The following is a 144,179-nucleotide window of genomic DNA, read 5'->3' as shown; positions in this document are numbered from 1 at the left end:
GTTGATAGGTTTTAAGAGTAACAAAACTCTTTTGTTCCAAAACCAACTCAATGTTTTAAATGTCAGGGTTTTGGACATATGCAAAGAGAATGTAGAAATAGTGTAAAATGTGTAAGGTGTGGGGAAGACCATAAAGATAGGGAGTGTAAAGTTAAGGCTTAATGTGCAAATTGCAACGGTGACCAGATGATGGGGCAATTTGGAAATCTGGACCATCATTAAAATTTTTACAGAAAAAAATTCAAGAAGACTTGAATAGTATAAGCAAATGGTGCTCAAATTGGGGCTTTTTACTTTCACCTTCAAAAACAGTCACAGTTATTTTTGCTTGGAAATCAAATTGTAATAATATTATATTAAAAATAGGAAATCACATTTTAGAAGTTGTTAAAGAAGTTAAATTTCTTGGAATTCTTTTTGATAGACATCTTACTTGGAATAGTCATGTTCAGTATATTAATACAAGATGTACAAACATTTTAAACAGTATGAAACTTTTAACGGGAACGAAATGGGGAGCAACAAATTGTACTCTAAGAAAAAATTATATTGCTTTAATCAGATCAAAAATTGACTATGGTTGTGAGGTATACAATACAGCCTCTGCATCTATATACAAACACAATCTTTACGTTTATGTACAGGTTCCATGAAGTCAGCATCATTTAAAGCACTTCAGGTGGAAATGGGAGACCCTCCTTACGAAATCAGAAGAAAAGCGTTAATCGCAAAAGCTTATTTAAATATTTCTACATTCGAAAACAACCATCCAGCTAAAAAATCAATTCAAGATACAGCTACTTTTGAATTTTATAGTAAAACTATTAAACGTCAACCATTTACATTAATTGCAAAAGAGACTCTAAAAGGAAATAATTTTTCAGAAAATAACGTAGTTATATATAGAGAAAGTCAAATGGCATTTTACAGTACCTATAGTAAACATGTATTTAAAAGATTACATTTCTAAACAGGATTTACCACATCTAATTAAAAGTGAGGCCAATATTATGATAGAAACTCAATATAACCACCATTTAAAAGTATTCACTGACGGGTCAAAAGATCCAAATAGCAATGCTAGTTGTGCCTTTGTCATTCCAGAGTTAAAAATCAATAAGGGATTTAAGTTGAACAATCACCTTTCTATTTTTATGTGTGAATTGACAGCAATTTATTTATGTATATCATGGTTACAAGACTTTTTACCTTTTAACGTTGTGATTTTTGTTGACTCTCTATCAGCGCTTCAAGCACTGAAAATACCTTTAAACAAGATAAGAAACCAATTCTTACTTGACATTCATTTTTTACTGAGATCATTGTATCATTCAGGTACAAATATAATTTTTGAATGGATACCGAGTCATGTAGGAATACTAGGCAATGAGTTGGCTGATTTTCATGCTAAACAGGCATTAAGTTTTTTTCAAAATATTTATATCTTTGTACCGTTGTTCAAAGATGATTTCAAAACAATACGTAAAAATTTAATGAAAAAAAATGTGGCAAGAAGAATGGGATAAAGAGAAAGATAGAGCATTGTATCAAATAAGTCCAAAAATTAATATTGACATAAAAATACCAAAAATGTCCAGATACAAAGAAAGACTGATTTTTAAATTAAGAACTGGTTATATACCATTGAACAAACATCTTCATAAAATAGGCATATCTGACACCAAATTGTGTGAGGAGTGTCGTGTTAAAGAAACAGTAGAACATTTCTTATTACACTGCAAATTATATAACGCAGAACGATCTATTTTGTTTGACAGTTCCAGAAAGTTACAAATACAAAATTTTCAATTAAAAAATATCCTAACAGGATATAATTTTTTACCAATTGATACATACGTAAAGAGCACGAATAGAATGATACTCTAAAAGTATTACTTTTATGCCCGCGTCACACTGTCCCGATTTTGATATAAGATGGACACCCGAATGCGAAAAATGTAAGTTCGTACGAAGTTGGTCCCGATTTCGTTAAAATACCAAAAAGTGACCGAAGCAAGTACGATGAATAAAGAAGTCTATACGATGGTGCCGAAATTAAATACGATAGTAAAAGATGGACATACGAAGGTTATCCGAAGACGGGTATTTAAGCTTCATATCTCAGCCGAAGCCTACACGATAGATCACGAAGGCTACACGATGGATTACGAAGGCTACACGATAGATTACGATGATGGCGCGATGGCCATACGATGTCTGAAGTACGTTTTACCTGTTTTGAACTTTTTTATGATACGAACAGAATTTCGACAACATATCGTTTCTGTACAATCTGCCATGAATGACGGGAAATCGATTTTTTTGTCTAATTCTTATACAAACTAGTTTATTATCCCCATCGCCTACTACATGTAAGTTGCGTGTAGATAACATTGTAAAACAAAAATGCTCAAAACTTGGAATGGTGTTACTCGTTAAGAATATCTTGAGCGCTATTGACTTTAAAGTTCAAAGGTCAAGGTCACAGTGGCAGTTGTAATACAAGACAATATCACCCTATGGACACTCTAAAACAATATGCTTCAAAAGATTTTAACCACATTTGGTATATTGTTCCTCCTTGTAATGATCTGACATTTTTTACGTTCAAGGCCAAAGGCCAAGGTGATGCAGATGGACTTGTTTTTTTCTCCTTGAAATAGCATAATACACAGGAAATTGGTTGCTCAATTTTTTACCACCTGGTTCAAAAGACAATATTACAGGTATTTCCAGTTACTGAATGATTTAGTTGATTTCTAAAAAAATAGTTTATGAATCAAATATGCATATTTAATTTACCATTTTCTGCATGTGTCATATACAAATATTGTACATCCATATTTGTCCCCAATATGTTACATACGAGAGGGTGCCACGCTCGGCATTGACTGGTTTGAACTGTAAAATGTTTGGACTAGTCTGAATAAATCACCCATAATTATGCCCATGTTTACTGATCTATCTGCAAGGTAAGATAATGGGTTCGTTGATCCCTTTTATTCAAAAAGAGCTCTTTCGAGGAGAAAATCATAATAATATAGACAGAAGGAAGGATGTGGAGAAAGCAACAAATGCGGCAAAATATGACATATAGAAAACAAAATGGTTATGGTGTAAACATTTTTGTGACAACAACTCAGACGATATATAAAAATATCAGAATAATGAAGAAAAAGTTGGTTTCCCTATATATGTGTACCTGCAGTGTTGGCAACGGACAAAAAGCAAAAGTGTCGGACAAAAAGGAAAATTATCGGACAAAAAGCAAAAAACGAACAAAAAGCAAATTGCGGACAAAAAGCATCGTATCATTGGTATACGAGGCGCGTTTAGGATTTTCATTATGTTACTTGATATGAAAAATTGATAAAAAATAATATTTGACTTGATTAAGTTAATCCTGAGCCTGTAATAGCTGCTCTTCTTGTTCCATTTGAATTAATAGAAACAACGCTATCGCCTTTCTTGATCTCATAGAATAACATGATATGAGCTCCATGTTTTGTTAACGTCTTTATTAACGGTCGTATTAGACTGACGAGTGCATATCGCGCATAGCACTTTAAATGTATTAAAGCGCGAAAATTAACTTGCATTTAGCTGGATTTATTGCCGTCGTAGTTCCATCTTGTCGCCTTCGTACTTTTATTCGATGGCAACACAACGGGATCACGAGGTCTTCACGTAGTCGTGCTGCCATCGTAAGACCTTCGGGTAGCTTCGTGATTCATTCGCGTAGACATCGTAATGTCAAAACTGCCCGATGGAAACGATGGAAACACGAATGCAATACGATGTTCAAAGATGCATTCCCGGTGACATTACGATGGTGAGGATGGTGATACGAACCCAATACGAACCCTCAACATCGGACGCACCTTCGGGGATTTTTCAACATGTTAAAAAATTTAGAACCCTTCCCGAAGTTGTCCCCGAAGGCTAGAAAAATTCGCCGATGGTTCTACGATGGTTAAAGATGGCACTACGAATAGCCGATATTGATACGATCAGACCCGATTTTGAAAATTTCCATAACCGTGTTGCCATCGGCGTAAAAATCGGGACAGTGTGACACGGGCATTATAATACTTGTACAGGAAATTGATTTTATCTTTTACATAAATAAATGGGGTCTACCTATAATTATTAGGAAGAACTCATTGAGATCTGTCCCCACAAAAAAAAACCAAAAAACAAAGAAAACTTGTTAATGAATAAAATGTTTGTTAAACTTATTTTAGATTTTAAAATCAAAATGCTGCATAACAAATGAAAATAGTTACTGCTAGTCGCACATGTATCTTTCATTATACATTATACTGCAAAGTTGCACACACTATGCCTCATTGGCATCAGGACGCCAATCTCTGGGTCCAAACAGTATGGTAGTAGTAGTTCCCGAAGTCACGGTGTCAATAGTCGGTTACAGTTCAAAATTTAATTACCAGATTGATTATTCGGTGGTTTCATGGTCAGTGAGGGCAGTCGGGGTCAATACACAGACCACCACAATCCTCACTGAACAAGGGGACCATGACTCAAACTGGTCTCTTTAATTGGTATCTAGGGAATTTCACATATTATATTTTTTTTTTCTTTTTCTTATCCCAATGTAGGTGACATAAGTATGCGACAGTCTTTTTTACCTGGCGCATACATATATTTGGCAATTTTTCATTCAATAATTGACACCGGGCTATCGGGAAGCATTATCTATTCTCTATCTTCAGCGATGGACATTTAGATTCATTTTATACACTTATGTATATTTATTAGCTACTACTACCATACAAATCAAAGCAATCTATGTAATTAGCCATGAAACGAAACAAAAGTTAGAATTCAATGTTTTATTAAAGTCTCATCTCTCAACAAGTACAAGAACAACAAAAAAGTTAGAACGACAAAATAAATATTTTAAAAATCTACAGAATTTTACAAAAGTAAAACCACAATACATTAAAGACTTAGAAAAAAAAGAACAAAAAAAACCCCTCACAACTTAAGAACTCACGTGTAGTAAACAAAACACGAAACACGTAGATTTTTTTTATTCTTCAAAAACAGTACCGATAAGTGAAATTAGGGCGCAAGTTTCATAGCAGGAAAGTCGCCTCCCAAAACATCAATATAATAATAATCAGCGAATTTACCGACCGTGCAAGGGCTGTTTAGCCAGTCAAGGTCGTTAAAAGCTTCCATTTGTTGAATTAACGCGTATTTCTATTCAAAATATAATAGAACTTTTAAAATATATTATTTAGATATAGGAAGATGTGGTGTGAGTGCCAATGAGACAACTCTCCATCCAAATAACAATTTAAAAAATAAACCATTATAGGTTAAAGTACGGCCCTCAACACGGAGCCTTGGCTCACACCGAACAACAAGCTATAAAGGGCCCCAAAATTACTAGTGTAAAACCATACAAACGGGAAAACCAACGGTCTAATCTATATAAACAAAACGAGAAACGAGAAACACGTATATATTACATAAACAAACGACAACTACTGTACATCAGATTCCTGACTTAGGACAGGTGCAAACATTTGCAGCGGGATTAAACGTTTTAATGGATCAAAACCTTCTCCCTTTTTCAATAGCATAACATCACAACATAGAAAAACATACGATAAAATATCAATTGGCAGACTTAACTCAATCAAAAAACGTATGATTACACAATGAACGAATAAATTTAGTTTGTTAAAGTTATATTCCTAGCCATTTATATAATTAGATCACCATGCAGCACTCAACAAAGAGCAAAACCAAAACCGCTTAATCATTTTTAAAAGTTCCCAAAATTCCAAATATAAATTCAAACAACTAACGGTCTGATTGATGTACAATACTTATAAAAAAAAAAAAAATATAACAACGACAGATCGATTACAGCAAAAAGGGGGGTTCAAACCGTATGTCCCAATTAAAAAGCATGTCTGGTCAAACAAATCGGAGTCCTTATCTACGGAACAACCACTAGACAGTCTCCTGGTGTTAAGAAAATGCTTTTTTTTTAATGTTTTATTCCATTTAGTCATGCAATTTCTTGATTGGTTGAAAAATATTGAAGCAAATAATTTTATTAAGTTACTTAGATTTAATGACCTTAGATTAAAGGGTGCGGAAAGATATAGAATCATATTCAAAACAGTGTGGTTGTGGCCATTATCTGACGACCTAAATTATCCCATTGACTGTGACAGATAAGGTGAACGTTTGTCTGTAACGACAACTTCTCACTATGTTCTTGTTAAAGACACTGAAACTGTGGGGTCACCAAAGGTTCTCAACACCTAAATAAAGTAATTTGAAAAAACGAATCAGGAGAATACGATGTTTTGATTTATATCAATAATATAAATCAAAATATAAAGGTTATTCCTGAATAATTATTCGAATTATTTTATTATAAAAAGCGTTAAGAACATTTGGTGACCCCACAGTTTAAATTCTATAATAATAAAGTAAGTAGTGATCAGTGGTAGTTACAGACGAACGTTAATAATAACGATATGCCGCCAAAGTCGAATGTCTAAATATAACAGGAATAGAAACAAACAAACAGCGAACAAATCCCTAAGATAACAAAGATATTAACAGTAAAAGAGAAACGAATAACAAAAGCAAAACCTAACAAGCATTACATCTTGTTTAAATTTCAGGGACATGCAGACCAATATCAAGTTTGTTTTGCCATGTTTGTTCGTTGGACCATTTACTTATATAGTATATATGAATTTCATTCCATCCAGTGGGGATGGTAACACTAAATGGAACCTATTTCAATATAACAAACAAGTAAGTTAGAAACTCATTCAATGGCTTATTCAAACAGAGTTTAAAAGTCTATCCTTTCAGTCACCTCAAAAACAGAAGAAACGATGGCCGAAATCAAGACCGACGATAAGCAGAACCACATCACAGAAAAGGTCAAGTAAAAAAAATAACATCTTAACTCCAGAAAACCAGAGACCAAGTGACACAGACCCTACCATAAACCAGAGTTTTAATGGTGAAATTTCGATATCAGCTTATTCTGCTAATTATGCATACTAGTTGTAACTGCTAAAAATTGAAAGCAGGCTTGACTTTTTATGTGTTTTTTAACACAAAATCCTTTACTTTTATCTGTGTTTATAAATGTTTAACAGAAAACATCTTTAAACCTCTGACATGTTCAAATCATATCACATGAAAGCACTGTACATGGCTTTAATTTTTGTTTGATTTTATTTTGTAAACAACATTAGGGTCACTTAGTACAAGAATTTTTTTAAATAAAATCTATCTGCAAAAATATACAAAACATTTTTTTTTTGAAAAAGTACAATTGAAACGTTTATGAATATAACGTTGCTTTGGGAAGAGGAGCACTAATATTACGAGAAACATGTTGAGTAAGCTTTCTTATATTGATAATTCAGTCTTGAATAAATATGATCGACGTTTAAAGAAAACATTAACCGAATCTCTTAGATTGACATTCTGCTATTTAAAACATGTATCCATTGTTTTATTATTACATTAACATGTCTGTTTTATGAAAGTTATCATCAACAGGCAGAAGATGTTATTGTTAATTAGAGGCTCTAACAAATAAATCATGACAAAACTATGTGTAGGTGATTTTGTATTGTTAGTCATTTATTCTGTTTAGTTTCTCTTTATCTTCTTTACATTTTGCTTATAACATAAAAGAAGGTAAACAAATCCTAATTTAAGGGCAATCAATCAACTACAGTCTACTATAAATGAGGGTGTTAAATTTGATGAACGCCTGTTTGCGCTTCTTTGTTACATTTGTTTGTTTTTTTAGTGATGAAGATAATAACATATTGTTGGATGCTGTACCCCCAATTTGTTTTTACAATTTTACCTTTGTGTCTATTTGTTTTGTTCACGCATCGTTGTTAATATAATGGAATTTGTTTCGACTGACATACTAGAGAGAGTTTTTTTTTGTGGTTTGAAGTGTCTATCTATCTTTTGCAATGTTTCTCATATAAATAAAACACGATAAAACAAGGTAAAAATCGTCAATTAAGGGTAATAACTACGGAGTTGTCTGACGATTTACATCATTTCTCTTAATTGTAGATCTTCTTTTGCTGATCCTTTTTGTGATTTCAATGCTTATCTTTCTATACTGATATTTATTTAAGATTGATAAAAATGTCATAAACAGACAATACCTTTAATCAGGAGTTATTAGCCGATTTCTTGCATTTTGTCTAAATTATAGATCGTGTCTAGGAAATGTTTTACTGATTTAAGTTTCTTATTATTTATATTTGGTTGGCAGGCGGGTATATATTTTAAAATTTGACATACCTGCATTTAATAATGATTGTGTGTCCAGTAGTTTCAAAGGAGATTATTTTGGTAAAAGTAAACGGACGCCGACGGATGACGAATGCAAAGTGAAAAAAGGCTCAGCGAGTTAAAGGAATATAAATCATTAGTATTTGAAATTTTAACGACATATTGAAATATCTTAGCTTCGATTAATATCTCGGTAGAGCTTGTGAAATAAACTAACACACAATGATATTAAGCACTGTACCAAATGAAATGGTGCAGGAATATGTTACTGCTCAGAACCTATCTTAATCTTTGATTTTGCATTATGAATTACGAATTTTGAATAAAGTTATGTTCTAAAATTCCCCACATACCAAAAAAAGTTATAATGTACGTATTTGGTGTTTGAGGCCAGTTTGCAAATAATTCTCTGTGTTGTATATTCATTTAACATATATTTGTTAACAATAGAATAAAGAATGCAATACCTTTCATAGAACTGATATTGTCTATACATGATATTTCGATGTCAGTGATCATTGAACTATATGGGAACAATGATTTTTGTATGATTCAGGACTCATCCCAAAGACAGTTGAAACACATAAAGAAGAACAAAGCCAACGGAGATCTAACATCCAAAGGAGACGTTGATTGCATAAGAGCTGTAAGATGCGTTACATTATTTATAGACAATTAGATCGATATATTACGAAAAGAATAACGTCTGTCGACTACATTGACTACACACAAATAATATGAAAACGACGAAAACACTCGTTAAATACCTAATACAAACAGTCAGCCTACAAAAGAACACATGAAATAGCTAAAATCTGCCTCTGGAAAGGTTGAAAACCCATTGATGGACTTCAGCTGTTTCTGCTCTATTGTCGGTTTGTTGTGTCTTTGACATATTCCCCATTTCCATTCTCAATTTCATTCAAAACTGTATTAATTGGTAGGAAGAAAGGTAATATTTGCTCACGATTTTGTTAAGCTTTTTAGCAAGAGGAACGTACATCATGCATGGAACTTACTTATGTGAGTCACACTTGAAAACCATTTGGAAAGTCAAACATGTTACATACATACAATTACACTAGTTTATTCTGCATGTTTAAATCTCATTAAATCAATTAAGAAACTAAATTCAACGTTAAAGACATGTTGGAATCACATCAACTAAAATAGTGCGAGACCAAGTGTTTTCGAGGCAGGGTTTTCCTAGCAAGCACATCTTCGATCACAGTGTGTTTTGCAATGTGTTACCTGATTAACTAAGTTGTTAATTTCAGATTGAAAAATTCAGAAATAGAGATGATACTTTTTTCATTCCACCCGACGTTGAGTTAGCAGCACTACCCAACAATGTTAGTGATTGTCTTTATCAAAGGTAATACTAGCTTACACTTCACAATAGCAATCAGTTATTATCAGCCTGTCTAATTCTATTGATAAATATCAATGTATAAAGTTATTGAACATTTTAACTTTCAAATTTATCGATGGAAAGTAGTGATTTGTTACATGGCAGTTGTAACTACATATATCTTCTAAAATATTGCATGACTGATATTTGGAAGAAAGGGTATTCTGCATTTATTCAGTGACATCAAATTAAAAAAAAAAGTAAAATCACAAAAATACTGAACTCAGAGGAAAATTAATACGGAAAGTCCATAATCACATTGCAAAATCAAATAACAAAACGCATAAAAACGAATAGACAAGAACTGTCATATTCCTGACTTGGTACAGGCATTTTCAAATGTAGAAAATGGTGGATTAAACCTGGTTTTATTTCGCTAACCCTCTCTCTTTAATAACAGTCTCATCAAATTCCGTTATATTTACATGATATTGAAAATTGAAAATGTCAGTATCACATAATACAAAATCAGTGTTGACGAATGTTTGTAATAGCGTCTTAGTTTTCAAATGAATTTTAAAAATGTTTATATTGATATTTGTATCAATCAACTGGTATTGTACCAACAAAATTTGTGATCCCCTTTTACGGTATTATCGAATATATAAATCATAATATTTTTCTTATCCCAGGCATAGATTACCTTAGCCGTATTTGGCACAACTTTTTGGAATTTTGGATCCTCAATGCTCTTCAATTTTGTATTTGTTTGGCTTTATAAATATTTTGATATCAGCGTCACTGATGAGTCTTATGTAGACGAAACGCGCGTCAGGCGTACTAAATTATAATCCTGGTACCTTTGATAACTATATGTGTCATTAATTTGCTTTTGAGTAAGGGTGGGGTGAACATATAATAAATTATAAAAGGTTTGAAGTAAGACTGAGTTGGTGTCCTTGTGTATAGAAAAATGGCTAAAGCATATTATGATTCCGACATAGTGAGATGAACCTGTGAGACATAAAGCAAACGTCAGTGTCCAGAAGTAATCTTTTGAACTATGTTAATCAATCGACATTCTGAAACACATGTTTTTGCAAGACATGCCTGTTTTGTCGATTTCTTGTAGAGAAGTATATTCATGATCTACAGGTTTGATATATGTCATACAATCTCCTTGTTGATTATACTGAATCATAAATATGTATGAAGACACATGGGAAAATTTAGATCAAAGTGAATATATTTGATGAATAAGTTTAGTGTAATATTGATTAAGATTAATACACTGGTATATTAGTTTTCATTTTATTTTATTTGTGTAAGATATCCAAGCCCGTGCAGTGATCCATAATTGTTATATTTCTGTAACTTATGCCCTCGTATATAGTTTATACAGTTGTCTCGTTCAAAATTAATTCGCATCCATTTCCTATTTTTACAGACATCAAAACTTAGATCAGGGCAGTTATTTTTTGTTGTCTTTGTTGATTATTGTATATTGCTCAATGGTTCTTAACATACTTATTATTTGGTACCTTGTGGGTAGTTGCTTATTGGTACCACATGACATCCCTAAACAATTTCCAATATGTATAATCTTTTTTTTATTATAATAAGGGTAATGTATTTTAAATGTAAGACAGAACGCCCTAGACAAAATGATACAAGAAAAAAACATAATAAAGTTTCAGGTCAATATGAATTAGATGTATTTATTGGGACGATTCCTATAATCTGACTATAAATAAATCAACAATAGCTTTACAGTTTGACTTTTAGTAGTTACTAACAGAAGTTAAGGTGACGTCGACCTCGGAAACAATGTTATTTCCGAGACGTTGCCAGTCCCGCGGTCTTCTCGACATTCTCGGGGCATCTTAAAATACTGTACGTAGAAAGAAAGTTGAAATGCAATATGTAAATTAAATTAGATTAAGATTAAAGTCTCTTAAATTAAAAAAATAATCACAGTTTTTTTCACAGTTGAGATAACATAGTCCAAAATACATAATCGTTATACAGTTCATATTCATCTCGAAACACATTTTTTTTTTTATTAAATTTGCTTGATCACTTTATTTTGAAAGTCCATAAAAAGTTTAATGCTCTTTTTAACCGATGTCGTGTTCCAATGGTCACTTTGCATAATCTTTTTTTTCGCGAATCTTATTTGGGGTTCGTGTTGTTTATTCTTAATTTTTTTATGTTGTGTCATGTGTACTATTGTTTTCTGTTTGTCTTTTTCATTTTAAGCCATGGCGTTGTCAGTTTGTTTTAGATTTACGAGTTTGACTGTCCCTTTGGTATCTTTCGTCCCTCTTTAATTAAAGATCTTAATAGTTCTCTTTTTCTTGTACATCTGGATATTCTATTTTTACAGTTTCCGAAATCAAAACATCTTCTAAGTCGTGTTCCTTTGTTTTTTGCGAAAATACTTGACGCTGTTGATAACTGTGTTTGTTTTCTGACTGTAACGGTCCAGAAACTAAGCATCATGCTTTCGATTTGACTGGGATGGGTCCGTTTCCGCGTACAACTTTATCTTCAACTATTTCCAAACAAAATTCGACTCCAATTAATAGTGAAATTTCTTATGTATCCTATTGAGTAACTGGATGAGCGAGCTTCAATCCATTCAAATAGTTACTGATCCTATCAATGTAACAAATGTGGTGCTGTAATGCTATCGTAGGAACGATTAAAACCTGTATTGGGATGTTATGTCCTGTTTCAGTTTCAACATAAACTTTAGCTTTATCAAGTCGCCTAGCATATTAAGTGTTGGTTTCACCGAATGACGAAAGCTGAATATGTGCGGATCTTTCTCTCAGCAGAATTAATTAATGCGCAGGAATCTCCGTTACAAAAGACCTTTGTGCCCTTTCATCCTACAAAATATTTGTTTTAGTACAATGAAAATCTGACCAAACGGGGGCCACGGCAGTTTTAAGCAATAATTTTCGGTAAAATTGTGCTGACGAGTTTAATATTATTGAGTATTCTTCTATCTACGTATCCTTCACAGGATTTACTATAATTGATGTAGATGGCGTACTTTCTTTCGTAAAACTGTGATTAGAATCATTCGTGTCAGTGAAACGGGTTTCACCTCTTTGTTCGGGGTTTGCGGTATGTTCAACTTCACTGCAAAAACTAGTGTGGTTTCGATTATTTCAGTTACGACATGAACTTTACGATTTGCATTCATTTATGTGATGTGTACCGAGGCAGTTGAAACATATATATATTGTTACGTTTAACAAAAGCGATGCGTTTATCTAAATCGCGTATTATCTGGCAGTTGGCAGGCGAATGCATATATTAGCAGAAAATGCACGGCTTAGCTGTTTAAATGCTGATTTGCTTTATTGATTATAATCAGGACTAATTACAGCAGGGTCCAGTGTCTGTCCAAGCGATTCAAGTCCCCAAAATAAACTCTCCATTTTGTCGTTAAATATTCCCAGGTTAATGAGGTCATTCCGGTTGGCTTAATATCAGCGGTGCTTGTAGGTGTGCTTGTGTTATTTTGTGAGTCTGTCCAAATCTCTCTATCAGAACATTTACGGCTTCGGCATAGTTAGCGTTAGTTAGAGAAAATACGGAAATTGTCTGAGCGACATCATTTTGTAATTGGGCTTTCAAATAATTAAACTTTTTATCATATGTCAACGTTGGATTGTAATGAAATGTCGATTCGTAAGAATCCAAAGAGCTTGGTCATTTTAATATATTGCCATTAAATGTAGGTAATGTTAATTTTGACAAACGGACATATTTCTAGAAAATTCGATCGGCATCATTTGACTGTGGCAATTAATGGCAATTAATGACGAGGCGACATAACTGTTTGTACAGTTTCTGGTCAACTAATAGGGAGTAACGGTAGACTGTCTACATTTAAAACTTGATAAGACTAATGTGATGCTTGATTGGAAATAGATTGTGATGTTTCATCTCTGAATATCTTAAACTGTCTCAGATTAGTAACAATATTTGTGGTATACTCATCTATGTCTTCGATTTCCGTCTATTTATTCTCTGTTTTCGATGCGTTTACAATTTGTTCATTCAGTATGTCGAGTAACTTCTTCTTCTGTTGTAAATTTTCGTATGTGGCTAACAGCTTCTCTCTGTCGAATTCAGAATTTTCTTTATTGTCGGCAAATTTTCGTAAAAGTCTGGTAACGGCACTACGATTCCCCGTTCTTATCGGTCTCGGCTTTGGTAACTCCAATAGTCACGAACGATTTTTTTAAATCTGACTATGAATGAATAAACGATAACTTTGCAGTTTGACGTTTACTAGTTATTAACAAACGATAGGTAACGTTACCGGTGTGACATCGACCTTGAATGCAATGTTACTTCAAAGGCTTTGCCGGTCGTGCGGTCTTCTCGACAGTACTAATTTCTCATTAAAAACATATCTCAGACTTTCAACCAAATTATATTTTGATATCACTCTTAATTCCTAAAAGAATGAAAGAATGAATGACTTGTATTTCTCAATAACAGCAAATAACATAGTTACAAATATAAGATATGTATAAACAATTACATTACATATTAAAGCATATGTGAACAATACAAACACAAACATTAAATTACAAAGTAATCAGGTAGAGTGACTTTCACATTTATATCGTTTATTGATCTTTAAAGTTTTTCAAGAAAAATATAATTATTAGGGCTCATTAACTTATGATATTCATACATATTTGGATGAAGCGTACATTGTATGGTAACAACCTATTTGTTTCTTGATTTAAAGCATTACATGACAACACATAATGATATTCATCACCTATGTCTATTGATTCGCAAAGATGACACAACCTATCATTTCTGGATATGGTATTCCACATTCCCGTATCGATAGATTATCGTTGACTTTCAGATTCAAATTTACACAATAAAAAAGTTTAGCATATTGACAATTAGCGAAAATAGCTTTCCAATTTAATATCTGTATTGTTTTAAAATTCTATAACATAGGCATTAAGGAGAGATGTTAATTTCGCTGAGGCAATTCTGCAAAAGCTGGAAGTTTTACCTCATTACTTTTAATTACATATTTGACATTCCACAGGTATTCAAAACATTTTTTACAAATAATATCCATTTACAGTCAAGAAAAACAAAAGTTGTTAAAATTAATATACAATAGTTAATATAAAAGACATGAAATTTTACTTTCTTTACCACACAGTAATCTACGTAGGAAACTAACCATACGGACTTCAGCATTAAAAATTACAGGATATCTACCCAATTCTGCATAAACAATACAGCTAGGTGTACTCTGTTTTAAATGTAGATCAAGCGTGAAAAATATCAGATGTACACGTTCTATCAAATATATAAATTTTACTCTCCCAAAATTTTCAAACTATAAAGAAGAATAGATAAAACTATCCTATCAAACATGTCTAACTGAATTCTACATACAAATATAGTCACACTGGTTTGTCTACACTTTTTTTAAAATGCTATTCATTGCTTTTGTATCTAATTCACAAGTATATGTTCGGGTTTTTAGAAATGAACCACTTCTAACAAATAATATAAACCGAAGCATTTATATTATACAGAGTTATACTTTTTAATTCTCTATTCTATTCAAAAGAACAAATGACATTTTTGGTCTGTATTCCTTTGTAGAATATAAGAGTTTTCGTGTCTTATTGAGCTACCAATTTTCACAATAACCACAGATTATATCTTTCATGTTTTGTGTATCTTCGATTCTTTAAAAAAAAGTCACAGTGTCAATCGCATGTAATAACATTATTTTTTATCTTCAGCTAGGCTACAAAACAAAGTGAACTCTTCGACTTGATCAGACGCGTCGAGTCAGCGATTACGTAATAAATAAAACGTACGTCATTAACACCAAATATAAACAGAAGGATAGGATATGATTGCCAATGAGACAACTCTTCACAAGAGACCATATTGACACAATTTACAGCTAAAAATCGCTGTATTGCCTTCAACAATGCGCAAAGCCCATACCACGACGTCAGCTATAAAAAAAAAACGAAATGACAATGCAAAACAATTCAAACGAGAAAAACTAACGGCCTAATCTATGAACTATATTGGGATATAACTTTTTAATGAGTTTTAACAATGACAAGAATAGCTTCAAAGATTCATATGTTGCGGTGTTACTCATTACTGACGCTCGTATACAAAATAAATTATGATAAAGATAAAAAAAAAAAAATATACATTAATACTTAACACACACCGAACACAGGTACCGTCTCGAAACATGAATCATAATTGCCTGATAATAATACTTGATAGAAATAGTAAACATTTGCATTGGTCAGTAAAAATACAGATTGTTTGTCAAAATGTAAATAGGTTTCAGTATGTAATCGAATTTTGACTGCAACCAACATGCAGTCATTTTTTCTATCTTTCCGATCTATAAATGAACATTGAGAGTTGCAATTATTAATATCACATAGTCACTTCCAGTAAAATAAATGACAATAAGGCATTTTGTTGGTTATTAAAAAAATAGTTAGGAAGTATGGCGTAATTGTGGAACATAACGAAAACTTAAAAGAACACTATAATGTTCTTTTCAACGCATATGCTAGACAAATTTTATTGACATAGGGTTGTTGCGTACACTACGATATTGAATCAATGATTTCTTGTGATTGAGTTGAAATCACTTATAAGCTTGCCTTTCAGGAGCGTCTATTGAGTATTATCAGGGCAACAAGGAAAGATAACACTGTTGGAAACCCCGATCGTATTTAATTTTATCCCTGAAAATGTCTCTTTGGTTAGATTGTAGTAAAGACTTGTCATTATAGATTAGCAGATTAATGTTAAATGCGCTTTAACATGTGTGGGAAGTGTTGCAAAGAGATGAGTGCTGTAATTATGTATGTGTTACATTCACAGCAAAAGTACTATATGAATATAGTATTATGAATACATGTATCATAAATTAACCACACTGCATGCAAAGCACGAAAACGTATTTGACAATCTTCTTATACCACACTTAATACACACTTACTATTAGAAAAAAATATATATGTTATTGTGCAATATCCAATGTATCTTTGTTGAATGTTGCAAGTATACTCTTTAATTTTATTTTGTTGAAGAATAATTACAACAAGACAATATTTTTGTGCCAATCGAAGTCGCCATGGATCCGTAAAGGACGGGTGGAATATCTGTATGGATGGATGTTATAAACCAAACAACAAGACAGTTATATATGTACTGAGGTATAAATACTGCTTTTCGCAATTAAAGGAGCATAAATTGTCAAATTCTTGTTGACCTCATATTCACTTTTTTTTTTTAATATACCAAAAAAAATCTCCAAATTTAAAAAGTATAAAATAAAAAAATGACAATGCATGTGGTCGACAAATATGACCTCAGAAAACTGCCAACGGTCATATAACTCGATATCAACATACATATAGATATTAATAGCTAGCAAACCCGTGCAATTGGATTGCTATTGGTATATTTGATATGATATTATAGGTTTGAAAAACGTCTGTAATTCTGAATTTCGAGAAAAATGATAGTGAAATAATTAAGGATATAAAAAAGAAGATGTGGTATGATTGCCAATGAGACAACTATCCACAAAGGACCAAAATAACACAAACATTAACAACTATAGGTCACCGTACGCCTCAACAATGAGCAAAGCCCGTACCTCATAGTCAGCTATAACAGGCCCCGATCAGACAATGTAAAACAATTCAAACGAGAAAACTCATTGAGAGACGATCGAGAATTTAGTTAATTGTTATTTTACTTCGAAATACGTGAAAAAATCTACTGTATTTTCAAAACGCGAAACACGCGAAAAAATATTTGTCAAAATGTTTCAAGTTCCTCAATAACAATAATAACAATAGCTATGTAATAATATGAAACAATACAACAAAAGTGCCAAAATGGTTCGATTTCGGAATACTACTGTTCAATAAGATAAAGAAAATAAGAGACAACACAAAATGTGCAACACTAGTCTATAGGATTCATTACATACATAAAAGGGTTTGTACCTATAATCGTCACATTCTTATATTTATGATAATTTGAAACTTAATCTTTGATGTGTCAGACGGAACAGTAAAATAGAAGCAGGTTTTTCTTGAACCGTTCATTTTTTTTTTTTGGGTGAAACATTGAATTTTGATGATTTTTCATCAAAATTGATAGTGAAAGATCGGGGAACGCATTGTCTTGATCATGATAGACAAGACTCACATGTAACATTAAAGGACATATACGATTCGAACACTTTAGACTGTGATGCTCCTGTACAGAATTGACAAGATATTTTCACTTATTACCTACAGCAGTTTACCTGTTCTCGTTGAAAAAATACAGAAGTCAGGTAACGATGAATATACTTCCATTTAAAGTTTTTCCGAACAATTTACAAAATCAGTAAAACATTATTCGGATAAACACGACATATTATAAAGAATATAGTATATGTTTCTAGGTTAACGATACAGAATTCTTTTTTTTCTGGATACATTCTTCAATTAGCTTTTTAGTTAATCGATTAAATCAGTCTGTTAACAATAATTTACGGCATTTTACCAAACTTAGTAGCGAATTTACCGTACCTTTATTGTTCATGAAGCCCAACTTAAACTGTAATTTAGCCAATAAAGTTTTATTCTAAATCTTAAATTTAATTAATGAAAAAATGGAACAAATAGAGTGTAATTGCTATAAGGTACGTAGTTGGTGTGGTATTATACATACTTTGATAATACATTCAAATGGCATTTATCGATGACATCCCTGTTAATTATTAACAGAGAACCAGGATTAGTCATGCAAATCCAGTAACTGTTATACTAAATTATCATATAATTCAGTAATGGTTTTTTGCTGTATGTGTACAATTTGTGTTCTCGATGGAACGATGGTATTGTGACTTTAACACGTTATTCTTTTTTTTTTTTATAGTATTGGAAATATGTAATAAATTATCTTATTTTATTGTAGCATAGTGAATGATTACGAGAATTTGCAAAGTATAGATCTGCATTATAAGATTAATGTTATCAGACACAAACCAAGGTAATTTGATACACTATTTTGGTATTCGCAGATCTCTCAAAATGTTGTCATTCTTAAATATATCAAAAATACTGATATTTACAAATACTTATTTTGAAAAGTTAATGTTTGAAGTTGAATTGAATTGGGGATGAAAGACCATTAGAATATATCATCACATATCAAGTAAAACTATAGTCTACTTTAATAACAGAAAAAAATGACAATTCATAAACATCACCGTTAAATGTTTGAATATGAAACGTTTTCAATAGTGAATATACATCAGTTGTAGCAGATTTCTACGAGGCAATCAGATACGAACCTTTTTTTATTTCAATAGTAGATGATTGTGTGATAAAAAAATTACATGATATGTTTTCTATCTTAATTTCTCAAAACGACTTTTATAATTATAAAACTCAAGTCGTAATAAGAGTCATTTTGTCATGCAATAACGTACCTTTCACGTACAATGACACAGATAGGCATATAATCGTATTATAAATCTGGGTTTATAACATTTCCATCGTTCATCTGTTGAGATTACTTTCTTTTATAAAATTGCAAAATCCGTAGCATTAACAGATTCTACCATTTCACATAAAAGAGGCCTGAACCCGCCCCATAATATAATTTATTAATACAATAAAATTTAAAAGACACAAACACTTAATCAACCCTATTTGTTTGCCTTTGTGTTAAATTTGAATAAGATTTCATGTATAAATAAAACAAAATGAATAGTTCATTAGCCTAAATATGATCCTTTGAAAATGTATACTGATATGCTATCAAGAACAAGATTGTTTATTGCTCCGAACGACATCAGGAACAGCATTGTTATGTCTTAATTAATATCCATATTTTCCATTTTTAGGCACTTTTCTTTTATTAAAAAAAAGTTTTTATTGTGTTTAGTTGCTGTATGACCAAGTATTACATTATGCATAATCAGACTCCTTTTCATAGTAGTAGCATTTAAAAAATTTCGGTTTCCATTCCTTAAACAATAAAATAAATAATACAAGATATAAGACAAATAGTTATTGAAATACTTCGGATGTATACTCTTTTTAGGGCATACGATACAGTTTTGATCCTGTATTTACAAGTTGATGAAAATTTAAATATAGGCTATTTTTTACCTAATTAAATCAAAAATGTAAAAAAAAATATACCTTCATGTGCTGCTTTTTGAGTAAAATGAGGTCAAAATTTTGTATATTTGCTCAAAATTCAGATTTGTGGCCGTAATTTCTTTTTCGAAAGAAAGACATAATTTTTTTGTTACAAAAGATAAACACAAATTGTTTTTTGTTAAATGATCGGTAATTTCTGTATTCTATAAGTATCATAAAAAATTATGCATTTTTTATTCAGAAATAACTCATATCATTCAAATATTCATGAATTGAGTAAAATACGTCATTTTTTGCTGCATGTTTATCAAAATAAAAAAAAATCCTCTATTTACAGTTTTATAAAATTTTTGGTCACATAATCTCCCTGCAAAATGAAACAAATTGCTGTTTTGAAAAATAGGGGTCCATGAACTCGTTTTCAAATTAAATCAGTTTGAAGGATAAAAATCGGTCGAAAAATGCATCTTTTCCCGATATGTCAAAGTTTGACGTCGCGAAAATATCATTTTACGTTAGCAACGTCATTACATCCCCTGTAACTGTATCGTATGCCCTTAAAAAAACACACATATATCAACTTACACAATATATATATGTACGTCTCAATCCTAATTGTATATGCTTACATTATAATGTTGACATCACGAATATATATATTATAATATACATGCAATTTATAAGATGTGAGATAAAGAATATATTCTAATGAACGATACTTGTTTACAGAATGCACGTGTTAATACACCATGTGCCTTGAAAGTACTTAATTTGAACCTTTATTTGATTGTTTTTAAACGTGAATACACCAATACATAACATTTTAAGCTAGAAAGAATATGTATAATCACTCGATAAAACAAGGACACTCTCGAAAAAAACATACTGCTCTCGAAAATGACCGGATATGGAAAAATGAATTAAGTCTAAAAATGTCGTTTTCAGTGCAAAAACATTTTTTTTTTGGTAAATTGTCTGTATATCTAAGGACATATAAATTCTATATGTGCCTGATGTTCATATGATGAAATCATAATCTTTCAGTCAGTTTAATTGAAGTCTGGAGCTGGCATGTCAGTTAACTGCTAGTAGTCTGTTGTTATTTATGTATTATTGTCATTTTGTTTATTTTCTTTGTTTACATCTTCTGACATCAGACTCGGACTTCTCTTGAACTGAATTTTAATGTGCGTATTGTTATGCGTTTACTTTTCTACATTGGTTAGAGGTATACGGGGAGGGTTGAGATCTCACAAACATGTTTAACCCCGCCGCATGTTTGCGCCTGTTCCAAGTCAGGAGCCTCTGGCCTTTGTTAGTCTTGTATTATTTTAATTTTAGTTTCCTGTGTACAATTTGGAAATCAGTATGGCGTTCATTATTTGAACTAGTATATATTTGTTTAGGGGCCAGCTGAAGGACGCCTTCGGGTGCGTGAATTTCTCGCTACATTGAAGACCTATTGATGACCTTATGCTGTTGTTTTTTTATTTGGTCGGGTTGTTGTGTCTTTGACATATCCCACTATTTCCATTCTCAATTTTATGTATGCATTTCCATCGACATTTTTATTGGTATGTGTATGAAAATGACCATATTCTGCAGTTTGGAATAAATACAATGTAAAACAAAATTTAACTTTTTTTAACGAAAAACAATATCAGAATGATAATATTTTTTTTTATCTCAAATACTAATTTTAACCATACCTTGTATCACCTTGTATGTTAAACTCAAGCTTTTACATCACGTCTTGTTTGAAAAGAAGTATGTTTTTTTAAAGTGATCATATTGACTCGAGAAAAAAGTGGACACACTTGAGAAAGCCCGATCAAATCACTCGAAACACCACTATCCTAACCGGACACTATACTTACCTTGATTTCAATGCAATATAATCCGAATGTGGAGGGTAACCAAAAACGGACATCGAAATCAGATTTGGCGTTTGCATGCGTATGACGTCATGTTTTGAAATAACGTAATACGCCAAAACACACTAATGGAATTTCGCGGAGATTTCTAATTGTTTTGAATTTGTACATTTTTTTTTTATCTCCCATCAGTTAGCTATTTTTGACATACCTCAAAATCGAAATACATGTTCTGTAGAGGTTTTGTTTTATTGCAAATTTTAACACAGAGAAATCTACATAGCGTTTTCACATATTTTACGATACTTGTGGATTATCTTGGGAGATATTTTTGAATAGCTATTATAATGTATATATATGAGTCTGCGCTAACTACAGATATATTGAGAATTTTACAAAGCTAATAACGCACGTTATATAAGAATACTATATACATTACAATTGTCGGTCAATTATGCCAAATTAAACATGTCTTTGTAGTCGAAGTGACAATTCGATTGATGTTTTCGAGCCTTTGATTTTGCTATTTGATAATGGACTTTCAGTTTTGAGTATTCTCATGAGTTTATTATTTTAGATATTCCTCATAATCAGAATGAATAAACTCATCATAGATAACAGGACTAAATTTAGTATATATGCCAGACGCGCGTTTCGTCTACAAAAGACGCTTGAATCCAAAAAAGTTAAAAAGGCCAAATAAAGTACGAAGTTGAAGAACATTGAAGACCAAAATTCCTAAATGTTCTGTAGCAGATTTTTTTATCGTACATTTTAACACTGAGAAATCGACATAGCGTTTGCACATAACTAACGATACATGTGGATTATCGTAGGAGGTATGTTTAAATAGCCATTATAATGTACATATCGGAGTCTTCGCTGAGTATAGATATATTGAGAATTTCATCATGATGTGTTGTTTCCAAAGCCCATGAAGCACCTACATAAAAATACTATATAAATAACAAATTTCGGTCAATTATGCCAATTTGAACATACCAATGGTGTCTTAGTGGCAATTAGATTGATGTGTTCGAGCTAATGATTTTGTCATTTGCTTATTTTTTTAATTTTCCTCGGAGTTCAGTATTTTTGTGGTTTAACTATGTTGGTACTTTAAATTCAGATTCTATCATTATTTCCATGTATTTATCATTCCTATTTACATAAGATGGAACATATTAAAGAATAATGATGAAGTTGCTAAGTGAAAGCTCACTCACCGGGTCGCCGGTCCGGTATACATTGATTTATGGGTGGGTATATTGACAATTAATAAAATATTTGAACTTAAATAACAAGAGGGTAGGGAAGATCCTTTTGGTCTCACCCTGTATATTGTACGCACTACCTTGATATACAGTTTGAATTGTAAAAGGGTTGGGATTTTTTTGCAACGATTATTTACAATATTCTTTTAATAATAACCTTCATTTCTTTATTTTCATTCGTATTTTCCGGTTAACGTTTTCCGCGAAACTGGGTAATACTTATTTTCAACTTTGCAAACTTGCTTGTCATAAAGAATAATTTTTTATAGTTACTACATAATTACCTTACTTATTTTTTATTGCTATCACATGTTTTTTCTTGAAACAAATATTTTAAACATAATTATGTGTTACTTTAGAATATAAAAAAAAAAACTTCAGGAAATAATTTATCATGAAGTACAACTTAAGCTTTAAGGATCAGTACCAGAATCTATGACAAACGAGTCGATTTTAATTTTGAAATTATAAATTCCCCCACCTTAGTTGCAATTTACCAACTTCACCTGCATATAGGATATATATTTTCCAACTCATTCGATATTAGAGAGCTTGCAGCTCCTCCTCATACTGTGTAAATCGTCATCAGTGTCTGAGTAGAAAGTTGATGAACCAGGGGTATAACAAAGAACGTCTCGTCCTTTTTCTAACAAAAGGTCATCGGAAGGTTCCAAGACCTTGTTGATAAATATTCCGTATCAACTTCACAAATAATACATGATGGTCTTGATGTATAGATTCTGCGTACTGGTGTTGTTGATCATCTTAACAACTTTTTATATTGTTCTTTCAGTTGTCTTTGTTCTATTATTAATATTACTTTCACTGTTGGATTGTTTTATGTGATATCCATTTAACGTGGCTCGGTCAATGTTTTGTATTATCTTTCATTTTTTGCTGGTGTGTTTTATATATGCGACTCTTTGTGTTTCTTTGGTTCTTATAATGTGACTCTGTAATTTAATTGTCCCGTCATTATGACATTGTTCTAGTATATGTCATTTTGGTATATTTCTATTGTGAATTAGAAAATATGTTGAACCACAAACGTCAAAACTATTCAATAGCGTAGTGGAATAAACTATTTGTGAAATCTTATAAATTCTATATAACTTTTGGACTAGTTTAAATCTCTGTTATTTCTGAAATTAATTCTTACAAACTTTTGATTGTTTAACCCTGTATGTTACATTGTCTATGTGCTATTTTAAAATTGTTTGTATATACATTGAACGACACATATATGTGACGCATAACATTTTCTGACGTCAAACACGCGAATCAATGAATGTGTTTGTAGATAGATGTTTTTGTGTTCTGTTAAATTGTTCCTTTTAAAATTGTTACACGATGATGACTGCTGTACCCGTATTTTGACTATTTTATTTATTATGTCTGTTTAGTTCACGCATCATTGTAAATACAGCGGAATTTGATGAGACTGTCATCAAAGGGAGAGGTTTAGCGCTATAAAACCAGGTTTAATCTACCATTTTCTACATTCGAAAATGTCTGTCCCAAGTCAAAAATATGACAGTTCTTGTCCATTCGTTTTGTATGTGTTTTTTGTCATTTGATTTTGCAATGTGATTTTGGACTTTCCTTTTGGATTGTCCCCTGAGTTCAGTTCCGATTTTACTTTTTATTTTGATAATGCAAGGCTTACAATTGATACTGAGGGTCCTGTTTTATCTATTTTTAGTCTTCTAATGAAACACTTGAACTTTCAAAAGTAAAAATAAAAAAATCAAAGATATATAAAAATCAGTAAATAAAATAAAACATTTGGAATGTATGTTAAAGAAACCTAAATATTATGAAGTACATCCTTAGCTATATAACACGACGTGTACTAGTTTTTAGTTTTGTTTGATTTTATGGTGAATGGGGGCACGGCAATTGGTCGTACACCTTCTTAGTTGTGTTTAATTTGGAGTTAAGTATGGCGTTCATCATCACTGAACTTGAATATATATTTGTTTAGGGGCCAACTGAATGACGCTTTCGGTTGCGTGAAGTTTTCGCTGCATTAAAGACCTATTGGTGACTTTCTGTTGTTGTCTGTTCTATGGTCGGGTTGTTGTCTCTTTGACACATTCCCCATTTCCATTCTCAATTATATTTAGTTTTGGTGTTGTTGGTTTTGTTTTTGGTGAATGGGGGACGGCAAACGGTCGTACACCTTTTTAGTTGTTTTCTTTACTTTGTTTATTGGAAATTATGAACTTTAAAAAAAAAGTAAAATTACAAATATTAAGCAAATCAAAATACAGGACCGATAACGCATCATATAATTCTTCGTGTACATTATATAAAACCACAAAATGATGAACCACGATGTATTATTTGTCATTTAAGAATGAATGGAACAGATATATATGTAAATCAAAAGAATAAAAGTAACCATGGAGGTCAGTCTATAAAACTTGGAACATGGAGCGATGCAGTGAAACACGGATTGGTATAGTAATTATGTGTAACACGAACATAAGATTAAATCAACACCATTTAGATATTTTGAGAACTCAACTTAAAACAAAACTCAATATACTTTCTTAATCTGCAGATATATCTTCACCAACATAGCGAGTATTTCTTGACAATCTAAATAATATAATAAATCAAGGTCATATCATTATTTATTTTTGCAATTAAACTATAAAAGTGAATAACATGTTTATCAGCTGCTCTTATCTTCATCTAACATATTTTTAAAATTTTGATATCGGTAGAATGACCAGAACATACTCGTTATTGATGTTGAATCACTTACTGAAAGTGTAGTTGATCACATTATGATGAGTGGAGTACTAAATGTAATACACCAGTTCTCTATCCGGATCAGTTACGGAGATCCAGTATCCGGAATTGACTATTTGACAGCACTTCAACAATTGAGAATGATATTTGAAGCAGGTTTTAGAATATACTGGTCGAGACCTGAATGGTCGTGTACTATTGCGAATAAAAAGGACAGAACAAGTTGCGTTTATCTATATATGGTATGTTGAGACTGCAAATGCTGTCACAGTTCTTATTAAGTGTATTTGTATGTATACTTATCGCTTTTGCAGATGTTTTCTTTACATATTTTGTCCGATCAAGTTAAAATATAAAAAAAGAAGATGTGGTATTATTGTCAATGAGACAACTATCCACAAAAGACCAAAATGACACAAACATTAACAACTATAGGTAACCGTACGGCCTTCAACAATGAGCAAAGCACATACCGCATAGTCGGCTATAAAAGGCCCCGATAAGACAATGTAAAACCATTCAAACGAGAAAACTAGCGCTCTTATTTGTGTAAAACAATGAACGAAAAACAAATATGTAACACATAAACAAACGACAACCACTGTATTACAGGCTCCTGACTTGGGACAGGCGCATACATAAATAATGTGGCGGAGTTAAACATGTTAGCGGGATTCTTACCCCCTAAACCTGAGAGCTCTTTTGTGTTGATGTATTTGTCCTTCTAGATATAATCCCGAGTGTAATCCAGAACGCGTATCTAATCCCTTTCAAATTGACAAACGAGTAGGTAAGACCCTTTTTTTGGCAACTACATATATAGCGGTTGTACACAGTAATATAATATTTTTGATATGCAGGTCCGTTATAATGGACCTTCATTAAAAAAAAACCGAAAAATATCAATTCTATACTCATAAAGGCTGCAATCCTAAACACTGCTTTCATGGTATTCCATTCAGCCAGGTATTGCGAATCAAGAGAATATGCTCAACCGAACATAATAAAAATGGACCAACTAGCAAATTTACTATGTACCGGATCGTCGAGAATAGACGATACTATTTAGATAAAGAAAAAAATATATGTCTGAAAAATTTCACAACGGTACGGTTCTAATAAGAGATGCTATTATAGAAAGACGTTGTTATCAAATCGTGTTGATACATATTTCGGCTTAAGAAAAAGCCTTTGTCAGTGTCAATAATTTTAACAATATATATATTTAAGATGCATTATAAAAAACAATATCAGGTCAAAGTCATAAAAATATAAACTTTTTTTATATCAGGCTGATAAACTGGGGAAGGGCGATGTTCTACCGAGCCTTTCCCCAGTTTTGCGCCGAGTACACAAAAGTTTATATTTTTATGACATTGACCGGATTTTGGTTTCAAAATGCATCTTAAATTAATACCTTGAAAGCTTTTTAAATCGTAACACAAGTATCAAACTTTTTCCATTCTTTAATGGACCCCTGATTGTGGAGAAAGTTGTTCATGATGAAATTGACATTATACAACATATAGCTGTGTTACTATATTTAGGAAATTTAAAAAACTAGTTGCAGCATAAAAGTTATTACATGTACAAAGGTACTTCGTACATTTTAATACATGTACAAAATATTGCTAAAAATTGTTTAAAGAACGACGTTTATATTATTATAACACATGTCGTTAACCTTAATAATATTTTTTTATATTTTCTTTAATGTTTATTCATGTTAGTGTTTTATAGTTCAGTTAATGGCCAGATGATTAATTCTGATAATATTAATTGATTGTTTCTCTTATTTACAATTATATGACCAAATGTTTGTGGGGCTTTTTCCTTATCAAATATGAAGTTTGTCAAAACATTTTGAAACCAAAGATTTTCTTTATCTCAAAAATTAATGACTACAACTATAGTTTACCGAAACTTTCATTGAATATGTTTTACATCTTGTAAAAAGGTTTATTACATTTATTTTTACTTGATATGCGTTCATCGGGAGTTTTCTTTTTATTTTGTTTAACTTTAAATTGTGAGAATACGTCGACTAAACAGCGATTAGAAGTAAAGGAATATAACGGGGAAAATAGTGACCGAAAATAAAAAATTTACATTAAGTGCCTATTTTGATAAAAATTTCATTCAAGAATTCATTTTAAATCGACGTGAAGTTTGATTGACTTATTCTACAATATTATCTGTTAAAACAAGAGAGAACTGTATTATTGTTTTCTTTTACGCGTGTGCATTCCTTTTTATTTTATAATGAATGTTTTCAACGATTTGCAAATAATGTATTGTAAATATAACAACATTGGTTATGATTGTTTATTTGTTTAGGTTTACCATATGTGTAGAGATATATCAAAAAATAATAGCAAACATCAGCAAGTGGTGAGTACAATTTATAGGGATACGTTATTTGTTAACATGTTTTATTGTCTGTGAGCATACATCATCAATGATATGTGTTTTTGCTGGTTAATTCGAAATTGAAAAAAACATTTAGTGAATTAACTTAAGGTATTGGATGGTTTAATTATTAATTATTGATATTATGTCTGTATATAATATGGTTTTGGCATCACTTAATGCTGTTTGAAATGATTCGGTTTAGTTTTGTCCTTACATAACATTTTTTTCCTTACTCAATGTGGTTTCACCATAATTTAATTCGATTGTGACAAAGAGTCATTTTTGGAAACAGTATTCGATATGGCAGTGGGTAATGATGATGTTTCATTATATGATGTAGTTTTGTTATTCTATAATGGCGTTTACCTAATTCTTAATTTGATTTAATGACATTTAGTTCACATACTGATATTTCAAAATCTTCCGATATCACACTTGATGTGTTCGTTCCAGTATTTGATGTTATCCTTTCATTCTATGATATTGTTATAGAATTACTTGATGTGGTAAAACCATGTGACCCTTTTGTTTTACAATTTTCATTTTTCGTTTTTTTAATGTGCTTCAAATGAGTATAGTTTTTATTGAGTTCAAGTTCAAATTAACGTTTCCTGACGCCACACCCGCGAAGCAATGAATGTGTTTGTAGATAGAAGTTGTTGTGTTCTTTTAAATTGTTCCTTTTGAAATTGTTACACGATGATAACTGCTGTTCCCATATTTTGACTGTTTTATTTATGATGTCTGTTCAATTCACGCATCATTGTAAATATAACAGAATTTGGTGAGACTGTCAACAAAGGGAGAGGTTTCGCGCTATAAAACCAGGTTTAATCCACCGTTTTCTACATTCGAAAATGCCTGTCCCAAGTCATTTTTTTGTCATTTGATTTTGCCATGTGATTTTGGACTTGGTTTTTATTTGTTTAAATGCCTGTACCAAGTCAGGAATTTGACAGTTCTTGTTTATGATGTGTTTTGTCACTTGATTTTGCCATGTGATTAGAGACTTTTCGAATTGATTTTCCTCTTAGGTCAGAATTTTGGTGTGATTTTACTTTTTAGGTGTAGTTTAAGGCTTCGTAGGGAAAAGGATAAAAACTGAGAAAAATTCACCCCAAGATAACATTATTTCGGACATAAGGTTGATATCCCAAATCCAATTTTGCCGACTGTTTAAACACTTTTTTTTAATTAAGTGTAACATTGGCTGTAGAAATGCAGTTATAGGTAAAAAATAAAAGACTCAATGCTAAATCTAAGTCGATTATAATTTTGGCTAGAATTCTAACTCAAAATCGTTTAACTCAAACAGCACTTCAAAATTTAACTTGAACTTTTACTCGATAGCTGTATATAGATAGATAACCACAGTTATATGAGGAAAATAACGCATAAAAATCGACTTTAAGATAAAATTAGACTTTCCAACAAGTACGTGGTTTGAACTCATCAAGAGGTGTACCAACCTCATCGAGGTATGACAGAATCACATCAACAACTGCCACGATTATCCCATGCAATGTTGTGCAAAATTGAAAACATATTTGAAACTTATTATGGAATGGCTAAGCCATAGAAAAAAAACATTTTTCATGATAAATCAGTTTTGAGAAAACAAAATACACTTACCAAAGTTCGGTAGGATAAACATGTACACTCACTCATACGTCATTTTGTGCTTGGGTTAGTTTCCCAAATAGAATTATTATCATGAAGGTGCTCTGTCTCTGTTTCTTTAAAAAATCTAGCATGTCGAATTTAAACAAAACTAGAACTGTGTATAAGTTTTTCATATCTTTCCATCTTGAATATATTTTTAAGCGACAGCTGTAAATAAATGGGTCAATATACATGTATTGTATGTCAAAGATATCTTAAAATACAACTTACCCTTCCGGAGCACCAGAGAACACCGCTAGTGTTTTGTGTGGTGCGTGTTCTTTATATTTTAGTTTTCTACGTTGTGTCATGTGTACTATTGTTTGTCGGTTTGTCTTGTTTCATTTTTAGCTACGACGTTGTCAGTTTATTTTCGATTTATGAGTTTGACTGTCCCTCTGGTATCTTTCGTCCCTCTTTTATCTTAAAATAGGCTTGTCAAAACGAAAAGTTAAAAAAAAGTGAACTCCGAGGCAAATATAAAAAAAAAGTACCTTATCAAATGGCAAAATCAAAACCTCAAACACATCAGACGAAAGGATAACAACTGTCATATTCCTGATATGGTACAATATATTGATTGAACCTGATTAAATAGCTAGCTGAACCTCTCCCTATATGACAATCGCATCAAATTCCATTATATTGACGACGATTGGTGAACCAAACAAACAGACATAATAAGTAAAAATGTCAATATATGCACTATATAACAAACAAATATGCAACAAAGAAGCACATAATGGCATAAAGACTAAGCATTTGATGTCCATTCGTTTTTATGTGTTTTGTTATTTGATTTTGCCATGTGATTAGGGACTTTTCGGTTTTATTTTCCTCTGAGTTCAGTATTTTTGTGATCTTACTTTTTGCTATGTTGATTCCGGTTATTGTCAGGTTATCGGAATTTAAATGGGGACGTTTCGGGAGGTGTTACCTGCTCGTAGGAATTAAACAAGGATATCTGATACAATACACGATGTATTTATTTTTAGTGTACAGAAATGATCATCTACTCATCTCTTCAGTATAATTGCAGGATGCTAATCTATTAATAGAAGCATACCATCACTGTAAATATATAATGTGTATATGTCTGCTTGTGTGTAGTGACAACTGCAAATTATACCTTGTCCATCGGATTTCTTATATGTATATATATATATATATATCTTTAAAGGGTAGCTCAATACAGAAATGATCATAGAAGAAGATATTTTTCGTTTCCTATCTTTAATTATTCATTTTTAGATGGTGACGTATCTAATGTCTGAACTTCTTCGATTCGCTCCTTTATGTAACAATGTATTTGATTTTAAAGAAATAAATCTCTATGTTACTGTAGAACTATTACACATGGATTGTGTATTTCACAAACAAGTCAAATAAATAACGTATTTTGTCCATTTGTAAAAGGAGGTAAATCATTCGTTAATATAGATCAGTATGCACACCTCTTACACTTGGCATGACGCGGATAATGTTCTTCTCTATAAATTGTATGATAATATGATAAGAAACCCTTAATGGTAGAGATTGAGCTTGATTGTCATATGATGAAGACATACCCTTTTTGTCGAGCCTTCGACTTTAGTCGAAAAAGCGAGACTAAGCGATCCTACATTCCGTCGGCGTCGTCGTCGGCGGCGTCCACAAATATTCACTCTGTGGTTAAAGTTTTTGAAATTTAAATAACTTTCTTAAACTATACTGGATTTCTACCAAACTTTGACAGAAGCTTGTTTATGATCATAAGATAGTATCCAGAAGTAAATTTTGTAAAAATAAAATTCCATTTTTTCCGTATTTTACTTATAAATGGACTTAGTTTTTTCTGCTGGGAAACATAACATTCACTCTGTGGTTAAAGTTTTTAGGATTTTAATAACTTTCTTAAACTATCCTGGGTTTGTAACAAACTTGGACAGAAGCTTGTTTATGATCATAAGATAGTATCCAGAAGTAAATTTTGTAAAAAATTAAATTCATTTTTCCGTATTTTACTTTTAAATGGACTTAGTTTTTTCTGCGTGGAAACATTACATTCAGTCTGTGGTTAACGTTTTTAAAATTTTAATAACTTTCTTAAACTATCCTGGATTTGTACCAAACTTGGACAGAAGCTTATTTATGATCATAAGATAGTATCCAGAAATAAATTTTGTAAAAAGATAACTCCATTTTTCTGTATTTTACTTTTAAATGGACTTAGATTTTCTTCCAGTTAACATTACATACAGTCTGCAGTTAAAGTTTTCAAAACATTTATTAGATTCATTAACTATCCTAGATTTTTACTAAACTTGGACAGAAGCTTCTTACAATCATAAGATAGTATCAAGAGGAATATTTTTATTGATTTTTTTCCTCATTTTTGTTGAGCCTGCGATTTACAGCAAAAGTAGGCGAGACACTGGGTTCCGCGGAACCCTTACAAATTTTTACTATTGTAAACTTAGGTATGGAGGTGGCTTGTCAGTAACTGCTTTTATTGATTAATGTGTTATTGTCGTTTAACTTACTTTCTCGTGTTATCTATTCTGACATCGGACTGTGACTTTAAAACTTAGTCGATGTATGTAAAGACAAAAGGAGGTGTGGTATTATTGCCAAACAAATAATTCTAGCAATAACAGATTTTAGAGGAAGAAAGAAAATATACAATTATCATAACAACATCAAAAGGCGTTCTTAGGAATATATATGTGGAAATCTAAGAAACACACACAAGTACAACACATGTTAACCCCACCCTAGTCTGTATGTATGATCCTGTCCCAAGTCAGGTGCATGTAATTCAGTGTGGTCGTTTGTTTATTTGTTACATATTTGTTTTTCCGTTCATTTTTGTCGAGCCTTCGACTTTAGTCGAAAAAGCGAGACTAAGCGATCCTACATTCCGTCGTCGTCGGCGTCGTCGGCGGCGTCAACAAATATTCATTCTGTGGTTAAAGTTTTTGAAATTTTAATAACTTTCTTAAACTATACTGGATTTCTACCAAACTTTGACAGAAGCTTGTTTATGATCATAAGATAGTATCCAGAAGTAAATTTTGTAAAAATAAAATTCCATTTTTTCCGTATTTTACTATAAATGGACTTAGTTTTTTCTGCGGGGAAACAAAACATTCACTCTGTGGTTAAAGTTTTTAGAATTTTAATAACTTTCTCAAACTATCCTGGGTTTGTACCAAACTTGGACAGAAGCTTGTTTATGATCATAAGATAATATCCAGAAGTAAATTTTGTAAAAATAAAATTCCATTTTTTCCGTATTTTACTTATAAATTGACTTAGTTTTTTTCTGCGGGGAAACATTACATTCACTCTGTGGTTAAAGTTTTTAGAATTTTAATAACTTTCTTAAACTATCCTGGGTTTGTACCAAACTTGGACAGAAGCTTGTTTATGATCATAAGATAGTATCCAGAAGTAAATTTTGTAAATATTAATCCATATTTTCCATATTTAACTTTTAAATGGACTTAGTTTTTTCTGCAGGGAACCATTACATTCACTCTGTGGTTAAAGTTTTTAAGATTTAAATAACTTTCTTAAACTATCCTGGGTTTGTACCAAACTTGGACATAACCTTATTTATGATCATAAGATTGTATCCAGAAGTAAAGTTTGTAAAAAGATTACTCCGTTTTTTCTGTAATTTACTTTTAAATGGACTTAGATTTTCTTACAATCATAAAATAGTAACAAGAGGAATATTTTTATTGATTTTTTTCCTCATTGTTGTTGAGCCTGCGATTTACAGCAAAAATAGGCGAGACACTGGGTTCCGCGGAACCCTTACAAATTTTTTGTACATAAATTAGGGCGTTAGTTTTTTGTTTGACTGTTTTTTCATTGGCATCTCGGGCCCTTTTATAGCTGACTATTTGGTAAGGGCTTTATTCATTTATGAAGGCTGTACGGCGACATATAGTAAGTCGCCTTACTTGTTTATACGATATCTCTCATTTGTTTGTTATTAATTTTTCCACTTCTGTATAACAAAATACAGCATGAATTTTCTGCAACGACTTTTATATTAGATGTATTTTGTATACGATCTTTAAATCTGTCACCGGGGAACATGGTGACTAGTAACGTTTTACAACAAGAGCCTGACTAAATGCATCTGATCACAGAATGAACGATTGCTCTGAAAAGCAATGAGAACTCTGAAACTGAAACTCTGGTTAAAACATACTCTTGAAACTTGGAACTAGCGAGGAATAGTACAAAAATTCAGCATGTATATTTTTATTACAGATGGACTGTGTAAAGTGTACAGTCCTGAGTCCGAATCTTCCTTATCATAACAAATAACAATTAATTGGAGTTATATTGTTCAGTGACAAAGATAAACTATTTTTAGAACTTGAAGAATAGATTTAATTTACTAATCTGATTATAATATTTCAACTTAAATCATGAGAAAGGTTAATTGTCACCGATAAGCTTACCGGGTAAAAGATTTTACTTATTGTCCAAACTTAGAATAAAACTGCATTTCAAAGCTTGGTGATTTAGTCCTGGATATGAAATGTTAATAGAAAATAAAATATAAAATAAAACGAATTATGAAACACATAGAACTAAAGTCTTAATATGGAAATTGAGAATTATATTAAAGTCTTAAACAATAAAATGAACCTGGTTTTACCTGGTCACAATCTGACAGCTAATCACTCTCATTTTGACAAGAACTTCAGATCCTTACGTACCCACTAAGAATTGATGTGTTTAATATAAACAGATTATAAATATAGTATGTTGCTGTAAGTTGGTACCGCGTATATTGTATTTATATCAGTATAGAATATTACCAAGATAACATTGTAAGCGCCATACTATAATTAGTTGTCTTATTTGCTGATGTGTTCATAGCCCAAGTAGACATTATAACTGTTTCATTTATTACATGAAAAATCTGATTCCCTTTTTTTTTTTTATTAATATAATAAATTCATCAAAGGTTTCCAGGATTAAAATGTTATATATATCTGTTGTAGGGTTGTCACGGACTCAGACGTACTTATGAATATAATTATTTTCTGTGACTGTATCTTACATTAATTTGTAGGATCATTTACTATAGATAATTTAGCTGATCTGTAACAATAACATCTTCATGCCTTATATATCATGTACTATAGTACGCCGCTAGATTAAAACTGGCGATCCGATGGATACATCTGTTGTAGGGTTGTCACTGACTCAGACGTACTTATGAATATAATTATTTTCTGTGACTGTATCTAACATTAATTTGTAGGATCCTTTACTATAGATAATTTAGCTGATCTGTAACAATAACATCTTCATGCCTTATATATCATGTACTATAGTACGCCGCTAGATTAAAACTGACGTGGAAAAGTAACATATGGCCACCGAAAGCTATTTTTTTGAGAGCCCAGGTGGTCGTGTGGTCTAGCGGGACGGCTGCAGTGCAGGCAATTTGGTGTCACGATATCACAGTAGCATGGGTTCGAATCCCGGCGAGGGAAGAACCAAAAATTTGCGAAAGCAAATTTACAGATCTAACATTGTTGGGTTGATGTTTAGACGAGTTGTATATATATATATATACACCAGACGCGCGTTTCGTCTATAAAAGACTCATTAGTGACGCTCGAACAAAAAATGTTAAAAAGGCAAAATAAAGTACGAAGTTGAAGACGACGAGGACCGACAATTCCTAAAATAAACTAAAGTAATCTATTATTGAGGTAGAACTGCCTTAGTATTTCAAAAACTCAAAGTTTTTAACGGTTAATTTATGATTATGAACATGATAACTCAAGTCAAGTTTTTGTTTTGTTTCATTCTTTTTTTTTCTATCGATCAGTTTATTTTTTTCTCACATCTTTTGTAGAGCGAGAATGGGTACCTAAGTATCCAAGAGGACAAGATGTTAAGACAATTAAACAACGCCAAATCAGATCATCCTACACATGTGGTACCCGTTGTGTTGTTCATGTTGTTACAGACCTGGTAATATTTCGTATACGGTAAGTTACATTCGGATATTTGTTATCATATACGAAATAGATATTTCATACTGGTCAACCAACTCATATACATAAGTCTCGTATATCCTCAACCTAAAGTAGATCTAACACTTTCAGATTTTGCAATAAAAAAGGATTTTTCGATACACATTTCTAGTTTAAAGATACTTTTATTTTTCAATCTAGTATTGGCAATATAAAAATAAAATTGTTTATCGAAGAACTCTCAAATGCCTGAATGCATCAAAAAGAAACATGTAAGAACAGTTTTCGTGTATCAAATATATGTTAGGTACACTGTATCAGGCAGTACTGATTAAGGTCATTACGCAAACTTGCGTTACGTACATTTTAGCATATGTCATTTTATTGATAACTTTGACTGTTCACATTTTACATAATCCGCTTCGCGGATTAATGTAACCAGTCAAAATTAAGTTGTGTGATTCATTAATTTCAAAAGCAATAATAGCTATTTATTAAATATGATTGAAAAACTATCCCGGACATTCGATTGTTGTTTTTGGTTGTTGTTTAGATTATAAAGCAATGCAGCCAGTTACATAATATGTGTTAAAATTAACTATACAAGAAGGGAATTTGGTATTTTCAATTCTTAATGGTCTTTTCAGTCTCTATTCTAATATTGTTTCGTATTTTTGTTAAGGACCCAGGGTTGCTGCAATGTTACTCCTAATCTTCATTATTATGGATTATATTAATGAACAATTATGTTTTTGAATGGTTAACAGACTCAGATGTACAGTAGTTGTCGTTTGTTTATGTAATATATACGTGTTTCTCGTTTCTCGTTTTGTTTATATTGATAAGACCGTTGGTTTTCCCGTTTGAATGGTTTTACACTAGTAATTTTGGGGCCCTTTATAGCTTGTTGTTCGGTGTGAGCCAAGGCTCCGTGTTGAAGGCCGTACTTTAACCTATAATGGTTTACTTTTTAAATTGTTATTTGGATGGAGAGTTGTCTCATTGGCACTCACACCACATCTTCCTATATCTAATTATTATGTTCGTTCAATACTTATGATAGACACATTTAGCAACAACCATTGCTAATTTTAGACACTCAGTTCGTAAAATGTAATTGTCAGTTCTCAAAATAAGTAATCGATAGGAGGCAAAGCTTATTTCCAATGTTTATTATTCTGCCAAATTACGGGAATTACCTGACGATTTTGAGCTATTTTATCAATCGGATCACTGCTGGTGATCTGATTGATAATCTATAGTGTAGGGTCGTCACGAGTTCCGACGTACTTATAATATAATTATTTCTGTGACTGCATCTTACATTAATTTGTAGGATCTTTTACAATAGATAATTCTGCAGATCTGTAACAATTCCATGTTCATGTCTTATATAGCATATATATACGACGCGAGATTAAAAATTACAAGGAATGGTAACACCCGGCCGCCGAAATCTTAATTTTTGCAAAGCCCAGTTGGTGGAATGGTCTAACGCGTCGAGCAAAGTGTAAGGCTATTTGATACCTCGATATCTTACTGACAAGGGTTCCAAAAACCAAAATTATAGATCTAACATTGTTTATCTGATGTTAAGACGAGTTATATATTAATATCGAAATACTATTTAGAAGGCCATATGATTTACCTCAATTTAGGAGAGATTCTTCAATTCTACAGAGTCCGAAATAGGATGAACAGATAAAAAAAACCAAAGGAAAGTTTTAAGATATGGTACAAGCCCAAACAAAAAGATATACACAAGTCTAAATTTAAAATAACGTTCAAACCTTTTGGATAAAAACCGCAATTCGTGTACGTATGCATGTAAAAACAAGTTATTTGTAGAGTGGTCTAAATACAGCAAATACAACATTTTTCGAAAGACCCAGTAAAATGAGAGGTCTATTGTAACAAAAATCATTTGATCAATAGATTGCCAAATAAATTGATCACGAGAGGATATATGAATCTTTATTATTGATAAACACTAAACAAAAACAAAAATTAACTTAAGAAGATGGTATACTACAAACATACGGATATTATGGAACGCCGGAACTGTCTTATTGTGTAAATATGTAATTTGTTTTGTTGCGTTGCCCTCACGTCCTGTCATTTCTTCGTTATGTTATGTGCAAATGCCTTTACTTCCAGACACTACATCTCTGTGTTACGTCAAATTGATAAATTGTTTGGTCAACGAATTGTTGGACATGTCATTGCTTAACTTTGTTGTGTGCAAGAGACATTACATTATGCTGTAACTACTATATGTGTTGTGAATACCTCCTTCACATTCTCTCATATTTTCTTTATGTTGTGTCTATACTTCCATTAAGTAAGTCAGATGATTATAACGTCCTGTCACAAATGTGATTGTAATGCCGAATGATCTAAAGGTTTTGTTCTGTTGCATCGTTGTTGTATGAAAACCTCATGATGTTATACTCTAACGGCTTTATGTTGGGTATAAGCATATGTATCTTAGTGAGAAACATAATACATTATGGTATAGTTCATATGCGTTTTGCCGAACAATTGATACTCTCTGTTAGCATTCATTACGTTATGTGCAAATGTCTTTTACATTATGTTCAAACACCTGATACATTTTGTGCAAACACTTATAATGTTATATGCAAACAACTTATACGTTTTGTGCAAATATTGTTTACGTTATGTGAAAACACCTATTACGTTTTATGCAATCACCTATTACGTTATGTATAACACCCATTTCATTATGTGCAAACACCTATTACGTTATGTGCAAATACCTATTACATTATGTGCAAACACCTATTACGTTATGTTCAAATGACTATTACATTATATCCAAACACCTATTACATTACAAATGTATGTCCAAACATTTATTACGTTATGTGCAATCACCTATTACGTTATGTGCAAACACCTATTACGTTTTGGCAAACGCCTTTTTGACACAGATGTAAATTAAAACGCATCAATGATAAACACTTTGAAAATTATAAGTTTGAGCTTTCTAAAAAGCGGTGGACTGTATCGCTGTATCCTTTTTGAATGTATATATAGGATGTAAAATTGGAAATGTTGTATATTTAGATATTGATTGATATGAAAATGTTTAGTTTTTAGTGAAAATTATGTTGTTTACTTTAAGAGTGTGCGTTATACACCCATACTTTTAGAATTTTGTTCACTTTACTTGTTGAGAATTAAAATATTTACAAATAATACAGTCAGGATTCTGGAGCTGTTTCTCAAGCTCTCTTGGTGTGTACCTAGATTTGCAACAGTTATACAATTCGTTAAATGCATTTTTGTGAACATTGTATTAGAACCTTTTTGTCGAAAAATAATTCTTGCATATTGCAGATTAACAAAGCAAATAAACACGTATTAATGATTGATTTTTCAATTTTCATCTTCTGTGTGTAATATATGCATATCAAAACGATAACGAATTAATAACATTTGATCGGAAATGAAATACACATAATTAATTTTTCAGGCAATCGATGTCTTATCCACAGAAGAGAAAGGTCTGTAATTCTTTCTCTCATGTAAGCTAATAGCTGTTGCTGTATATCAGCCACACCAATCAGAATTTATGTGTGACAAGTAATTGATTCAAGATGGCGTGTATATCGACTGAAACTAAAAGCTATGTACCGTTATTCGAAGCAAAAAAAAAGCTACATGTTAAAAATAAAACGCAGCCGCATTTCTTTTCGGAGAATGTGAACGAAAAATTAATCGATGTTCTCTTTCATCTCCATCCACCGGGTGATTTTATAGGTCGCCATATCTTGCATTCATATTTATTACATATGGTGTTGGAAGGCGGCGATTTTTTTTTATTAATTATAGACTTTTATGCGAGATCAATACGTTAGATATGGACCTGTTTAGATCATATTGCCCAACGAAGAAGATATTTTCCCGCCACCTCTTAAATTGTACTTTTTTTTTAATAAACAGGGGATATTTGGAAAAATAAGGTCCCGAGCCCCTTCTTATGTTATATACCTCTATTTGGTATTTCTGGTTACCGGACATGTAGGACATAATTAAGCCTGTTTATTGTATTTTACAGGACTGTATACTTTTTTTTATGTTTGTCGGCGGCGTACAGTAAGTGTCGTCTGTCATACATGTGTTTAATAAAATGGATGTAGAATAAAATTTATATATCGATATTCAAAAGCGTGACTTCAACCCATAGTCCCCCAAGACAACAAAAAGGATTGAGGCTCACGACATGGTGGAGGACTTAAAAAGGCTTTTTAGCGTAAATATTGCTTTTATTTGTGATATAATTTTTGGTGAACATCATTTTTTTTGCGAACACGTGGAAGTGGACAATTTTGTCAGCGACAAGTCAGCTACATACAAATGTATTTGGATTAGTATCTCATAATTATTTGGTGATATAGTTTCGCCAGTGCATCTCAACACCTCAGCAATCCAATATTATCCATTTTCGTTTATTTATGAAGGAAAAATTATGCATGCATAGACAAAGTGACCAGTTTTCCTGATGACAATATGCCGGTAGTTTTGAGTGATAGTAAAGCAAGATTTTTACAGAATGAAGTTAATTCTAGGACAGAACGGAAAATTCAGTGGTTGTGTAAAAGTGGTGCATCCGCGAACGACCAATTGCAGTACCTTAAAGACAATTTGGAACTTAAATTACAGATATATCCACAAATATTACTTTATGGATGGCTAGGAAAGTGTGATTTCACGACAAAAGATGGTAACTTTATTTCTTTAAAACCAAGAGATAATTCAAATGTTAATCAATTGACAAAACTTTACAAAGAAATTCATGGTTTTATCTCAGATTTTCCAACTGTAAAACTTGCCTTTCTAGAATTACCGTACTATTCAATTTTTCACTGGAATGCCTAACAAAATCATGCTACTCCTGCACCGTTCAAAAATGACGATCACTTGTTGATTGATTATTAAATTGAGAAAGGAAATTGGGAATGTGTCAAAGCGACAACAATCCGACAATAGAGCAGACAACAGCCGAAGGCCATCAATGGGTCTTCAATGTAGCGAGAATTTCCGCACCTGTCCTTCAGCTGGCCCCTAAAAATATGTATACTAGTACAGTGATAATGGACGTCATACTAAACTCCGAATTATACACAAAAAACTAAAATTAAAATTCATACAAGACTAACATTGGCATTCATTCCACATCTTCTTATTCTTATAGACAACAAAAGAAACGATATGCACATCACTTGTATAAAGAAAATGTAGAAAACAATAATTAACTAGAATATGCATTTTTGTATCATTCTTCATGACACATTTTGGACATTTACTGGACCAAATACGGATAAATCGAAGTCAATTTTTGGAATTTCAGGTTGTGGTATTTAATTGCTAGCATGGCCAGTGAAGATGACACAAAGCTGATAACCCTTTTATTCAGAAGAAATATGTGTAAGCGTAATTTTTGTGGATTACAGAATAAGGCAATTTAAAAAAAAAAGTTTTAAGAGAAACTGCAGCTTTTTAATATAATACCATCTACTTGTCTTATACATTATTAATCAATAATAAAAATATCGGACCACATTTGAGGTAGGGCCAACTTCCCGTGATAAGTTTTCACAGAAGAGTCATTGTCAATTAGCGCTGAAAGAATAGGATTTATGATAAATACAAAATGTGTTGGTTAGTTTAGGTAAACAAGGACACCATAAGCACAACTTTGTGTCAAAGTAGGGCTGCTTTTACCATACGTTCAAATTGGAGGGAGTACATGTAATTGGTGGTCCGACACCTTTAAAGCCAGAACAGTTTATAGATACAGATATATCCAGATTGAGAAAAACACCATTCCAGTTAAATGCGTCCGATATTTCTGGTTTCTTGGCATTAAAACAAAGACTGATCTTGAATTAGATTAGCTGATTCATATCAGACAATTAGATTATTGGAATGTGTCTTGTATTTATATGTAACCACCTTTTTCATGCGCCACTTGTGCGCATCAAGTTTCTCTGTGCGTCCGTTCATTCGTCGTACCGTTATATCGTCCGTCCGTCTGTTCGTTCGTCCGTCTGTCCCGTTTCATCTTAATGTTTTTGGTCACGGTAGTTTTTGATAAAGTTGAAGTCCAAACAATTTGACACTTAGTACACATGATATATTCTTTCAATTGGTTATGCAAAATTACAGATTTTACTCCAATTTCACGGTTCACTGAACATGGAAAATAATAGTAAGAGTGGGGCATCTTTGTACTATGCACACATTCTTGTTTAATATTTTGATAGTTTCTCAATAAAGCGATGAAACACATGTTTGTTTTCTCTTATCTTTGAGTGTGAATTCAAATTAATATTAGACGTGTCACGGTACTTTTCTACCCCTAATTCATGTATTTGGTTTTGATGTTATATTTGTTATTCTCATCGGATTTTGTCTAATGCTTAGTCCGTTTCTGTGTGTGTTACATTTTAATTTTGTGTCGTTGTTCTCCTCTTATATTTAATGCGTTTCCCTCAATTTAAGTTTGTTACCCCAAGTTTGTTTTTGTCCATAGATTTACGAGTTTTGAACAGCGGTATACTACTGTTGCCTTTATGTACACTAGGTGTTTAGATAAACTCATCATAGATACCAGGTATAAATTTTGTATATACGCCAGACGCGCGTTTCGTCTACAAAAGACTCATCAGTGACGTTCGATTCGAAAAAAAGTTAAAAAGGCCAAATAAAGTACAAAGTTGAAGAGCATTGAGGACCAAAATTCCTAAAAGTTTTGCCAAATACAGCTAAGACTATCTATATCTGGGGTAGAAAAGCCTTAGTATTTCAAAAATTCAAAATGTTGTGAACAGTAAAGTTATAAAGATAAACCAAGCTAAGGTTATCTATGCCTGAGGTAGAAAAAGCCTTAGTATTTCAAAAATTCAAAATTTGGTGAACAGTGAAGTTATAAATATAACCATATCAATGATAATTCATGTCAGCACACTCTTAAAGTAGAACAACATAATTTCCCCTAAACACTAAACATTTAAATAGCATTTTTACAATCAATATAAATTACCACAGTTTCAATACTAAGTCAACAACCCGATGCACACACCGTCACATTACCTTCAATCAATCCACAGTTTTTGAGAAAGCTCAAACTTGTAATTTTCAAATTGTATATCATTGATGCGTTTTAATTTGTGTCAAAAAAGCGTTCACCATAATGTAATAGGTGTTTGCACATAACGTAATAGGTGATTGCACATAACGTAATAAATGTTTGGACATAATGTAATAGGTATTAGCACATAACGTTAAAGGTGTTTGCACATAATGAAATAAGTGTAATACATAACGTAATAGGTGTTTGCACAAAACATATAAAGCATTGGCATATAACGTAATTGGTGTTTCACATTACGTTAACATTGTTTGCACAAAACGTATAAGTTATTTGCACATAACGTTATAAGGTGAAAGACCACCATTGATTGACCATTGATTTTCCCCTATTAGTCTTTGTTAAATTTGCACTTTTCAAAAAATTGTGCAGAATTTATCTTTGTTTCAAAAAAAGAAATACTTGGCATGAGTAAAGTTTTGTCCTGTCCAGTTCTATAGAAAAATGTTCACATAACATTTCATTGCATATAGGAAAATAACCATCATTGGAAGTTAACCAATTAAATTTCTCCCCTTATTCTATCTGTGCACAAGGTTTTGTCACCATGTAACCTCAAGATGACAAAATTTTCTATAGAAATCACAAATAAAAAATAATGGTGTTTTGAAATACCCAGGATATATGTTTATGACACAGAAATAGTTTTATTGCAATAAAATATAGGATTAGTTACCTGCAACGGTCAAATTCAAGGGAATTTTTTTTTCGACCTACAACCGAATGTGACATACCATGATTTGGTGGTATTACACCTATAAGTGTTTGCACATAATGTATTTGGTGTTTGAACATAATGTAAAAGGCATTTGCACATAACGTCATGAATGCTAACAGAGAGTATTAATTGTTCGGCAAAACTCATATGAACTATACCATGATGTATTATATTTTTCAATGAAGAAACACATTGATATACACAACATAAAGCCGTTAGAGTATACCAACATAAGGTTTTCATAAAAAAAGATGCAACAAAACAAAACGTTTAGAACATTCGGCATAACAACCACATTTGTGACAGGACGCAATTATTAACTGACTTACTTAAAGGAAGAATAGACACAACATAGAGAAAATATGAGAGAATATAAAGGTGGTTGATCATAAAGTTTGGAGGTTTTCACAGAATATATAATAGTTAAAGCATGATGTAATGCCTGTTGTACACAACAAAGTTTAGCAATGCCATGTCATTCAATTGTTTGACCAAACAATAAATTAATTTGACATACATGTAACACTGAGATGCAGTGTCAGAAAATAAAGGTATCTGCACATAACATAAAGAAGAAATGAGAGGACGTAAAGGCAAAGCGACAAAACACATTATATATTAACACTATAGGACAGTTCCGGCGTTCCATAGATATCGATAATGAATGTCTACTAGTATATATATATATATATACGAGTCTAAATTGAAAACTACGTTCAAACCTATGATTGCGTTGGATAAAAACCGCAATTTTTATACGTGTGCATGTCAAACAAATTTCGTTGTAGAAGGGTCTAAAAACAGCACAAACAACATTTTCCAAATGACAAAAAAAGTGAAAAAGTATATATTTAAACAAAACGCATTTGACTAACAGGTCGAACAACTGATGTTCTTTAACCCTGCTGACTGCCATTGGCGATTGCCAAATAAAATTGATCACAAGATGTAACAAAATGGATCTTAATATAAATTTAATACGTCACAGAAAAATAATTTTGTTAACTTGTGGCTACGATGTTGTGCCACAAACATTCGGTGTCAATATTTCTTTAGTACACCAGATCTAGATTACGACAATATATGTCACTTCAGTGATGTTAGGGATCGAAACGGTATTTGGAAGGCCATATAATTTACTGTCAATTTAAGATTGACTCTTGAATTTTAAGAGACAATATAGGATGAACGGATCATATAAACCGGAGGGAAAATATGATACATGCCCAAACAAAAATTATAAACGAGTCTAAATTGAAAACTACGTTCAAACCTATGATTGCGTTGGATAAAAACCGCAATTTTTATACGTGTGCATGTCAAACAAATTTCGTTGTAGAAGGGTCTAAAAACAGCACAAACAACATTTTCCAAAAGACAAAAAAAGTGAAAAAGTATATATTTAAACAAAACGCATTTGACTAACAGGTCGAACAACTGATGTTCTTTAACCCTGCTGACTGCCATTGGCGATTGCCAAATAAAATTGATCACAAGATGTAACAAAATGGATCTTAATATAAATTTAATACGTCACAGAAAAATAATTTTGTTAACTTGTGGCTACGATGTTGTGCCACAAACATTCGGTGTCAATATTTCTTTAGTACACCAGATCTAGATTACGACAATATATGTCACTTCAGTGATGTTAGGGATCGAAACGGTATTTGGAAGGCCATATAATTTACTGTCAATTTAAGATTGACTCTTGAATTTTAAGAGACAATATAGGATGAACGGATCATATAAACCGGAGGGAAAATATGATACATGCCCAAACAAAAATTATAAACGAGTCTAAATTGAAAACTACGTTCAAACCTATGATTGCGTTGGATAAAAACCGCAATTTTTATACGTGTGCATGTCAAACAAATTTCGTTGTAGAAGGGTCTAAAAACAGCACAAACAACATTTTCCAAAAGACAAAAAAAGTGAAAAAGTATATATTTAAACAAAACGCATTTGACTAACAGGTCGAACAACTGATGTTCTTTAACCCTGCTGACTGCCATTGGCGATTGCCAAATAAAATTGATCACAAGATGTAACAAAATGGATCTTAATATAAATTTAATACGTCACAGAAAAATAATTTTGTTAACTTGTGGCTACGATGTTGTGCCACAAACATTCGGTGTCAATATTTCTTTAGTACACCAGATCTAGATTTCGACAATATATGTCTCTTCAGTGATGTTAAGGATCGAACGGTATTTGGAAGGCCATATAATTTACTGTCAATTTAAGATTGACTCTTGAATTTTAAGAGACAATATAGGATGAACGGATCATATAAACCGGAGGCAAAATATGATACATGCCCAAACAAAAATTAAAAACGAGTCTAAATTGAAAACTACGTTCAAACCTATGATTGCGTTGGATAAAAACCGCAATTATATATATATATTAGGATATTAATCAATTGTAATAAAAATTCATAATATCTAATAACATTATAGAGGATTTAGCTATCAAAGTCCTTATCTATACTGTTAAACGAGAAGACCTCATTTTGGGTGTCGCTTCTCTTCTTTCCACAATAAATTAATCATCATGCCTCGGTGTCCTATGGGTACAGTGCATAATCGCATTTGTCATCCATTCATATGATTATTCAGATTGAGTTATTTTGAGTGAAAAACGAGAAAAAAGACGTCCGGATATGTATCCGTCATTGGGCGAAATTTTAAGTCAGATTAGACTTCCGGTTTGCGTTTTTCTGTTTACTTTGAACATACAGTAATACTACGAATACAGTTTATTTTCATTCTTATATCCGTCATTGGACGAAATTTAAGTCAGATTAAACCTCCGGTTTGCGTTTTTCTTTACTTTGAAACAAATACATATACTATTTTCTGTCTGATATCATTTTTGTCGAGCCTTCGACTTTAGTCGAAAAAGCGAGACTAAGCGATCCTACATTCCGTCGTCGTCGGCGTCGTCGTCGGCGGCGTCCACAAATATTCACTCTGTGGTTAAAGTTTTTGAAATTTTAATAACTTTCTTAAACTGTACTGTATTTCTACCAAACTTGGCCAGAAGCTTGTTTATGATCATAAGATAGTATCCAGAAGTAAATTTTGTAAAAATAAAATTCAATTTTTTCCGTATTTTACTCATAAATGGACTTAGTTTTTTCTGCGGGGAAACATAACATTCACTCTGTGGTTAAAGTTTTTAGAATTTTAATAACTTTCTTAAACTATGCTTGGTTTGTACCAAACTTGGACAGAAGCTTGGTTATGATCTTAAGATAGTATCCAGAGGTAAATTTAGTAAAAAAATAAATCCGTTTTTTCTGTATTTTACTTAGTTTTTTCTGCGGGGAAACATAACATTCACTCTGTGGTTAAAGTTTTTAGAATTTTAATAACTTTCTTAAACTATGCTTGGTTTGTACCAAACTTGGACAGAAGCTTGGTTATGATCTTAAGATAGTATCCAGAGGTAAATTTAGTAAAAAAATAAATCTGTTTTTTTCTGTATTTTACTTTTAAATGGACTTAGTTTTTCTGCGGGGTAACATTACATTCACTCTGTGGTTAAAGTTTTTAGAATTTTAATAACTTTCTTAAACTATGCTTGGTTTGTACCAAACTTGGACAGAGGCTTGGTTATGATCTTAAGATAGTATCAAGAGGTAAATTTTGTTAAAAATTAAATCCATTTTTTCCGTATTTTACTTTTAAATGGACTTAGTTTTTCTGCGGGGTAACATTACATTCACTCTGTGGTTAAAGTTTTTAGAATTTTAATAACTTTCTTAAACTATGCTTGGTTTGTACCAAACTTGGACAGAGGCTTGTTTATGATCATTAGATAGTATCAAGAGGTAAATTTTGTTAAAAAATAAATCCATTTTTTCGGTATTTTACTTTTAAATGGACTTAGTTTTTCTGCGGGGTAACATTACATACAGTCTGCAGTTAAAGTTTTTAAAACATTTATTATATTCATTAAACTATCATAGATTTTTACCAAACTTGGACAGAAGCTTCTTACAATCATAAGATAGTATCAAGAAGAATATTTTTATTGATTTTTTCCTCATTTTTGTTGAGCCTGCGATTTACAGCAAAAGTAGGCGAGACACTGGGTTCCGCGGAACCCTTACAAATTTTTAAGTTTACTATCCACGGCAGTCACATGGTTTATTTAATAGAGAAGATCTGAATAAATATATCAATGAGCGCTGTGGATCAATTATTAAGGAGGGGCCTAAATCCGCCTCTACCCCGATCCCCCTTTAATGAATTTTCATTATATACAGATAAGCGTTAAAATTATTCATGTGTCATTAAAATTAATAGAGAACAAACAAAACAAAGAAAGGATTTTTTTGTGAAATAAGGAGGAGCCGGGCTAGAAAAACAATTATCCTGTCCCAAATTACCTCTGACTTTTGATATCTTTTCTGAAATTCTCAAGTCACTAATTGTTTTACAAAAAAAAAAGAAGATGTGGTATGAATGCCAATGAGACAGCTCTCCACAAGAAACCAAAATGACACCGAAATTAACATTTAAAGGTCACCTTACGGCCTTCAACAATAAGCAAAAGCCGATACTGCACAGTCTGATATTAAAGGCCCCGAAATGACAATGTAAAACAATTCAAATGAAAAAACTAACAGCCTTATTTATGTACAAAAAATGAACGAAAAACATTTATCACTGAACCACTGAATTACAGGCTCCTGGCTGGAATGTTCATAATACATGTACACTAAATGTATGTTCATAATGAAATTAATAGAAAACAAAAATGGAAAATTTTGGAAATAAACGAGGAGGGTTAAAAAAACATTTTTCTGTCCCCAAGTACCTATGACTTTTGATACTTTTCCTGAAATTCTTAAATCACTAAATCTTTTACAAAATTCTTCCTACAACACTTTACATCCTTTCAAATACGCTCTGAATGCCCGCGATTTCGCGGTTGTGTTCTAGTATTTGTATAAAGTAAAATTCGTTTATAGTGGAAAATTGTTTTAACGTTAAATAAGCTATTTTAAAAATTGCTTTCTAGTACCTCTCTTTGGTAAATATTAGATAACGCTGGTTAATTTCACAATCAATCTATCATGAAGGGGAGAAAATTATTTCGACATTGATAGTCATTTTGAAAAATGATGAACGGTTCTTTATATTGGTACGTAATCATTTTAAACATTTCAAATTTATGAAATTATATTCGTACATCAATGTTTTTGATACACCAATAACAAAAACCGAAATATATTGAATTGATACATTTTGTAATTATTCAAAATTATGTCAGAAACCTATACTTAATTATAAAATAATGAATCTGTTAAAGGGAGACAATACTCGAATAACTTTTTTTAAATCGGCACATAATACAAAGGGATGACACTCGTAGATATAGGAAGATGTGGTGTGAGTGCCAATGAGACAACTCTCCATCCAAATAGCAATTTAAAAAGTAAACCATTATAGGTTAAAGTACGGCCTTCAACACGGAGCCTTGGCTCACACCGAACAACAAACTATAAAGGGCCCCAAAATTACTAGTGTAAACCCATTCAAACGGGAAAACCAACGGTCTAATCTATATAAACAAAAGGAGAAACGAGAAACACGTATATATTACATAAACAAACTACAACTACTGTACATCAGATTCCTGACTTAGGACAGGTGCAAACATTAGCAGCGGGATTAAACGTTTTAATGGATCCAAACCTTCTCCCTTTTTCTGAAACAATAGCATAACATCACAACATAGAAAAACATACGATAAAATATCAATTGGCAGACTTAACTCAATCAAAAAACGTATGATTACACAATGAACGAATAAATTTGATCTGCGATATCTGAATACAAATGCACAGTTAATTAAATATTAGAGACAAACATTCATGACCAAAAAGCTAACAAACAAATTCAAGCACAGGACATCACTGAGAAATATTTAACCAATCAATGTTCACTTTAGAAAAAAACGTTTTTTTTTATAATCTTGAAGTTTATACAAATGTTGTAAGAATAAGTGAAAAATTGAAGATATTACAAATAATCAAAGCTGGTGTACAGACAAGATCCATATAAATAAAAAATAACAAAAAAGCATTATAAACAGTATCAACAGGTTGAATTAACAAGAAAATATTGTATACAAATGACACATAAATATAATTAATTAACTATGTATTCGTGCTCCACCCTCAATGAAGATTCCAAATTATAAATATAACCCAAAGTTGTTAATCTATAGGATAGTAAAAACTAATGAAAGCTAACCCACTGTAAAAAAAGATTTCTTTGAATTTTTTCCAAACTTCCTCAGAAAAATGCTCGAGCCACTTGACTTTCATACATTTGTAGCTCATAATTAACGTTTTTAGAAAATAGTTGTTTAAAGTATTAAAGATTATTAACTTCTGAAAGTAGTTATCAAAAGTACCAGGATTATAAGACGCAATAAAAATCGTATGCATGCATCATCTTACCGAAATACAGATTTAATTAAGTCCTGAACATTTCGACATTTGTTTGTTTATTTTAATCAATACCGGTTTGTTAACAAATCACAGGTAAATGTTAAGGTCCGACTAAATACCTATATCCCGATATCGTCAGGTAAATATGCTATAATGTATTATACGCTTTATCATATATTTCAACAGAAGAGTTTTATATTATATGAACTGTTTTCTGATCCATAGCACTGGGTTACCTTCAGTTCTGCTTTTGTCTTGTTTCAAAGCCTTAACATAACTGCTCAATTATTTATACGAAGCACCTAGGTTACCTTACAATCTGTTGTTTTGAAAATATTTTGTTTATTATTGTATTATTGAGTGTTTTGTATTTTTTATAGTTGCATTTAGTGTGCCAAAAAAATTGTTGTAAAATCTTGATGTTCGTGACGTTACATACCAAACAATGACGTCATTAAAAAATTGACCTATTTTTTTTAATTTTTTTTTTAATATTTTTTTTTTTTTTTTTTTTTTAAATTTAAAAAAAAAAAATTTTTTTAATAGAAAAAATATTCTTCAGCAAAAAAAAACCCCAAAAAAACTGACTTAAGTTTAAAAAAAAAAAAAAAAAAAAAAAAGGTATGCGATACGGGTTTTACCATGCGATACGGGGTATGCGATACGGGTTTAGCCATGCGATACGGGTTTAGCCATGCGATACGGGGTATGCGATACAGGGTAGGTGATACAGACTGGAAAAAAGAACCTTTATTAGATATACAAAATAGCTGTATTTTGTACTAAATATATGATAAATAGATATATAAAACTCTCTAATCATCAACCCAACAATGTTAGATCTGTAAATTTGCTTTTGCAATTTTTTTTTTTCTTTTTTCCCTCGCCGGGATTCGAACCCATGCTACTGATTTATCGTGACACCAAATCGCCTGCACTGTAGCTGTCCCGCTAGACCACACGACTCCCTAGGCTTCATCAAAATGAAGCTTTCGGTGCCCGGGTGTTACCTTTCTACGTCAGTTTTTAATCTAGCGTCGTACTACAGTACATGTAATTTTTACAGATCAGCTAAATTATCTATAGTAAAGAATCCTACAAATTAATGTAAGATACAGTCATTGAAAATAATTATATTTATAAGAACGTATGAGCCAGTGACAACTCTACAAAATATTTATCAATCGGATCAGCAGTGCTGGTGATACAAGGTTATATACATACAAATTACCCTTCTACAACGAAATTTGGTTTAAATGCACACGTATAAAAATTGCGGTTTTAATCCAACGCAATCATAGGTTTGAACGTAGTTTTCAATTAAGACTTCTTTATATTCTTTCGTTTGGGCTTGTATCAGATTCTCCCTCACGTTTATATGACCCGTTCATCCCATTTTGACTCTTTAAAATTTAAGAGTCTATCCCAAATTAAGGTACATTATATGGCCTTTCAAATACCGATTCGAGTCCATACATCACCGAAGAGACATTTTTTCATACTTTTTTTAAGGAAATCTTTGAAAGTTTGAATGTCCTGTTGTTTGCCTTTCTTTTGCCAAATTTTAAAACCAACATGACCAACTGCATTCTACGGGGAAATAATAAACTATTGTTACAGAACCTTTTAATCACCAAATTAGTAGGTTAACTTTTTGTTTTTGTGGCTTTTTTGTTCGTGTAAGTTATATCTTGACAAACTACTAGCATTCCCTAAGTTAGAACATTATAAAAATATACATCGTGTTTTGTTTCAGATCGATGACATAAAAATATGAATGTTTTGTTATGTATTAACTAAGCTTTTATATGTTGTAGTCCTGTTAAGAGTATTAAGAATTTGTAGATTATGAATTTCTATTTAAATATCTTGCTTTGTCATCTATTTAAAGTAGGTAATGTACTTACTTGAAGGTTTTTGTTATATATTTCAGAGAAGAATTAACACTGTAAAAATGGACATAGAGTTCTCAGAATGGACGTTCCCCCCAAAATATCATCAACACCGCAGCTCTTAGAAATACCAAACAGTTGTTAGTAGAATGCTATGGATCTCCAGCGTCAGTGGAAAAGTTTTTTATTTTGTAATATATATTTTTATCATTTTCATATCATTCTCAAATCTCATCTACATTTAAAGATGTATAAACAATAGTTATGTTATTTGAAATCATAAATATATATGGTTAAACCTTATTGTTACTAAACTATAAAATACTAGGTTGATAGCAAAATACAGAAAACATCTTCATTCAGCTCTATTTCTTAATATAATTATCAATTTTGACCATTTTTCTTTTATTTTTATTGCTTTATTGGTCGAGCACATACTCATAGAGACCATGTCAATTCTATAATAAAACCTTAGCCATTTATTTGCTTCAGCAACAGATGGGACTATAAATCTCACTCTACATAGATAAACATATCTCTATTCAATATGAGAATACTTGTATTAAGTAAAGGCAACAGTAGTATACCGCTGTTCAAAACTCATAAATCCAAGGACAAAAAACAAAATCGGGGCAACAAACCAAAACCGAGGGAAACGCATTAAATACAAGAGGAGAACAACGACATAACACCGAAACGTAACACACAGAGAAACGGACCAAGCATCAGACAAAACACCACGAGAATAACAAATATAACATGAAAACCAAATACATGAATTTGGGATAGACAAGTACCGTGCCACGTCTTATCTCAAAAATAAGAGAAAACACAAACGACTCAACGTTAAAATGCAGCACACACATAAACGAACAATAATATAACAATGGCCATCTTCCTGACTTGGTACAGGACACTTTTAAAGGGGAATAAAAGTGGTAGGTTGAACCTGGTTTTGTGGCATGCCAAACCTCGCACTTTAATGGTAAAGTTAAATATAACATTGAGATGACAACATAATATTACAGGACTACAATACAAATAAATAGGAGAACATATTAGACAAAGAAAAACATGATTAATAGATAACAAAAAGCATCAGGTTTAAAATTCAATACGCCAAAAACGCGCCTTGTCCACACAAAAATCATCAGTGACGCCCAGATATAAAAGATCGAAAGTGAAAAAAGTACAAAGTTGTACAGCACTGAAGATCAAAAGTTGAAAAGGTTTCACCAAATACGACTAGTGTCAAGCTATCCAGCAATTCTCATCCTGCAATTCTGTTTATAAAAATCTATCCTGCAATTCGTCATCCTGCAATTGCGTTTGGTGAACTACTTGAGCGACAATTTTATTTTTCTTTGAAATTCTTGTTTTTGTCTTTTGTTCGACAACAAGATTTACATAGAAATTCAAAATGTTTTATATTCCATTAACAAATTTTGAATAAAAATAAAATTGTCACCCAAGTAGTTTTTTCGAACGCAATTGCAGGATGACGAATTGCAGGATAGCTTTATCGCAAGAGAATAGACCACTTTCGAGTTCATCCGTCACCGGAAAAAACTCGTCAATTATACGCGCCTTTATCATCGTCATTTGTGCGTTTAGGGGCGTCGTCACTTCCTTCCAATGTTGAGCGAGTGGTTGGAAAACTATAATTCTATATTGTACGAATTATTCGGCAAATTGAATTCTCAAAATTGACAATCAACACTGCTGTCATTCGGGAAATGTCAGTAAGTACCTACAGAGCAACCATTATTTCTAGTTTATCCTGCACAAAGACGATCACTAAGACGCTTGATGAACGTAAATAGTGCAGGGATACAGGCGAGCCCCTCTATCTGGTAAATGACGTCATAAAGGCGTGTATAATTGACGAGTTTTTGCCGGTGACGGATGAACTCGAAAGTGGTCTATTGCAGGATGAGAATTGCTGGATAGCTTGACACTAGTCCAAATACGGCATTGTTTTTATGCACGGGATAAGAACATACTTATTATATAGAACAATTCATACTATTGCAAACAGTAAATTTTATCAAATGTATATGAAAGAGTTAACATAAAGAAACTGAAGTATTAACTAATTACAGAAAACTAAACCCAAATACATAACGCCAAGATATAAAAGATCGAAAGTGAAAAAGGTACAAAGTTGTACAGCACTGAAGATCAAAAGTTGAAAAGGTTTTGCCAAATACGGCATTGTTTTTATGCCCGGGATAAGAACATCCTTATTATATAGAACAATTCATGCTATTGCAAACAGTAAATTTTAACAAATGAATATGAAAGAGATATACATAGTGAAACTGAATTATTAACTAATTACAGAAAACTGAACCCGAATACATAATGCTATTAAAGTTTAACACAGAATAGACACACCAGAATCAGTCCAGGCGTCAACGTAATTAAAAAAATGTGACGTCACATAAGATTGCGAAACGGCACAAACGTTATGCCACATTTGAATTTATGAAATTTAGAAACAGCATGACGTCACATATGAAAAACTATCAAAGTGAGATAGAATTAGGATTGATTTAAGATTATATTAGAACTAAATACTGATAATTCATTTAAACAAAATGCATATTGCAATACTTATTAATAGCAATTAAGGGGGCTCGCGGGTCTAAATCAAACTTTTTATTTAATATAGGATTTCTCTATATTTTTCTATAAATTAACTTTATCTTATACCTAATGGAAAAATGAAATAAAAAAATGGGGTCACTGTGCATTTACGCTCACAATCTGCTTTCGGAAAAAGCATACATTTTTGTAAATGTCCTTTTTTTCTGTTGAACTAATAGGAGAAATATTGGTAATATCGAAACAAAAAAAGAACTAAATTACAGAAATTGGTTAAACACAATTATTCAGTTTATGAACAGCCTATTCGAAAACAACAATAAAAAATATAGGTCACCGATGAGTTGAAAAAGACATTTCATTTTTAGAGCCAAAAATTGCATTTTTGCACCAAAGGGAGATAATTTGGTGCTTTTTCAATGATATCTAAATGTTAAAAGTCACCTGGGGCCAACATGTATTGATTTTTTTGAAAAATTCTTGTACCATAAGATAAAGTAACAACTACTAAAGGTAAATGATAAAATTTGAAAAGAAAAATGAATGTTTGATTTTTTTCTTAAAATCATATACCCGCGAGCCTCCTTAACTGTAATATATATATGTCCAGTTTGTTATAAGGCAGCAACCATTTGATTTTCTGGGGGGGGGGGCTATGAATTTTTTTTCTGTGCAAACTTTTTTTTTCGCCTTCGGCGAAGAACAATCTATTTTTTTAGCGACAAACCGAAAACATTTTTTTTCTTTCACTTTTATCATTACATATAGTGGCAGCTGAGGGTGAAACAAACATTTTTTTTTTCTCAGAGTCCAAAACAAATTATTTTTTTCACCTAAAAATGGAAACAAACTTTTTTTTCCGAAAAAAAACCATAGCCCCCCCAGAAAATCAAATGGTTGCTGCCTAAATCCAACTTCAAACGTAAATAATCGTTCAAAATTTAATATTATTAATAAAGGCGGTGATTAATTTTTCTATCTGTAACACCTAAATATAATAAAAAGACGACAACACATTTGACAAAATCCGATGAGAATTACAAATATAACATTAAACATGTAAACTAAATACATGAATTTGGGATAAACAAGTACAGAAACACGTCTTATAGTAATGCGAATTCACATTCAGCAAAACAGTCACAATCGGGAATAAGTCACGTTTGGTAATTAAAAGATTAGACGACATAATGACAAACCACAATCTACCATGTGGTAAAAATGTCCTTAGCTAGTTTGGTTAAAGAGACATCATATGGATCCACCAATTCGTGATGGTGTCCATAAAATTTACAGAGTGTCAATTTTAATCTGTTCTCCTCATAACTTTGTTGATGCAGTTTCTGCGTAAGGAGCACACTCCTGTATATGAAGTCCGTATAGTGTGAACAAGCACGTGAATAACGTATCAATTGTGATATGTAAACACCATACGAAGGAGCAGAGGGTATGTTACTGCTGAGAAATGGGAAATTGATAATTGGGAAGTTGAAATCGTCCCGTTTATCATAGATTTTCGTGTGAAGTCGTCCATCTACGTCAATATTGAGGAAAAGATCAAGGTATGAAGCAGTCCTTCTAGTATCAGTAGTATCCTTAATTTCAAGTTCACTGGGATATATGAGATGTAAGTATTGGCTGAAGTATGGGTTGTTCAATGATAAAACATCATCAATATATCGGAAAGTAAAATTAAAGAATTTCGCAAGGTGCTTTTTCTTTTTGTCTTTTAGAAGGTTCTGAATAAATTTTGCTTCATACGAATACAAAAACAAATCAGCCAGCAGGGGTGCACAATTAGTACCCATTGGAATACCGACTGTCTGTTGAAATATTAATCCTCCAAACTCAACAAATATATTGTCGATCAAAAAGTCCAGCATTTTAATAATATCATATTATTTAGAATATCTTTAAATACATGATATTTTACACCCAAGATTATATTTGATATGGTTGGATGAAAACTTATTTTACACACCTCTTCCAACTTTTGAAATCAACATAAGCCAGAATGTTCGAACATATATCTACATTCGAAAAAGAGATGTATATATGTTTCTTTTGTTTCTGTACAAAATGTGCACAATTCTGTTTCACTATATTTATACTTCATAAGTAAAGTATTTGCTCCTATAATTCTATGAAGTAGTCTGTATTGAAATGCCCTTAGTGTTAAATCTTCCGTTATAACTAAAGGCAGACTGAAAAAGAAACTCCATTCTTCAGCCATGATATTTATTCCCAATTTTATTTTCCATTTCTCTTGTATACGAGATTGGGGTTTCTTTTATTTCGTCTAGAAAAATTTTATTAAAATGTTTAGATACTTTATCCACTGTTTTTATGGCGGTTACAGTTTTGTGACTGACAGTATTAAGTTTGAAAAATACTTGTGAATGAATAACATTTTTCCTGTCCTTTGGAAGTGCAAAGATTAGTCCATATAACTTTAGGAAAGTTGTTTTTATATTATATTTCCTAATGAATTCTTCAAAAATGTAAAATTCTCCATTTTCCTTAATGAGATCATTTATTAAAAATATATTATTATTTCTCTAATTCTATGGAAATTTATCCCTTTCCGAACCCATTGTATAAAAAAATTTAATCAACGTGTGGTTGATGGTGATCTCAAAAGATGATTGGATGATTTTAAGGGTCATGACCTTTTTAGCTAACTGGATGAATCAAAATATGATAACAGATGTTAATGAAATTGACAACTTCGTGCAATGTGAAAGGCACTCGAAGGGGATTTTCGGTAAACAAATAAAGAAAATGTCTATTTAATCATTAGAGAAACAGATTCTTACATAGTTACTCGTGGATTATCGGTTTTATCCAATCTCGATAGTTAAATTATAAATTTTAAAGTCCTCGCCGAGGCGGCTCGGACTTTAAAATTGATAATTTAACTATCTCGATTGGATAAATCCGATAATCCACTGGTATCAATGTAAGAATCTATATTTCTCTAATTCTATGGAAATTTATCCCTTTTCGAACCCATTGTATAAAAAAATTTAATCAACGTGTGGTTGCTGGTGATCTCAGAAGATCATTGGATGATTTTAAGGGTCATGACCTTTTTGGCTGACTGAATGAAATTGACAACTTCGTGCAATGTGAAAGGCACTCGAAGGGGATTTTCGGTAAACAAAAAAGAAAATGTCTTTTTAATCATTAGAGAAACAGATTCTTACATAGTTACTCGTGGATTATCGGATTTATCCAATCTCGATAGTTAAATTATAAATTTTATAAAATCGAGGCGGCTCGAACTTTAAAATTGATAATTTAACTATCTCGATTGGACAAAGTGGCTACCGTTTTGTAATGTTTCGTAGCATTTTATTCCTGCAAGACCCAAACATGCAGGTAATAAAAAAAGAATGTAGACTTTATATTCTTTTCGTGTATCTAACTTTTGTTTTGGTAAATTATAAATTACTTATTGAAATATCAGGTTAAAAAAACCGCATTAATTGCTTGGACAAATGAAATATCAACTTGGACAAAATGGCTACCGCTTGAAAATCGACTGTGTAGAGATGGTTTTATAGAATCAACAATTTTTGAACTCACGAGCAATGCGGCAAATGTTTGTTCTTTCCGTAGATGTTATAATTATCACACATTTTTTAGACATTTTTAGCTATGTCTACTTATAAAACTGTCTTTCATCCGTTAAGTCAACGAAAAACGTCAATGGACATTTTTCTTATTGCAGCTTAATATGCAGCCACCGAGTCAAACGAAATTCGACAAAAGAACAGCTTTAATTTAACCAAGAACTGACACACCTCGTTGCTTCTGCCAAGTTTCGGGAAGCTCAGAGAATAAGAAATAGGATCACTATACATAAGAGATAAAACAGTTGTTCAAGCATGTAACGTTGGACATCCGTTTTTTTCACATAGCTGTGTTGTTTTAATCCTCAAATATACTAGATATTACTAAGCATATGACCAAGAGCTATAAGAACATTAAGGAAAACATATACTGAAATAGTTTTATAGCGGTTAGTGTTTGTTAGCATTTCATTTTGTTTTGCGTAGGAAATTTCGAAGATTCTGTTTTAAATCATAGGGGTTGTAGGAACAGCGTGCGTAACGTTTATTAAGTTAAAAAATGGACATTTGGTAAAAGACATCTGTGCGTAATTTGTCCACACTGAGGCCCCAAGAAAGCATCATGATGAAGTCTGTGGTATACCAAAGTGTCTCGGTGTGTTAATTCAGTGCAAGTATTAAACCAATCTAATCAAAATATAGATCTATCATAATTTGTGTACTCAAATGTATATGACAAAATCAGAGATTTAAATTTTTACCACTAAGTTCATATAGGTGCTTGAGGACAGGCTTCTGTTATGATAGTTATCAAAGGTACCAGGGGTGGTGTTCTCGAAGCTATCTTAGGATTAGGACGTGTCCTAAGTCTATCTTTTGACAACTATTTGTCCTAAGTCGTGTTCTCGAAGCTCTCTTAACTAATGATATATCTCATTTTTCGTCCTAACTTTAGGACACCCAACAAGGTGTCTTAAGAGCATCCTATCTTCATCCTAGTGTAATAAACAAGGGGTACAATCAAAATCACGTGATGGATATACGCACACCGGAAGTTACAATCGAACTCGCCGCTTGAAAGGTTAGAAGTTGCATTTTCTTGTTTATATCAATTAAATTTTGATTAATAAGTTGGCACACCGAATGTCGGATAGTATGTAGTTTTAAAATACATAATTGTTTTTGCTAGAAAGCGTGCAGTTCTTGCAAACACTTTGACACAGTTATCTGGTGAAATTTTGGAACTCTGTCGAAGTGTTAGCATTAACTGCACGCTTTCCAGCAACGATAATTGTGTATTTCAAAACTAGATAGTATCCGACATTCGGTGCAGTATCTTATTTATTAAATTTTATAGATATAATTCCTTTCAAGCGGTCTGCTCGACTGTTACTTCCGGTGTGTGTATATCCATCACGTGATTTTGATTGTACCCCTTGATAAAGTTTGGATTTCGATTTTTGCTCATTATTTTACGTGAAAATGAACATGAAATGAAACGCACCATCGGTTATTAACTCGTATATAAAGAAAAGGTGCATGATTTTTAACTTTGAACTTCGTGTTTCACGATACGATTATACTAAACATGTAATTCTCTTTTCAAAACAAATTGTTTTCCAGTTTAAATAACAATCTATTTTTTATATAATTACATTGGTAATTATGCAATTTATTCTGTACATGTTATTATAAAATTCGAAAACGATTTTATTAAATATTTTCGTCATTAATAAATGTTTTATCAACAAATATCTTTAACGATTTAAAGTTTCGACTTAGGGTATGTTTAGGTCGTCCTAACATAAGATTCGTCTGAGATAGCTTCGAGGCACAACTAAAGAGTGTCCTAAGTTGATCTTAAGTCCGTCCTAAAATTGGTCTTATCTATGACTTGGGACGAATCTTAGGATACTTTCGAGAACACCACCCCTGGATTATAATTTAGTACGCCAGACGTGCTTTTCGTCTACTTAAGACTCATCAGTGACGCTCATATCAAAATATTTATAAAGCCAAACAAGTACAAAGTTGAAGAGCATTGAGGATCCAAAATTCCAAAAAGTTGTTCCAAATACGACTAAGGTAATTTATGCCTGGGATAAGAAAATCCTTAGTTTTTGTAAACAGGAAATTTATAAAAATGACGTATTATTTTCAAATTTCATCCTAGCTCCCTTAGGGGTCTTTGCAGTAATATTTTCTGTCTTTTCCTTTGTTAATTTTTTGTTGGTTTCCCACAGCAAACATTGTACTTTGTAATGTAATAATTTGGTAGACATATTGTGTGTTCATATTTCTAACCAGACTTCATATTAATACAACCTTCCCAGATTTTTTTTTCTTCAAAAAGCTATTGTGTCCTTTTTTTGTGATATGTTTGTTTGACAATTGCAAAAAAATATGATTGTATCACAAATAATGTATCATCCATTACACATCCAAACTTTCACTTATTTGGTTTTCACTTTTGGAGTATGAAGTTTTGTGTCAGCTCATATTTTACTGGCTTATTATATATTTTTAAATAAGTTGAACTTCAAATATGCCTACAAAGTTTGGAGATGTCTATTATAAGTGATTGAATGTCACTTTCTATATACATTGGTATTTGCTTGCATTTAGTGTACATGATTACACTGCCTTGACATTATAAGATTCCAAAAGTTTGATTGGTCTGATTTCTTCCACAAGTAGTTTTCTAATTTCTAATGAAGAATAATGCTGCTGCTTGTAAATACCAGTACAGGCAAATTGAGCAATTTTTTCACTAATAAAGGGATATAACTCAAGAACGGTGCAACTGACATCACTGAAATTTGAACAAGGGAGCATTAAGATTTACTATTGCTATATTGCTATTAATATATCACCCATATTACATAGTAAAAGCATAAAAATGTAACAAGGATTTGATTTTTGATTTTTTTGTGTTTAAACGCAAATTTTGGGCTAATTCAGGGTGGCCTTTTTTCTTTGGAGGAGGAAAATGAAGTGCCGGGGGAGAAAACCAGGGACTCCATGATAGGAATCTGACAATGCAAGTCAATTAAGATTTGAGTCGAGTGCACCCACACAAGCCGTGTTTAAACTCACAACCCCAAGTGTTGACTGGCTAGTGATTCTACACTACTTAGACCACTTGGTCAACAAGGCCCTTTACACACACAAGGAATTAAAACTTCTTTTTGTAATTTCAAAGTGTTGTACATGCACATATTTTTTTGTATAAAGCACTTCCAGGCCTCACACTAAACGTGGTTCAGTTAACCTTTTACAGTTTCCCACTCAAATAAACTACAAAAAGGAGCCTTCTTATCTTAGGTATAGGTAATTTGGTTTGAATTTTTTTTATGAGGTTCATTTGTGTACTTTTTGCCTTAGGTAGAATGCAATATAAACATATATTTGAATTTATTGAACTTTTGAAAGATGTCATTAGCATGTAAATGTAACATTAAATGAAAATTCCTTCAGACATACAAATAGTATGTGTTATTGTTACCTTCTTTTTCTGCTGACACTATCTATACTGAAAACTATTCAATGATGTAAGGTTGGAAATCACTTGTTTTAGAATTGTCTTTATTTGTACATTACAAGAACAATATTAATAATAAATTCTATTCCTATGAATAAATGCACTTTAAAGGGAGGCAACTGTATTTCTCCAATATCAAAACAAATAGTATATTTTCATAGTTTATTTTAAAAAAGTAATTACATAAAAAAACATATATTTTCTTATTTGAAATGTAAGTAAATTAAAGGTATATTTTATGGACGGAATGTTCATTAGAGTAAAAAAAGAAAGGTGAAAAAGCACCATTTATTTGTCAGTTTGATATCAGATAAAATTGAGAATGGAAATGGGGAGCCAAGTTGTCATTTATTATTTGTATCATTAACAAAACTATTTAATTAAAAAGTACTTCGATATAGAACTGGATGATGATTATTGAATGAGGAGTAGAGACTGAGCAAAAATATTTAACTAGTATCTTGTTTTCAATACTAGTTCATTTATGTATATGGTTATACATGAGATGACTTCAAATAAATAATTCATTTTTTTTCTCAAAATATAAGGCCACAAGATTACAGATGGTTGTGAAAATAGTCAGATTTTAGAAGATATTTTAAAATCATTTATACTTACAAATTGATTTTTAAACATGTTCCATGTTGAGGCATATATAAAAAAAGTATATATATAGGAATGACATAAAGCAGCAGGCACTTTAGTATATCATATAGGAAAGACAAAATGTTTGTTACTGATAAAAATATAATTTTGCATCTTATTTTAGCAAGGCTGTGAACAGAAATGACATAACAGATGTAAAAAATATAAACAGGTAAGTGTAAACAAAAGAGTGTGGAAAATCCTTTATATGTTTTACACATTACTTTCTTATCAAATAGTTCATAATCATAAACATTTCAATGAAAAGATTTATTTGTCAACTTTTGCTTCAATTATTAACACTTTACAGATAAAAACTTTCTTAATAAAAAAAAACCCTCCATTTATACTCCACTGATTGTCAATAATTTTATATTAGACAAATGGAGATACATAATTTAGGTTAAGGATTGCATCACAGAAAAAGAAAATATATGTATCACAGACTTAATAAATATCAACAAGTATAAAAATGCACTAAATTTCAATAGGTTTTGGAATAGGTTTTCTAACATGTCTCATTGTAGATCCTGGCTCTGAAGGTTTAAATGGAGCATGTTTACCATACGGTCGAGGAATAGGTAATTCACTATCATCATCAGGTATATAGGCATTAGGACGAGGTTCAGCTGTTGTTGTAACACCTCCAGCAATTTTATATTGTTCTTCTTCATCTTCTTGCTGGAAAATAATTTAAAAGGAATATTATGAAAACCGATAAAAAAATATTACTTTTATGGAATTATAAAGTTGCCATTTTTGCAAAGTAAACATTAACTTGTGCTTCTTTTTTTAATCAAATAAATTTCTAAGTGAACACTAGTAAAAGGTTTCTTGTAATATTGACATTAAACTCTTTTACTTATAAACTGAACCCTTCTACATTACTTTTTAATAAATACTTGTTATGGTCAAAAAGCATTACTATAAAATTTGGATTGATGGTGTTTTTTTTCTTCTTCAAAAATATGCCTGAAGAGCAGAACATTAACTTTTTTTAAAAAGATAAAATGTAGGGAAAAAATGCTTTCTCTCAACTCTGATGCAGTAACTTTCTTTTATCTGAATTCCTCCAACATTTTCCTCCTCACATCAGTTGACTTCCAAGTTCATTAAACATAGTAACCCTTTAATAAAAGCAAAGTCTAATTTAAAAAAAAAAAAAAAAATAAGGTACATACCAATCTGATTTCTTCCTTATCTCTCTGTCGTATCTCTCCATCCCGTAACATCCGAAGCCACGCTCTCTCATAATCATCATTAGGTGGTTCTCCTTTCTCCATTCTAATATAACATTGTTCTAATTCAGCTTCTTTTTCTTTTAAATTTTGTTGAAGTTTTAAAGCATTAGCTTGATTCATTGATAGTTCTGACACCATTGCCATCATTTTTCGGGTTGTTTCTTTTATTTTTGCTTGTAAATCATTAACCTGTTAAATGGAATAATGTTAAAATAGAAATTCAACTCATAAGATTGGAATTTTACCTTTTATTTAAAATTCAGATAATAAATGATCTAACTTCAAGTGAATTTTGAGAATAATTATTGATAAAAAATAAATAATCCACTGATATAGATGAATGAACAGAAAATTGCACAACCTATCTTAAAACATAATTAATTTTCTTACAATGCTGAGTTCAATTCTTATGAAGTTCTAAAATAACAGGAAACAGCTGTAATTGGGTGTATTAGATCTGTTGCCAACAAATTGTAAAATTATTTCCTTTTTAGGGTGACCTTGAATAAACCATATATAAGGTAAATATTTTGCATTAATAGATGAAAGAAACAAAATCTAAAAACTAATGGTACTTGACACTTATTTCTTCCAATTAAAAGTAGTTGTCAGCTGGTAGATATTTGTCTCATTCGTTATTAAACAACATCTCTTTATTTTATATTGAAGCAACTCAAATTTCAAAGTAAACACACATAATTTGTTAACTGATCCTTGAGTCATCAATATTATAAGTTGATAATTCAATAAATTAAGAATTTGGTTTGTAGAATGTTTCAAATAATAGTGTGTTGTTCTACACCTGTTTCATGCATTTGAAATATTAAAATTAACAGTAATAATCAAATAATAGAATACCTTCTTGGCAAGTTCTAATGTATCTTCTTTGCCAGATTCTGCTTTCTTCTTTACTCTTTCAGCTAATCTTGTTACTTGTTCAAATATTAAATCTTTTTCTAATAAGTGTTCTTCCTTTTCTGCTAATCTCATTTCAAGCTGGAAAAAAAACACCACATAAACTTTTCTTACAAAATCTATTCAAAGTGGAACAATATATCATTAGTAAGATGACTCAAAGGATGAAGAATTTAAAATGATTAGAAAGAGAACATTTAAAAACCAAGGATTTGTTATCACAATAGGTTATTGATAGGAGGTAAGTTCAAAATTGTAACAAATACAACTTTTACATAAATTCAGGTGATGATGACCCTTATGTTATGATATACTATTTAAAAGGTTGAAAATTTATGCATTCATCACTGACTTCTGAGAAATGGAACAAAAATTAAAACTTAAAAAGTTGAACAGAAATTTAAAACAATTGAATGAATCTTTTTATTGCAAAGCATAGACATGCTATGGCAAAATTAACAACATATATTACATAATATAAAACATGAATAGAAAACAGAGAACAATAGTATAATACAATGACATATAAATTAAGTTATGAGACTATATAAGGCCGTGTTCACATTGACCTAAATTCGGTGTTGTGTTAGTGTAACTCACACGTAAACTAAACACAATTGCGTTCCCATTGATAAAACTCAATGTTTACATGTAGTTTAAATCATGTTTTACCTACACACAGTCGATAGTCGATGTAGGCCTTGTGTAGGTTAAGTGTACACAAAAACTAGGCATTTAGGACATTAGTTTTATCGTGTATATATTTAAGGGGGAAACTGTTTTTGAGTAAAATTGATATTTTTGATAATTATTAGTTGTCTAAATTTTACAAATTTTTTTTGTTAAAAAAAATTAACGTACTTTATTAACCCCTTATCAAGACTCAAAGCAGCATTATTGCCGAACCCATAAGGCAGCAACCAATTGATTTTCGGGGGGGGGGGGGCTATTATAGTTGAGTATAAAACATAAAGGCAAGGGGGTGGGGTGGTGAGCTATGGATTTTGTTTTGGAAACAAGAAATGTTACCAGTTTTTGGCCCTGAAAAAGAAATTGTTTGTTTCACCCTCAGCTGCCTGGCACAATATATAATGCTAAAATTGATTTCGACTTGTCACCAAAATTTGTCCTGAAAAAAATCAATAGCTCACCCCCCTCCCCCTCCACAAAAAATGAAGTAAATAGTTGCTGCCTAATTCATTTGAAAAGGTCTTCCCGAATCGACTTCACGTACACAGAAATATTCGCCACTGGTCTTTACTAAAAAAAACGATTCACGCATAAATGCACGACTTAAAAAAGTGTGAGGTAATTTATATGTTTGTCTAGTATCTCAGATCCGTTAAATAACACGCGTACGTAAAATAAATAAAAAAACATTTCCCTATTCCTTTACCAAATACTCCTTGGAGAAGAAATACTATTTGAAACGAACAGAAAAGAAAAATGTAGTGATCCCTAATATCTCAATCATTTTTTTCGGCTGTAAGCAAGCTGTTGCAGCTAACGTTTTCTAATGCATTATCTAGACATCTCTAGTATATTCAAACTACTGCAAATTATAAAAATGGCTTTCATAAAGTAGCAACCACTTAACTTTAAAAAAAGGGGGAGGGTTATTTTTTTTTATCTGAGTCAGATTTTTTTTCGCGCGTACGTTTTTATTCCTTTTTTTTCGATGCTGGTGATCAAACACTTTTTTTTCCAATATTTAACACTATAATGTATAGGGAAACTTTGGATTCAGAATAATTTTTTTTATCATCTGTATGACCATTTTTTTTTTTTTAATGAAATTGAGGATCGGAATATTTCCATTACCCCCCCCCCCCCCCTTTTTGAAGTCAAATGGTTGTTCCGTTACCGCTAGAAAAATTTTCCAAGAATTTAAATTCAGTTCTACGTAATGAACATTTTAATGACATATAATTTACAAGTGAGAACAAATCTTATGTACAGGTAGCTAAACAAGGTGTATAGATGTGAACAAATGTAATGTGAAACCAGTGTACACTACACTTAACTAATTGTAAACATGTTTACTCTACACGGCGTTTGGTGTGAACACGGCCTAAGATCGAATATTTCATGCAGCTTTAACATAATTACATAATTTGATCGTGAGAGACCTACTAGAAGCTTGTAGTAAATTTAACAGTTTGATATTATTAGGCCAATGACAATAGTACTTTGGTAAAAATTGTGTTCGTACAGATCTATAAGATGAACAAACAAGAACAAAATGGTATTCATCTTCAATAACACACATTTTACAACATTCACATAAACGATTTTCTCTAGGAATATTTTTATAACGGCCAACTTCAATATTTAACTTTAATGTTCCACTACGTAACTTTGTTAACAGATTAACATTATTGCTATAAGACAGATATTTTTCAATATAAAAAGTTAATTTAATTGCTGATATATAAAATGAGTTACCCCTTCAATTTTCTCATGGAGTTCTGTAGGTGTTGGATCTTTGCCTTCTAAGTATCGCACTCTGTCTACATTCTTCGGATCTTCTAATTCTTTAAATAGTTCTACCATTCTTTCTTGACACTGCTCCAACTGATAGAAAAAATAAAACATACCCAATTTTTTAACAAGCTGTACATAGTTATATAAAACATCACATCAGTCTTGTAATTTTCTGTATGATTCAGGTAGTTTTTTATTAATTTTTTTCAGGTCTTAAAGGTATTTTTTATGTGTGTGTAATTTTTTTTTAATTTTGAGGAAAGAAAACAGTTTTCTTTATCAAACTTTTATCTATTGAAAAAAAAAACACAAAAAAAATTTAACCTTAAAAAAATTTCAGAACACTTTAAAATGTATTTTTTGTTTCTCATTTTAATTTTAGTTTATTGTGTACAATTTAGAAATTAGTATGGCGTTCATTATCACTGAACTAGTATATATTTGTTTAGGGGCCAGCTGAAGGACGCCTCCGGGTGCGGGAATTTCTCACTACATTGAAGACCTGTTGGTGACCTTCTGCTGTTGTTTTTTCTATGGTCGGGTTGTTGTCTCTTTGACACATTCCCCATTTCCATTCTCAATTTTATTTCAATAGTAACACACTGATTTTAAAAGTTTTTTAAACTGTCATTCCAAGGAGGAGGTATGATAATTGTATCACTTTGCATTTTTAATCTGAAAATTGTATTTTAAATCTGTTAAACAAAATCGTTTATATATTCACCTGACATTGATGAATCATAATCAGATATTTCTAGTTACATTTTTGAAGATTTCTTTGCTTTAGGCCTTAAACATTTTTGCTTATAAGGGAAAACTACAAAAACTGTTAAAATAAGCTTGTTTTTGAGATCATGTTATCAATACAAAAAAATAACAGATAACATAACAGTTATCACCTGTTTCTAGACGCTTTTCATTTACCTGCATTTGTAATATTTCTCTTTCTTGTTCTAACGCCCGTTTTTGTGGTACCATCTTCCTAAGTAATTCTATTGACCTTTTATCTTCACTCATTTGCATATTTAAGAATCTGATCTCTTCTTCTCTTGTTTGTAGTTCGACATTACCATTCCTTATTAATTGATCTGTAAAATAATTGAATATGTTATTTTAGAGTCAATGGAGAAGAAATATAAATGTGAAATAGTAAGTCAAAGTACACAATGAATAAATATTTTGTACACAATCAAAACACTTATAAAAAAAACTTAAACCATAAAAATATGCATTATATCATAAATTAATAGTCATTGGATTTCTCGTTTCAAATTAACATTTTGTCATGTCAGGACCTTTTTTTTTTAGCTTACTTTCTGTAATGTATTTTTCTCATTGTTGTAGGCTGTACAGTGACCTATAGATGCATATGCATAAATGTTTTTTGGTCACTGGTGGATCATAAGAAGTCTCATACCTCATCTTCTTATTTTTATATTTATGAAGAATGATAATTCAAATGTGGTTACCTTCAATATTGACTTTTTCATAGAATGTTGCCACCTCTTCTTCTATCTGAATCAGCTTCAACCCTCTAATAAAAAATGCATCAATTACAAATTCAGAATGTTTGTAATGTCTTTTATTAGCAATTTAATGATACAATCTTTATCAAACTTTTCCCTGATTTTAAAACTACTATAATTTTTATAAATTTTGGACACAGTTTAAAGGGGTAATTCAAAGCTGTAAATCATACTTATAAGAGGAAATTTCTTGTGTAACAAGGATTTTGCAAACCAGATTTTTTTTATCATTTGTTACAGAACTATGTTTGCCTTCCTATCTATTACCCATAGAAAAAATATAAGGGTATGTCGATCCTCACATAAAACTTGACCCGGAACACCCCTATGAGAGGCCGATCATGTAAAAAACCCGATAAAGTAACACGTTAAAATTTAACGCGATAAAATCACATTTAACGCGATAAATACAGTTTTAAAACGAGACTTTAACGCGAAAAGAAATCAATATATTTAATGCGTTCAACTTTGCAATTATCAAGTTTGGGATTTATCCCGTAGGTGAAAATTGACGTTTATCGCGATAAAATATCCGTCGCACTGGCCACATGTGTCATAATAAATCACATTGACGCGTTAAATTCAACACAAAAACTTTGCTACGCTACATTATTTTAACGCTTTAAAACATCATTTAACGCGTTAAAACATCATTTAACGCGTTAAAACTTCATTTAACGCGTTAAAACTTCATTTATCGCGTTAAAACATCGTTTAACGCAATAAAACATTGTTGGTTGGAGTTCTGGAATAATGTTGCTAACGAATACTATGATCTGTTCAAAATTTGTTGAGTAGCGTGTTGTGAAGGCATAAAACTTTGCTCAGTGCTCCAAGCACAAAAATCATGCTCGAAACATGAAATCCAGCCATATGATTTTCGAGTCTGAGTACAAAAATCATGATCAAAAGTTTAATGACCGTGAGGTCTGGCCTTGCGAGTCAGTTTTTGTACTCGTACTCGTAAATCAACAAATGAAAATGCTGGATTTCATGTTTCGAGATCGATTTTTGTGCTCCAAGCACTGAGCAAAGTTTTATGACTTCAACCCAAGGACATTTCAGACGAGGAGGATAATGAAGATATACTACATTTCGTCTTCCTCTCACAATTAAACCATTCTCCTTAACAAACCAGATTTCAAAATAGAAAACTCGGTTTGTTAACTAAAAACCATACAAGTTGTAATGTCCTATTTGTAACAGGTATCTTGAACAACATACTACCAAAAACAAGTGCTGCAAATGAAAACATACCACCACAAACACAAGGAGATGACACCAATGAAGACGATAACATTTTAGCACACTCGGGAATGAATTACAGCCTTCACTGTAACGGCATGCACGCTGTTCCTACAACCCCTATGTTTTAAAATAGAATCTTCGAAATTTCCTCCACAAAACAAAATAAAATTGTCAACAAACACTAACCATTATGAAAACTAATTCAGTATATATATATATATATATATATGTTTTCCTTTATTTTCTTATAGCTCTTGGTCATATGCTTAGTAATATCTAGTATATTTGAGGATTAATACAACAAAACTTTGTGAAAAAAACGGATGTCCTACGTTACATTTTTAAACAACTGTTTTATCTCTTATGTATAGTGATCCTATTTCTAATTCTCTGATCTTCCCGAAACTTGGCGGAAGCAACGAAGTGTGTCAGTTCTCGGTTAAATTAAAGCCGTTATTTTGTCGAATTTCGTTTGATTCGGTGGCTGCATATTAAGCTGGAATAAGAAAAATGTCCAAAGACGTTTTTTGTTGACTTAACGGCTGAAACGTAGTTTTATAAGTAGACATAAATGCCTAAAAGATGTGAGATAATTATAATATCTGCCGAAAGAACAAACATTTGCCTCATTGTTCGTGAGTTTAAAAATTGTAGATTCTATAATACCATCTCTACACAGTCGTTTTTCAAGCGGTAGCGCCATTTTGTCCAAGTTGATATTTCATTTGTCCAAGCAATTAATGCGTTTTTTTTACCAGATATTTCAATAATTAATTTATAATTTACCAAAACAAAATTTAGTTACACGAAAAGTACATAAAGTCTAGATTCTTTTTTATTAACTGCATGTTTGGGTCTTAAATAAGTAAAATGCTTCGAAACATTACAAAACGGTAGCCATTTTGTCCAAACGTCGAAAAACGTCGAAAATTCCAAACAAACGCTTTTTTTCGACGTTACTTACATGTGCAAAATTTGTTCCATTGTATATTCCGGTGCATGTTGTGCATGAAACGGAGGTAACTGAAAGACTTATCGGAAACGGCGACAAAAACAGTTTCATTGAATTAATGCATCCCCGTATTATACGGACGATTCAGGAGCATATTAGTACATTTTAAAAGCAAGAAACTTCAAATGACTGGGAAAATAATTTTCAAGATCGTGTTATAATAATTTCATTCAATAATTATGTGTCTATTGTATTTAAAGTAAATTTTTAATACAATTCAATTCGAATTAATCAAGGGTAAATATGTTTTTATTTACTTGCAGAGTGTCGGATATATTTGTATTTATAGGGTTGAATCAAGATATGTAAAATTTACAATGACAGATGATATGCATCCATGCAATTTTAGCAGCCTGCGATTAAAATTTTGTCGTAATTCATTCATAGAAAACCGTATACTTCTGCCCCATTTTTCCTTCCTTCAAGTTCATAACTTACGACAATACAACATTTTAAATATGAATTAAAGGTAAAAATTATTTAATCAATTTCCACAACTTGGGGTAAATAAATTCATGGTGAATAGACATCACAAAATTAATAGAGACAGATTTAGAATCAACCAACTACATAAAAAAGCAAATGAAACTTGCAAATTGAATAAATGTACGTAAAACGTTTCAGAAAACTCTCTTTGACGTCGTGTCGGTATAGCGTAGGAACATCGTGCGCAAAGTTTGTATAGTCTTTGCTCACACTGAACAGCATGGTACAAAGGGCCTTAAAAAAGACTAGTGTAAAAACAGGAAAGCCAACGGTATTATCTATAAAAACAAATGGAAACACTTATGAAGCACATCAAAAAACGACATTTTGATACGGTACCAGGTACCCGACTTAGGACAGGTGCAAACAAATGCAGTGGATTTGAACGTATAGATAGGCACTAACACCTATCCAACTTGAAACAATAATGTAAAATCACAACATAGAAGACACACTTTGAAATATCAACTGAAATGGTTTTACCCAATCAAATGACATACTAGTATTAAAAAAACTAATGAGGTAACACTGACCGAATAAATGTGATCTATGACTCAATGTAAATAAATTTATTTCTATTCCGTTATATTTGGAATTTCCCTATTCTATTTCTATCTTTAGACTTGTGGTACAAGTTTGGCTAGTATGTAAATCAGAAGTGGTCTGATGTTACTGTTGTTTTCTGCACGAATATTTTGAGGGCGGTAGTACCAGGGGTTTTATAGGCATATATAAGTCCTGATTACGTTTGATTATTATCGATGTGCTCGAGTAACTTTGATAGACGAAGTTAACGTTAAGCTCTGCATAATATATTACAGTTATGTTTGTATTGATATGTATTTAGAGGACAGTGTGAATGTATATAGATGGAATTGTGGTATATTTTTGTAATTTGTAAAATGTTTACAAGATATTAAATGTTGTTTCGCTGAGAAAATAAGAAAGTTACTGCGAGCAAACAAACCTAAATTATGACTTGTCTCTTATTTAGCCATGTATTTAGTATAGAAATGTTTTAAATTCGGACGAATTCATGAGGGAGAATTTAAAAAATAAAACAATGGGGTTAGAGTCAAACAATATCAGAAAGAAAATCATAACCTTGAACAAAATGCGGACGGACAGAGGGACAGTGTCTTTCAGCTTTACAGGTTGGGCATTGATAATGGCGCCCATTTAAGAGAGGGGGAATAAATAATCTGTTCTCCGTACATGCCATATTACAAAACAACGCAGTATTTAGAGGTCAAAAATGTTGAAAATGAATGATTGCGCGGCGAAAAAAAACCTGACTTATTAAGTAGTAAAAACAAAGAAAAACATCCTCCTTCCCCAATGGATATCAAATGGTCATCCTCTTTCTTTTGGCACAGATTCGTTACATTATTGGGCATGGTTTACTAGATGCTTGATGTACGCTATTAAAGGCCTCTTGTTTTAAAATTTATTTTACAAAATTCACCTGTAGAGACTTATGTAAGTATACGTCAAACTACCAGTTTATGGTAAACCATAATGTTAGATACAGACATCACATGATGCAAAAAGACGAAGTAAAGTATCTGAAAAACTTGACATATAAACAAAATGTATTCAAGACGAAGCGTAAAGACAGGTTGACAAATGTAAATCTAAAGTTGCATTAAACGCGTTAAAATTACATTTAACGTGTTATAGTTGCATTTAACGCGTTAAAGTTGCAGTTAACGCGTTAAAATTGCTTTTAACGAGTTAAAGTTGCTTTTAACGCGTTAAAGTTGCTTTTAACGCGTTAAAGTTGCTTTTAACGCGTTAAAGTTGCTTTTAACGCGTTAAAAAAAGTTGCTTTTGACGCGTTGAAGTTGCATTAAACGAGTGAAAGTTGCTTTAACGCGTTACAGTTACATTTAATGCGTTAAAGTTGCATTTAACGCGTTAAAGATGCATTTAACGCGTTGAAATAACATTTAACGCGTTAAAACTGCATTTAACGCGTTTAAGTTGCTTTTAACACGTTAAACTTGCTTTTTACGCGTTAAAGTTGCTTTTTACAAGTTAAAGTTGCTTTTAACGCGTTAAAGTTGCTTTTAACGCGTTTAAGTTGCTTTTAAAGCGTTAAGATAACATTTAACGCGTTGAAGTTGCATTTGAAGCGTTAAAGTTGCTTTCAACACGTTTAAGATGCTTTTAACGCGTTAAGATAACATTTAACGCGTTGAAGTTGCATTTGAAGCGTTAAAGTTGCTTTCAACGCGTTAAAAAAAGTTGCTTTTGACGCGTTGAAGTTGCATTAAACGAGTGAAAGTTGCTTTAACGCGTTACAGTTACATTTAATGCGTTAAAGTTGCATTTAACGCGTTAAAGATGCATGTAACGCGTTAAAGATGCATTTAACGCGTTGAAATAACATTTAACGCGTTAAAACTGCATTTAACGCATTTAAGTTGCTTTTAACACGTTAAAGTTGCTTTTTACGCGTTAAAGTTGCTTTTTACAAGTTAAAGTTGCTTTTAACGCGTTAAAGTTGCTTTTAACGCGTTTAAGTTGCATTTAACGCGTTGAAGTTGCATTTGAAGCGTTAAAGTTGCTTTTAACGCGTTAAGATAACATTTAACGTGTTGAAGTTGCATTTGAAGTGTTAAAGTTGCTTTTAACGCGTTAAAGTTGCTTTTAACGCGTTTAAGTTGCATTTAACGTGTTAAAATTATATTTGACGAGTTAAAGAAGCTTTTACGTAATGTTCTGCTAATCTCAACATTATCGCGTTAATTGACGAAGATATGACACATCAGGCCATTTCATTTATTAGGTTTCGAGTAAAACCTGACGTCTTTAACTTAGTTAAGGCGAAAGTAGAAAGTTTTTCTGTCATTTTTAGTAGTGAATTGCCCAACGCATTAAATTATCAATTAACGCGTTAAAAATAATTTTAACGCGTTTAAACTACATTTATCGCGTTAAATGTGATTTTATCACGTTAAATGTTAACGCGTTACTTTATCGGGTTTTTGACATGAACGGCCTTTCATACACCCCTTTCCTCAAATAAAATTTAATCTTTTTCCTGTTTTCAACTTATAATGCTTTATCAAAAAAAAAGGCAAATGTGAAATAAGGTTACCTATCATTTCTCTTTTTAAGTTCCTTAGAATACATGTCTCTGAGTCTGGTACTTTCTTCTTCTCCCTGGTTAATCATCATGTTTAGTTTAGACATGTCCATTTTCTGCTGATCTTGTTGTGCCTTCATTTCCATGTATACAGCCTTCTGTTTAGATAACTCATTTAACAAGCTGTCTCGTTTAACAATATTGGTCATGTGCTTTAGCCTTTGGTTTTGCAGGATCCTTAAACAATAAAATGTAAGTTTAAATTCATTACAACTTAATTAATTTATTTGAATAGTTAGTTATAACATTAACAGTGCCAATTTTTCTGCAGCAGATGTGCATTTCTACAAATAATATCTCTTGAGCGATGCTTGATAGTAATATATTAGAAAATCCAAAGCTTATTAAAAAGATGGAGAGCTTTTATCCAAAAAGAGGTAAAAAAAGTATAGATAAAAGCATGCAAGGAACAAATTCTTTGTATGTGTATGCATATTCATGTTGTAACAGTTTACTAAAAGACAAGACTAAACATCTGATATTGAAAAAAGAAAGAAGTAACTTACTTATCCTTATCGTTCACTGTGTGACGTAAGATCTCTATCTCATTCTGTAACATTTTGATTTTTTCTTTCATTTCTGCAGCTTTCTGTGTACTTGTTTGTATCAAATTCACACATTTATTTCTCTCATTTTTTATCACATCATATAACTTTGCAAATTCTTTCAACCTGAAATATACAAATAAATGTGTTATGCATTTTTGATATAACTATGTCAGGATACAATCATAAGAGGGATAATCATGGAATGTAGTCTTAACTTGTTATATTTTGTTTCTTTTATGTTTTTGCCTGTTTGTCATGTTTCATTCACTTTTATTATGTTTTACTAGCTATCAACTAATTTCAAATTAATTTAAAGCAATACATAAAACAAAAACAAAAAGTCAGAAGTAGAACTCACTTAGTTTCCATTTCTTTTTCTTTCTTTCTATGATCAGCTATTTGTAAATCTTTTGTTTGTAGATCTTCCTCTGCTTTGTGGAATCTTATTTCTGCTCTCATAAAATCTCTGGCTTTCTGTTCTCTTTCATCAGCCTAATAAAAAAATCATAAAAAGAAGTTTTTCAGATAAAAAATGTGAATGTTTTGTACATCAATGAAAAAAAAACACATTTCTTTGTGGCCAAGAAGAAAAGACAGTACAATGAGACCTTTACCATGTTTACAGCCATCATTGACCTAACTTAAAATCATTTGAAAAATCACAATTTGTTGTGACATTACAGGATAGGCCATCACAAAATGCTCATTTCACTATGTGATATGAGAAAAACTCATCATTTGAGAAATAACAGTTCAAAACCATAAGAGAACCCTTAACAAGTATCTATGTTTATGACTGAATATAATGGTTTGTGTAAGAATATGCTACTCTTCATAAACACATCATAGTTAGGTACAGCCTTACCTTGATTGTCTAAGAATATGCTACTCTTCATAAACACATCATAGTTAGGTACAACCTTACCTTGATTGTCTAAGAATATGCTACTCTTCATAAACACATCAAAGTTAGGTACAGCCTTACCTTGATTGTCTAAGAATATGCTACTCTTCATAAACACATCATAGTTAGGTACAGCCTTACCTTGATTGTCTAAGAATATGCTACTCTTCATAAACACATCAAAGTTAGGTACAGCCTTACCTTGATTGTCTAAGAATATGCTACTCTTCATAAACACATCATAGTTAGGTACAGCCTTACCTTGATTGTCTAAGAATATGCTACTCTTCATAAACACATCATAGTTAGGTACAGCCTTACCTTGATTGTCTAAGAATATGCTACTCTTCATAAACACATCAAAGTTAGGTACAGCCTTACCTTGATTGTCTAAGAATATGCTACTCTTCATAAACACATCATAGTTAGGTACAGCCTTACCTTGATTGTCTAAGAATATGCTACTCTTCATAAACACATCAAAGTTAGGTACAGCCTTACCTTGATTGTCTAAGAATATGCTACTCTTCATAAACACATCATAGTTAGGTACAGCCTTACCTTGATTGTCTAAGAATATGCTACTCTTCATAAACACATCAAAGTTAGGTACAGCCTTACCTTGATTGTCTAAGAATATGCTACTCTTCATAAACACATCATAGTTAGGTACAACCTTACCTTGATTGTCTAAGAATATGCTACTCTTCATAAACACATCATAGTTAGGTACAGCCTTACCTTGATAGCGGCTAAACGGTTAAGTTCAACAACTTCAATCCTGAGATCACTCTGTTCATACAACAATGCCTGCTCCTGTGCTGCACTAGTTTCTAATGCTATATGTTTATCTGTTGTTACTTTGTTCTGAAAACATAAATAAGTATGTCAAAAAAGTTTATGCTTACAAAAAACACTCTTTAAAACAATATGCTTCATTCATTCATTCATGATGGGCAATGCATAACAAAAATTTTCTAAGGGGAAAATTTGCTGTTTCTATGAAATAATGTTCAGAGAAATCAATAATCAATTCTTAAAATGGAATTAACTTTTTTTTTATAGTTAATGACCATATGCTAACGCGCCATATGCTTAATGTATTTTTTATTATATTACTTTTTTAGAAGGGGGATTTTGTGCTGTGTGGTTGCTGTCTTATTGATGATTATCCCTTCAACTTTTTCATTTTTTCATTCACAGTGTATAAAATTACTTTTAAAAATATCATATGAATGAAAATTTCTAATGATGTCTGGTGACTTTTCTTAACATAACTTAAATCAATTTTCAGCTCATTTTCCATTTAAAACATCATATAAATGTTCTGTAAGTTGGAATCATTATTCCTCGATAAATATATATATACATATTTCTTTGAACATAAAATACAACATTTTATTTTAATAATATCTGAAAGCTTTATAAAATTTCATTACACAGCTATCATTTAAAAATTATAAACCATTTATTTACAAAATCAAGATGACAATACTTACATGTTTTGCAAGAGAAACTTTGACCATTTCAACTTCTTTTGCTAAATCAGCCTTCTTCTTTGATATTGACCCATCATCCTTTGGTAAAGATTCAACCTATTAAAAAAAATTGATGTTTGTTCATTTTAAGATTTATGTCATTTATAATTAGTTGTAGATACTACATAGATACAGTCCTACAATAGATTAATACAACTTAATAATGAGTCACAAAAAGTCTTTGTGTATTTTGATATCCTAAAAAATTTGTAAGGGTTCCGCGGAACCCAGTGTCTCGCCTACTTTTGCTGTAAATCGCAGGCTCAACAAAAATGAGGGAAAAAATCAATAAAAATATTCCTCTTGATACTATCTTATGATTGTAAGAAGCTTCTGTCCAAGTTTGGTAAAAATCTAGAATAATTAATGAATCTAATAAATGTTTTGAAAACTTTAACTGCAGACTGTATGTTAACTGGAAGAAGATCTAAGTCCATTTATAAGTAAAATACAGAAAAATGGAGTTATCTTTTTACAAAATTTACTTCTGGATACTATCTTATGATCATAAATAAGCTTCTGTCCAAGTTTGGTACAAACCCAGGATAGTTTAAGAAAGATATTAAAATTTTAAAAACTTTAACCACAGAGTGAATGTAATGCTTCCCTGCAGAAAAACTAAGTTCATTTAAACTTCAAATACAGAAAAAATGGATTTATTTTTTTACAAAATTTACTTCTGGATACTATCTTATGATCATAAACAAGCTTCTATCCAAGTTTTGTACAAACCCAGGATAGTTTAAGAAAGTTATTAAAATTCTAAAAACTTTAACCACAGAGTGAATGTTATCTTTCCCCGCAGAAAAAACTAAGTCCATTTATAAGTAAAATACGGAAAAAATGGAATTTTATTTTTACAAAATTTACTTCTGGATACTATCTTATGATCATAAACAAGCTTCTGTCCAAGTTTGGTAGAAATCCAGTATAGTTTAAGAAAGTTATTAAAATTTCAAAAACTTTAACCACAGAGTGAATATTTGTGGACGCCGCCGACGACGACGGAATGTAGGATCGCTTAGTCTCGCTTTTTCGACTAAAGTCGAAGGCTCGACAAAAATCAAGTGGTGCCCATCACATCTCAAATCTGATAATGTGCTTTAAATTTAATTTGAGATTTCAACTGTAGCCTAGGTTTTGCCAAAATAGTTTGATGAATTAAATCCTGAAACTATCCACATAAGCTTTTTTATGTACTATTTATTTCAAATAAACAAAATATTCATATAAAATAAAAATTATGTGTATTACTTCCCTTTTTTTCTGTAGAAATTTCTAGTATAATTGAGATATTTTTTCTCTTGCTATGAACCAGAGATCAATTGTTTTCATACAGTTAAAGTTTAAAAATATAAATGAAGTAGGGATATTTCACTTGTTGCTTTAGTCTAGAAGTGTTGTTATCAATAGTATTCTATGTACCTGTGATTTTGTCTTCTCATTAACAGATCTGGTATGAAGTAAGTTTTCTTCTGCTACTTTAACTTGTAACTCTGCTTTCTTCAATGTTTTGAGATCTCTGTCTTTCTCTCTGGTTCTTCTAGCATGGGCTTCATGTTGGTTCTTTTTTTCCAACATTATATGTCGTAAACCCATTTCAATTGTGCCCCTGCGGTAAATAACAAACTTTATTACATATTTGTCAATGGAAACATGGTATTTTCAAAAAGAAATATGAATCTCATTTAGTAATTACAAAAAAAGGGATAAAGTGTATTACTACACAACAACTCTATGGTAAACTTAAACTAAACCAAGACTTTAACCAGATAAATAACGTGACGGTACCCAAATTGCACCTATTTTGACAGTTTTTTCACCTACGTTTTTTCATGATTAAGAAAAAAATATCCATACTGTGTTTACTTCGTAGCCCTATCCTTCTTGATTGTTAAGGTAAACTAATTTAGATTTTAATCCATATTGAGTCATTGAAAAATGGGTTTGAATCAACCTCCAAACTATCCATGATTCTGTAATGAGGAGTACCCAAATTGCATCCATGCTTAGATTCACATCGTCAAAAGTCTATGTTTATGATAATCATACTTACTTGTCTCCTTCCAGTGTAGCCTGTTCATTTTTAGCAGCTTCTATCTCTTTCAAAATCATATTGACCTCTGTATTCTTCTGATCGACAAGGGATTTCCCCTTTTCAACTTCTGTTTCTAATTCAAATTTTTCATCTGTTAAATCTTCCTTCTTTTTGGCAAAAAATTTCAGAGAGTCTTTCAATGTTTCATGCTCTGTGTCTAAAGTTTTCTGTCTCTTGTCTATTTCACTAGAGTAAAATGGAATGTTTATAATTAATTCCAGGTAAGTTATCAGTAATATCACTCAACAAAAATAATACAGAACAAATTATAAAATGTATTTTGATAGAAAATTTCATATTAAAGACAACTTTTTTTCCTAGTGTACATAATAACTAGGGATTTAAACTTTTCATCAATCCATGTAAATAAGTACCCATAAAAATAAATTAATCCATAGTATTCCAAAGAAATGCTTTCAATATAGCTAAAACAGACCAATATAACATGGACCTGACCTGGTGTAATAATGGTGTTACCCCCCGTTTGCTTACACAATAAGAATGGGAAAGACCTTAAACTTTATTGAAATTAATACTAGTTTATAAAGCATGATCAAAATAATCGATAACAACATTGTTTTCTTACTTGAACTGTCTCTGTAGTTTGTCTTTTTCTTTCATCAACTGGTTAGGAACTGAGTTCACTTGAACAAGATCTCCCTACAAAGCATTTACATAATGTTAGTATATATATATGCTTTCAAAATGTTAATTCTTCATCCATTTATTGGATCATTACTTAATATGGATTTAATTGTAAATAGAAATAGAGCAAAATCCTTATAAATTTTGACACCTTTGGTAATTAATACTGAACTTATTTCTTATCAATTGCATAATAACAAACAATACCAAACATGAATAGGTACAAAAAAGAATTCAAGTGAATTTGCTTGTAGTTTGAAGTGTGTTAAATAATTGAATGTTTAAACCCACACTGAATGTCAAAGGCATGAAAATCTTTGATATCCTAAATTAAGATAAATATATTTCATACAAAGAAGGAGGCAAAATTTATACTTCCCAGTGTAAAAAATTATTAAAAGAAAGACTTATTTTAATTTTTTTTATTAAAATATAGACTTATTTTTTATATAACTAAGGCCCTTAGTTTTCTCATTTGAGTTGTTTTACATTGTAATTTCTGGGCCTTTTATAGCAGACTATGTGGTATGGGCTTTGCTCATTGTTGAAGGCCATACAATGACCTATTGAAGTTAATTTCTGTGTCATTTTGGTTTTTTTTGGGAGAGTTGTCTCTTAGGACATCCAGATCTTCTTTTTTTTATATTTGTTTACCGTAATTATATTTTTTACTTCTCAGATATTCTTTACATACCTTAAATTTTTCCATTTCATCTACTAATTTTTCAAAATCCTTCTTATCTAACACAATCTGTCTGTTGTTCCCCTCTAAATCTTCCTTTAGAGACTTGTTTTCCATCTGTCTTTGCATTATTTCTTTCTTAATTTCATCACATGCTGCTTGCAGTTCCTTAATCTTTTTCTCTGTTTCCTAAGAAAAAAAAGGTTTAAGAAATAAGTTAATCAGAAGAATTGTTTTAAAATGCAATTGCATTGATAAAAAAACAATTTACTCTCTGTGTGTTTTGTGTTGAGGTTAAAATCAAGTTTTGAAATGTATTCTTATACCAAGTTCTTCTTCTATACTATATAATTTTGTATTTTTATTGTATGTAACCTTGGTTAGGGTATAGTTCTGACAATAAGTTGCTTTGGATTTTCTTCATGTTTTGATAAAAGGTTGAAAAGTGTTTTTCTTAACATGTATTTTTTATTCCAGAGAGTACTGTCAGTAATATTTGCCCTTAATACAGCTTGAAACCTCCTCAAAGGCTCTTGAAATAGGTGAAAATAAAACCAGCCTAGATTTGAGTAAATCTGTGATGTAATCCTCCCTTATTTAAGGACGACAAGTTTAAAGATACCGTTATTAAACAAATGACAACTTGAACTACACATCTTTGGAAAATTAATTTTCAATAAGAAAAATTCTTTCATATTCCTGTTGTGTAATCATAATCAAGATGAACCTAGAACATAAACATGATAAATCAAAGATACTAGATGTTGTAAGTTTACTTACACCTTGCTTTGGGAGTCTGGCAAATTCTTTCTCCAGAATTTTCTTTTCTTCTGTCAGACTGGAAAGAGACAAGAAAGACAATTTACACATCATGTTCAGACTTTTCCAGATATGGGGTTTGATTAGGTTGAAAGGTTTTGGAAAGAACTCTGAATTTAAGAATATTATTCATAAGCATTTACAATGTAAAGTATTGATTCTATGGTAGATTATCCTTGTTCTCTATGCAAAACAATTTACAAGCCTCTGTAAATGAGACACATAAAACAGGATAAAAGTGAATCATCTGATGGACAATAAAAAGTCTTTTTTTTTCAAATATTAACTTACGTTTCAAATTTGTAATTTAACTGATATTCTCTGTCCAATATTTCATCTTTAGCATTTACACTTTTTAAGATTTCTCTTCTGATATTGACCACTTCTGAATTAGAGGTTTTATCTGGTAGATTATCTGCTTTCTCCAGCTCTATCCTCTGCCTTTCAAGTTCTACTTGTACTTCTTTGGCCTGCTTCAGTAAATTTGATTCATTATCTCTTGTTCTGTTAAAGTAAGATCATATAATACTTAATCAAAAATTTTCTACAAGATTGTTGTCAGTTCAAATGAATACAATTTAGAAAATTGCATTAAATATGTATGAAACAAAATCAGATATTAATTCATTTTGTATTTGTTTCAAATGCTCTTTTTTTTTTAATTTAAGCTGATATCACATTTTTTTTTCAAAATTTGTTAAGACAAGACTGTCAGAAAAAATAATTATCTTTTTTCTGGAAAATGCTCTTGCTATAAACATTAAATCTTTCTTTGGGCTGTTCTAAAATGTAAATGAAGGTTATTGGGAGATATGAGACACTCAAAATTATGAAATATGGGTGGTTACATCTTTCTTAGAATATTTAAGAGTAGTCAGGGTCTAAAATAACCTACCCTGATGTGTTTAATTCTGGGACAGCCCTTTAAGATATCGCAATTTCTGTTTTATTCAGGATTAAATGAATCTGTGCTTTTGCCTATGAAGGTTTTATTTTGCATACATGTGTCCAAGTGTGGAGACAATTTAAGTAGATAATGAATTTAAAATATCTTCAACAGACTTAACAAAAGCCATTTTTTTCAGTTTTTGTAACCTTAAGTTACCTATTCAAAACATTGACATATTATATATCTTTGAAAATTAATCAACAAAAAACTCACTTTTTCAGAGTTTCATGTAAATCTGTGTACTTTGCCTTCAGATGTGCCAGTCTTGTTCCAGTTAATTTACCATCTTGAAACAGCTTATAATAAAGAATATAAAATACAACGTACTGCTTTATCATAAGGACATTATACTGTAAATGTACTGATACCAAATTTACACTTAAGTCAGGACCGCTAATTATACACACATCATGTATCTGACAGATACATGATGTGTGTATAATATCATAAATAAGATAAGTCATTATGATAATCATTTTTATGCCCCATCTACTATAGTAGAGGGCATTATGTTTTTTGGTCTGGCTCTGTTCGTACGTTCATCTGTCCGTCCGTCCTGCTTCAGGTTGAAGTTTTTGGTCAAGGTAGTTTTTGATGAAGCTGAAGTCCAATCAACTTGAAACTTAGTACACTTGTTGCATATGATATGATCTTTTTAATTTTAAAGCCAAATTAGACTTTTTACCCCAATTTCACAGGCCACTAAACATAGAAAATGAAAGTGGGAGTTACAGGTTAAAGTTTTTGGTCAAAGTAGTTTTTGATGAAATTGAAGTCCAATCAACTTGAAACTTAGTACATATTTTCCCTATAGTATAATCTTTCTAATTTAAATGCCAAATTAGATTTTTATCCAATTTTACTGTCCATGGAACATGAAAAATGATAGTGCGAGTGGGGCATCCATGTACTTTTCTATATTGGCTAGAGGTATAGGGGAGGGTTGAGAACTTGAGATTCTATAAACATGTTTAACCTGCCCCATTTTTGTGCCTGTCCAAAGTCAGGAGCCTCTGGCCTTTGTTAGTCTTGTATTATTTTAATTTTAGTTTCTTGTGTACAATTTGGAAATTAGTATGGTGTTCATTATCACTGAACTAGTATATATTTGTTTAGGGGTCAGCTGAAGGATGCCTCCAGGTTTGGGAATTTATCGCTACATTGAAGACCTGTTGGAGAATTTCTGCTGTTGTTTTTTCTATGGTCCGGTTGTTGTCTCTTTGACACATTCCCCATTTCCATTCTCAATTTTATTTGGACAAATTCTTGTTGTATTCTGTAACAAGTAAATATCGGATATGTTCCTTACGTCGTAACTACAATCCCCTTCCCTTTCATGAATTTGACCTACCGATTTAGACTTTTTACCGGATTTGTAAGCACATAAGCAACACGACGGGTGCCGCATGTGGAGCAGGATCTGCTCACCCTTCCGGAGCACCTGAGATCACCCCTAGTTTTTGGTGGGGTTCTTGGTGTTTATTCTTTAGTTTTCTATGTTGTGTCATGTGTACTATTGTTTTTCTGTTTGTCTTTTTCATTTTTAGCCATGGCGTTGTCAGTTTGTTTTAGATTTACGAGTTTGACTGTCCCTTTGGTATCTTTCGTCCCTCTTTTAAATAGATAGGTATTTTTTTTTCATTTGCATTGTAATGCTGTTGTAAAACTTAAATATTCTTACCTCATCAAGACATTGAAATGCAGGACTAGCTGACACCTCCACCTGACTTTCCTCTTGTTGTACCACTCTAGGAGGAAGTGCAGTCAATGGCTGAGTGTATTTCTGTGGTTCCTCTTCTGTCTCATCCTGGGAATCCTCTGTGGGCTCTGGACTACTCATATCTATGTAAACAACAATGAATCAATCAAAATCAAAATTTCTCTTGCTTTTATTGTGTTGATTTGATTTTTTGTGTTTTAAGGCCACTTTAAGCACCACATCACCTATTTCTTGGTGGCAAGTCTTTAATGGTGGAGGCAGCTGGAGTGTCCGTTGAAAACCACTAACCTTAAATAGGTAAACTGACAATCCTAGTCAATTAAGATTGGATTTGTGCGCACCCTTACAAGTGGGGTTGGAAATCACAACCTCAGTGTTGACTGGTTAGTGATTACAGTGATAACTGCTTAGACCACTTGACTAATGAGGCCCCATTTTATGGTGTAGATCCCCCTTATGCATTAATGAACCAATTTGTAATTGCCATTAAACCTGAGGTTCTTGCAAGTCTGTCATCAGATGCAGTTCTAGATAATTCAAAGCATGTTGTCAATTATGTAGTATGGTTTACCTCTAAATGTCTATTTTTGGTACATTAGTAAATCTGTGACAATTGGTTTCAGAGAATAAAATATGAATGTGAAAAGTAAACATGAATAGGCCAAATAATATGAAAAATTCAAAATGTATTGTACATGTAGCTCACACAACACTTTTGGCAAAGAGAGGCTGATCTAAAAGTAACGGTATTTGCAACAGGTAAAATGTTAGATTCAGGGTCAATCATGAGTAAGATTACAGTTAGACAAAAAGTTTCAAAGTAATGGCAAGACATTTTTCTTGAGTTTCTTGCTACATTGAAGACCTATTGATGGTCTTCGGCTGTTGTCTACTCTATGGCCGGGTTGTTGTCGCTTTGACACATTCCCCATTTCCTTTCTCAATTTTATTTAGCCTTCTTGACTAATACTGAGCACATGAAATCAACCACCTCCTTCCCAATATAATTTGATGGGATTCATGTTAGTTTTGTTACTTAGAATAGTCTTTACTCTTTAAAGTAGTATTTTGAAGTAGACTGTTTGAATTGTCTTCTCATTGCTCTTTTATCCTGATGGTAAAGGCATTGCAAATTGGAAATATAATTGAAAATTAATCTTCAATCACATTATCATGATTATTAACATACTTAATTAGTTAAAAAGTTCCAACAATTTATTTTGAATTATTCAATATTTATTTTAAATGTATATACATTTTTGTACATGCATGTATCCCAAAAAATATGTTTTCCTGAATCAAAATTAGGGAGTTACAATGTACATGTATAACATGAAATGTTATTTTTTTCAATTTGATGATTAATAATTTAATATTAATTATGCATGATTTTAATTACTGTTAATTGATTTTCTTATATACATGTACAGCTGAATTTGGTATTTATATATTGTTTGTATGAAAATCATGATTGTTGCTACATGTATATCTTGTTTTGATGTAAATACAGCAAGTATGAGCAAAACATTGAAGAATTTAATTGAAAAACATGAAAGATAGTTGCTTTTAAAAGATTTTTTTTTATATTTATAGTTAATACACTAACATGATCTTGTAGCAAATGCACAACCCTATATTATGTTTGGTTTTTGTACTATATCTACTCTAGTTAAAAAAAAAAATTCAGAGGAGTGAAATAAGGGAGTAAATAACAAATTATAAATCATGATACCGATAAAAAGAACGAAAATGTGTAGGGTGCAAAAGGGACCAAATTGATGCAAATGTTAGCTGAAAAATGACTGATTGGCACCTGAAGGTACAGGGCATTCATAACAAAATCGAGTCCTTTCGCCCCTTTCGGTAAATAATTAAGGAGAATCGTTAAAATACTCGTATTTTGATTGTCATATGGTCTCAAAATATTATCTTTACCATTATTTTTTCTTTATCAGTCTATTATTCTATTGTCTGAAAGAAAGTGTTCATGTAACATGTTAGCGTTAACCTCATTTGGCAAGAATTGTTAACGTTTTTCGTCATAAAGGTATCCACATTATGACCTCAATAGCTCATACTGGCAAAAGTCTTAAGTCAAGACTCTATAAATATTCAATAGAGTAAATTATTTTGGAGGGGTGTAAAGGAATCCGGGTCCGTTCGCGCCCATTCACGTTCGCACCCACTCATGTTCGCCCCCTTTCACTTTCGCACCCAACATGTTCGCACCCAAAGTCTGTTCGCACCCTACATGTTCGCGCCCAATTTTAATTGGTTTTGTCAGAGACATATAGTATACGTCTCTGGTTTTGTGTTTGATAACTTTGCAATCAAGTTTTGGCAAGTAGAATTATTAAAAGTATAATTGATTTCATTGTCTCAAAATAAAGCGAGACAGCATTTTTTAAGTGTTGAATAAATCTTAATGATGTTTTTTTAGAGCGTATTGTTAAAAATAATAATATTCCTTTCTATAATTGAAGTGGGATTCTGTCAATGTTTTATTTTGTGTTGAATAACACTTAATCATGTTTTGTTTATTGTATTGCCTATAACTTTGTTGCATTGACTTGTTTCAAAATGAAGTGAGATTCTGACTACGTTTTTTTTGTGAGTTGAATAAATTTAATCATGTTTTGGTTTATATAATAGTGTATTGCTATATTTCATTATTTCAGATCAAAGGGACCAAGCTGTTATTAAAAACAATTATCTTTTGGGTTTAATTTATCATATACAATATTCAATCTTTTACTCATACCAAGCTACAAATACATTCAGTATTTACGTCAAAGCAATTAAAAACAACAATCCTGATTTTCCAAATATTCAGCTGGAATTTGAATTAAAATTGGGCGCGAACGTGTAGAGTGCGAACGGACCTTGGGTGCGAACATGCGAGGTGCGAACGTGTTAGGTGCGAAAGTATATTGGGCGCGAACAGACCTGATACCGGTGTAAAGGGTGTCTGCACGGAAGAACGATAAAATTGTCATTTCACAATGAATTAACAAATAAAAATGTCTTGCATCTTTTTACCGATTTCACAAAACACGGTGAATAACAAAACTTTTTCACTGTTCATGAAATAAAAATGGCAAAACACGTTGCACGAAGATAACCCTTTACTGCTTTAGGCTTAACTATCCTCATTTTTGCACGCAACTGGTTGTTGTCTGTTGGCACTTAACGTACTTTAATTTCTTGTTTTTTTACCTTTGATTTATTGAAGAAACTACCTTCTTGCAAATCCCAATAGCGTGCAAATGCACGGCTACCTGTTAAAGCTAATAATAACTATAAATAATTAAGTGTCCAATTTGCTTGTAAATAAATTTGTTTCTATGGGCTTTACGCATGTGCAATAATAGGTTTTCGTTTAGTCGTAAAATGTTTTTCTTTTGAAATAGATATCTAGTAGTTATTCTTTTTATATAATCTGACTAAAATAGATGATTGTAAATTCTATTTTTGTAGCGATAAAATGAAATATGTAAAATAATAAATTTTTATTGTCGTAAAATGTAGCTAAAAATCTTTGTTATTATAACGTTTCAGAAAAGGAGATTTAACTTGTAGACAACAAAATCTTATTTCATGTTTGCAGCGTGCCAGTTCGTGTAAAGTTTTGTTTATAGTTGCACTGCTTAGTTATATCCCAAAGAACAAAGATGAAGATCGAAGAAGTAAAGAGTACCACAAAAACTCAACGAATTGCTACACATAGTCACATTAAAGGATTGGGTTTGGATGAAAATGGCTATGCAATTCAGAATGCGGCTGGTTTAGTTGGACAAGAACTTGCTCGAGAGGTATAATATTCTAGAAAGTTCTAAATATTTTTACTGTTAATTAAAATTATTAAATAAAAAGGTCTACACAAAGTTGATTTTGAGAACAAAGACATATTACTTTGAAAAACTATTGAAATTAATTAAATCACTATGTTTTTGATAGGTCGTGTTGTTCTAGCTGCGGAACTGTAGCTCTTAGGTCCTTATGCTATTTTTTTACTATTTGAGGACCATCTATGGTCCGCAAATTTTACTAGTAAATAGTAAAAAAATAGCATAAGGACTCAAGAACTATGGTTCCGCAGCTAGTGTTGTTCATGCACCTTGTCACTGTATATTTGAAAATCCGTTCCGCTTGACCAAAAAATCTGTTCAACTTGACCCAAAAATCTGTTCCGCTTGAACTTTAGATATAATATCACAATCACATTTCCATAGTGTTGTTAGAAATTTCTATTGTGCAATGATAGGTAAGGACCTGCGCCTATAGCGCATATCGGCCAGAAATGGCGCATAGAATGACTTATGTAAGCGCCCACATGGCGCACGTTATTTTTCACTTTGTTTTGAAACGTTAAGATATCGTAAAATGGATTTCCTATCGTGTTCCGTGCAGCCATGTGTGTGTACACTGTACACAACTGTGTAATGTTCCTCCAATGATGGGAGCACCTGTATATTTTTGGGAAGTCTCTGGAGTTTTCCTATGGGGTAATAGAACCATGCGGTACAACTGATTACCCCAAAAACGTAATTATAAACCATCATTCATGATATAATTTTTTAAACAACTTTAAATTTGTGAAATTTTGCTATAGTGCCTAACAAGATTTTGTGAGGTAGACGAAGTTGACTTTAAAATGATCGTATTGACATTTGATGTCCAGAAATAGGCAGATCTGACATATTTTGAGTTTATTTACTTACTTCTTAAGTTTGAGATCAATTGTAATTAACATATTCTAATGAGACTGAAAAATGCTTTTTTTTGTTATTATAAATAATAATTTACCTGCTGTCATGGCTGTAGTCGTGCTTAAAATATATTTGGCATTTCTCTTAAGAAAATGACTTGGAACAATAGGTCTTATTTGTAAACTTTCTCTTTTATCTCCACAATAGGCTTTTAAAAAATAATCTTTCAACTGTGTATCCAGTAAATTTTGTGAAAATAGAAGAAGTGGCAATTCTTACCTTTCCTATTAACTTTCATTGATAAAACATAATATTGACTCGTCCAGTTTCCAGTTTGAAGGTCACTTTAGTTACCGTACACATTTATGCACGTTCTATTTAATCAATAGTCATGTATGAAAAAAATAAACAAGTTTGAAGGTAAACTAATAGCAAGTTAATCCAATCAAATTGCCTACGATTCAATAACAATGACCAGTCCACATCATAAAAATGTATAGGGGTAAATTGGGTAGGGAGAAAATGTCAGATATTTTAAGTTCATTAATATTTTGCAATAAAGAATAAAAATTTGTTAACCAATAATTTTGATAAAATTTCATAAACATGTAGTTCTGTATTGGTATAGTTTTTGGATCTTTCATTTGCGTATTTAAGGCTGTAGAAAGTTTGGCCTTCAAAAGTCAACATAATCATTGACTTTATACAGAAAATTCACCTTTTTAAAACATTGAATGTTTCACAGGGTTTCCCCTGGGTCAATTATTTTTTTCGCCACCTCTTTCGCCAAAATAATATATTTTTCGCCACTTTATGATTTTTTTCGCCAAATAACATAACTATATTTTTTGTTTAAAATTTACATTTGTTTCTACACCCCCCCCCCCCCCCCCCCCCATCCCCCTTTCCCTTAAATAAGATGATTTTGCCCATTGTGTCTATGATTATGCTCTCAAACTTATTTTAGAGTTTACATGTTAATGAATAAACACTAAAAATTTACTTTAAAACAACAGATTTTTTTAATTTAAAGGGAAAACTCTCGTAAAATAAAAAAGTTGAGACGTAAAACTAGGCTTGAAACACGTGTGTCACTCAAACGACTTTAAAAACGTCTTCCTTATCAGTTACCGCTATTTAAGTCAAAGGATATTTAAAGTTTTAATTCCGAGATTTTCCTTGCTTTTGGACATTTTTCGTCACAACAACAGCTTTCTTTTCTAAACTATCTTTAAAAGCGGAGGAGACGTCAAAAGTTTGCTTCAAACACGTGCGTCGCAAAGTGGTAAATAAATTCTGAATGTGACATTTAGCAGAAGCCATTTAACCATATCATTTTGTCAAACAATTCAATCAACACCTTTAGGCCTTTTTTTTTTAATTAGTTGGTTTACGGATCCGCCGACCCGATTTTGTTTAAAAGTGAAATAAAATTAAAATTTTGATTTCGTGTTGTTTTTTATTCCGCCGACCCGATTTTTCGAGTGCTGTGAATAAAAAAATCCGAGGCGTTCCAAAACGTTTTGTCTGTGTCAATAAAGCGTTTGTAGTGAACGGCGTATTTTGAAAAGCTTCGAAATGACGCAGACGAATTCAAAAACCCAACGAGGGAGGACCATGGAGTCTGACGGCTTCATCTACTTTCAGTTGAATATTAACTTTGATGGTCAACGTACTGAGAGCACTTTTATCAAATGCAAACCTAAGCAAACAATCGGCGATGCCATATTCGACAATATGGCTGATGAAAATGTTGCCATTGTCAAGGTACCTGTTGAAAATAAAACATTGATCTCAACTTTTTATTTCTTTGCCACCATTTCCACTTTTCAGCGAACGGGATTCATGCATAATTTAGATGCTAACAAATTTCTTGTCTGTACAAAATATGTGTTTTAGTCAAACTTTGGTACATTGCTATTTCTTCATCAGCATGATAGGATCATGAACACAGTTGATTATCAAACATTTCATAAATCAAAGAAATTTGTTTATGTCAAGTATATTGTCCTCAAAAGATTTTTGGGTCAAACATGCACATATATTCATACGTGAAGACCAGGTGCACCTTAAATGTGATGGTATTGTGTTCACCTGGAGAGTGAGAGATCTTGGGTTTGAACCTTGACCCGGTCAAATCAAAGACTTAAAAATTGGTATCTGCTGCTTCTTCGCCAAGCACGCTGCAATTGCAATTATTAAAGGAGTCAGAATAATGTGTTTGGGTAAGGTAACATATCTTTGGGGGAACTGTTACCTTGTGAGCTAGCACATTTAAATTCTGGCTCAGTGTGTCAGTTTAGCATTTCATTTCTCATTATCATATTCTCATCCTAATTATGCATCTGATTAGCCACTAGACATTAAACAACAATTGACCATCCATCCATCAAATGCAAAGCATATCAAGATAAGAGCTAAACTATTTCTCCTCCTCAACCCCTGTAATGTCATGAATGAACAGCATTTTTTTTTTTTTTTTTCCTCCGACTCAAATTTTTCAGAACAGTTATACGTGAACAAAAAAAAAATCTAAGATTGCTATTTTATTTTTATTTTTTTTACCTCCTCCGACCCTAACCTTTGACACTAGTTGTCCGTAAACCAACTAATTAAAAAAAAAAGGCCTTATTAATATAGTCCTTTGTTGTCGATAGCTATAAAATGCAATCAGCTGATTATTGATTTTCTGTCCAAACCTTAATGAGGTCAAGGTGAATTCCGAGTATTGTCTGATCGGGTAAAGTCCGAGAAACTCGAAAAAAGTAAATAAACAAGATGGAGGAAAATAAATCGTTCTATATATTTCTTTCGCCAAATTCTTTCGCAAATGACGAAGTTTTATCGCCACAATTATTATTTTTTCGCAAATTGCGAAAATGGCGACCGCCAGCGGAAACCCTGGTTTCATAAACAATATGCGACAACATATTCTGGAAACACTGCAAAAAAAATCTTTCTAATTGATGCAGTGGTATTGTCATAAATTGCGCTGGTGTGAACAGTGGTACAGCAAACGTCGAATTCCCTCACACAATGTTATCACACACTTAGGTGGGGTTCGTGTTGTTTATTCTTTAGTTTTGTATGTTGTGTCATGTGTACTATTGTTTTTCTGTTTGTCTTTTTCATTTTTAGCCATGGCGTTGTCAGTTTGTTTTAGATTTAGGAGTTTGACTGTCCCTTTGGTGTCTTTCGTCCCTCTTTTAGTAAGGACAAGATTTATCTTTAATTATTATCTTTTCCAGTTTAGCTTGCCATTATTTCGATTGAAAAAACCCAAAGCCTTTTTATGAAGTCTCTATAAAAGACACTAAACTGTCCTTGTCACTTTGGTCTTTAGCTCGTTTTGACATTTTGTAAACATGCCTTTCAAATCATTGATTTTTTGTGACAACACTTCTTTAATATGCTTTCTGAATCAATTTCAGCTTATTCAAATTGTCGAGTATAAGTGACTTAAGGACTAAAAATATGCATGTTATAATTTGTAAATAATGCCCAAGTATAAATGAACATAATAGTGCAAGAATATAGCACTTGTTTCCTTTTACTGTTTTGGTATTACAAGATATAATTTGGTTGAAATACATTTGTAAATGACAATAAAGAGGAGATAACTGCAAAATTGTAATCGTTCTAATTAAAATTATCAATACATTTCTCTGAATTACCAACAGAAACAAAGGATCAGTCACCTACCATTTCAACTATAATAGATATTCAACTTTTAACCAATTCTTGGAAATAACTGTAAATGCTGTATAATAAAACCTTCATTTCTTTAGGCCAAGAGAGTTATTTTCACCTTCAGAAAGTCATTTCTCCAGGATTTAAATCTTCACATGTCCCTCAGGCAAGGGGATTAAATGAAAAAATCCATGATGTGAAATAGCACCTTTTTATACGACCGCAAATTTTGAAAAAAATTTCGTCGTATATTGCTATCACGTTGGCGTCGTCGTCGTCGTCGTCGTCGTCGTCGTCGTCCGAATACTTTCAGTTTTCGCACTCTAACTTTAGTAAAAGTAAATAGAAATCTATGAAATTTTAACACAAGGTTTATGACCATAAAAGGAAGGCTGGTATTGATTTTGGGAGTTTTGGTCCCAATATTTTAGGAATTAGGGGCCAAAAAGGACCCAAATAAGCATTTTCTTGGTTTTCGCACTATAACTTTAGTTTAAGTTAATAGAAATCTATGAAATTTTGACACAAGGTTTATGACCACAAAAGAAAGGTTGGGATTGATTTTGGGAGTTTTGGTTTCAACAGTTTAGGAATTAGGGGCCAAAAAAGGTCCAAATAAGCATTATTCTTGGTTTTCGCACAATAACTTTAGTTAAAGTAAATAGAAATCAATGAAATTTAAACACAATGTTTATGACCACAAAAGGAAGGTTGGTATTGATTTTGGGAGTTTCGGTCCCAACAGTTTAGGAATTAGGGGCCAAAAAGGGACCCAAATAAGCATTTTTCTTGGTTTTTGCACCATAGCGTTAGTATAAGTAAATAGAAATCTATGAAATTTAAACACAAGGTTTATGACTATAAAAGGAAGGTTGGTATTGATTTTGGGAGTTTTGGTCCCAACAGTTAAGGAAAAAGGGGCCCAAAGGGTCCAAAATTAAACTTTGTTTTGATTTCATCAAAATTGAATAATTGGGGTTCTTTAATATGCCGAATCTAACTGTGTATGTAGATTCTTAATTTTTGGTCCCGTTTTCAAATTGGTCTACATTAAGGTCCAAAGGGTCCAAAATTAAACTTAGTTTGATTTTAACAAAAATTGAAACCTTGGGGTTCTTTGATATGCTGAATCTAAAAATGTACTTAGATTTTTGATTATTGGCCCAGTTTTCAAGTAGGCCCAAATCGAGGTCCAAAATTAAACATTGTTTGATTTCATCAAAAATTGAATAATTGGGGTTCTTTGAGATGCCAAATCTAACTGTGTATGTAGATTCTTAATTTTTGGTCCAGTTTTAAAATTGGTCTAAATTAAAGTGCAAAGGGTCCAAAATTAAACTAAGTTTGATTTTAACAAAAATCAAATTCTTGGGCCTCTTTGATATGCTGAATCTAAACATGTACTTAGATTTTTGATTATGGGCCCAGTTTTCAAGTTGGTCCAAATCAGGATCTAAAATTATTATATTAAGTATTGTGCAATAGCAAGTCTTTTCAATTGCACAGTATTGTGCAATGGCAAGAAATATCTAATTTCACAATATTGTGAAATAGCAAATTTTTTTTAATTAAGAGTTATCTTTCTTTGTCCAGTAAAGTAAGCAAGAAATATCTGCAAGAATTTTTTTTAATTGGAGTTATCTTTCTTTGTCCAGAATCTACTTAAATCTTTGTTATATACAATATACAATGTATATTCACTTTTTACTACCAACTGATAAATTTAAATTATCTTTACCATTCAGTGATAACAAGCAGTTTTTTTACATCTTAATATTTTATGATGTATTTAACTGAGTAGTAATTGTTGCAAACTCCATTAGAATATTTTAATTGAAATTAGTTTTGGAATAATGGAAAGGGGGATGTGATTAAAAAATTGGGTTCAATTTTTCTCATTTGAAATTTCATAAATAAATAGAAAATTTCTTCATACATTTTTTTGAGAGGATTAATATTCAACAGCATAGTGAATTGCTCTAAGAGAAAACAAAAATTTTAAGTTCATTTGAATACATTCATTCTGTGTCAGAAACCTATGCTGTGTCAACTATTTAATCACAATCCAAATTTAGAGCGGAATCCAGCTTGAATGTTGTGTCCATACTTGCCCCAACTGTTCAGGGTTCAACCTCTGCGGTCGTATAAAGCTACGCCCTGCGGAGCATCTGGTTTTAGCTAACCTGGCCCAAAAGGCCAAGTGAGCTTTTCTCATCACTTGGCGTCCGGCGTCGTCCGTTGTCATTAACTTTTACAAAAATCTTCTCCCCTGAAACTACCGGGTCAAATTACACCAAACTTGGCCACAATCATCATTGATGTATCTAGTTTAAAAAATGTGTCTGTTGACCCGGCCAACCAACCAAGATGGCCGCTGTGGCTTAAAATAGAACATAGATGTAAAATGCAGTTTTTTACAAGATATATCTGCCCTAAAATTTTCGGATGAATCGGACAACCCATTGTTGGGTTGCTGCCCCTTAATTGGTAATTTTAAGGAAATTTTACTGTTTTGGGTTATTATCTTGAATATTATTATAGATAGAGATTAACTGTAAACAGCAATAATGTTAGACAAAGTAAGATTTACTAATAAGCAGGGCTTCCAAAATTTTTCTGAGCCAGCCGGACATTTTATATCTGATCCTAAATTTTAATTCCTAAGACAAGATCACAAGAGGCAATTATGGTAATCAGATGGCCATCCCAATGTTGACATTAAATTAAAATCGATATTAAACTTTACTTTGATATGAATTTGATGTTCTGACATAAACTGTTAAAATTGGCATTGCATCATTCAAAGTGTGCACATCAGCGTGCTCATATCTGCATTAGACTCTTTATTTGTGCAAAATGAAGTTGTCTAGAACTTTATTTTCGTGTTGAAAGTCACATTTTTCAAAACCGGATGTTGACTTGACAATGGTAAAACATGGACTATAAACGGATATGTAAAATCCGTGTACGTTAACATAGAACTACTGAGCGAAGAAGCTCTTTCCACGTTATTTCTTCAACAAAATACTTGAAATGAACGTTAGATACAGGTATCAATGATACTTTTAGCATTTTTGAAGAAATGTAGGATGCATAATTGAATTTCCTACCTGTGCACATGCGCACACATGTTCTTGTTCATACAACGTAGTGCTGACCATTTTTCATTTAAAACGTTTTTAAATGATTTATTAAATCATGTTTATAAATGTATTTATTGTATATTTTAAATCAGTTAGATACAAGCTGCTGAAATGTACGAAAATAATTGGGAATGGACCGATTAATTTATACCATGTCGGCCGGTACTAACTGAAAATAGTTTACCTGTCACCTGAACAGGTAGTTTTCAGCTGTCCAACAACTAATTAGCCTTGATTATAATTAGAAAGTATTGAAGTAGGGGTTGTTTTGATAGTAATTAATCATCATGTCACTTTTATGACCGGAAATTTATGGCTGTTAAAGGCAAAATGTTGGGTCAAAAAGATCGTGAATTTATATTTTAAAATGACCGAAAAAGCCTTTGAAACTAAAAAGTATATGACCGTTTCATGCTTTGCCCAGCCGGTCTTTTACCGGACATTATAAAAATGAACGGCATATATGACCGTTTTGGAAGCCTTGCTAATAAGTCAACATGACTGAAATGGTCAGTTGACCCCTTTAGGAGTTATTGCCCTTTAAAGTCAATTTTTAACCATTTTTCGTAAATCATAGTAATCTTTTACAAAAATCTTCTCCTCTGAAACTACCAGGCCAAACTAATCCAAACTTGGCCACAATCATCTTTGGGGTACAAAGTTTAAAAAATGTGTCCGGTGACCCGACCATCCAACCAAGATGGCCGCCATGTCTAAAAATAGAACATAGGGGTAAAATGCAGTTTTTGGCTTATAACTCAAAAACCAAAGCATTTAGAGCAAATTTGACAGGGTTAAAATTGTTTAAAGGTCAAGATCTATCTGCCCTGAAATTTTCAGATGAATCAGCCACTAGTTGTTGGATTGCTGCCCCTAAATTGGTAATTTTAAGGAAAGTTTACTGCCTTTGGTTATTATTTTGAATATTATTATTGATAAAGATAAACTGTAAACAGCAATAATGTACAGCAAAGTAAGATTTACAAATAAGTCAAATTTACCAAAATGGTCATTTTCCACTGAAACTACTGGGCCAAGATAGAGATAATTGTTAGCAGCAAGAATGTTCAGTAAAGTAAGATGTACAAACACATCACCATCACCAAAACACAATTTTGCCATGAATCCATCTGCTTCCTCTGTTTAATATTCACATGGACCAAGGTGAGAGACACAGGCTCTTTAGAGCCTCTAGTTTTAATTTCAGCAAATGGAATTACACTTCCATAACTAATCAGTATTTTTATGTTCAGATGTCAGATGTAAAACTTCTGAACAAAAATTATGTATTATACTGCTTGTTTACTTAAGGATTATGTTAAAAATAATGAATAAATGATGAATATTTGTTTTAACAAAGGATATTGTATTATATTTAGGCAGCTGGTGTTGTTGTAGAACTTATTAGATCAAAGAAGATGGCAGGTAGAGCTGTATTGTTGGCAGGACCTCCAGGAACTGGCAAGGTAATGCAAACTTCACAATAGTTCCTTTCTTGTGTTTATGATATACTAATGTTTAAAAAAAGAGATAGCCATTCAGTGTTTCCATATGCCCTTAAAGGATCTTAAAGCAATGCTGTGCTATATTTTTCTATCCTTTCAGTCAAAACATCATAATTTGCCAATTGTTTTAAGAGATGTATAAAATTCCATATTGAGGAGATATTTTACAGTCATTTAAGTTGATAAGTGATAACCCATAGTGCCGTTGAATATCACAGAAATATCAGACAAATGATCACTTATCACTTTAGACCTGAAAGAAAAGAATATATAGATCAATATTGATGATTTACTTCATAACGTCATGACAATTAAGCATATTTACAATTGAATTTGAAAATAAGAAAACTGATATCAATTTTGTAGAATAAAAGAATTGCATGATTTTCTAATCTGTTGAGGCCTATCTAATCTGATTTGTGTGTTTTTTTTTAAATATTTAACGTTGCTGCCAGTTCACAAACCGTGTTGATTATTTAGTTTGCTTTAATAAGTAAATTGAAAGTATGATGTTTTAAAAAATCTGCAGTTGTATGAAGTGAACACCTTTTGTCATGATTGTAAATATATGAATATTTTATAAGGATTGTGTCTACTTGAATGTTGCATGTTTTTGTCAAAACGTGAACTGATAAAAGTATTAAAAATTTGGGACATTGACACTTTTCAGACTATTTGAATCTTGTTTCATTATAATATTGATTTTTAGACTGCCATAGCATTAGCTGTTGCCCAGGAATTAGGATCAAAAGTGCCCTTCTGTCCTATGGTTGGTAGTGAAGTATACTCAACAGAAATTAAAAAGACTGAAGTATTGATGGAGAATTTTAGACGAGCTATTGGCCTCAGAATCAAAGAAACAAAGGAAGTCTATGAAGGAGAAGTCACTGAGATGTCACCAGTTGAAACAGAAAATCCAATGGGAGGTTAGTTTTATATATATGCCACCAATGGCAATAGAAAATTTTAACAATTCTTTAACATATTTCAAAGTTATAATACTGTCATGACTGTAATGGGAAACAGGCTGATTGCATTTGATGTAAGGTTAATATTAATGTTTGTTTTTTTTCTATCAAAGTGGAAACCATGTATTTTACCAATGTTACATTATATAAAAGAGGGCTTTAGGGTAGCATGAGTGAAAACAATCTTGACACAAGTAAAATACATGTAGCTTTTTTTTGGAGGGAGGCTCTTTGTAGATACAAGAAGTAAAAATAGCGTCAAAGCAAATACAAACATTTTAAGAGCTTTATTGTAGACTAAGACTAAGGTTTTTTTCTAAAGTGAACATTGATTGGTTAAATATTTCTCAGTGTGTTTGAATTTGTTTGATAGCCTTTTGGTCATGACTGTTTGTCTCTAATATTTAATTAACTGTGCATTTGTATTCAGATATCGCAGATCAAATTTATTCGTTCTTTGTGTAATCATACGTTTTTTGATTGAGTTAAGTCTGCTAATTGATATTTTATCGTATGTTTTTATATGTTGTGATGTTATGCTATTGTTTCAGAAAAAGGGAGAAGGTTTGGGCCCATTAAAACGTTTAATCCCGCTGCAAATGTTTGCACCTGTCCTAAGTCAGGAATCTGATGTACAGTAGTTGTCGTTTGTTTATGTAATATATACGTGTTTCTCGTTTCTCGTTTTGTTTATATAGATTAGACCGTTGGTTTTCCCGTTTGAATGGTTTTACACTAGTAATTTTGGGGCCCTTTATAGCTTGTTGTTCGGTGTGAGCCAAGGCTCCGTGTTGAAGGCCGTACTTTAACCTATAATGGTTTAATTTTTAAATTGTTATTTGGATGGAGAGTTGTCTCATTGGCACTCACACCACATCTTCCTATATCTAAGACAGTTAGACTACAAAATTATCAACAATAGTTTTGCAATTTTTCTCACTGAAGAATAGCGATTAAATCAGAACAGAATCAGAACAAACTTAGAACTCAAAAAGCAATGAAATAATGTTAGCATTAGTACTGAATCAAATTCATGGTAGAAATTGTTACTTTATCTTTGTAGGATATGGCAAGACAGTTAGCCATGTTGTTATTGGTTTGAAAACAGCCAAAGGAACAAAACAACTTAAATTAGACCCATCTATATATGAAAGTCTACAGAAAGAGAAAGTAGAAGTTGGGGATGTTATTTATATTGAGGCTAACAGTGGTGCAGTCAAGGTAATCAGCAGATGTTATGACAATATTGATAGAAATTTAGCATTTTTTTTAAAAAGATTTTGTTATTGGTAACATTCAATTTTGACAAGTTGCACTTTTGTCAGAAATGGAAAAAAAATAAATGTGTGGGTAAATTCAATAATACACTGGGTTCTCACTAAGGCAAGTCCATGAGTCCTGGCCTCATCAAAATCTGTATGGACTCACCATTTTCAAAACTGGTGAGTCCACAGATGCATCCAGATTGGAATATTTTGTAAAAACTGAACACAGTTTAACACAAATATCATCATTCTATAGTAAAAGTTTAAAAGTGATCTGAATTTAATTTCATTTCAATGCTCTGTTAGGAAATGGAGACTTAAATATTACATTATATTGCAATAAAATATTTTCTTGTTGTTGGACTCATAATGGCTAAAAAAACTCCTTAGTGAGAACCCTGAATTATACAGCTACAGATCAACTTAGCATAACCATATTAAAATATAAAGACTCTTCAGTCTTGTGCTTTATCAAATTCTTATGTCTCTATTGAATTCCTCATTTAATTTATTTCAGAGACAAGGAAGATCCGATTCCTATGCTACAGAGTTTGATTTAGAGGCTGAGGAATATGTACCTCTTCCTAAAGGGGATGTTCACAAGAAGAAAGAAGTCATACAAGATGTTACACTACATGATTTAGACATAGCTAATGCTAGACCACAGGTAATGTCCCTGGAAATTGCATTCTGTAGATCATTATTATTTGTTGGAAACCAATTTTCATGTGTTTTGTGGTTAGAGGTGAACAACAAATTCAAATGGTCAACGAATAACAATTTTTCAATAGGCTTTGTATACAGAGATTGGCAAAAACACAAATTCATATATCCACGAACATGCAAGTTTTCAGCAATCCACCAAAATAAATAAAGATTTGTTTTACCTCTGTCACCTGTCAATACTTGTGGATTATTATCTGTCCTTTAATGTCCTAGATGAATTTAAAAAAAACAAACCAGCAGATAACCATTTAGTATCTAATCTCATTTTATAAAACAGTCAGTGTTTGCATTAATTGCACTCCTTTCTCTTAGGCTATCCATAAAGAGCTAGCTGTTCAGAGCATTTTGTTGATTGGTGATTCTTTTTTTAGAGAGAACTTAGATTTTTTTCAAATGTTGTTAATGAAAAGTCCTTAAACTTATTATATGACTAGATATAAAATATTTACCCATGGTGAGCAAGTATCTCCATTTATGGATTAAAAGATTTTATTATTTTGGTGTTTTTAAGTACCATTTGTGTATGCGATTTGTAAGCTTGAAAGCAAAACCCAGTGAACTTAGGGGGAAAAGAAAATTACATTTAGTGTGAAGTTAAACACTAAAACAGATCGAAATTGATGAGAATCACAATAAAATTATGTAGACTGTTCTTTAAATTTGCATCTGGACTCCAATCAATTAGTAAGATACTTTACTTTGTTTTTATGCAGGGAGGACAAGATATTATGTCAATGATGGGCCAGTTAATGAAACCAAAGAAAACAGAAATTACAGGTAAAGTTTTGTTGTCACTCATTGTTTTCATCAATGTAATAATATATTCCTCCTGAAAACATTAAGAACAAAGTAACACAAGGACATGAAGGACTCTTGCAACAGCCCTTGAAAACTCATCTTGCTGATCATAATGTGGAAAAGAGAAGTTGAGCATGATCCAAAAATGAAAATGTCCAGCAATATGTCATTAAAATAGATTTCTTCTATTGGTTTGAGGACCAAATTTACTGATACTGATAGTGAAAAAAATATGAAAATGTGTAATTTTGATCATTTATATTGAAACACAAATGCCCTTTATACAATTCTTTACCAAGGTCAGGATACAATAGAAAATTGTTTGACACAAATAAAATGTAAATTGCAGCATCTTATCAGATTATTATCACTTTTGTGTTGGTCCCATAGAAATTTTTACTTCCTTGTAAAATTTAGTTACCTTGTATTGACAAACACTATTATTTTTACAGATAAGTTGAGAAAAGAAATCAACAAAGTAGTAAACAAATATATAGACCAGGGTATAGCTGAACTTGTGCCTGGAGTATTATTTATAGATGAAGTACATATGTTAGATATAGAATGTTTTACCTACCTTCACAGAGCTTTGGAATCAACCATAGCACCAATTGTTATATTTGCGACAAACCGAGGGAAATGTACAATCAGGTCAGTAAATGCAGATATTGTGGTAACATTTGATTACTGTATTTAAAATAGTTATATTATTTTTTTTTTAACTGTCCACAAACTCTTAATATTAGAAGAAATGGCTGATCTAATCTGACACAGGTAAAAGCTTTTGTTTGAATTACTTAACAAGGAATATTATTAGTCACATAGTGTACTATTGACCAAATACAATATATATGGGGTCAGTAAATTCCATATGCGATGAGAGTGAAGATTGAATCCCCATTTGAAATTTACTGACCCCATATATATTGTATTAGGTCACTAGCACACTATGTTACTGATAATCTTGCAAAATTTATGATGGACATGTATCTTAAAGTTTACAACTAAGTAAAATGCTTTTATTTATGAAGTTTATTTCTATATATTTTTTTAAATAGTCAATAGCACAAACCCAAGTTTTTAAAGACAAACCAACTATTTTTGGCATAAAGCTTTAAACTGTAAGATTACATCAAATTTCTAAACCTATTATGATTACTTATATTTACAGAGGAACTGAAGATATTGTTGCACCCCATGGGATTCCTCTGGATTTATTAGACAGAGTGATGATTATCAGAACATTACCATACTCAGAGGAAGAAATGGTTCAGGTTGGTTAAGATAAATGAACTTGTATTGATGTATAAACGCCACCTTCCAAGAGAAACATGTTGATCTTTTAATGCCTGTATTCGGTTTAACAAATTGACACTTAATTAATTAATTAATAAATTAATTAAGTATTTAGTAAAAAGAATGTCAAATGATGTAATATTTATTTTAGAGAACAAAAAATCAACTATGTACAGCATTAAAAAACATGTTCATGTCTTGTAGATCTTAAAGATTAGAGCAACAACAGAAAACATTACATTAGATGAAGATTCAGCACTGTCGTTAGGGAAGATTGGTGTACAGACAACATTAAGGTATGAGGCACTAGGCTGACTAGCATAATATGACAAGGATACTTTTATGAAGAGAGTTCAAAGCCTATCATATTCAGTCTTGTACTTTAAAAAGAGTGCATTATATGGAAACTGGTCAAAGATTATATTTATCTCACCAATATATGAGACTGGTTAAAGGTTATATATATCTCACCTATATATAATAGTGAAATTTAAAGCATGCTTATACAAAGAGATTTTCAGGTTTTTCAAATGTAGATTTTGAAAACATTAGCAACAAAAAAGCCAAGGAGTTCTCACTCTGAATCATATCAACATTGTTAAGCCGCTATAAGTGATTTTCAAAGGTGCTTAGAAGAATAATGTAGACATAAGAAAATGCAAATACATGTATTGACATTGTATAAAATTGACAATGGAAAAGGGGAATGTGTCAAAGAGACAACAACCCGACCATAGAAAAAACAACACTATTAAAGTACACAATGGAAATGAGAATACAAAAAAAACAGAAAAAGTTAAAAATAATAACAGTAAAACTTCTCTGGTCACCTTCAAATTTTAAATTCAGTTGTTGGCATGGTTTATTAAAAATAATGATATATAAACAGATCTTCTGAGTTTATAATTATTTAATTGAATATGATAAGCTTAACTGATGTATGTGTTTTCTTTATAGGTACTCAGTGCAGTTATTGACACCATCAAATCTCCTAGCAAGAATCAATGGAAAAGATGCTATTTCAAAGGAGGAGATTGAAGAAATCAATAAACTGTTTTATGATGCAAAGGCATCAGCCAAAATATTAGCAGAACAAGAAGACAAATATATGAAATAAACTAAATATACTGAAATCAAATCTGAATATTGTTTAAAACAAAGTAAACGAATCATCACTATTAAAATGCAGCTATAGAATCCAATAATAGAAAATAAAGACAAATATATTAAATAAATTTATATTTACTTGACATATTTGATATAAGTTAAGTTGTTAGACAAGATTCAAAATTGTTTTCTGATTTCAATGTGTTTTGGGTTGCTGTTTCATTCACTCATTATTTTATTCATTTTTAAACAGTTAAGCATAGAAATTTATCAGCTAAGTGTTGAATAATAAATGTATTAAAATTTTGTGCAATGTATCATTGACAACATGGCATATAAGTATCTTACTACATAAGAAGTGTTAGAACATTTACATAAAGATCTGATCAATGTGTTCTCGTGTTATTGAAATTGTTATGGACATTGTAAATAGTCATTTATTTTTGTTTTGTAAAAATTTAACATGACCAATAAATATGAAAAGAAATCATTTGTTTATTGTACCCTGCTTTAAAAAAGTGGGAGTATACTGTTTTACCTCTGTCTGTCCATCCATCGTTCACATGAATATTTTTTGTTGCATTTTTCTCAGAAACTAGACTACAAGGATTTCTGAAATTTGGTTTTCAGGGTTTATATAAGTCATCTATACTGTGTGATGTATTTTCTTATTCATCACTCAACAACTTCCTGTTCATCGAATACTAACATCATTTTACACATAGGTAGACAGGTTGAAAATTTTCTTTACATTATCTCATGTCAGACCTACATAACAAGGATTTCTGTAATTTGGCTTCAGTGTTCATGTTCCAGACCATATGAGTATTTGGACCATACGCATATGGTCCGAATACTCATGGTCCAAAACATTTATACGAGTCACCCTTACCATGTGATGCTTTCTAAGATTCATCACTCATCAACTATCTGTTTACTGAACACTTACATCATTGTACACATGACATCCAAGTTGAAACTTTTCTTCACATTTTTCTCAGGAATTACATTACAAGGTTTTCTGAAATTTGGTTTCAGGGTTAATATAAGTCAGCTTTACTGTGTAATGCATTTTCAGATTCATCACTCAACAACTTCTTGTTAACCGAAATATATAGGCACGGGTATCATTAACAGACAGTAGCTCGCAGTTTCATTTGTTGACATGATCTTTACAATAGCATTCAAGAAGTGTAGTCCTGCAACTTGACTTAATCGACCTGTCTAAAGGGACAAAGGGCAACTACAGTTTCTCTCCATTTCTTCCATTCTATGACTGTTCGTTTTGTTTCTTTCCAAGTCTTCACAATTTTCCTCAGCTCGATTCTTAGTTCCCTGCACCAGTTTTTTTTTGCCTCCCCCTTTTTGGGTGTCCTTAGGGATTCCATTCTAGGGCTTGCTTGGTGATGTTTGTGTCTTGTTTTCTGAGGGTATGCCCGATCCATTGCACTTTCGTGTTCTAACTATCTGAGTTATATATTGGCTGTTGTTTGGTTGTTCTCCATAACTCATTGTTGGATTTTTTTTGTTTGGCCATCTGATGTTGAGAATGTTTCTCAAACTTTCAATGATTGAAAAAAGTTAAGATTGAATTGATACATGCAGCTGTTTCTCTCCAGGTTTCTGATCTGTAGTAAGAGTACAGATTTGACATTGGTTATAAATATCCTTAACTTTGTGCTACGGTAGTTCTTAAAGCATTACTCGTCCAAACAGGTTTCAGACTGGAAAAAACCTGTTGTGCTTTCTTTTTTCTTTCTGATATGTCTTCGTCGGTGCCTCCTGATGTACTTACAATACTTCCAAGGTAAGTGAATTGTTGTACATCTTCAACAGAAGACTCAGAGTCGTCGATCTTGAGACATCTTGCTGGTTTGTATTTAGCCTCATTGATTTAGTTTTCTGTGTGTTGATGTATAGGACTTTGTTTTGCTGCTGTTTCAAGACTTTTTGTCTGATGTTGTGCATCTTGGAAGCGATGGAATAGTGTACAAATGTCATCAGCAAATTCTAGGTCTTCAAGACGTGTTGTGAGAGTCCATCCAATGTCTTTCTATGCTGATTTACCAACCATGTCAACTATTTGGATGAAAAGAGAAGACAACATTGACGTACCCCAGTTGCAACAGGGAATGGTTCGGTCATACGTCCACCGTGTATCACCTGACAGGAAAATTGGTCTCATAGCAGTTTTATCATTTAATGATCTTTTGTGGAATTCCATTGCGTCCCAAAATGTTCCAGAGGACCTGATGGTCAATGCTATCTAAAGCTCTCTGAAAATCCTCAAAATTTAGGTAAAGTGTCGTCTGCTATTCTATTGTCTGTTCAATAATAATTCTCGATGTGGCTATTTGGTCTACACACGATCTTTCTTGTCTGAAGCCAGCTTGTTTATCTTATAATATCTTATTGACTTCATTTTTCATTCTGCTAAGGATGGTGCTACAGAGCAGTTTATAAATACAAAATGTACAATATTTATAGTGTGCATTATATAATTACAAAAATAACTCTAAGCGCTTCACATTTAAAAGTATACAAAATACAAAAAATACATAAAACATAGATTACAAAGCACTATCTTAAAGAATCAAACAAGCATATAAAAATTAATAAGATACTTAAAAAAAAAAGAAAAATGCATGTACCCTAAAATATGTACAAAACTGTCTAAAATGTCTAAATCTAATGCAGTCAATTATATTAAAGAAGAAATCCTTTAAAGCAGTCCGAAATAAATGAGTCTTGAGTTGCTTTTTAAAAACATCTAAAGAATTTACACTCCGTACCGACGATGGAAATTGTTCCAGAGTGTAGGTGCAGCCTTGTCAAAACTATTTTCCGACCTGAGAGATCTATTTGGCTTGTATGGCGCAATTAAATTTTGATGGTAACTACGAGCCTTGCCATGCTGTGCTTTGTACACATCTAAAAGAAGTTTATATTGGCAACGATAATGTATTGGTAGCCAGTGTAACGATATTAAAACAGGTGTAATTGAGTCAAATTTCCTTTTTCGTGTTATCAAACGTGCTGCTGTGTTTTGGACCCGCTGCAATTTACTGATAATGTTGGTGTTAGTACCGTACAACAATGCATTGCCATAGTCCAACCTTGATGTAACTAGGGAGCACACTAGTGTTTTACAGGCTTCAACTGAAATTAAAGATCGAATTCGACCAATATTCCGAATTTGGTAAAAACAAGCCTTGGTGATCGCACTGGCTTGATGTTCCATACTGATGGTTTTATCAAAATACATTTCCAGATTTTTCACACAAGAAACGTCGCTTAATTAAATGTCAGACGAAAATCTGATAGATGCTTCAATTGATGTTTTGGTGCAAAGATTATTAATTATGTCTTGTCTTCATTTAGTTTCAGCATGTTGACACTCATCCACTCATCAATATCATACAAACAAAATTCTAGGCGTTTGGACAGATCGCACCAGTCTCCTTTCCGTCTTATGATTTGAGTATCGTCTGCGTACAATGGTATGACATTCCGTGGCGCCTATCGGTTTTGCTAAAATACAATATAGTTTCGGCCCTAAGACCGATCTCTGCGGTACACCAAAATCGAGTTTGATATGATTATCGTCAGATTGTACTGATCCTATAGCAACACGTTGAGTCCTGTTCATAAGATACGATTTTAACCATAGCAAAGCATCTCCGGTAACGACAAAAGAATATTCTAAACGATCAAAAAGAATCTGATGGTTGATGGTATTAAAAGCGGCCGATATATCGAGTATGAGCAAAACGGCACAGCAGTTATTATCTAATGCATAGGCAATATCGTGATGAGAAGAAAGCAGTTTCCGTGGAATGACATGTACGGTAGGCTGACTGAACACTATCATGTAGAGAATGTGAACTCATGTGATTTTCCAGTCGAATGTCTACAACCTTTTCCAGTGTCTTTGAAATGAAAGGTAAGTTGGAGACCAGTCGGTAATTTTAAGCACCTCTTTATCTAGACTTGGTTTCTTAAGTAATGGTCTCACAACAGCTTGTTTGAACGACATTGTTCTGATAGCGACCTGTTGACTATATCTGTGATTGACGACAACAAATGATCCACACAAGGTTTAAGAAGTTTTGTTGGTAACGGATCAAGTTCGCAAGAATGAAAAAGTCTTGCTCGGTATGGACAATAAAACGATACCTCTCCTGTAGTTGCAAAGTGACTTGTTACCTGTTGGGAATTTTTACTTCATCTTGTATTTCTTCATCTTCACAACTCTTATTTAGTAGTTGTAATAGGCCAAGTACAGTGGTATCATTCAAGACTTTTATATCTCCTGAGAGTATGTTATCAATACCGCCTGCTTTCCCAATTATTTTTTTTAGACTTTTGATAGCTTTTGTAAATTCAGCTTTTGTAATTTTGCTGGTTTTGATGTTTAGTGTTGGACCATTTTGTAGTTCAGGTGGATCTGTAGTTTGTGGCGGTTAAGAACCGGCTCGAAATGATCTTTCCACCTTTCAAGTTGTTCTTCTAGGGGGTCCGTAAACATGTTAACAACACCTCGATTTTTGCAAAAATAGTTAAACAAAAATGCAAAAATGCTAATAGCAGTTAACAAATTGGGTTGAAATTAGTTAACAGCTTTAATTTGTCTCAAATAACAGTTAACAAAACCTTGAAAAGAGCCAAAACAGATTTACATGAAAAGGTATTGCCCCCAACCCCCTCTACTAGTTGAGTGAGGGTCTTGTTGTCTTTTTCTTTGATTGGTGTATTTGAGGTTGGTGGTTTCGTAATTTATTTGGGCTTTTTACCTTTTATTTAGATTCGAGCGTCACTGATGAGTCTTTTGTAGACAAGAGACGAGTCTGGCGTAATTACAAAATTTACTCCTGGTAGCTATGATGAGTTAATTTACCACTTAATTGCTTTGTAATGTTGTATAGGGTTTTGATGTCTCCCTTGCTACATGCAACACCTCGATTTTGTTGGAGATAACCGACAGTTTCTTGATTGAACACTATAATATCTGGTTATTTCCCATGCTGTGTAACAGTGATGATGTTAGTATCGTCGTCATGGAGGTTTTCAAATACACTAAATTTGTTTTGGAGCAGAATTTGATTGGTCTTGAACAACTTTAAGGTATTTTAATAGATCAACATTAAATTAATTATTTCTTCTAGACTTTTTTGTTGTTGTTGAAAGAAGTTTACGTTGTATCTTTGCAATGATTATGTGGTGATCTGATGCAATATCGGCTCCTCTCTTGTTTCGCACATCTTGTAGAGACCTCTATGGTCCGTGTAACACTTATCAATTCAAACTTTTAAAAAGTTTTGAAATTTTAGATTTTTGGAATTTTGATCAAAGTTTTAAAATATCAAAATTTCAAATTGTGTTAAAGTTTTGAAATTTTGAAATTTTAACCAAATTATTAAAATATCAAAATTCTAAATATCGTTTATAAATTTGATAGTTTAGAAATTTAATCAAACTTTTAAAATACTAAACCTAACGCGCAATGCAATTTTGATTATTTCACTTTTTGAAAGTTTGATTTTTTAAATGTTTGCTTAAAATATCAAAATAGAAAAGGGGCAATAAGAGGGATACCTGTAAAAAGCGAAACGAAATAAAAGCGGAACGAAACGAAACAATATGAATTAAAAACATACTGATAATTAAAAGTTTATGTATGAAATAAAACGGACATTTGTAAGCGGTGCAAAATTGGATGACAAAATTAATATTTCTTAAAAGAAGATAATCTATTTAAAAAACAGACGTACGGCTCTGATATTGACCATTTTACCTGCTGGTTTTATGATACTGAATGATGGTGTCCTAATTAAGGTTGTGCTAGTCCACAGTGTGGGATGTTTTTAATATAATCTTATTTACGCTGAAATTAAGACGGTACTAAGATCCAATATCAGCAAATTGGAACCAAGATACTGTTACAAGGTATCTACAAAAACTCATCATAGATGGATACCAGAATATAAATTTTGCCGGTTTTTGCGCCAGACGCGCGTTTCGTCTACAAAAGACTTATCATTGACACTCGAACCAAATGAAGTTAAAAAGGCAAATAAAGTCAAATAAAATTGAAAAAGCCAAATAAAGTAAACTTTTAAATCCGAAGTATAGCTCTGGTTTTGTACAAGTTATTATTTTCACGAGCATTCATATTTATGTAATAGTTACCGCTGTACTACATTAAGCACCCAACTTGCATTCATGTTTATGTAATAGTTGCCGCTGTACTACATTAAGCACCCATCTATCCAGTTGTAGGTGCCGGCATTTTGAAAGTTGAAAATTGTGTTCAAAAGTTTCTATCAGCGATAAATGGTAATCTTCTGGGGAACCAATATTTAGATAGTCCCTGTTTTTTTACTTGATATTACCACTAGGGGCTTCGATAATGGTACATTAAAATATTCTGATCCCTAATTTGATGATATAATATTCTGTACCAGCAGAGGACAAAAGAAAAATTATCCATGCCTTTTGGTGTTAAATTTTGAACCAGACAAGTTGATTAATAGCGATGAAAAACTTAATAAAATTGTTAGTGCTTCGACAAAACAACCTCACCCAACTTTAAAAGTTAAATGGTTGCTCCCTTAAAGACAACGTTTGGACTGGTTATCATACACGTAGCTCCATTATAGGTTCTAAATCAACCACTGTTTTATAATAGTAAACAAAAGGAATAGATTTTTTTGTATTAAAGGATATTATTGTCCCGTATTTGCATTTTGTTATTTGGGTATTTTTAAGTTATCGTACGACAATCGACTTTGAGCAAACTAAAAGTACACATGTACATCCAGTCAGAATGGGGCGTACAAAGAGAAGCCACACTGTCAGCTGCATGATGGATTTTTTTTCCATTTTTGGCCGTACACTTTATGTTGCTCTCGAAAAACCAGTACAATGTAAAACGCTGCATTTTAAGTAAAGAATTCACCTACGGAACGCTGAAACTGAAATTTGAAATTCAAGAAAAATAAGAACGAAACAATTAAAGAGGTGTTTGACCAATGTGAAGTTAATACATATCTAAATCCATCTATAAGGGAAACTTTGTCCTCGGAAGTTGAATCTTACGTTTCTACGTAATTTGTATGTAAACAACCTATTTTAAATTATCGATTTTTTTTGTTGCCAGTGAGAAATATTTCATGAATGTTCCGGAACAAATTAGCAATAAATGCAACAGGGAGAGAGTGTGCATAATGAAGACATATAAAACCTTTCAATTAGTTTATAAGTTGAGGTCTGAAGCTGGCGTATGATAGTAACTGCTAGCCTTATATATATAGTAGTCCTTTGTTATTTTATTATCATTGTCATGTTGATTAGTTTCTTAGTTTGTTTCCTATTTTGACATAGGAGTTGTATTTCCTAATAATTACATTAGATGTATGTTTCATTATAATACGTTATTCTGATTGGCTAATTGCACATCACATGTTATTCCGTAAGCAATTGCATGAGACAATAACATTTCATTCATGATGACACGAGGTCCCACAATAAAGTGCACAGGTGAATTTAGAAATTAAACTTCATGAAAATCGTGTTTTATAATCCTAGCTAAAAAATGTAATTATAAGTATTGAATGCTTCTTTTTGTAACTTTATAGGGTTGTAAAAGCGTTGACCGTGCGTACATTTTTAGAATGAAGCGCTTCCGCGCTTCATACGAAATGTACTTCGGTCAACGCTTTTACACCCCAATAAATTTACAAAAAAAGCATTCAATTCTTAATTAAAGTGCGTTTTACTGTTCGTATTACTGTGTGTTTTTCATTCTTTATTGGCTAGAGGTATAGGGGGAGGGTTGTGATCTCACGAAGCATGTTAAACCCCGCCGCATTTGTGCGCCTGTCCCAATCCAGGAGCCTCTGTCCTTCTAAGTCTTGTATGATTTTGATTTTAGTTCATTGTTATATTTCGGAGTTTAGTATTACGTCTATAATCACTGAACCCTGAACCAGTACATTTTTTTGTCTAGGGGCCAGCTGAAACACACCTAGCACAACTTTCATTGCAACGCTATATATTAAGTATTCCTTCCGTATCATTTCTTGGAACTGAAATAAATCATAAAAGGCAATATATTATCATCATGGCTTTTGCAATCGATAAAGAAGAAAGGAAAACGTTTAGAGTTGTATGCGACCGAAGCGCTTTTTCTGGATCTACCTTCATCGGGAACGTCAAAAAGGCGAATAATACTATATGGTTTACTTCGAGTTGGTCATTTTTCACTGATACTTCTAAATGTTGGGCACTGGGAACACAAAATAGCTTTGAATTATTTATCTCAAACGCTAAACCTTATATAAGAGATTTAAATCAACGTAGTTGATTCCGGTTTAAATAGGTTTAATTATATATTTTTTGTTAGATGCACAACCTTAAAATTTCAGGATACTGTTATCCCATGTGATGTCTAATATGTTTCATAAAAAAAATCGACTTCTTCTTTTCATTATTTATTTTGTTATTAAGAATGATTTGATATATTTCATGCTATTTATTTATAACTAAGAATAGTTCTTATCAGAGCCGTGTTTACATCAGTGATTACAGGTACCCCTTTTGTCGCCCCTTTATATTTTTGATATTTTAAGCAAAATTTAAAAAGTTAAACTTTCAAAAAGTGAAAAATCCATCATGCAGATGAGAGTGTGGCTTCTCTTTACACGCCCTATTCTGACTGGATGTACCTGCCTCAGTTCTTTTAGTCAATTGCCGTACAATAACTTAAAAATACTCAAATAACAAAATGCAAGTACGGAACAATAATATTCCTTAATTAAAAAAAATCCCTTTCCTTTAATTTACTATTAAAAAAAGTGGTTGATTTAGGACCCATAATCGAGCTACGTATATTATATGATAACCAGCCAAAACTTTGTCTATAATGGAGCAACCATTTAACTTTAAAAGTGGGGTGTGTTTGTTTTTGTCGAAGCGCTAACAGGTTTTTCATCGCTAGTAATCAATTTACTAGTATCTGAATCCAAATTTAACACTATATATAAGGTATGGAGAAAATTTGGATCCAGATTTTTTCTTTTGTCCTCTGCTTGAACAGAATATTTTATTTCATCAAATTGGGAATCAGAATATTTTAATGTACCATTATCGAAGCCCCTCGTGGAAGTATCAAAGTAAAGAAAAGGTGACTATCTATATATTGGATTCCCCAAAAGATTACCATTTATCGCTGATATAAACTTTTAAAAAGAATTTTCAATTTTTAAAATGCCGACACCTACAAATGGTAGATAAGCGCTTTATGTAGTACAGGAGCCACTATTACATAACAATGAATGCTGAAAATAATGTTTATGGTATACGTTTATATATATGATATAAATGATTTCAACTGCCTTTTTAACTTATTTGATTCGAGTATCACCGATAAGTCTTTTGTAGACGAAACGCGCGTCTGGCACAAAAACCGGCAAAATTTATATCCTGGTATCCATCTATGATGAGTTTATGTAGATACCTTGTAACAGTATTTTGGCTCCAATCTACTTATATTTGATCTAAGTACTCTTAATTTCTGCGTAAATAAGATATATATAGATATATCAAAAACCTCACACATGGTAGACTAGCACAACCCTAATTGGGACACCATGCATTCAGTATTCCTACCGTACTACCCAAAAAAAATATTAACTAAAATCATTGATACAAGTCAATATAATTATGATCGTCATACAACCGATAAAAATGAAAGTTACGACCAAAGCGCTTTTCTGGATCGACCTTCTTAGGAAACGCTGAAAGCTGAATAATTTTGGCCAACAACTTACAAAGAATAGATTAAAACGTTAAAAATCATCGTTCATAATGTATATGGAATGATATATTCCTTAGCCAACATGTTTGCAGAAAGTAAGAAGTCGTAAAGCAAAACAGAAAAAAATTGAAATCAAAAGAGAGAATACACCGTGTATTGAGCATTTATATTGCTAAGAGTTCAGTAGAAAATATATATACAAATGTACATGCTCAACCTAAGCATACTATTTGACCTACTGCGAGTTGTTCAGTATTTACTGTTACTCCTGTTTCTCCTAAAATATGGGTGCTAGAAAAACCAGCAAGTAAAATGGCCAATATCAGCGCCGTACGTCTGGTTTTGAAATGAATTCCGCTTTTTACAGGTACCCCTCTTTTCGGCTCTTTTCTATTTTTGATATTTTAATCCAAAAATTTAAAAAATCAAACTTTCAAAAAGTGAAATAATCAAAATTACACGTTAGGTTTAGTATTTTAAAAATTTAATCAAATTCCTAAACTATCATATCTAAAAACGATATTTAGAATTTTAATATTTAATAATTTGGTTAAAATTTCAAAATTTCAAAACTTTTACACAATTTGAAATTTTGATATTTTAAAACTTTGATCAAAATTCCAAAAATCTAAAATATCAAAACTTTTTAAAAGTTTTAATTGATAATTGTTACACGGACCGATTTTCTGTCAAAACCCATTTAGCGAAATTTAAGTAACTTTTTGGCAATTTTTATGGGGGAAAATGTACCACCTATTACTAAACTGTTTACAGCACAGAAATCAGCAAAGATTTCACCGTCCTCATTCATTTCACCAATTCACTTCGGTCCCATTTCTCTTTCGCTCCTTGTCCTGTCCTTACCCACTTTTGCATTGAGGTCTATTATTATCACGAGTATGTCTCGTTTTGGCACAGAATCTACAGTGGTCTGCAGAGAGTTGTAAAAGTCATCTTTCTCTTCTTCGTCTGTTTTATTTGTTGGTGAGTAAACCTGGATTAAGGTTGTTTTCTTTAAATTTTGTGTCAAACCTGGCAGTGAATATTAGATGACACAGGGTTCCATTCTTAGAGAGACTGCGTTGCCTTTTTAGTAAGCATGAATCCAACACCTTTATCATGAGCGTCAATGGCGTTTGTGTTACCCGAATAGACGATGGTATGACCAGTGTTTAGCTTTGTCATGTCAGATGTATTCTATCTTACTTCACTGAGTCCTAAAAATTCAACACTGTATCTGTCTATTTTTTTTGGTTGTCTGCAAGCTCTTTCCACTTTGATAGTGTTCGTACATTCCGAGTCCCAATTTTGGTGAGGTGAGCTAAACTTCATAGGCCTTCGAGTCATATGTGGTCTTCGTGGTGTTTTTTTTTTTTGGTGTTTACATGTACCTCTATGTCAAGCCGTTGACGAGTAAAAGGGTTTTCTTCTGTAGTCGTTTCTGGAACTCGATTTCTTTTACAAGTTAGGGGTGTTGGCCATAACTTAGCTTATCCTTCTACGTGAAGGGTCAACTGCTACAATAGGCCAAAAATGGTCATACTCCAAACAATCATTTAAACAAATGCTCGTAAAACATATACACCAGCAAAGTGGAAAGGGATTAAGATAAGTAGCAAAACTTGTTTCCCAATAAATATGTTTAAACTATAACTATAAATGAAGACAAAAATCCTACCAATTATTCCATAGATCAGTGAATACGGGGCGCCGAATGGGACTCTTCTGGTTTTGTACTCAAAATTCAATTTTGTACGAACAAAAGTGACTTTTGTTCAACAAAAATGAGTTCAGCTTAACAAAATTTGTATCATACTACAAATTTGAAATTTTGACATACAAAATTATCTATCAGCGGACAAAAGTCACTTTTGTCATGACAAAATTCATTTTTGTTACACAGACTTGACTTTTGTTACCTAATTTAAAAATTGAGCGACAAAAGTCAATTTTGTATTTAAATTAGTTTAGTTTGGTTTCTGTGAACTAATTTGCATACAAAATCGACTTTTGTTACACAAAATTGACTTTTGTTACACAAAAATGACTTTTGTTACACAAAATTGACTTTTGTTACACAAAATTGACTTTTGTTACACAAAATTGACTTTTGTTACACAAAATTGACTTTTGTAACACAAAATTGACTTTTGTTACACAAAATTGACTTTTGTGAGACAAAATTGACAAAATTGACAAAATTGAATTTTGTCTCAACAAAATTGACAAAATTGAATTTTGTCTCAACAAAATTAACAAAATTGAATTTTGTCTCAACAAAATTAACAAAATTGAATTTTGTCTCAACAAAATTAACAAAATTGAATTTTGTCTCAACAAAATTGATTTTTGTCTCACGAAAGTCAATTTTGTCTCACGAAAGTCAATTTTGTCTCACGAAAGTCAATTTTGTCTCATAAAAGTCAATTTTGTTGTTACAAAATTGAATTTTGTCATCTTCAATTTTGTCATCACAAAAATGAATTTTGTCGTCACAAAATTGACTTTTGTCTCAACAAAATTGACAAAATTGACTTTTGTCTCAACAAAATTGACAAAATTGACTTTTGTCTCAACAAAATTAACAAAATTGACTTTTGTCTCAACAAAATTTACAAAATTGACTTTTGTCTCAACAAAATTAACAAAATTGACTTTTGTCTCAACAAAAATGACAAAATTGAATTTTGTCTCAACAAAAATGACAAAATTGAATTTTGTCTAACAAAAATGACAAAATTGAATTTTGTCTCACAAAAGTCAATTTTGTCTCACAAAAGTCAATTTTGTCTCACAAAAGTCAATTTTGTCTCACAAAAGTTAATTTTGTTTCACAAAAGTCAATTTTGTCTCACAAAATTGAATCTTACCGTACACAATTGACTTTTGTGATTTAATTTCCATATCAGGTAACAAAAGTCAATTTTGTATGCAAATATGTTTATATTTGCATACCTTTAAGACAAAATTGACTTTTGTCATGACAAATATGAATTTTGTCTACAAAAATGAATTTTGTCATGACAAAAATGAATTTTGTCTACACAAATGAATTTTGTCACCACAAAATTGAAGTTCTCACAAAACAAGTCTGTAGCACATAGTTTTGTAAGACAAAAATGATTTTGTTATGACAGAATTGAATTTTGTACAAAACCACAAGAGTCCCATTCGGCGCCCCGTAGTGACCAAGGTTTAAGTTTTTGGGATCGAGTATGCAGCTCAGACGCTATTAGCAATAGGTCAACAAAAAAATGATGTATGGCATGATTTTACTTAAAGGTGAACATGTCCGACCATGACTTCATAGTCAGGTTACATTGGTCAAATTGTTCAGGGGTAGATCCAGCCATTTAAAAAAGGGGGTGTTCTAACCATACGTCCCCATTCAAATGCATTGATCGTTCTAACCATACGTCCCATTCAAACGCATTGATCATTCTAACCATACGTTCCAATTCAAATGCATAGATCGTCCAAAAATAAAAGGGGGTTCCAACCACCTGACCCCTCTTTCAGAATCCGCCACTGGTGTTCAGTTGTCCAGCCTACAACTTCTGTCTCTGATAGCTTGTCTTGGGGATAGTAGTGGCAGTGGTAGCGGTAATAAAAACTTCTTACTGTAAAAGCTGAATATTTCAGAATGTAGAAGACCTGACGTGTATCCTTCATTCTCTGTATAATACTAGTAGATGCCTTATGTTATAATGCTTCCATCTGTTATTGGCTTTATTTTCGTGGTTCAGTGACTACTTGGAAAAATTAATATCTTTAGTGTTCTTAATTTCACACTTATGAGTAATATGTGCATACCTTGCAAAGCCCTGGTGCCCATCAGAGAGTTTTCACTGGACTCAACCTCATTCCAAGGATCAGTGCACAAGGTTAAGTTTTCATTGTAAAAAGCCCATATCTCACTGTGACAAGTAATAGGTATACACCATTTGTTATATATAATAATTGCAAGTTGTACATTTCAAACTGGCAGGTGTCGTATTATGAACTGTTATCGCATTTCGCTGGTTCCTGCTTTTGTCTGTTTTTCTAATACTGTATGCAATAGATCAACTATGTTTGGTGTGAGGAATTATTGCAAGGTGTATATGTCTGTCTCCCATGTTTTACATGACCATGACCTCATTTTTACGGCTCATTGCTCATTGTAAAGTTCTTTAGTCTGTTTTTGTTTGGCAGGTTTCATCCGACCTAAACCTCTATTTTATTTTCAAAATCAAGTTTTATATGTATTGTCTGTCCACAACTAAAAAAAATATAAGTTAATTTCATGTGATTTTATATGGATTGATTGTAAGGTATACAGATCTGGCTGCCAGGGTTCGTATGACCTTGATCATATTTTCATGGTTCCTTCTTCTAATAATTATGTCTTTTTTTCTTATCTTAAGGCAAAAGTTCAACTGCTAGTAAACTTAGCATTTGCAATGATTGCATGGTGTACATGTCTGTTTGGGAGGGTTCATCTGTCATGTACCTCATTTTTAGGGTTCCATAGTCTATGCTCACTTTTTTTTTAATTTAGTTCTGTTCATCAGATACTATATTACCAATAGTCCTGCTGTATTTGGTGTAGGGTATGATCAAAAGATATATATGTCTGTCTGGTGGGGTTCATCCGACCTTCACCTCAATTACATGGATCATTGGTAAGGGAAATTTAATGTGTTACTTGCAGCAAAACCTTCATATTACACACTTTCAACATAAATTCAATTGATTAAAGAAAAACATGCTAGACATTTCAGCATGTGCACTCTTGTTAATAAGTCTGTTGTTTTTATCATGTTTTCTGATCTTTTTGTGCATCTCATATCATGTGAAAGATTTGGTTTAGGAAGTTTAAGATGTAGTTGTGGTCACATCAACTTAAAACTTTGTAAACATATTCATTATAATGTGAACTTGGTGTTATGGTTGTACACTTTCTTAGTTTCTATTACAGTTTTCAGGATTTAAGATGTGCACCATCGCTTATTTCATCAAGGTAAAGGAAAGATGATGAGGTTATCACTCTGAATTTGTTGTTATTTTATAAATGCAATGAGAATTACTTTGAAGTTTGATGAACACATGCTCATTTTTCTCCATTTCATTTAGTCAAACATTTGGCAGCAAACCTATTGAAATGGTCTTGACAAAAATTCGTTATGATCATCATGTTTGATACATGTACTATAATTTGATTAAAATATTTGACTGACCAATTAATTCTTATCCAAGAAACCACAGGACAGCATATGTTTACAATTTAACATATATTTAGTATTAACAGCAATCTTTAACTTATGACCTCTTCGCCTTAAATATCACTAGGTCTCTTCCTTTGTATATGATTCATGTTATAAACTAAACAAGGAAAACCCAACACTCCGTGCAGAAATCATTTTTTTTGAATGGAAATAACTATATACATTATATTTGAAGAAACAACACATATGATACATTGGTTTAAGAATTTATTAGCTGTTTGAAAACATTTGCTAAAGATATGTACCACAACCATTCACCTCTCATCCTCCTAGCATGTTTCACATTTACATTACATCTGATATTGTGACATTGGAGCTAGAAATATCCTTGTAACATCTGGTTCATTGTTAAAATCTGCTGACACATTTTAGTATAAAACAAATCTCATCTCTCATTAACTTTTTAATAATAATAAATTATGACAATAACATTATATCTCACTTTTGAAGAAGCTTAGCAATGTATCATAACACTTCAGTAAATGACTTTTTATAAACTGGCAACAATGCTGGTGGGTGAAAATCTCAATACTGCAAATGTCAAATTCCATGAGAGAAAGATGATTGCTTATCTAATGTAAATTTCTACATGTTTATTTCATAATGTCAATATCAGATCACGACTAGTCATGTGAATATTGTATACAACGACGACATGTATAAAACTATGTACATGAACGATGATATTGTCTTTAAATTTAAAACAGTAATGTGCTCATTCCTCCCATTTCACTCTGTTCTTTAACAAATATTTCGAAATATTGATAAATAATTGTAACAGCTAATAAAATTCCAGTACCACTACCAACAGCACCTAAAAAGAAACAAAATTAATATTTAGTTTTAAAATAAAGATCTCTTAAAAACATGGTAGATTTTTTTGTTGTCAATTTACAGAATCTTGTGTTCAATCTAAAGCCATCTTTGTCAAATTCATTTAAACCTTGTATAAGCTTCAGTACTATTAAGAGCTTATCATATAGATCATAGTGTTTTCCCCAGGCCGATATGACGCTGCTGTGCCGCAGCGCCTTCATAATATTTTTGTAGATCCCGCAGCGTCTTAATTGGCCGTTGTCCCTCAATACTTGATCCCGCAGCGTGTTAATTTTCACATTTTCATTATAAATATTGGTTAAAATTGACAAGTTGCTGATCACCGCTGAGAGGTCAGTCAGTGTTACGCAATAACTGATACTGAAGTCTGAACAAGTTTTACCTGAGCCACGCTTATCTTAGCCTTATCGGACTATGTTATCATGTAATAGCGTAAATGATTATTAAAAAGATAGACATGTGTAGAATAAAATTTAAAAAAATAAAAACTGCAGTGCAGAAATTAAAAAAATAGATCGCAAATACATTGTATTTTCGCATAGTGTGTGTGATCACTTGACCATTTAAATAACGGATTTTTTCATTGGTCGAGAAGAAGAATCTATTTTAACACGACCAATGACCGTGCTGATTACACGTGATAAATTTGAATACACATGGATAAAGATATTTACGATGAAAATTATGAATGAGAGTATTTGTAGATGAAAAAAATTAATTAACTTCGATTTAAGATAACAAGGAGTTATTTATTTAAATAGAAAGTGAGAAAAAGTTGCTTGCAAGGTAAATTCGTCTCAAACTCATGTTTTTAAAAATAAAATGATCATTGAACATCGATCGTAAATCCGTGCGTCGGGAAATATGTGACAATCAACACGACCGGGTACGGATTTGCTGCAGCTTCTGTATAATGTCACTAGTAAATAATTTCAATGCTTTTAACTTTAACGAATTTGTAAAGTTTCGTTTATATTTACCTACCAAAGATAGGTTTTAAGAATAAAACACACGGAAGGAGTAATGTCAAACTACGGAAACTAGTCGGCTGTTCATTAAAACATTTTTGTTTTAAAAAGTTGTATACCAAGTATCTTAACCTTAAACAATTTTATTAATTCTGAATGAACATGTTCTCTGCTAATAACAAAGGGTTGACTTTTAAGCTAAAGGCAGATGATGGAAGTAGGTTTTTTTTCTCAACCAAATGACTTCTAATAAAAGGGGGAATACACCTTCCTCTACACTGACAGTATAAGCAGATGTCATTGCTTCTCCTACCAACCGAGCTAAAGTTTTAGCAAGTGATAACAGCAAGCACCTGTCTCTGGTTTCAATAACATGGCTGTCTGAGTTTTTCATAGCTTATATATGTTAAAGGGGGTATAAGCAAAAGATATTGTACATTTGTTGTAAGAGGGGATTTTCAACCCTATTAAAAGAGGATAAAGGCAAAATTGAGGAACAGACTGTACAACAAAATAACACTATCTTGAAACAATATAATCCCTAGAAGGAGCAGAGAGTAAAGAGATGAATATTTATATTTTGACTTCTTTTATAATTGACTGAATATGAATAACTTTTGTGTTTAAAATCATTTTATTTCATATACATTCTTGTACTTTATACTCTGCATTATTAAACACATAACACAAAACATTATTACTCATATAGCATGTCATGATTTATAACTGATTGCTTCAGATCACACAAGTTCAATCTAAAAAAAAGAGTTACGCACCCTTGAATTTTGCGCCTTCAAAAAATCCTGGGGAGAACACTGACTGATGAAGCACCTATCTCATGGTAGTATGGTAACCAAGATGTCTTTTTGTGGGGTATTCATTGGTTGTTACTGTTGTTTTTTAGGTGTGTAATTGTTTTTATTTGAACCACTTCAGCATTCAGCATGCTCTTACAACTACAGTAGTGGAAGACATTTTTCATCAAGGTAAAAGCGAGGTGATGAGGTTATCTCACTGAATTAGTTGTGTTTATTTTTCAAATGCCGAGATATCAATGAGAACAACTATGAACATATGTGTGCTGGATGTTTTTGCCAAGTCAAACATTTTGCAACAGATCGATTGAATTGGGTTTTGAATAAAAAAATTGTGATCATCAACAATAAGATTAAAAAATTTGACTGAACACTTAGTAACAACATTTAAAACTCTGCAAGTATTTATAAGATGTTGCACCAATCTATTTTACTTACCCATAAAATCTGCCATGACAGACAAGGCACCTATACAGAGACCACCAAATGCAGCAGCAGTTGGAATATATCTATTTAATTCATGTATCATAGATTGTTCTCTATGTCCTCTCATTACCATCTGTTGTTCCTTTAATTGTTTAGCAACCTGTAATAGACAAATCAAATCATGAATATAATGGAAATGGTTTTTTTTCATCTGTATTTCATAAATTTCATATATTTTTTTTCTGTATGATTCCTCATTAGGTTTGAATCATGAAGCCCTAGGTGTATTTAGACAATTATTTTGAATATTCAAAATGAACTGAAAATGTTTCAAAACTTGCTAATATCCCTAATATTGTGTATTATACTTACATCTTTAGCACTAGATCCTGATACATCAATCCATGTCTTAGAGAAGAAAGCACATGATCCCAACATGAAGAAGATGTAGAGAACAGCGTGTACGGGATCTTCTCCAACGTGTGATAATGTTTCTGGTGGCGAGAGATAGTAACACAATCCTCCAACAGGGTAAGATCTGGCAGGTCCACCACCACCAACATCCTACAAAACATCATCAATAATTCATTAACAAAGAAAATCATCTCTAAAAATATCCAGACTTGTAAAATCTTTAATACCGGTATTTTGTATTAGACTCTGAACATTGTCAAATTAGCTTTAATCTATTGCATTATTTATAATTATAATTTATAATAGGTTTGAATCAAGCTGCAAGTTTCTCTACTAAGCATGCAGCATTCATAATTTAGTTTGGAGTCAAATAATGAAACCAGGTAGTCAAATGATGCCTTGTAGAGGCTTCATATCTTATGAAAATTTTAATTCTCTAGCTACATTTGAAAAATGTTTTATTTAGTTAATGATGTTTAAAATTTATTAGTTATACTCTTCCATTTTCATTTTTGGGGAAACAAATTGTGTGCCTTTGTAACATTCAATGTATTGTACCTTATTTTTGAAAGAGATGAAAAGAATATCCTTATAAAAGTGAATGTGAAAAGCCTGACACTGAGTTGCATAATGACGTAATACAATAATACTTACAGCCCAGACTCCTAACAAGTTGATGAAAAAGTTTCCACTGAATTTTGTTGCCAACATCTACAAAACAATAAATGATATCATATTTCTGTATTGGCAAGAATGTCATACATGTCATACCAAATTTTAATCTAATTCACTGGATTTTTTCTAACAATAATTGAGTTAATGTATATAACAGAGATTAACCAAAGTAGTATTAAAAGCATTCAATATATTTATCAAAAGATTGAACCATGAGGAATAAATGTGTTTTTTTTCTCTCCAAATGATCTATAAAAGTGTTTTTTTATTGAACATTTGGGTGCAAAAAAAATAGTTAATAAATAAAGTCTTAAAACTCAGTATTAAGTCTGAATGAAATATTTTTTCTATCAATCCTACTGAATATCAAATTACCTGAGAAATGACGTAAAGATTTGAGACTAGAGCAGACTGTAAGATAATTGGAATGTTGGATGTGTAAAACAGTTTGATTGGGTAAGAACTGTACTGTCCCCTGTAACGAGCTGATTTGATTGGTAAATCCACACGGAATCCCTGAAAAAGATACATAATGATAAGAACAGCAGAAATATGTCGTGCAATGGATTCAAACTTTGAATTAAGATAGTGAAGATTAATTATCTTTTAAAGGAGTTTTATCACTTACAATTAATAGATGAACAAAACTATTTTTTAAAATGTTTAATAATCAGAGAAAAATTGTTTGAATCAAATCACTTTTTTTATCAATTTTCTTCAGTTCTTTTAAAATTTAAAATTATTTAACAAATGAAAATAAAAGTAAATTTTTTTTCTTCATACAACAGAGTTACTTTTTTTGTTGTTATTAATATTACCTGGAAGTATATGACTATAGCAAACACTAAAACTGTGGCCAACAAATTCATCAAGTTTGGAAGATTTTGTCTGTAGAAAGCTTCACGTAAAGCTCTGACTTTGTCATTCTTGGTAGCAATCAAATGGAACAGTGCTATAATAGCTCCTTCAAATTCTGTACCTCTTCCTGTATTGACTGTCGCAGGACTAAACGCCTTCCAAACAATTGTTTCACAAATATTTGTGGCTATGAAAAGTGAAATACCAGATCCTAAACCATAGCCCTTCTGTAACAATTCATCTAACAGAAGGACGATGAGACCAGCAACGAACAACTGAAATTAACAAAACACTTGGTTATAAAATACTAAATTCATTTGACTAACTTGTGCTTTACAGATGAAAGATAGACAGCTTTATTTCATCATATTTCCACCTTTTACTTTACTTACCATCTTTTAAAAAAACAAAAGTTATCTTAGGTTTATCTAAATTTCTTTATGAACTTCTAATTTCACATAAGAATCATAAGTACTTCTACAACAAAAGTAATTAATTCTTAGAAATGTTGCATTTGCATAACTATAAATACCTGTATAATAATGATGAGACAAACACCAGCTCCCATGTCTGATGGATCACCATACATTCCAGTCATCACATATACAATGGCCTGACCTATTGTGATCACCATTCCAAATACTATCAAAACAAACAAAACCAGCTTTAGTACACATTATCAGGGAGAGAAACAAAAGACAATTATTTGTGGTTACCTCATGTTGTTGTCATTATCTGTATTGCATTAGAAATTTGTGGGATGTTTTGAGTAAAAAATTTTGGATATCTAAAATTATTTTCTTGTTCATGCTGTAAGGAAACACAAAACCTTATGTAGACAAATAAATATAGGTTTGTCTTGCTTATATGTACCTTATTCTAAAACCCAAACATAAATGACAAATGTCTCAAACAATTGTTTTAAAAAGTATAAGTTAGTATTTAAAACATTCTTTGTTTCTTAACAGTATGTAACTTACATTTTTGTGCTCCATTGAAGAGAGCTCTGTCTTTTGGGGTATCTCCGACTTCAATGATTTTAGCTCCCGCTAACAGCTGCATTATAAGACCTGATGTTACAATTGGAGAGATACCCAGTTCCATAAGAGTACCTGAAAAGAAGTCATCGTGTGATAACTCTTACTTCAAGACAATAGTGTTCCATAATGAGGGCTAATGGATGTATTTTTTGGCCAAAGCAAGCAAACAAAATTAGCATCACTTTATTTATTCTTGAATATACCCATTATCTAAAAATATTAGAAAGCCTCCCAGTCATCAATTCAGATTTCCAGAAATTAAAAAAAATATTTCCCTGTTGTATGTCTTGTTGATTTGTTCTTTAAATTTCTTAGAACATACATGTATATAAGTTAAAACCAAAGTTGATAAACACATTTCCACATGATTATACAAGTTTTCATTTAGCAAAAATTTCACACACAAAGAATGTAACAACAATTATATTCTTTGTGTGTGACCTCACATGTTGTAATTATTAATCGTTTTTTATTATTATCTTCTGCTGTCTAATAATGCCAACCATACCTCTGTTTGAAGCTAAGATAACTCTCTGCCAGTAAAAGGGATCTGCTGAGTCGGATGACATAATTCCAAACAATGGAATCTGCAAAAATAAAGTTCAATTTTTCAATTAAAAGTGATTATAAACTGACAATTGTACACAAAAAATCAACCTTATTCTTATTACATTAAATTGTAATTTAAAAAATTTCCAATCAAATTTTAGCATAAAACAAATAAAACTCAGAACAGAAATAGGAAATATGTCAAATAGACAACAACTCTACCAAAGTGCAATGACAGCTGAAGGCCACCAATGAGTTTCAACACACCGATAAAATACATAGAGGAAACAACTTTATATGAAGAAACAAATAAAGACATACAGGTGAGAAATGTTAAATTGAGAAAAGACAAATAAACACAACCACTCTTACAGATATTTGACTTACCTGACAACACACCAAGAAGATGAACAATGTGATGGCAGTCCATAGTACCTTTTCTCTGAACTGGATCTATAATAATAATTGATATTTGTCTCAATCATAATAATCATAAATCATTTCCCTAAAAGTCATTATAGTTTTGTGCACTGAAAGTTTTCTGTGAAAGGGAGGGAACATTATTAGTTCAAGCAGGTCTACCTCTGCCTTTAAAAATACTTTTGGCATTGTTTAGTATTTTTATGAAGTTTGAATACTACAATGAGCATTGTACTGGCTGATTGTTCTGAAATGCAACTTCTTACTTAAATGTTTATACATGTATTGGCCTTGTAATCTTTTGTTAAATAGAAAACTAATACACTGAACAGTATCTTCTGTGGTATTAAATTGAAGAATTACTTTTATTTACATATATATTAAACAATGCATTCCCACAAAAGTACTGCAAAGAATTCTATACAATTCAAATACAAGCATGACAAGTTTGATTATTGGGTTCCAAACCAATTCAGCATTTTTTCAGTTTAGTTTATTTCTATTCACTGATAAAAATAACAATTAACATTGTTTATTTAATTTAAAGTAAAATTTAAACAAAAACTAACCAGGCTTGGCAAAACCTAGGTTTTTAAAGCAAGTCAGCCTAGTGCTCTCCCATGTTTTTTTTAAGCACCATGGTAATGTGATGCATACACACGCTTGAATGACAGTGTGATGCTATCTGAAATTATTTTCTTTCATGTTATGAATTTTATGCTTTTATTTTCAGTGAAGAAAAACTTCCTCTCTCCCAGTCCTATTATACTGGTAATACTGGAAGTACATGTATTTTCAAACCAATGACCCCATGTGTATTGTACAAAAATAACCTGAGGTCACTTTTGAAACAATTCATTTGTACTTCATTTTTCTTCCTTTCTTGTTATTTACATATGGTTAGATACAAACCTTAGGGTTATAAGTACAAGGTTATTGTATATCTTGAGGCAATATTTATAAAATTTATGGAGTGTCAATTTTTGATGAATTGCAATTTGAGTAAATGTCAACAATTGAAAAAAAAATATATCAACAAAAACAATTAAAAAGTCACATTTCACAACTGCAATTACAGAATAATACTGTAATACTAAGGGTAAAAGTTCTTCCTATAAAGGTTGTAGATTCCACTAAAAAATGTTCCATTGTTTATAATGCACATGCAGGATCAGAATAGCAATTGTTTCAAATTATTCAACATTAAATGAAGTACATGTAGACATTTTTGTTTATTTAAACAACACTTTTCATTTAATTTTAATAATATATCTACCCACAAACAAACAAAATACACCTCCTAAAAAAGTTATACCCATGTCAAATGTCATGCTTATTGAAATATTTACAAGTGCTTGATAAGATATAACTTTCTATCAGAACTGAAAAAGAAACAAAGGCACATTTGTTGAACTGAGGCCAAACATTCACAATGAGAAGAAAACATTCAAGGACCAGATACATCTGTTACATTATTAATCATTTGCTGTACTTACAAAATTTACTGACACATGACTGATGGATATATAATTTTTAGATATAGATATGTCAAAATAAGCCTTACCTTTCTATCAGGTTTAGCTATCTCAGGAAGCACTGCACAAAATGGCTTCACAAATTCAAGGAATTTTACTGTAACAAGAAAAAAATAAAATTTGAAACAGTGAAGATGCATATGATATTGATTAACTTACATGATGAAAAGATACAAGAATAATTGTAAACTCTTTAATGGATGTCGATGGAAAAGCAACATTTCTGTTGGCACCCTCATGTAGATGTACTACAGTAAAGAGGAATGTCCTTTTTCCTATTCATGCCTCTATAGTCGCCGTCAGCTGAAATTCGTAGCGGTTATCAATTAAAATAATCTAAACTATCAACCACGTTCACTCGAGATATAGTTTTTCACATTCCATTCATAAATCGCAAAAAGAAAAAACACCACTGACCTACCTTTTAAGTGATTGCACTGTGATAATCCTGACCTTCACATTTTCCAAGACTATTTTCAATGGTGGAATCCGCCATTGTTTTTTCCGGAAGTGTTCCCCTGGAGTTCAATTTCATAACATTTGCATAAAGCGCGGGAAACCGTATCACATCAATGAAAAGAACATTTCAGGAAACTGCGTAAATGACGAATTTCACATGTAAACAAATGATCCTCATAGAAACGAAGATGGCGGAATTACAATGGAAAACATTCTGGAAAATGTGAAGGTCAGGATTATTACAGTGCGATCACTTAAAAGGTAGGTCAGTAGTGTTTTTCTTTTTGCGATTTATGAATGGAATGAGAAAAACTATATCTCGAGAGAACGCGGTTGATAGTTTAGATTATTTTTACCGATAACCGCTACGAATTTTAGCTGACGGCGACTATAGATCTATATTCAAATCTTGGTTCCACTCCTGTCAAATCCATTAAATTTGATGCTTTACTTGAGTTACATCACAGTTCATATTGTTTTTTTTTCAATTTCAATAAAACTCTTGCAAATTCAAACTTGTCTCTCTTTTTCCATGTTTTCTAAAATCATTGAATTCAATTACCATGCAGACACTAACAATACTCAATAGAGAAATGACAATGTGTGAAAGTTGAGTAAACAAAGACTACAGGATGACATTGCCACATGACAATGTAGAAGTCATATTTAAAAACTTGCTCATGTTTTGTTTTTGATTATGGCACATTGCTGTAATTTGAAATTTTAAGTAGTTTGCAGGTGCATTTTGTAAATTGCAAATGTAAGTAAAATTATAAACTGAACATCTTTCTACCATATGTTTCTGATGCAATCATCCAGCATTTTCAAAGTCAATAATTTGCATTTATTTATTTTTTAAATAAAATAGGGTTCATTTTGGATGCCTCATTTGGAATATAATTTTGTCACAAACATAACACGCTTGCATTTTGATCTGGCACGAAATCATTCTTCCAATTTTAATATTGACATTGTCTAAAACTCAGCAACTGTCCTATTTCTAAACTAAATAATTCTACAAAATGTACATCAACTCATAAAATGAAATGCCGTAGACATTTGTTACTTTATTATCTCCATTTAACTTATTATCTCACACAGTTTTGCAAATTTAAAGGATTAAAGAGACGAAATGGAGAAAATATGATCGCCACGTATACACAAATAAACTAACTTCAGTGTTGTTTTCTTGTAAAATTCAAACTGATACAGAATAAAAATGTAAGGAATGACTAGAAAAGTGATAACTTACTTCCCATCTTTCTTTAATGATCTTTTACCAGTTCCAACAGTGCAGTTTTAACAAAATCTATTTCAAAATTGAGGATAGCCGGTTTCAGCTTTGGTCCTCGGGTCAAAAAGACACGTCACGCATACGAGACTTAGAACGAGACTTCCTGTTGATTTTAAATGGGACAGCGATGCATCGAACATTGACACGCCCTTTTTGTGTCTTTTTATTACAAGATTTTCTCAATAAATTATAAACCCTGTATAAAAAAAATGATTATAAAACGATTTTGTTCTAAAGAATCTGGGTCATTTCGACCCATTACTTTTCACTTGGGGAGTTTGCCCCAATTTTTAGTTTAATCAAGGATTTGTATAGTTAGACTATACTAATATTCCTTAGGCTGTGTATATATGAGGGGGAGGACAGGGGTAAGGGAGACAGGGAGAAAGGGGGTAGATGAAAGGAGAAAAGGGGTAGGAGAAAGGAGAGGAAGGCTGGGAGAAAGGAGAAAAAGTTGGAGAAAAAAATAAAATATGAAAAAATAAAATATCTCTCTTTTTCCGGTAAATTAAAAATAATAAAATAAGGAGAAGAGGGGTAGGAGAAAGGAGAAAAGGGGTAGGAGAAAGGAGAAGGGTACCCCCTGTCCTCCCCCTCATATATGTCTCCGGTTTAATAGATCTGAGACTACTATAACGCATAGTAGTAGTCTCTGCATAGAAAGTTAGGCCGGCGATGACACGATATTGCAAATTAAAACCCGTTAATTAATGCAAGAAGTTTGCCAGCCAAGTATGTATCTTTTAGTCACGTCTTATTTGGTTCCTCCTGTGGGATTTTGATTAGGTGATTAAATTACTAGCTTCAGTATGAAGTCATTCATATTAATTTGACAATCTAATTAAAATATTGATCTCTGATTACGTTATACTCATATGCAGTATAACGTAATCAGAGATCAATATTTTAATAAGATTGTTGTCATCTCTGCTATCGTTCTCTAAAATATCGTCATTTGAGCTTTACACCAGCAATAGGTTGTAATTTAGGTTGGATTGGTCGGTCAGAAATCTCTGCTTGATCAGGATTCGTTACTTTGCTCCCTCTGCCTCTACATCAACCCTACCACCACGCCCACGTGTTCTAATATATTTTGTTGGCATGACTGTATTGTTTCCGGTAAATCTACGTATTAATCAGAAATAGAAGGAATGAAACTGTATTGATATGGAACACGATGCTAACGTTATTGCTGAGAACGTAAACTTAGATCGCGGTATGAACGTAGTATAATCGTGGTAAGAACGTGCTATAATCGCATTAGAAGAGTGGTAAGATCGAGTTGCAATTGGATAACTCGTGGTTTAGTCGTAGTGATAACGTAAAGAGCGTAGAGAAGATCTTGATAAGCGTAGTGAGGTCGCAGAATAAACGCGGTGAGAACGTGGTTTAATCGTAGCAGGGCTTTGTAGAAGCGTAATGAGGACGTAGGAGCATCGTGAAAGCAACGAAAATTTACATTTTCATGACGCTCATATGGCGACCTCAGCACGATCTGAATTTGTTTTGGATCGCGTCGACTCGCGACGTGGAGCGATCGTGGTCTAGTGGGATTGGGGCTTAAATCAGCGTTTCGACTACTCAAGTTATAATGATCTCTCAAGTGACATTTGTAGTTCTGTTTTTGTCTGGAACTTGGTTTAGTGGTTTTTCGAATTATGGGGACTCAATATATTCAAATTTCTCTCCGTTTATACAAAACGATCCAAGTGCTTGTCATAAAGGTTCTTGTATTGACTTGAACTAGAGTTTGTCCAATTTTCTGACTGGCTACTGAAGATTTACGAGAATAAAATGCTTATATGCAGCCTGACGTCACGGTCATACTGATAATACATATATTCATATTTGTTACGCTGAAATACTTTGAATATCAATCATACCCGAGACGTTTAAATCGTAAGCATTGAAACTTTAAACTTTAAAATTTGGGAACGCATTTATCGGGATCGGGATTTTTAACAAAATATGCCCGGGATTTCGGGATTTTCTGATATTAAAACCGGGAAATCGGGATGAGACCCCCTCTCAACCCCCCTCCTATATGGCACATCATTGTTATCACAAATGTTGGCTTAATCTGCCAAGGGTGGAGAGGAGAACAGTCAGGGATTGTTACCCTTGGCTAGCGTAGATGGGAGTACACAGAGTACGGAAATATGTTTTACAAAATAAACAAATTTGTTGTTTAAATGTGTTATTTACCAAAAATAAATGAGACGAGATGTAACACAAAACAAGTAAACATTAAGTAAACATTTAACAACAAAAATACATTACAAAGTGTATCGGTCCGTGTAACACTTATCAATTCAAAGTTTTAAAAAGTTTGGAAATTTAAGATTTTTGGAATTTTGATCAAAGTTTTAAAATATCAAAATTTTAAATTGTGTTAAAGTTTTGAAATTTTGAAATTTTAACCAAATTATTAAAATATTAAAATTCTAAATATCGTTTTTAAATTTGATAGTTTAGGAATTTGATCAAACTTTTAAAATACTAAACCTAACGTGCAATTTTGATTATTTCACTTTTTGAAAGTTTGATTTTTTAAATTTTTTATTAAAATATCAAAAATTGATAAGGGGCAAAAAGAGGGGTACCTGTAAAAAGCGAAACGAAGTAAAAGTGTAACGAAACGAAACAATATGAATTGAAAACATACTGATACTTTAAAGTTTATGTATGAAATAAAACCACAGACGGACAGTTGTAAGCGAGGAAAAATTGGATGACAAAATTATAATATTTCTCAAAAGAGAGAATTCATTTAAAAAACAGACGTACGGCTCTGGTATTGACCATTTTACTTGCTGGTTTTTCTAGCACCCACATTTGAGGAGAAACAGGAGTAACAGTAAAAACTGAACAACTCGCAGTAGGTCAAGTATGGTTAGATTGAGGATGTATAAAAATTTCTACTGTACTCTAAGCAATAAAAAGACTCAATACACGGTGTATTATCTCTTTTTTTTTTCTGTTTTCCTCTACGACTTCTTACTTTCTGCAATCATGTTGGCTAAAGAATATATCATTTCATGTATACTATGAACGATCATCTTAAACTTTTTAATCTGTTCTTTGTAAGTCGTTGGCCCTAAATATTCAGGTTTGAGCGTTCCGTAAGAAGGTTGATTAAGAAAAGCGATTCGGTCGAAACTTTCACCGTTATGTTTTCATTTTTATCGGTTGTATGACGATCATAATTATATTGACTTGTATCAATGATTTTAGTTCATATTTTGTTTGTACGGTAGGAATACTGAATGCATAGTGTCCCAATTAAGGTTGTGCTATTTCAGAATGTGGGAGATTTTTAATATATATATTTATTCCATATTGATAAAATTTTAGTAGGTTTTTCTATATGAATGGGATTTTGAATAAATAAGCATATTCACCTGCGAAAAAGGATATTCACCGCGCACAACGTCGCGTGCTTTTACGTGCATAAGTTTGGTAAAGAAAACGTTTGATGTACAATTGGTTTAGGTAAATAATTGCCTTTACATACATTTATCTCGGAATATGGAATAAAACAATTACTGTCTTTTGTTTCGGTGAATATGTGGTTTAATTGACTTTTGAAAAACTGATATTCACTTCGGCCGTTGGCCTTAGTGAATATCAGTTTTTCAAAAGTCAATAAAACCTCATATTTACCTCATCAAAAGACAGTAATTGTATAATATCTTATATTCACGCTGAAATTAAGAGTACTAAGATCAAATATTAGTAGATTGGAGCCAACTTTGAAGATACTTTTACTAGGTATCTACAAAAACTCATGGTAGATGGATACCAGGATATAACATTTGCCGGTTTTTGCACCAGACGCGCGTTTCGTCTACTAAAGACTTTTCACTGACACTCGAACCAAATTAAGTTAAAAAGGCAAATAAAGTCAAATAAAATTAAAAAGGCCAAATAAAATAAACGTTTAAACCAAACTTATAGCTCTGGTTTTGTAAAAGTTGAAACCTTTCATATCATATATAAACGTATACCATAAACAGTTTTTCACGAGCATTCATATTTATGTAATATTTGCCGCTGTAATACATTAAGCGCCCATCTAGCATTCATGTTTATGTAATAGTTGCCGATGTACTACATTAAGCGCCCATCTATCCATTTATAGGTGTCGGCATTTTGAAAGTTGAAAATTGTTTTCAAAAGTTTATATCAGCGATATATGGTAATCTTCTGGGGAATTCAATATTTAGATAGTCACTTTTTTTTACTTGATACTACCACTAGTGGCTTTGATAATGGTACATTAAAATATTCTGATCCCCAATTTGATGATATAATATTCTGTGCCAGCAGAGGACAAAAGAAAAATTATGAATCCAAATTTTCTCCATGCCTTTTTTTACTGTTAAATTTTGAACCAAACAAGTTGATTAATAGCGAATGAAAAACTTAATAAAATTGTTAGCGCTTCGACAAAACAACCACACCCAACTTTTAAAGTTAAATGGTTGCTTCTTTATAGACAACGTTTGTACTGGTTATCGTACACATAGCTCCATTATGGGTCCTAAATCAACCACTGTTTTTAAATAGAATGTAACAGGAATAGATTTTTTTCTATTAAGGGATATTATTGTTCCGTATATTTGCATTTTGTTATTTGGGCATTTTTAAGTTATCGTACGACAATCGACTTTGAGCAAACTAAATGAACACATGTACATCCAGTCAGAATGGGGCGTGCAAAAAGAACCCACTGTCAGCTGCATGTCGGATTTTTCCATTTTTGGTCGTACACCAATGGAAGTTGAATCCTACGGTTCTTCGTAATTTGCATGTTAACAACCTATTTTAAATTATCGATTTCTTATTGTCAGTGACAAATATTTCATGAATGTTCCGGAACAAATTAGCAATAAATGCAGCAGGTATAGAGTGTGCATAAAGAAAACATATAAAACCTTTCAATTAGTTTAATTGAGGTCTGGAGCTAGCGTATGACAGCAACTGCTAGCCTTATATATAGTAGTCCTTTGTTAATTTATTATCATTGTCATATTGATTAGTTTTTTTTGTTTCCTATTCTGACATAGGACTTGTATTTCTTATTCAAGTGCGTTTTACTGCTCGTATTACTGTGTGTTTTTCATTCTTAATTGGCTAGAGGTATAGGGGAGTGTTGTGATCTCACGAAACATGTTAAACCCCGCCGCATTTGTGCGTCTGTCCCAATCCAGGAGCCTCTGTCCTTTTAAGTCTTGTATGATTTTAATTTTAGTTAATTGTTATCTTTCGGAGTTTTGTATTACGTCTATAGTCACTGTACCAGTACACTTTTTTGTCAAGAGGCCAGCTGAAGCGCGCCTAGCACAACGTTCATTCGACGCTATACATTAAGTATTCCTTCCGTATCATTTCTTGGAACTGAAATAAATCATAAAAGGCAATATATTATCGTCATGCAATCGATAAAAAAGAAAACACAACTTTTAAGTTGCATGCGACCGAAGCACTTTTTCTAGATCTACCGTGACCGGTTTACTGCGAGTTGGTCAGTTTTCACTGATACTTCTAAATGTTGAGAACACCAAATAGCTCTGAATTATTTATCTCAAACGCTAACCTTATATAAGAGATTTAATTCAACTTATTTGATTCCGGTCTAAATAGGTTTAATTATTTATTTTTTTTATAGATGCACAACCTTAAAATTTCAAGATACTGTTATCCCATATGATGTCTAATATTTCATAAAGAAAAACTTCTTCTTTTCATTATTTATTTTGTAATTAAAAATGATTTGATATATTTCGTGCTATTTATTTATAACTAAGAACGATTCTTATCAGAGCCGTGTTTACATCAGTGTTTACAGGTACCCCTATCGTCGCCCCTTTTCTATCTCTGAAATTTTAATAAAAAATTTAAAACAACAAACTTTCAAAAAGTGAAATAATTAAAATTTAGTATTTAAAAAGTTTGATCAAATTCCCAATCTATCAAATTTAAAAACGATATTTAGAATTTTAATATTTTAATAATTTGGTTAAAATTTCAAAATTTCAAAACTTTAACACAATTTGAAATTTTGATATTTTATAACTTTGATCAAAATTCCAAAAATCTAAAATTTCCAAACTTTTTAAAACTTTGAATTGATAAGTGTTACACGGACCTGTATCAACAGGTCAAATTAACACGAAAGTACGATTTGAGAATACTCACGGTTACTAAAAATGCCAATCTAACTTAGTTAAAAATCGAACTCTCATCGCTCCCGTTTTCTGATAGGCACTGGCTACGGTTACATGGAAATGTAACAATAATAAAAATAGTATTGTTACATTGCTGGAATGCATTGTTGGGTAAGGAACCGATTAATTACGAATGTAACAATAATTATTTAGGCAACGGTTACATGGCGTTATTGTTACATGAAAAACAGCAATATACGATGGGGCTAGTAACATGTACTAATGATTATAAAATTATAAAAGTTAAAGACATTTATTTTATATACAATATATACAATAATAACATACAATTTCTTGATTTTTTTTTATTTACAATGACAGTTTCTACATATCCAGTCACATTCTCATTAAGAAAAAAATTTGTAAGGGTTCCGCGGAACCCAGTGTCTCGCCTACTTTTGCTGTAAATCGCAGGCTCAACAAAAATGAGGGAAAAAATCAATAAAAATATTCCTCTTGATACTATCTTATGATTGTAAGAAGCTTCTGTCCAAGTTTGGTAAAAATCTAGAATAATTAATGAATCTAATAAATGTTTTGAAAACTTTAACTGCAGACTGTATGTTAACTGTTAACTGGAAGAAGATCTAAGTCCATTTATAAGTAAAATACAGAAAAATGGAGTTATCTTTTTACAAAATTTACTTCTGGATACTATCTTATGATCATAAATAAGCTTCTGTCCAAGTTTGGTACAAACCCAGGATAGTTTAAGAAAGTTATTAAAATTTTAAAAACTTTAACCACAGAGTGAATGTAATGATTCCCTGCAGAAAAACTAAGTTCATTTAAACTTCAAATACAGAAAAAATGGATTTATTTTTTTACAAAATTTACTTCTGGATACTATCTTATGATCATAAACAAGCTTCTATCCAAGTTTTGTACAAACCCAGGATAGTTTAAGAAAGTTATTAAAATTCTAAAAACTTTAACCACAGAGTGAATGTTATCTTTCCCCGCAGAAAAAAAACTAAGTCCATTTATAAGTAAAATACGGAAAAAATGGAATTTTATTTTTACAAAATTTACTTCTGGATACTATCTTATGATCATAAACAAGCTTCTGTCCAAGTTTGGTAGAAATCCAGTATAGTTTAAGAAAGTTATTAAAATTTCAAAAACTTTAACCACAGAGTGAATATTTGTGGACGCCGCCGACGACGACGCCGACGACGGAATGTAGGATCGCTTAGTCTCGCTTTTTCGACTAAAGTCGAAGGCTCGACAAAAATCACATACCTAATTAAATGGGCATTTAAAAAATATTATGTGAATATTATATACATGTTCAAACTCTTTTAGGTAATTTTTTAGTAGCAATAAACAAAAAAACTATGTCAATTGGGCATGCTTTGATACTATATATGCCCTTGAATTTTTATTAGATAACATTTTTGTTCGCTTTGGGGATTCCGTATATCGTCAGGTTATTGGAATTCCAATGGGGACTAACTGTGCACCACTTATTGCGGACCTGTTTTTGTATTGCTATGAGTTACAATTTATGATTAAAATAAGCAAAGACCCATCGAAACAACATCTGATACACAAATTTAATAATACTTTTAGATATTTGGATGATATTTTGGCTCTCAATAATGACGACTTCAGTATGTATATTAAAGAAATTTATCCTGTTGAACTTACTTTAAATAAAGCTAATACTAACAATGACCACTGTCCTTTCCTCGATCTTGATATCTATGTCACTTACGGAAAGCTGAATACTAAAATTTATGATAAAAGAGACGATTTTTTCATTTCCTATCGTTAATTATCCATTTTTAGATGGTGACGTCCCCTTGTCACCATCTTACGGTGTTTATATATCTCACCTTGTACGATTCGCTCGTGTATGTAACAATATTTTAGATTTTAACAAGATAAATTTATATATTACTGAAAAATTATTACACCAGGGTTTTCGATATCACAAACTAGTCAAAACATTTACCAAATTTTATCATCGGTATAAGGACATCATTCGTAAATATAGCTCAACATGCAGACTTCTTATACGTTCAGGTATTTCACATCCATTTTTTTATGGAAATATTCTTTATAAAGCACAAAGGTGTCAGTATTCACCTCAGAAACTAACAAAACCTTTGAATAGACTTATTAAGAAGGGATATAGCTACGATACTGTTGTCAGGTCATTAAAGATTGCATATTTTGGCGTTAACTTATTGATTCCTTTATAGGGTCTTTGTGTCGGAACTAAACACATTTATTCAAAAACCAGTTGTTGGCATGACACGGGTTATGTTCTTCTCATATATGTTATGATGGTATGATAATAAACCCCTAACGGGAAGGATTGTGCGTTTTATTGAAGTCTGGAGCTGGCATGTCAGTTAACGACTAGTAGTCTGTTGTTATTTATGTATTATTGTCATTTTGTTTATTTTCTTTGGTTACATCTTCTGACATCAGACTCGGACTTCTCTTGAACTGAATTTTAATGTGCGTATTGTTATGCGTTTACTTTTCTACATTGGCTAGAGGTATAGGGGGGGGGGGGGGGGTGAGATCTCACAAACATGTTTAACCCCGCCGCATTTTTGCGCCTGTCCTAAGTCAGGAGCCTCTGGCCTTTGTTAGTCTTGTATTATTTTAATTTTAGTTTTTTGTGTACAATTTGGAAATTAGTATGGCGTTCATTATCACTGAACTAGTATATATTTGTTAAGGGGCCATCTGAATGACGCCTCCGGTGCGGGAATTTCTCGCTACATTGAATACCTGTTGGTGACCTTCTGCTGTAGTTTTTTTCTACGGTCGGGTTGTCGTTTCTTTGACACATTCCTTATTTCCATTTTCAATTTTATTGAAGTGGTTTTTGGAGCATGTTCGAGTCCGACAAAGTTTTGATGAAACAACTCCAAGCAATATTCGTATATAGATATATTGGTTAAAAAAGGGAAAAAAATACCTTTGGTTTGGGTGAGCTCCATCTGATTTTGAAACGAAATTACGTCCTTCATGGACGAGATTGAGGATGCATACATCATCGTTACATGTATACAGAAGTTCATAGTACTTAAGTTCACAGTTAGCAAACTTTGCTTTTGATGTATATATGAAGTTGTAGGTTTGTGTCTTGATATTGTTTTAGTTTCGTTTCAAACGCATCCCAAATTTTAATGTGTTCACCCAATACAAAATTGGTAATAGGAATCTATTCGTCCATTGTTCCAAATAATGACAGTTATCAAAGTAGCTGTGCAGTTAAAAACTTAGAAGGTCACACTTTTCTCAGCCCGAGTTCTCAACAACAAATCATCATGAACTATATTGTTTGCCTTTCGCACTACTTATCTGAAGTAGTATATCTTTAAGAACAAAAAAACATTAATACGTAAAACTATTTAAACACCATTTGTTGAATAATGATATTTATTATGTATCATTATAACAGTATTAATTAGTACATATGAAAGAATTAAGCAACAAACTATAGAAGATTTAAGTTTAATAAATCTAGCGTACATTTCTGTTTTTCATATAAAAATAACGCAATGTAACTGTAGCCTCAATAATTATTGTTACATTCGTAATTAATCAGTTCCTTACCCAACTTTGCATTCCGGCGATTAGTCTCCAATGTAACAATAATATTTTTATTATTGTTACATTTACATGTAACCGTAGCCAGTGCCTTTCTGATATGTCGCGTGGAATATCAGAAAACGGGAGCGATGAGATATCGATTTTTAATTAGATTGGATAAAGGCTAGTAAGTTTAAACATAATTATTTATAGTTATCACGTTATTACAACTTATATAAATCTCTTACCACTTTTTCGAAATCTACAAGGCTTTTTGGGTTTTTTTTACGCGCAAGAGATATTGCTCTCTCTTCACACGGGTAAGCCATTTATCGTCCCTTTCCGACAGACAATTGTAGTTTCTCGAGACCATACACTCGCAAGTTGAAAGCTAGTAAAAAGCCATTCAATTAAAAATATTAAAAAATACTATGATCAAGCATCAGACTAGAATCAACATTTATGCCTGTTTGTTTTTTCTGTGTTGCCATTTTTGTTTGTTTCATAGTGATTTTAACACAATGTTGACTTCTGTACCCCCTTAAATTATTTTTTTTACATTTTTTCCATTTATAGTATTATTTCGGTTTGTCATCGTTGTCATTATAATGGAATGTTAATTTTATTACTACCACTGGGTCGATGCCTCTGCTGGTGGACTATTAGTCCCCGAGGGTATCACCAGCCCAGTAGCCAGTACTTCGGTACTGGCATGAAAATACGGATTTTTTTGTGTTATTTAAAAAAATTGCTGTTACAAAATATTAGAAATTAATAGAAATTAAGGAATGTGTCTCCCTGGTCCGTGTAACACTTATCAATTCAAAGTTTTAAAAAGTTTGGAAATTTTAGATTTTTGGAATTTTGATCAAAGTTTTAAAATATCAAAATTTCAAATTGTGTTAAAGTTTTGAAATTTTGAAATTTTAACCAAATTATTAAAATATCAAAATTCTAAATATAGTTTATAAATTTGATAGTTAAGGAATTTGATCAAACTTTTGAAATTCTAAACCTAACGTGCAATTTTGATTATTTCACTTTTTGAAAGTTTGATTTTTTTAACTTTTGATTAAAATTTCAAAAATAGAAAAGGGGCGGAAAAGAGGGGTACCTGTAAACACTGATGTAAACACGGCTCTGATAAGAATCATTCTTAGTTATGAATAAATAACACGAAGTCAAATCATTTTTAATTACAAAATAAATAATGAAAAGAAGAAGTCGTTTTTTTTTATGAAACATATTAGACATCACATGTGATAACAGTATCCTGAAATTTTAAGGTTGTGCATCTATCAAAAAAAATTAATTTAACCGGCCTATTTAAACCGGAATCAAATAAGTTGATTTAAATCTCTTATATCAGGTTAGCGTTTGAGATAAATAATTCAGAGCTATTTGGTACGTGTTCCCAGTGCCCAACATTTAGAAGTATCAGTGAAAACTGAAAAACTCGCAGTAAACCGGTAGATCCAGAAAAAGTGTTTTGGTCGCATGCAACTTAAAACGTTTTGTTTTCTTTTTTATCGATTGCATGACGATAATATACTGCCTTTTATGATTTATTTCAGTTCCAAGAAAGGATACGGAAGGAATACTAAATGTATAGCGTCGCAATGAACGTTGTGCTAGGCGTGCTTCAGCTGGCCCCTAGACAAAAAAGTGTACTGGTTCAGTGATTATAGACAATACTAAACTCCGAAATATATATAACAATGAACTAAAATTAAATACGTACAAGACTTAAAAGGACAGAGACTCCTGGATTGGGACAGGCGCACAAATGCGGCGGGGTTTAACATGTTTCGTGAGATCACAACCCTTCCTTATACCTCTAGCCAATAAAGAATGAAAAACACAAAGTAATACGAACAGTAAAACGCATTTGAATGTCAGAATAGGAAACACAAGAAACTAATCAAAATGACCATGATAATAAATTAACAAAGGACTACTATATATAATTAAGGCAAGCAGTTACTGCCATATGCCAGCTCCAGACCTCAATTAAACTAATTGAAAGGTTTTATATGTCTTCAATATGCACACTCTTTCCCTGTTGCATTTATTGCTAATTTGTTCCGGAACATTCATGAAATATTTGTCACTGGCTACAAAAAAATCGATAATTTAAAATAGGTTGTTTACATGCAAAATACGAAGAACCGTAGGATTCAACTTCCATTGGTGTACGGTCAAAAATGGAAAAATCCATTATGCAGCTGACAGTGTGGCTTCTCTTTGCACGCCTCATTCTGACTGGATGTACATGTGTTCTTTTAGTTTGCTCAAAGTCGATTGTCGTACGATAACTTAAAAATGCCCAAATAACAAAATGCAAATTCGGAACTATGATATCCCTTAATACAAAAAGAATCTATTCCTTTTATTCACTATTTAAAAACAGTGGTTGATTTAGGACCCATAATGGAGCTATGTGTATGATAACCAGTCCAAACGTTTTCTATAAGGGAGCAACCTTTAACTTTAAAAGTGGAGTGTGGTTGTTTTGTCAAAGCGCTAACAATTTTATTAAGTTTTTCATTGCTTGTCTGGTTCTAAACTTAACACTAAAAGGCATGGAAAAAAAATTGGGTTCAGAATTTTTCTTTTGTCCTCTGCTGACACAGAATATTATAGTCATCAAATTGGGGATCAGAATATTTTAATGTACCATTATCGAAGCCCCTAGTGGTAGTATCAAGTAAAAAAAAAGTGACTATCTAAATATTGGATTCCCCAGAAGATTACCATTTATTGCTGATATAAACTTTTGAAAACAATTTTTAACTTTCAAAATGCTGACACCTACAAATGGATAGATTGGCGCTTAATGTAGTACAGCGGCAACTATTACATAAATATTAATGCTCGTGAAAATCATGTTTATGGTATACGTTTATATATGATATGAAAGGTTTCAACTTTTACAAAACCATAGCTATAAGTTGGATTGAAACGTTTAATTTATTTTGCCTTTTCAATTTTATTTGACTTTATTTGCCTTTTTAACTAAATTTGGTTCGCGTGTCAGTGATAAGTCTTTTGTAGACGAAACGCGCGTCTGGCGCAAAAACCGGCAAAATTTATATCCTGGTATCCATCTACGATGAGTTTTTGTATATATACCTTGTAACAGTATCTTGGCTCCAATCTACAAATATTGGATCTTAGTACTCTTAATTTCAGCGTAAATAAGATATAAATATATATATTAAAAATCGCCCACATTGTGGACTAGCACAACCTTAATTGGGACACCATGCTTTCAGTATTCCTACCGTACCAAAAAAAATATTAACTAAAATCATTGATACAAGTCAATATAATTATGATCGTCATACAACCGATAAAAATGAAAACATAACGGTAAAAGTTACGACCGAATCGCTTTTCTTAATCAACCTTCTTACGGAACGCTCAAACCTGAATATTTAGGGCCAACGACTTACAAAGAACAGATTAAAAAGTTTAAGATGATCGTTCATAGTATACATGAAATGATATATTCTTTAGCCAACATGAATGCAGAAAGTAAGAAGTCGTAGAGGAAAACAGAAAAAAAAAGAGATAATACACCGTGTATTGAGTCTTTTTATTGCTTAGAGTACAGTAGAAATTTTTATACATCCTCAATCTAACCATACTTGACCTACTGCGAGTTGTTCAGTTTTTACTGTTACTTCTGTTTCTCCTCAAATGTGGGTGCTAGAAAAACCAGCAAGTAAAATGGTCAATACCAGAGCCGTACGTCTGTTTTTTAAATGAATTCTCTCTTTTGAGAAATATTGTAATTTTGTCATCCAATTTTTCCTCGCTTACAACTGTCCGTCTGTGGTTTTATTTCATACATAAACTTTAAAGTATCAGTATGTTTTCAATTCATATTGTTTCGTTTCGTTCCACTTTTACTTCGTTTCGCTTTTTACAGGTACCCCTCTTTTTGCCCCTTATCAATTTTTGATATTTTAATCAAAAATTTAAAACATCAAACTTTCAAAAAGTGAAATAATCAAAATTGCACGTTAGGTTTAGTATTTTAAAAGTTTGATCAAATTCCTAAACTATCAAATTTGAAAACGATATTTAGAATTTTAATATTTTAATAATTTGGTTAAAATTTCAAAATATCAAAACTTTAACACAATTTAAAATTTTGATATTTTAAAACTTTGATCAAAATTTCAAAAATCTAAAATTTCCAAACTTTTTAAAACTTTGAATTGATAAGTGTTACACGGACCCTCCCTCATGCAAAACTCTGATTCCTTTTACGGATTTGGCTATACTTTTAGGACCTTTTGGAAATTAGCTCTTCTTCTTTTATATAAGCTTTGGATTTCAAAAATTTTGGCCACGAGCATCACTGAAGAGACATGTATTGTCGATATGCGCATCTGGTGCAAGAAAATTGGTACCGTTATTTCTATTACTACCACTGGGTCGATGCCTCTGCCGCTGGAATATTAGTCCCCGAGGGTATCACCAGCCCAGTAGCAGTACTTTGGTACTGGCATGAAGATACGGATTTTTTATGTTATTAAAATTTGCTGTTACATGATATTAGAAATTATCATAAAAAAAGGAATGTATCTCAGGCCCTCATGCAAAGCTCTGATTCCTTTCACGGACTTGGCTATACTTTTAGGACCTTTTGGATTATAGCTCTTTACCTTTTATACTAGTCAACATAAGAAACGATACAAGACTTTTTTCAAATTAAAGATACAGTTTTCCGTTCATTGGACCAATATTAGAGGTAGTAATATTTAATTATTATGGAAATATAAATCCGTTTAAAAAAATGTTTTTTGCTTTCGTGACGTTTTTTTGCTATTTTTTTACTTTACAAAATTTACATAAAACGACAAAGTGTTTGCCATCAATTTGTTTTTAAAAATCATACAGTTTCTTCGTTTATTTTTTAAGCAAAGTTCGGCCCCACGAGAAATCGTTAAAATGTATACATTATCAACTGATTTACCATAGACAGTATGTGTAAAGTGATATTCAAAAAGCGGTAACAATCTTAAAACTAATCCGAAAGGTCCCAAATTTACTGTGTGTTGTTTTCACATCTAAACCATTGATTTGAGACGAAAATATTTTTCTTTTTTACATTTTTTGAGATTTAAAAAAAAACACTTTTTTTCTCCAAAAATTGAAAAAAACAATCTTTCAACCCATTAGTTACAACATGGACATAACTTGAGCATATTGAATATTTTCTAACAAATTTGTATTTTTTTCAGGACTTAGAAAATTATGTGTCGTTTTTTTATTCAACTTTCCGCAAAAACTATTTGCACCCTATGA

The 144,179-nt window shown here is 31.9% G+C and overlaps 4 protein-coding genes across 6 annotated transcripts in view; 2 read left to right on the top strand and 2 right to left on the bottom strand.

Moving 5' to 3' along the window:
• The window catches only part of LOC134690811 (uncharacterized), a 52,738-nt gene extending 254 nt beyond the window's left edge, over positions 1-52,484 (top strand). Inside the window, exons 2-11 of one of the 2 annotated variants that reach the window (XM_063550898.1) lie at positions 6,675-6,810; positions 8,891-8,980; positions 9,612-9,709; positions 16,831-16,956; positions 18,719-18,793; positions 25,421-25,523; positions 25,795-26,064; positions 28,160-28,213; positions 35,772-35,907; positions 52,202-52,483. In XM_063550898.1, coding sequence (XP_063406968.1) covers positions 6,679-6,810; positions 8,891-8,980; positions 9,612-9,709; positions 16,831-16,956; positions 18,719-18,793; positions 25,421-25,523; positions 25,795-26,064; positions 28,160-28,213; positions 35,772-35,894 — 1,071 coding nt within the window. In that variant the 5' untranslated portion in view covers positions 6,675-6,678 and the 3' untranslated portion in view covers positions 35,895-35,907; positions 52,202-52,483. Of the gene's footprint in view, positions 1-6,674; positions 6,811-8,890; positions 8,981-9,611; positions 9,710-16,830; positions 16,957-18,718; positions 18,794-25,420; positions 25,524-25,794; positions 26,065-28,159; positions 28,214-35,771; positions 35,908-52,201 lie in introns of both variants that reach the window. The other variant, XM_063550907.1, reaches the window with a different exon arrangement.
• A 9,547-nt stretch (positions 52,485-62,031) lies between these two features.
• On the bottom strand, positions 62,032-87,862 carry LOC134690833 (coiled-coil domain-containing protein 146-like). 2 transcript variants are annotated; one of them, XM_063550942.1, is made up of 20 exons: positions 87,711-87,862; positions 84,456-84,616; positions 82,988-83,070; positions 82,117-82,329; positions 81,787-81,844; positions 81,019-81,195; positions 80,266-80,339; positions 79,638-79,865; positions 79,007-79,193; positions 77,543-77,638; positions 76,785-76,910; positions 75,498-75,631; positions 75,098-75,262; positions 74,544-74,768; positions 68,638-68,702; positions 68,093-68,256; positions 67,130-67,258; positions 64,628-64,765; positions 63,710-63,958; positions 62,032-63,209 (listed from the first exon to the last, which is right to left on the bottom strand). In XM_063550942.1, exons 2-20 carry the CDS (start codon positions 84,612-84,614, stop codon positions 63,006-63,008), a joined length of 2,874 nt encoding a protein of 957 aa, XP_063407012.1. In that variant the 5' UTR covers positions 84,615-84,616; positions 87,711-87,862; the 3' UTR covers positions 62,032-63,005. The 2 variants fall into 2 exon arrangements, with proteins under 2 accessions (XP_063407012.1, XP_063407021.1); XM_063550951.1 differs by having other exon boundaries at positions 87,734-87,842.
• A 162-nt stretch (positions 87,863-88,024) lies between these two features.
• LOC134690870 (ruvB-like 1) lies at positions 88,025-104,188 on the top strand. The gene is made up of 10 exons (XM_063551000.1): positions 88,025-88,306; positions 97,416-97,502; positions 98,251-98,467; positions 99,573-99,730; positions 100,292-100,441; positions 101,214-101,277; positions 101,751-101,949; positions 102,470-102,572; positions 102,799-102,890; positions 103,552-104,188. Exons 1-10 carry the CDS (start codon positions 88,166-88,168, stop codon positions 103,709-103,711), a joined length of 1,371 nt encoding a protein of 456 aa, XP_063407070.1. The 5' UTR covers positions 88,025-88,165; the 3' UTR covers positions 103,712-104,188.
• A 14,787-nt stretch (positions 104,189-118,975) lies between these two features.
• Positions 118,976-129,198, bottom strand: LOC134690801 (protein transport protein Sec61 subunit alpha). The gene is made up of 12 exons (XM_063550871.1): positions 129,034-129,198; positions 127,352-127,419; positions 125,755-125,820; positions 125,327-125,405; positions 124,759-124,890; positions 124,311-124,420; positions 123,739-124,053; positions 123,296-123,436; positions 122,900-122,956; positions 122,204-122,395; positions 121,844-121,991; positions 118,976-119,599 (listed from the first exon to the last, which is right to left on the bottom strand). Exons 1-12 carry the CDS (start codon positions 129,038-129,040, stop codon positions 119,484-119,486), a joined length of 1,431 nt encoding a protein of 476 aa, XP_063406941.1. The 5' UTR covers positions 129,041-129,198; the 3' UTR covers positions 118,976-119,483.
• Positions 129,199-144,179: the final 14,981 nt, after the last annotated feature.

This window comes from Mytilus trossulus, chromosome 1 (assembly GCF_036588685.1).
Source record: "Mytilus trossulus isolate FHL-02 chromosome 1, PNRI_Mtr1.1.1.hap1, whole genome shotgun sequence".
NCBI lineage: Eukaryota > Metazoa > Mollusca > Bivalvia > Mytilida > Mytilidae > Mytilus > Mytilus trossulus.
The sequence above is the reverse complement of the archived record's forward strand: the minus strand, read 5'-3'. Positions and strand labels throughout refer to the sequence as shown.

Bases quoted from the DNA above. Each gene is read 5' to 3' on its own strand.
- LOC134690833 (XM_063550942.1), bottom strand. From the start codon at position 84,614: ATGAGTAGTCCAGAGCCCACAGAGGATTCCCAGGATGAGACAGAAGAG. The intron at 82,330-82,987 runs GTGAGTTTTTTG...TTACTTTAACAG, and splicing joins TTACATGAAACTCTGAAAAA to AACAAGAGATAATGAATCAA. The intron at 67,259-68,092 runs GTAAATGAAAAG...TTTTTCTATCAG, and splicing joins GAGAAATATTACAAATGCAG to TTGGAGCAGTGTCAAGAAAG.
- LOC134690870 (XM_063551000.1), top strand. From the start codon at position 88,166: ATGAAGATCGAAGAAGTAAAGAGTACCACAAAAACTCAACGAATTGCT. The intron at 100,442-101,213 runs GTAATGTCCCTG...GTTTTTATGCAG, and splicing joins TAGCTAATGCTAGACCACAG to GGAGGACAAGATATTATGTC. The intron at 102,573-102,798 runs GTTGGTTAAGAT...CATGTCTTGTAG, and splicing joins CAGAGGAAGAAATGGTTCAG to ATCTTAAAGATTAGAGCAAC.
- LOC134690801 (XM_063550871.1), bottom strand. The intron at 125,821-127,351 runs GTAAGGCTTATT...TTATTATTATAG, and splicing joins TAGCTAAACCTGATAGAAAG to ATCCAGTTCAGAGAAAAGGT. The intron at 122,957-123,295 runs GTAATTTGATAT...ATTGTTTTGTAG, and splicing joins ATCTTTACGTCATTTCTCAG to ATGTTGGCAACAAAATTCAG.